Source organism: Bidens hawaiensis, unplaced genomic scaffold, assembly GCF_021521415.1.
Source record: "Bidens hawaiensis isolate Kalapana, Puna unplaced genomic scaffold, B.hawaiensis_p1.1 tig00051460_1, whole genome shotgun sequence".
Classification (NCBI taxonomy): Eukaryota; Viridiplantae; Streptophyta; class Magnoliopsida; order Asterales; family Asteraceae; genus Bidens; species Bidens hawaiensis.
This window is the reverse complement of record NW_027506192.1, coordinates 1-121,694: the sequence shown is the minus strand read 5'-3', so window position 1 is coordinate 121,694 and position 121,694 is coordinate 1. Positions and strand designations below refer to the sequence as shown.

At 36.6% G+C, this 121,694-nt stretch overlaps 1 protein-coding gene and 1 pseudogene across 1 annotated transcript; one reads left to right on the top strand and one right to left on the bottom strand.

Moving 5' to 3' along the window:
- The first annotated feature begins 70,344 nt into the window (after nt 1-70,344).
- LOC143617032 (uncharacterized) lies at nt 70,345-74,548 on the top strand (annotated as a pseudogene).
- A 305-nt stretch (nt 74,549-74,853) lies between these two features.
- LOC143617030 (uncharacterized) lies at nt 74,854-118,647 on the bottom strand. The gene is made up of 7 exons (XM_077089704.1): nt 118,444-118,647; nt 85,044-85,243; nt 84,895-84,961; nt 84,181-84,311; nt 75,941-75,995; nt 75,611-75,775; nt 74,854-75,155 (listed from the first exon to the last, which is right to left on the bottom strand). Exons 1-7 carry the CDS (start codon nt 118,645-118,647, stop codon nt 74,859-74,861), a joined length of 1,119 nt encoding a protein of 372 aa, XP_076945819.1. The 3' UTR covers nt 74,854-74,858.
- Between the last annotated feature and the right edge of the window lie 3,047 nt (nt 118,648-121,694).

Here is a 121,694-nt window from a genome sequence, read left to right as displayed (position 1 = left end):
AAAGTGACTAGTCAGGATATAAAACATGCTGACTGGGAATATTTATGCTTATGTCCTGATTTTGTAAAAATCATATAAAATCATAGAAAAATACTTAGAGGGCGTTATTTATATGCTTGAAAAGGTATTTGTGTCCCCTACGATCCATCTTTGAACATTTTCAACCAGTTCAAATGTTGCATGGGTCAAAATGGCCAATTACAGCAGAGATATATGAAATCGCTGCACATTAATAAAGATATTAGTAATTGAGTAAACAAATAAGATTGCATATACTTGCATTAGGCATGATGTATTGATTGTATAGAACTAATAAAACTTCATGTGACATACTTAAAGTGTCTAAAGGACTTGCAAATGGTTTGTATGAGTATTTACACAATTGTATGTAATGAATGAAAAATATACATACCTATGAGAAGTTTGACTTTTAAAAGTGAAACTGACCAAAAAAAAAACTAGTGTATTAATAAATTGGTATGTATGAGTCCATAGGATTTTGTGGTCATTATATAATGACTAACCCGACAATCTTGTGGAAATTGGACAAAGTTTGATCTTGTCAAGCTAGGTGGAGGCTTGGATAAAACATGTCAAACAAGCTAATGGAGTGCACGGGAGGTCTAGTTAGCAAAGAAAGGTAAGTGACTTTGTTCACTTCAATTTATAAGCTAAAGTTTCTTGTCAAATTGTAATATTGCTTAAATGACCAACAAAAGATTGAAATGTTAAGAAAACTAAAGAAGGGTACTTTGGGGGTATTAAGGTACAACCCGGGATTGGATTGTAATCTTTAATGTTGGAGATTTGGTTCAAATTGGCCTAAAATGGTCAAATGAGAATTAAAAACTAATAATCATTGTATATGGGACAAGGATTTTAATAGTTATCGGGTGTGGTTTATAGACCAAGTCATAAGCGGGTACTATGGGTAAATTGGTGTTAAATCGCTATTTTGGTAATAACCCGTTGTAAGATTAAGATATAAAAAAAGGAGTGACCCGGAATGGGTATATGGTTAACGAGTCATACATGTCAAATGGTGAAACTATCACCGTTTGAAGTTGACATACAATGCTTGTCCTATTGAGAATTGTCCTACAGGTAAGCATGATGGTAATAAAATGTGTTGTCGAGTTCTCTAAAAGGAGTTACAAGGTATTGGTAACTGTTCACAACTTTGACCCTGCCAGGTACGTGATTAAAATTATGATATTGGTAAATGTTAAAAATGACTAAAACGCCCGCCCGACAATGGTATGGGTGCATTTGATATTACCTAGTCGTCTGAGGCATAAAGAGTCAAACGACAAGGTTGGTGTAAACACTGACTTAAAAATGAATAACGGGGTCGTGAAGATTAGATTTACAAACCATGAAGTTACCGGCTACAATATGGTTGTAGTGGAAAAAGGGTAACAAGATAACATGGAACCGGAAATGGGTTTAAATGGGCTACTGGTGCTAGTGTACAATTACTGAGTTCGTGCTTGTTGGGTTTAATCTGTAATTTTAAAACCATTTAACTCTTACAATTAATCAGAATAAGTAAATTGTTGTATAAACGACTCATGGGGTCATAGAGGCTAGGGTTTTGTGCACGAATTTGTAAGACCCCAACCTGTTTATAAAAATTATAGAGGTAAACATACTCTCGTTAGGACTTAAAAACCAGGTCTAATTAAAACTTTTGCGGATGACGTGATAACATGACACGACATACATAACTAGTAATAAAATTTTTACAAATTTTATATTTATATGATACGAAGACTATATTAGACTTTGTCTTCTAAAATGAATCATTATAGCGGAAGCTTGTTCGGTCAAGGCGTTTTATATGTCGACGGAAAGGTCCTTGAGTCTATCTTAGTAATAAGTTTTAGTGGGGATGAAATACCTACTATAAGTGGCTGAAAACATTGTGTTTCCATAGCCACACAAGGCTATTTTGAAACATGAATTTTATTGTATTTATAAAACTATTGGGGATTAATTGAGAGCTCATGGGGGGGGGGGGGGGGGTCTTTGGCATGGTTGTAAACTTCAAGGTGGCTAGTACACTTTACATGAGTTGGGGATGAGATATGGGTTGATTTAGAATAAACTAAATGGTTGGAATTCGGTTAAGTTGTGAGGTTTGATGTAATCATGGTGTCACAAGTTTGTAGCCCGCTTTAAATATACTTTTACCGTATGTGGTGTTTAAGTTGATTTCAAACCAAAGGCGGTGTGAATCTTACAAACTTAATAAGGCCGTGTGACGAAGATAATCATAAGTTGTTAATCGAGCGAGTTGTGGTGTGATATACAATTAATATTGGTGTGTTATGTTGTTCAATATTTTCGATGTGAATTAACCAACTAATGGTGTTTTGTAGTGTTTTCAATTCATATCAACAGGGATATCGTAGGTGAAACGACCCAGTGTGGGAGTTGTGCCGCGGAGTGAAACTTGACACGCTTTGAGTTTATATGAATCATATTTGTATATTTGTATGTAGAATGTGAGTCCTCGCGTAGCTTCTTCTAGTTAGTTGTGGCGGTGGTGATATGCAGGTATAGAGACTCTTTTATACACGGAGGTGGTTATGATATGTGAATTAAGCGGGCCGGCTTGAATTACATATCTTACTGGGAAACTAATTAGAGACAAAGATGTGGCTTAACCCGAATTAAAAAGATAAGTGAATAAATAAGCCATTTACATTCATTTGGTTTGGATGATAACCACATATTTACATGTATTTTCACGGTAATTATACCATAGAAATATTGAATTGTGAGATGACTAATCGTTGGGTGATATCATGTGATACTTTGGATGGTGAAAGGCTTTGGTGATCAGTTAATGGACCGGGTCAACAAGATGGGGACATGGAGTTGGTGTGGTGCATGATTTTGCATAGTCGTTTTGTAACGTCTTTCTTTTACATTGTGATTGTATTGATCTTTTGGAGTATAAGCTCCATATTGGTTTATTAAGAGTCGGAGTTTCCACGTACGTTTGGGTCACTTTTGTATTGGTTTTTTTTGGGCGTCTAAACATGTTTACGTATCGTAAGGGTTGTTTATTTTACCAGCAGGTCATGCCAAAATTTTATAAAAAAATGAAGTGTTTCAGGAGTATTATATTAGTTGTATGTCAAGGTGATATTATATTTGGTGGAATTGTGAAGGGAGTTCCTTATTTAACAATAAAATATAAAAAAAGTTGGCCTATTTTCCACAAGATGTTTAATTATATGTTTAAATCAGTTGGAGTGTTTCATCAATCTAATGGCCAAATCTAGCGGATGAACTGCAACATTGTAGAAGGTATCAAGGCGAGATTCGAAAGACATGGCAGAAACTGGATTGAAGAACTTCCATGTGTTCTTTGGGTTATTCGAACGACGGAGAAAACAAGCCGTGGTAAAACACCCTATAGCTTAATCTTTGGCTTAGAAGGTGCTATCCCTGCTAAAATAGGGGTAAACACGAGAAAGTTAAGAAAGCCAATGACTCTGAAGTTTTACTCAACCTCGATCTCCTAAAAGAAGCCCGTGATGCCTTCTGAAATAGGGGTAAACACGAGAAAGGTAAGAAACATCGACCAAGAAGCCAATGACTATGAAGTTTTAATCAACCTCTATCTCCTAGAAGAAGCCTGTGATCAAGCTAACATTCGAGAAACTAGATACAAGAAGAAGCTATAAGTCTTCTATAACACAAGAGTAAGAAAAGATGTATTCAAACCCGGAGACTTAGTCTTTAGGAATAACGAGGCTAGCAAATAGTCAGAGACCAGGAAGCTGGGAAATAAATGGGAAGGTCCCTACATCATAAGAGAAGCCCACATGGGTGGATCTTATAATCTTAACGACCTAGAGGGAAAGAAGATGGCTCGTCATTGAAGCGACAAGCACCTTAAATAAATCTATGTAGTTGTTATTTCAGTTTGTTGTAAGTGGAAAGATCAATGGATGATATTATATTTTGAGTAAGAAACTCTTTTATTATCCTATATAAGGGTGAGCTCCTCCAAACTAGGTTCCATGAGATCTGGCGTAGTACCAACTCATGTACAGGGTTGAGATCCTATGCCATATAGCTCAACAGGTAACAAAACGCTATATATTCATGTATACAGGTTGAGTCCCTAAAACAATACGACTCCATGGAGTACATACACAAAACTATCTCCATGTAACAAGATTGAGCATCTCCCCACCAACTTGCTCCATAAGTACAAGAAGCTAGAAGCTTACGAGTTCGATAAGCACATAAAGCTAAGGACTTATATGACAATATACCATAAACAATTTAATAAAATTTTGTGGACTAATAGCGGATGGAATATATTTTGCATCGGTCCTTTGTTACTAATGTTAACAAAGTTAACAAAGTTTCAAAGGCATTGCAACAGAACAAACAAACATGTAAAACACAAACATGCAAATTTAACAACTACGGGGTCGATTAAACATAACCAAAAGTGCCATAGGGGATGCTACTACAAGTCACAAACATAAAAAAGTAAAAAAAAATAAATTTGGCAACAAAGGCTTACAACACAACGAAAGAAGCTTCACATAGGAAGCTTAAAACAAACAACTAGGTACTCGTCACCAGTAGTAGCACCTTCCTTCCTTGAAGCTCTGGAAATCTTGTCTTCCAGATCCCCATACAACATGTCAATTTCAGCATCAAGGTTCTCAGGGGAAGCTTCTGTAGCGGCAGTGTAACACCCCAACAAAAGCGGAAACGCCTGAGTGTGACGTACAGATTGCTCAAAACACATGTGACACTATTAAGTGACAATATTATCATTAATTCATTCCAAAGCATTAAGTACACAAACTATTTTCAAATGAACAAACACAAAGAAGAAAGAACAAAACAAATGTCTTCTAGTTTATTATTTAAATAACCTAACTTTTAGTATCTTCATCAATTCATCATCTAACGAAAGTACCTGTAGCATATATATATATATAATAAAGTCAACTAATTGAATAGTTGGTGAGTTCACACAGTTGAAAATAATATATAAAAACCATACAATTCCATGAAAACTTGTGAAAAACACATAAGGGTTCTTTACACTAGAAACAATGGTCCATGAGTGTAAAGAATAAATGAAGGTCTTTTCCAGCTGGGATTTTGCACCAACGTACACAGATCAGAGTCCCTTTTCCACCAGAAACAAATGGTCCATGGGTGCAAAGAGGGGCGTATGATCATACTTATCGAAGAAATCCATGCACGTAATAATTGAGGAAGTAACAAGTAAACACACAATCAATGATACGAATTGTACTTTGTAAATAATAACTAATATAAATTGTATTTTTGATAGGATATATATGCTACCCCCAAAATAGTTAAAAAAGGTAAAAAGAGGGTGTGAGAAACTCACCTTGAAGTTGAAGACAAAGTTGAAATAAAACCGAAAGTGCATAATGAAACCGAAGCAATTGAACGACATGAAATAGAATTTACAAGTACAAAATTAATTATTACTAACGACTTAAAAATTAAATAAATGGGATTGTCGGGATTTAGAAGTGTTTAAATGTATATTTTATCTTTTTATAGCGTTATGATAATTTAATATTTTGTTAAGTCTAAACGAATTTTAACGAATTGTTAATAAATTATGAATTTAATATTCGTTTAGATTATGAGATTAATATCAAGTTTGAATATTATAAGGGTTATGTTGTTAGGTGTCAAAATGATAAATATATTTTGTAACTAATTTTGTTTCACTTAATTTAAGTTTATTTGATTTATATAATTTTTATAAATTTTATTTAGTTTAATATATAATTGAAAAATGTTTAAAAAGAAAATAAAAGGTAAAAACGGCATGACCCGGGTTCGAACCCGGGTCCTTCTGTCTATACATTCATGCATTAATCAACTAGACTAACTTGTCTGTTGCGTAAAACTCCAAAAAAAAATTATACATATATACCCTTACAAGTTCATCTTCTACCTTCAAACCCTAGATTCCAATTCTCATAATCCGTTCTATGTTTGATCAATTAAGTTTAGGGGTTTTGTTAGACGGGTTACAAGGATTCAAAAGCATATAAAAATTACCTGTAAATGTTTCTGTTTGATGGTGAACTATGGACGACCAGAAAACGAACTTAGAAGAACATAATCAGATTATAGAGTGTGTTTTAGAATAAACTGTAGATTGGTACGAGTTTAGTCGAGGTCTAAGACATTATTTATACTATCAATTGGAGCGTTTGGTTTTTAATCTTATTAAACGAGATTGGCGCAAAATCCGGCGACGGTTACGGTGAAAATCATGAAGGCCGGTCATTAAAACGTATTTTAATTGTTGATTATTCGTCATATGTTAAGGTGTAAGTTAGTTACGAGTTTTAAACGAGTCAAAACGATAAAATAAAAAAGATTTATGGGGTTTGAAGCTCGATCTCTCCCCCAGATGAACCATATAGCCAAGATAAACCATGAACCAGAATAGAAGAGTTTGCCCCGCCCATGAGTAAATATTTCATAGTAGCCTCATTAGACCGTACATCTTTCTTGGTATATCCAGATAATAGCTAGGAGCATAAACTGAAACATTCTGGAGCTACCGGCACCGTTTTCCGGTGGCCGGATTTCTTGATCGGAGAAACAAGAATTAGGGGCTGCTGTAGCTTTATTATTATTATTATTATTTGATTAATTCAAACATATGGTCCCTAAAGTTTCAATATTTATTTAAAAATTAATATAAACTTAATTTACCAAATGAACCTTATACTTTTAAAGGTTATATAAATGAAATAAAAAGCTAATGATTTTAGGTTATTCTTCGTATTATTCCCGACTAGTATGTAGCTCGATTAAATAAACACTTTAAAACTTGAAATTTCGTTAATGAATTACACGAAATAGACACGAGTTAATAATGACAATAAAACGTCATAATTATTATTAAACTATCGAATGACATTTACGAATACATTGAAATGACCAAACGGGTCGATTTAACAAATTCAATACAAAAATACATAAACGAATTTGAAATATATATAGAACAAAACCGAAAATTTAAAATGGGTCGGATTTTCTGGTTTGAAAAGTAACGAATGTTACAGGACTTACAACTTTTAGAAATTTCGTCCCGAAATTAAAATAAAAATAAAATTTAAAAGATAACAACTAATATGCGGAGTTGTTAGAAGTTTTAACGATTTTATACATTAACATAAAATAACGCCGATCTTTGAATGACCCGAAAGAACTCCACAAATAGGAAATATGACAAGGACACTTATATATAGGATGTACCAGCGGAGTATTCACCATGCCCTTATCATATTGTATTTGTCCCGTTCCCCAAAATCATTCCAAGTTCCGAGTTATTTCACACAACCAAACTTATTATATTTTCTATGCGAGGACTTTGATAATTACGTGTCGACCCATAATTACCTCTATCGTCGGATGGTCCATATAGCTTGCCCTATTGTGTGGTTTTAAGACATAGACATTTGATTAAAAAAAATTATCATATAGAACGTTGAAATCAAAACTAATGAATAAAAAGGGTAAAAACATTACAAAAGACATTGATAGACCATTCAGGCCAAGGACAAAGCGAAAACACTAAGTTATGAAAATAAAGTCATCGTGTCTAAAGCAAGTAAACGATGTTGAAAACGAAATAACCGAGGTAATGAAATTAAAGAATGAAACATGTAAATTAAAGATTTATAAATATCGTAACATGTAATTGAAATAATGGGGTCGAGAATAACGTGGTAGGTAAACGTAGTATTTAATCAACGAAAATATGAACAAGTAAATTTGATAACGCATTGGGTCGAGAATAGCTTAGATAAACAAAACTTTTAAGTATCAAAATACCATGATGTTTAACAGATGGAAATCTCCGAATGAATTGCAGCGCAATTAACGGTAACATTGAGATGATATAAAATGAAGATTACAACATATAAATTCATAATTTGAAATAAAACGGATAAACGAAATTCTATTATAACAATATTAAAATCCATTAAGTTTGTGAAAGAAAATTTCCAATAGCAACCTTGTGTTTATCAAAGTAAGTAGTTGAAACCTCGAAATTAACATAAATCGTTGGTCTCATATCAAAAATAACGAATTGATTCAAATAAAAACTTTGAGTGGAATGAAAAAAAAATTACCAAAGTAATTCATGTAAAATAAACATAACATAAACTTAACATGTACATGGGACACAGTTCCGGTTCACAAGTAAACGAATTTATTTAAAGTGAGTCGGTCATAGATATTAAAATGTAGAAATAAACTGAAATACGGTTTCTATTAGGTAGCCATGTACACATACATGTTCGTAGTACCAATTTTCCCTTAAAGGTTACATTTATGTAAAGCTGGTCATAGACTACAGGATTGGAAATAACAAGCGTAAACCGAATAAGAATGATGTACGAATTTACGTTTCGTAAGATATAAATGAATATGGATCAAAGGTCAACAATCACAATAAACTTCGTAACAATATTCTAAAGAAGTGGATAAAAATCACTTTGGGTAAGTTCGAAACATACATAAAGGAGAAAATAAAGAAAGGTAAATGCAGCTTGCGACGTTTTGTCTTCTCGAATGTAGGTTTCTTTGTGGTATGAAAGTTGGCGTGGGAGGTGGTGCCATGATTTCTTACCCGAAACTCATTGGCGTTTATGAAAGGGAAGGAAAGGAATGGATATACTATATATTTTAATTTACGAAAATCGGTTGTAAATCATGATGTTTTTATATCTCATGGTGAAATAATATCTATTCCATTTTTATTTAGGCAAACCGTTTTTAGCTATCGCTAACACTTGCAAGTTTTGTGAAATCTTAAACGTAAAAACAAATGTTTTCTTTTGGACAACGTCATGGGGGACAAAAAATAATTGTCATATTACTTGACTTGTTGAATCAAAAATAGCCTCAAAGGGCTTAAGACTTGTTTGAAACAAAAATTTTACTTTAAATATATTATTATATTAATAGTAGTGATGATGATGCTAATAATAATAATAATAATAATAATAATAAAAATACTAACAATAATGATAATAAAATTTTTAATAATAATAATAATGATAATTGTCGTAACGATAATAACGATGATGACGGTGATGGTACTAATAACAATAGTAGTAGTAATATTAGTAGTGATAGTAATAACTTTAATAATAACAACAACAACAACAACAATAATAATAATAACAACAATAACAACAACAATCAATAGAGATAATAATAATTTTTTTTTAAAGAAAATCCATTTGACTGTAAGTTAAAATAAACGAGGATTTGGGATTAGGCGAGAGGTGTTAGTAAAAGAAATAAAATGTAGGAATGTATACGAAAGAAACATAGACGAGTTTGATGAGTTTTGTAAAGATCTGAGTATTGAAACCGGAAAATCGTATAAGGTCAACAAAGGATGTGGGGTTAGGATATTGCATGGCGGAAACAAGTTAGTCCTTCCAAAGTATGGCGAGTGTGCTAAGGTCACCCCAATGTTAGTAGGCTTGAAGTATGAGGTTAAACATGTGATTGAGACAAATGGTTAGGTACAAGTCTTGCAAGTGGGGGTGTTAAGTTTGGGTAGGTCTTAGCAATAAGTGGTAACTGAATCTACCTTGGATTGAGGCATATCAACGTTTCGGGGAAGTAAAGTGGTGGAATTTACACATACTGTACAAAGGGTGTGTTTTAGCTTGAGGCCTCTCGGTTGGGTTTAGTTTGCGTTTCCAAGAATGGTGCTGGGTTTGAATTTTAATTAACTATAACGATGAAGGTAGGTGTGGTCAATCGTGGGGTGATCGGGATCGCGGAGGCCATTTACTTGATAACTGGGATTGTCATTTCACCGGTTGAGTGCGACAACTAGGAAAACGAGAAGGAGTGATATGAAACGTGAGGAATTTGCATGACTTGGGACTCAAGTATAAAAATGAATAATAGATACATCAATGAAACAAGTAAAGAAAAGAAATCATATGAAATAAAATTTGAAATCGAAATTGGAATACCCATGAGACGTCATGAGTTTTCACATTCAACAAACAAAAATCTAAGAAATTATTTAATAATCATATGGAATAAATATTAAACTTAACAATAAATTGTAGAAACGAATTGTAAATCGAGTGTTCATGTACCACCATAAATTTCTAAAATTTCAATTTTAAAACATAAATGTAAATGAATATAACAATAAGGTAATCGAATTGAAATTTGACCATTCATATATCACCATGACCTTTCGAATTTTCAATTATAAAACGTAGTAGCAAATGAATTAAATAATATAGTAATCAAATCGAAATTCAACCATTTATATATCACCATAACTTTTTAAATTTTCAATTCTAAAACATTTTAGTAAAATAACAAAGGAATCGTTTGAAATTCGGTTATTACTTGGCAAACTTTTAAAAGTTTAAGCCGTAAATGAGCGTATAAATAAAGAAAACGTGTCACAAATTTTTTTTTTTTTTAAACTTAACTATTCTCGTAATTAAATCGAACCGAAAGTTGGGCATTCGTGTACAGACTTCCAGTTAAAACACATTGTAAAACATAGAGGAGTGCAACCAAATTCATTTCACAAACAGAACATGGTCGCGTTTGAAAACTTTAAGTTGTGATTCATATGGCGTTGAAAGTGGTATGCTTTGGCTTAGTAGAGTTCATGCTCTTTCCTAACTCTCCAGGTAAGCAACCGGGTCCCACTTCTGATTGGGATTTATACGCATTGCTTATCCTTTGGTTTCAATAACCTTGGTGTCAAGAGTTTCGGAAAACAGGCACGTCCCCCTTACAGTTACTACATACCCGCCATATAGAACCATCTTTAAGAAGAATAAATATCGGAACACCACAATAAAAATCAATAATTGAAAATGTTGGAAAACTCTTTGTTTTTAGGCATAAGCCTTGGACTTGTGTGTGCTTGTGTAATTGAAGTACTTGAATTATCAGTATAATAGTATTTGCGTACATGAGACATAAACAAATCAACAATAACCTGTGCATTGAACAATCAAATTACGCTCACAAAATTTCTAATCATGCAACCTAAACAATTAAGCAAATAAACTATAACCAACTAGAACACTACGTCTAATGTCCTATCTTATAGTCACGGCTTTGATACCAATCTGTAACACCCCGGCTAAAGCGGAAACGCCTGAGTGTGACGTACATATTGCTCAAAACACATGTGACACTATTAAGTGACAATATTATCATTAATTCATTCCAAAGCATTAAGTACACAAACTATTTCAAATGAACAAACACAAAGAAGAAAGAACAAAACAAATGACTTCTTGTTTATTATTTAAATAACCTAACTTTTAGTATCTTCGCCAATTCATCATCTAACGAAAGTACCTGTAGCATATATATAAAATAAAGTCAACTAACTGAATAGTTGGTGAGTTCACACAGTTGAAAATAATATATAAAAACCATACAATTCCATGAAAACTTGTGAAAAACACATAAGGGTTCTTTACACTAGAAACAATGGTCCATGAGTGTAAAGAATAAATGAAGGTCTTTTCCAGTTGGGATTGTGCACCAACGTACTCAGATCAGAGTCCCTTTTCCACCAGAAACAAATGGTCCATGGGTGCAAAGTGGGGCGTATGATCATACTTATCGAAGAAATCCATGCACGTAATAATTGAGCAAGTAACAAGTAAACACACAAGTCCATGATACGAATTGTAGTTTGTAAATAATAACTAATATAAATTGCATTTTTGATAGGATATATATGCTACCCACAAAATAGTTAAAAAAGGTAAAAAAGGGGTGTGAGAAACTCATCTTGAAGTTGAAGACAAAGTTGAAATAAAACCGAAGCAATTGAACGTCATGAACTAGAATTTACAAGTAAAAATTAATTATTACTAACGACTTAAAAATAAATAAATGGGATTGTCGGGATTTAGAAGTGTTTAAATGTATATTTTATCATTTTATAGCGTTTTGATAATTTAATATTTTTGTTAAGTCTTAACGAAATTTAACGAATTGTTAATAAATTATGAATTTAAATTAGTTTAGATTATGAGATTAATATCAAGTTTGAATATTATAAGGGTTATGTTGTTAGGTGTCAAAATGATAAATATATTTTATAACTTATTTTGTTTCACTTAATTTAATTTTATTTGATTTATATAATTTTAATAAATTTTATTTAGTTTAATATATAATAGAAAAGTGTTTTAAATAGAAAATAAAAGGTAAAAACGGCCTGACCCGGGTTCGAACCCGGGTCCTTCTGTCTACACATACATGCATTAATCAACTAGACTAACTTGTCTGTTGCGTAAAACTCCAAAAACAATTATACACATATACCCTTACAAGTTCATCTTCTACCTTCAACCCTATATTCCAATTCTCATAATCCGTTCTATGTTTGATCAATTAAGTTTGGGGGTTTTTTAGACGGGTTACAAGGATTCAAAAGCATATAAAAATTACCTGTAAATGTTTCTGTTTGATGGTGAACTATGGACGACCTGGAAACGAACTTAGAAGAACATAATCAGATTATAGAGTGTGTTTTAGAATAAACTGTAGATTGGTACGAGTTTAGTCGAGGTCTAAGACACTATTTATACTATCAATTGGAGCGTTTGGTTTTTAATCTTATTTAATGAGATTGGCGCAAAATCCGGTGACGGTTACGGTGAAAATCATGAAGGCCGGTCATTAAAACGTATTTTAATTGTTGATTATTCGTCATATGTTAAGGTGTAAGTTAGTTACGAGTTTTAAATGAGTCAAAACGATAAAATAAAAAAGATTTATGGGGTTTGAAGCTCGATCTCTCCCTAGGATGAACCATATAGCCAAGAGAAACCATGAACCAGAATAGAAGAGTTTGCCCCGCCCATGAGTAAATATTTCATAGTAGCCTCATTAGACCATACATCTTTCTTGGTATATCCAGATAATAGCTAGGAGCATAAACTGAAACATTCTGGAGCTACAAAGATAGTGATTAACTCGTTAGCACCGCATAAAAACATTCCTCCTATAGTAGCCCGGCACCGTTTTCCGTTGGCCGGATTTCTTGATCGGAGAAACGAGAATTAGGGGCTGCTGTAGCTTTATTATTATTATTATTATTATTATTATTATTATTATTATTATTATTATTATTATTTGATTAATTTACACATATGGTCCCTCAAGTTTCAATATTTATTTAAAACTTAATATAAACTTAATTTACCAAATGAACCTTATACTTTTAAAGGTTATATAAATGAAATAAAAAGTTAATGATTTTAGGTTATTCTTCGTATTATACCCGACTAGTATGTAGCTCGATTAAATAAACACTTTAAAACTTGAAATTTCGTTAATGAATTACACGAAATATACACGAGTTAATAATGACAATAAAACGTCATAATTATTATTAAACTATCGAATGACATTTACGAATACATTGAAACGACGAAACGGGTCGATTTAACAAATTCAATACAAAAATACACGCAGGAGATGGAGTGTTCGGGTTTAACAAATTTAACAAAACCGAAAATTTAAAATGGGTCGGGTTTTCGGGTTTGAAAAGTAACGAATGTTACACTCAGGAGATGGAGTGTTCTCAATCTATCTTGTCGGGGAAGGAGTGAGCTCGACGTCAATAGAAATGGAATGAGTAACCTCAACTTCCCTATCAGCACCATCAGAAGGTGGTTGATTAGAGCATCGGTGGTAGGTGCTTCGGTATCAACTTTCCCATTGTCAATGACATCCCCTTGATCATCTCCATCTTGGGCAACCTTCTCGACAAACGTGCTCTCCATGTCTTCAATAACTTGTTGAGTAACTCCTTTCTTGAGACCTTCCAGCTAGATACTCTAAAAAATCAACAAAGGTTAATCATAGCATCGAGCGACAACTTCAAGATACGGGAAGGACATTGTGTTTTACAGAAGAAATGAAGTCCTCAGCAGCATGAGGCTTGTAAGCCGGGAGCGCCTCAAGGGAACAACCTGTCACACCCCGACTTAAGGCCTAGGCGTGTGACCACAAGTTGGTACATGTTTTGTAAATATATAAGAGTTTATGGGTTAATTTTAGCGGAAGACTTTAGGTTTGAATATAATATTAATTTACATTGAAAATTTACCCGGAAATTAAATACCCGAGTATTAGTTTACAAAAGATACGTTTCATATTACAAGGATTTAGTTTATCAAAACAGAGCCATCTTGTACGAAATCTATCTTCATTAAGACTCCAATCCTTGCTAATGCTACTTATGCTTAATTACCTGCAATGGGTTGGAAAAATACGTCATCTATATGCTGGTGAACACGTATGACTCAATAAAACATTTTGAATGACGATTACAATACAAACATAGTTTTCTTGACAACCTCAGCGGAAGCAATACTACTTCCGGTATATGTACCACTGCCCTACACACATAACGGTATTCTTCGAGGCAAACGGCCCTGAATAGAGAACTGGTCATGACCGTTTAAGCCCGCGGCTACCTTGCCTTTGATTGATTGATTGAGCTTTAACAGTTATGTTTAGATCCAAATACACGCGTATTCGGTTTGAGTTGATTTTATTCTCTACATTGTATTATAATATTTTAGAGATTGCATGATTTCATGTAGACATTGATTGACTCATTAAGACAAACACCCGTTCGTCTCATTGAGTATAAATATGTTTTGACTGATTGAAAAGGTTGACGTATTCACCTGTACCGTCGGTGTTGGAAAACCTTGACTGATTGACTGATTGTGAATGATAGTAACCTATACATATATAGGTTTGTATAAATACTTGAATGATGTTTTGATTAAGCTATGATTGTTAAGCTTAACCTTGAAATCTTTTATCTTTGACTGTGAATGAAAACTCTTAGTTTTTTATGTGACGTTTTATGTAGCATGCTTTGGCATAATAGGTTATAACACGTTGGTAAGTTTCTCCAGGTAAGTAAACGGGTCCCTTGGTTGATTGGGATTTGTACGAATTACTTTTCCTTAGGAAAGAAACTTACTATTAGTGACATCACCCTTACAGTTACTACATGCCTGTCAAAATATATCTTTGGTTAATATTACTTTATCATGAAGTAACGTTTATGAAAACTCGTTTATGAATGTGAATGTTTGTAAAACACGATCAAGGTTAAAGGCCATAGCCTTGATTGATTTGTCTAAGCTATAATTCAAATACTTACACATAACTCCTACCTTAGATTGGATACTTCGATTTATAATAAGAAAAATGTAGGACCTTGCACGAACTTCGAGAAAACGGTACGTCGGCTTGTAACAGCAATTGGGCACGCCTTTCAAGGTTAAGTTTGTGTAAATGGAGGTGTGTTTGGGATGAGAAGACCTCAAACCCGTCACCCCCATTTGTAGGCTGATTCTGGACCCCTTCGCGATACGCGATGGGTTTCTTGTGTCCCGTCGCGTATCGCGGCGCCGCAATTTACGCCGCCGTATCTGGTGGTGACACGTGGCCTGTTATATTGTGCCATGTGTTGACACGTGGTTGGACACGTGTCCAATGACTTAGCCTAGTCATCGCGCTACGCGATGATCCCTTGGGTTGAACCATCACGTATCGCTACACCGCCCAATTCAGGGTTGTTGTGCAAGGCCATCGCGCTATGCGATGGGCTTATGTCTACCCCGTCGCGTATCGCGATGGGTGAAGTTTTCAAGCTGATCAATTTTGGTCCCTATACTTTATAAGTTAATTATTTTTGGTATATTTTAATAGGGTTAAAGACGCGGTGTTACATCCTCCCCACCTTTTGAAAAATCTCGTCCTCGAGATTTATTGGAATAGATAGGGATATTTTTTCTTCATTTCTGACTCGAGCTCCCACGTATACTCTGGTCCTCGTCTTGAATCCCATTTGACTTTCACGAGCTTGAGTCGTTTGTGCTTGAGAAACTTGATCATGCTATCTTCTATTTGAATCGGTTGTTCCACGAACTTAAGTTTCTTGTTGATTTTAACCTCTTTTAGTGGCATGGCAAGAGTTTCATTGGCTAAACACTTGTGTAGATTGGATACATGGAACATATCGTGAATACCTTTCATTTCATCGGGTAACTCTAGACGGTAAGCAATTGGCCCGATTTTATCAAGTATCTTAAATGGTCCAACGAATCTTGGACTCAATTTTCCTTTCTTTCCGAATCGTACTACTCCTTTCCAAGGCGAGACTTTCAATAATACTCTATCGCCTTCTTTAAATTCCAAAGGATTGCGACGAACGTCCGCATAACTGTTTTGTCTATCTCTTGCTGCTTTCAATCGTTCACGTATTTGTATAACTTGATCAGTGGTTCTTTGAACAATTTCTGGTCCTGACAACTGACTATCCTCTGTTTCAGACCAACATGCAGGTGTTCTGCACTTACGCCCATACAATGCTTCAAATGGTGTCATTTTAAAACTCGTATGATAACTGTTGTTGTACGAGAATTCCATAAGAGTAAGATGGGTATCCCAACTTCCTCCTAAATCAATAACACAGGCACGAAGCATGTCCTCTAAGGTTTGAATTGTACGTTCAGTTTGGCCATCAGTGTGGGGATAGTATGCGGTACTTAAGTTTAATCGAGTCCCCATTGCGTTTTGAAAGCTTGACAAAAAATTTGAAGTAAAATGACTATCTCTATCTGAAATGATGGATAGCGGCACACCATGTAAGGATACTATGTTTTCGACATATAAGTGTGCTAACTTATCCATGCTAAACGTTTCTTGTATCGGAATTAAATGGGCAGACTTAGTAAGTCTATCTACAATAACCCAGATCGCATCATTTTGGCGAGAAGTTTTAGGTAACTTCATGATGAAATCCATAGTTATCATATCCCATTTCCATATCGGGATTTCCAGTTGTTGTAGTAATCCTAACGGCTTTTGATGTTCAGCTTTTACTTTAGAACACGTAAGGCATTTAGCTACGTACAAAGCAATATCTTTCTTCATACCGATCCACCAGTAATCATCTATTAGATTGTGATACATCTTGTTACTTCCCGGATGCATCATATACTTTGACTTGTGTGCTTCTTCTAGAATCTTATCTCTCAAACTCCCGACCATTGGTACCCAAATTCTTGTACCAAGTCTTAGTATTTCATCACTTCCTTTGACTAATTGATCGATTGTACCATTCTCTTTTTCGGCTTTAATGTTTCCTTCTTCCAGTGCCAACTTCTGAGCTTCTTTGATCTGATTAGCTAAATCAACTTTGAGTTCCAACCTAAGAGCTCGAACTCTCTTTGGTTTCTCATGTTTTTTTCTACTTAAGGCGTCAGCCACAACATTCGCCTTTCCTTCATGATATATGAATTCACAGTCGTAATCATTAAGCGTTTCCATCCAACGCCTTTGTCTCATATTCAATTCTTTTTGATCGAATATATGCTTCAAACTTTTGTGGTCAGTATATACAATGAACTTAACACCATACAAATAATGTCGCCATGATTTCAACACGAAGATAATAGCGCGTAATTCAAGATCGTTTGGGGTGTAATTCTTTTCATGAACTTTTAATTGTCTCGAAGCATAAGCAATTACTTTCTTTCCATGCATCAAAACACATCCCATTCCCGCTTGTGAAGCATCACAGTAAATGATAAAGTTTTCTAGTCCTTCTGGAATGGCCATGATAGATGCATTGGTTAACTTTTGTTTGAGTTTTTCAAATGCTTCCTCTTGCTGCGGTCCCCATTCAAATTTAATTGCCTTTCTTGTGAGTGAAGTTAATGGAACGGCTATTCGGGAGAAGTTTTGAATAAACCTTCGGTAATAACCGGCTAATCCTAGGAAACTTCGGACTTGAGTCGGTGTCTTGGGTTTCTCCCATTTGGTAAAGGCCTCAATCTTTGCTGGGTCTACTTGAATACCCTTTTCATTTATAACATGACCAAGAAATTAAACTTCGGACAGCCAGAATTCGCACTTAGAGAATTTGGCATACAACTTCTCGTTTCTTAAGGTTTCAAGTATGATCTTGAGATGAACTTGATGATCGTCTTTGGATTTTGAATAAACGAGAATGTCATCAATAAAAACGATAACAAATTTGTCTAAGTACGTTTTGCAAATTCGATTCATCATGTCCATGAAAGCTGCTGGAGCATTAGTGAGTCTGAAAGGCATTATGGTGAATTCATAATATCTATATCGGGTTCTAAAGGTTGTCTTTGGTATATCTTCTTCTTGTACTTTCAACTGATGGTAACCCGATCTAAGATCAATCTTTGAAAAACAACTTGCTCCTTGAAGCTGGTCGAACAAATCGTCGATTCTTGGTAGTGGATACTTGTTCTTGATCGTGACCTTATTTAGTTCTCTATAATCTATACACATTCTCGCCGATCCGTCCTTCTTTACGAACAAAATTGGAGCTCCCCATGGTGACGAACTTGGTCGTATAAGCCCTTTTTCCAAAAGCTCATCTAACTGTTTCTTTAGTTCTTTCATTTCTGTAGGTGCTAGACGATATGGAGATTTTTCTATTGGTGAAGTTCCTAGCGTGAGGTCGATTCTAAATTCTACTTCTCTATCAGGCGGGGCTCCTGGTAACTCATTAGGAAATACGTCTGGAAATTCAGATACAATCGGTACTTCCTCCATTTTCTTTGGTTCGGGTTCCTTTGTTACATAGGCCATGAATGCGAGGCATCCCTTACCTATGCAATGACTTTCTTTAATTTTGGAAATGATTCCTACCTTTCCTCCTTCTTTATCTCCGGTTATACGAATGGTTTTGTTATTAGATGTTCGAATGTCGATGGCTTTATCGTTACATAGGATACGAGCTTGATTAAACGATAACCAGTCCATACCTAAAACTACATCAAAACCTGCTAATGTCATGGGTAACAATCATACAGGTATGACGCGATTGGCTAGAGAAATTGTGGCATTATTTAAAGCCTCAGTTATTCTACTTACACTTCCATCAGCGGTTTCTACTTCATAATGTTTATCTAGTTTAACTGAGGGTTCATTTAATAGACTACAAAATTTATAATCTATAAAGCTTTGGTTTGCACCCGAATCAAATAAAACCCTTGCATAAACATTATTTATAGGAAACGTATCGGTGATCACGTCCGGTATGTCGGCTGCCTTTTAAGTGTCCAGCATGAAAAAACGTGCGTTTCCTTTCTTGGCCTCGGTCTTGGCACCGCTGCCACTCGCACCTACCGTATTTGTCATCGGCTTTTACTTTGGGCACTCAGTACTAAAGTGTCCCTTCTCACCACACTCAAAACATACTGCTGTCTTTTTCCTGCAATCTGTTTCCAATGACCCGGTTTCTTGCAAAATCCACATATAACGGTGTTAGTTGGTCGAAGACATCTACCTAAATTTGTCCTACCACATGACTTACACACAGGGCGATTATATACAAACACCCCTTCCCTCTTCTTCTTTGTCCTCTTTATCTTTCCTCCCATAGTTGTTCTTCCATCATGCTTCTTCTTCTCATCCTTATTCTTTATCATTCCATCCATCAAATACCCGGCCAACTCCATGGCAGATTCCGTCGAAGACGGCATATGTGAATGGACTAAGTCACGGATTTCTATTGGCAACCCGTAAATATAACGCGTCACTTTATTGATTTCAGGAGTGACCAAGTGAGGCACGATCCTACAATACTCAAGAAACTTGGTGTTATATTCCTTGAGATTGGTTCCCACAAACTTGTGGTTCCACAACTTGGTTTGTATTTGATATATTTCGTTGATTGGGCAAAACTTCTTTAGTATCATAGCTTTAAACGTTGTCCAGTCTAGATTGTATAAACTTTCTCTACCCTTAACTCCAATCAGGGTATTCCACCATTCTAATGCCTCTCCCTTGAACATCTGAGAGGTATATTTCACTTTCTCGCTTTCTGTACACTTGCTTATCAATACGATTGACTCCATTTCCCCCAACCATCGGAGGGTGTGTATCGCTCCTTATCCCCATGGAACTCTTTAGGGTTATAAACCTTAAATACTTTGAAATCACAACCCTAATGTATTTTTAACTTTTTGGTTTTATCACGGAGGTCGTTTTCAGCAGTCGAACTCTCATCACTTGCCTCTTTCTTTTTCTCATTTTCTTTCTTCTTACTTTATTTCTTTTCAGTCTCCTTTGATTCTCTTTTAGAGTTAGCAGTTTCACTTTTACATCGACTCGCCCTTTTATTAGAATGAGAGGCGGTTCGACTTGGATAATTTTTCATTAACTCATAAAGTGGTGTTACAGCTTCTTTGATTAAATCGTGAATACCGAGCACATAGTCTTTCGGTATCGCTTGAATGTTTTCTGCTACTGTCTTTTCTTTGTTTATGTTTTCTGCAACGGTCTTTTCTTTATTATTTATTTGCATTTCTTGATCACTGTTGGCTTTAGACATGCTGTTACATGAATAAAACAAAATTCAGAGAAAAGATAGACTTTACATTATTTATTTTACAAAGAAAACATAACAGTATACACAGTACTTAATAACGATTCCTAATCCTTAATCCACTTTTTAACAAGATTTTTCATCTTCTCACATTTCTTAACTATTCTCTTTTCTACTCTCTTTTTGTCCACTTTCTCATTCCTTAGCTCATCCGTCTCTGAATTTGGTGGGTCCGGGTATCCCGTTGGTGCGGATGCAGCTGGGAAGAGATAAGCGTTTTCTTGTGGATAAAGGTGTGGATTAGCAACGTGTGCATTCATTTCCTCATCGGGGATATTAGTTGTATAAAATTCCTCGATCAGGTTTGCCTCTTCACGGATCTCATTAGCTTGTTGTGATATGGAAGGTCTTGGTCCATTATACGGAGGAAAATAAAGATTTTCGTTTTCCTCATTTTCTTCCTTGGGATCCTCCTCTTCCTAGGGTTCTTCTTCCGATTCATAAGGATTATTGATTAGTGATTGAACAAATCTCTTTTTGCATGGCAGGATGACTCTTATCCTTGGTTTACTGCTTGGTTCTGCAGTGGTTGGTGGGATTTGGTATTGATAGTTTGATGGTGGTGATCCGAATTGCCATCTCCTTTGATCAGAGTGGCAATTCATCCAGCTAGATGATTCTGATTTAGTCTCTTGTTTGATCTTACTCTGCACTTCCTGTTCCTCGGAAGGATGGTAAGTGGGAATTTTAGATGGGTGGTACTGAGGAATGTTGTCAACAGTGTTGTCGGAGATTTCGATTGGGCATTGTTGACTTCCTGGGAGATACACGGGTTGGCTCCCATAGGGTAACATTGGAATGATCAGTTGATTGTGATTGAAAAAGCTTGTATAATAACTATTGCTACTCTCCATATCGGATGGTTCGTAGTTGATTGTTGGTTTTGATCGGATTGCAACTCTGTGTCTATGACCAAGGTAATTAATATAAGACATCTGCATGTAGTTAGATTAGGGATAGGAAGTTTACCAATCCTATCTTATCCCTACGAATAATGATAATAATAACTTTAAGGTTAAAGCCTAGGTACTAATGTTTAATACCTAATTCGCTGAAACCGATGGCTCTGATACCAACCTATCACACCCCGACTTAGGGCCTAGGCGTGTGACCACAACTTGGTACCTGTTTTGTAAATATATCAGAGTTTGTGGGTTAATTTTAGCGGAAGACTTTAGGTTTGAATATAATATTAATTTACATTGAAAATTTACTCAGAAATTAAATACCCGAGTATTAGTTTACAAAAGATACTTTTCATATTACAAGGATTTAGTTTATCAAAACGGAGCTATCTTGTATGAACTTCTATCTTCATTAAAACTCCAACCCTTGCAATGCTACTTATGCTTAATTACCTGCAATGGGTTGGAAAAACATGCCAGCTATATGCTGGTGAACACGTATGACTCAATAAAACATTTTGAACGACGATTACAATACAAACATAGTTTTCTTGACCACCTCAGCGGAAGCATTACTACTTCCGGTATATGTACCACTGCCCTACACACATAACGGTATTCTCCGAGCCAAATGGCACTGAACAGAGAACTGGTCATGACCGTTTAAGCCCGCGGCTGCCTTGCCTTTGATTGATTGATTGAGCTTTAACAGTTATGTTTGGATCCAGACACATGCGTATTCGGTTTGAGTTTATTTTATTTTCTACTTTGTATTATAATGATTTAGAGATTGCATGATCTCATGTAGACATTGATTGACTCGTTAAGACAAACACCCGTTCGTCTCATTGAGTATAAATATGTTTTGACTGATTGAAAAGGTTGACGTATTCACCTGTACCGTCGGTGTTGGAAAACCTTGACTGATTGATTGATTGTGAATGATATTAACCTATACATAAATAGGTTTGTATAAATACTTGAATGATGTTTCGATTAGGCTATGATTGCTAAGCTTAACATTGAAATCGTTTATCTTTGATTGTGAATGAAAACTTTTAGTTTTTATGTGACGTTTTATCTAGCATGCTTTGGCTTAATAGGTTATAACACGTTGGTAATTTTCTCCAGGTAAGTAAACGGGTCCCTCGGTTGATTGGGATTTGTACGAATTACTTTTCCTTAGGCAAGAAACTTACTACTAGTTGTATCACCCTTACAGTTACTACATGTCCGTCAAAATATATCTTTGGTTAATATTACTTTATCATGAAGTAACGTTTATGAAAACTCGTTTATGAATGTGAATGTTTGTAAAACACGATCAAGGTTAAAGGCCATAGCCTTGATTGATTTGTCTAAGCTATAATTCAAATACTTAAACATAAATCCTACCTTAGATTGGATACTTAGATTGATAATAAGAAAAAGGCAGGATCTTGATCTACTCGATTGTATGATTGTTAGCTCGATTATAACTTCGTTCCTTGCACGAATTTTGAGAAAACGGTACGTCGGCTTGTTACGGCAATGGGGCACGCCTTTCGAGGTTAAGTGTGTGTAAATGGAGGTGTGTTTGGGTTGAGAAGACCTCAAACCCGTCACCCCCTTTTATAGGCTGATTCTGGACCCCCTCGCGATACGCGATGGGTTTCTTGTGTACCGTCCGTATCTCGGCTCCGCAATTTACGCCGCCTTATCTGGTGGTGACATATGGCCTCTCATATTGTGCCACGTGTTGACACGTGGTTGGAAACGTGTCCAATGACTTAGCCTAGTCATCGCGCTACGCGATGATCCCTTGGGTTGAACCATCGCGTATCGCTACACCGCCCAATTCTGGGTTGTTGTGCAAGGCCATCGCGCCATGCGATGGGCTTATGTTTGCCCCGTCGCGTATCGCGATGGGTGAAGTTTTCAAGATGATCAATTTTGGTCCCTATACTTTGTAAGTTAATTATTTTTGGTATATTTTAATAGGGTTAAAGACACGGTGTTACACAACCAGCCTTACCCATCTCTAATCTAATTGATAAGCCATGATGACGACCATGAGCAATGTACCTAGTATAAGCTTCGCCAAGAAGGGAATTGAACTCACCGATGTGAAGAAGGTATGTGAGAACATGAGGAACCCCCCCCCCCTCAAACAGCAATCGCTTCTTGGAAAGAAGCTCATCAAGATGACGTTGGAGAGCAGATTGTTGCCTCGGAAGCATGCTTCTCGTCATAAAGTTCCAGCTTCTCGTCCTACAGATTCTTGCATTCGTCCATTAGCTTCTTTCTTCCAACTTCCACTATCCTCCTGTCCTCAACAAGGGAGTTCATCTCTTGACTAACTTTGTGTCATTGCTCATAAAGTTCTTTGTTATTTACTTACATTTTATTTCATTCATCTTCGATAGAAGCACAAGAAACAAGAAGCTCATGAACCAAACTCTTCTCATAAGCAGTCAAGGTCTCAACCTTCTTGATCGTCTTACCCAAAACACCCTCAATATTTGGCTTCTCATATTGTATCTCTTTGATTTTCCTGGGAGCATAGCTCCAGTGACCTAAACCTTCTGGACAAGAGCAGTCAAATACGCCAAACCTTGGATAATTTTCTTCATAATTTCTCCATTACCTAAATCTTCAACAAACATGGACCTTCTTTAGAGTATCACAGTTGCGAAACTTCCATGGCGGCACATAAATGGAAGCTGCCTCATCATAAAAACCGCATTCGACATCATCACATTGGGAAGCAACACCCTTCGCCTTTTCATACACCTTTTCTGAAACAGCATGCTCCTTCACCTAGTCTGTAGAAGTAACAACAACATCAACAACAACAACATGCTTTTTATCAAGATCTTGCCTGACCTTCTCTACCCTTCGAACCACTAACATAAACATCTATAATCTTGACGGTGGTTTTAGTATCCTTCTTAGGATCGACAGGGGTTTTCTTCTCCACAATTGGATTCGATGGCACCTTCAAAGGTGAGGGAGTTGAGCTTCTTGAAATCTTCTCACCCAGAGGAGGAGCGAAGCCACTAATGGAAGCTACAAGGGCAACATCATCGTCATCAATATTAATGGGATTAGCATATGAAGAGCTCTAAACAGGAGCAGAGGATGTCTTCAACCTTTTGCTGCTTCAAGAGGAAGTAGGAGCAACCTTCCTAATGGTACCCTTGGTCGAAAAAGCAGTTGTGGTTGATGCAGGAACATAATCTCCAGAATAACGAACATACCTGCTCTGCATCAACAGCGTTAGGGCGACCAATAGTAATCCCAACAGCCACGAAAGTAGCGGATGAAAGATCTTCAAGATCCATATATTCCGAAGCACTCATCACTGCAAAGCAAATAATGTTAAGGTCAGGAAAGATCAAGAGTCAAAAAGTAGTAATAAAAATGATATACCCTTCATATCACCAAACTTTTTGGGCTCCATATGAGGGCTAGGCCACTAGGTACTAAGGCCCAAGTACACAAGAAACTCTTCATGAAAAGTTCAAATCTTGAAGGACATAACTTGAAGCTTCTTCAAAAAAACAACATCAAGGTCCTCAAATTTAGGCTCAGGAGGGTTCAAAGCGAGTTCAAGTTTCCGCTAAACAGGGGGAATGGGTAAAAATGAGACTGACACATAGAAAAAGTTATCCTTCCAAGAAGAGGTAAGACCAATTGTGCTTAAAATTAGGCTAAATTCACAACGAGTCTTTTCAACGGTGAACCAATTTCCATTCTTAGCAAGTTTAATGAACCTTCGATACATTGGAAGGGTAGGCTCATAACCAAGGGAACGATAAACAATTTCAAAATGCAGGACCCTAGCGACGCCAACAAGAGCCAATTGACCAAGGCAGACACTATGATACTTTAAAACGTGAGAAAGAACTTGGAAAAAGGTTATCGAAGGTTAGACTGGTCAAAATAACAGGTATAAAGTGCAACCTTGTCGGAAGGACAACTAGTAACAAAGGTTAAAGGTTTAGGTAATTCTGGTTTCAATTCAGGGCCGATTCCGAACTCCAAGCCGAAGCGATCAAGTTCTATGGAAAGTTTGGAATATTGGGTAGCCATATCTGCTTTACATCCCATAATCGAAAACAGATTTGAAAGAAGAAGGATTGTACCTTTTAATGGTGGATAAAAGGAGGAAAAAACTGTCAAAGAACAATGAGATATCCTAAGGGTTAATGGCGAAAAAGATAGAGAAGTTACAAATGATGGTTCTTGGGGGGTTACATAAAATGGTTTTTGAATTTCAAATCACCAAAATATCGAGGCAAGTGGAAGGCTGAGATCAATTCTAGGTCCAACTATTATTCTGAGGTATGATTAGCTCTTGCTGTAACCATCAAATCAATCAGTTGCAACATGATCAACCCCCAAAATTATTTAAGCATAATGATCGAAATGTCAGAACGAGAAGTTTCAAGCTTCCAGTCCTAAGTTTCAAACGGAAAGCTTTGGACCACAAGCTCCTAGTTTCCAGACCACACGACAAAGAAACATTTTCCAGATCTTGGGCTTCAATAATTAAGCACAAAACAGCAAAATGGGTATATGCATTGGTCTATGAAGAGACACGATGCTAAGCCCAAAAGCATTAAACACCCAGGAGGGACATCATGAAGAAAGAAGGTCAAGTCACACACATTCATCATTGCAATCCTAATACTTATGACCGGGGGGGGGGGGGAATACTTCTGAACGGGGGGGGGGGGGGTAATAACATGTGTATTCTTATCTACCCATAAGCCAATTTCAAACGGGAAGCTTTGGACCATAATGCGTGCTTGGGTAAAAAAAAGTGTAAGTTAGATTAAGGTATGAACTTTAAAGCATATAAGTTTGATTTAGTGATGGATTTTAAAATTAATAAATTTATAAATATAAATGTGGTCTACTTTGATTTGATCAGTTGTCGTATATTTCGGTTCATATATTTGTGATCATAAAAAATCGATTATAAATGTACAAATCTACTTTTATTTTAATTTGATTTATTTTGTAACAAGTAGGGTGTAAATGAGCCAAACTACTAGCAGACTATTTAAGATCGGATCAACAGAAAGCTTGAAATGAGCCAAACCTTATCAAGCTTGAACGTCAAATAAAACTTGTTTTATTATCAAGCTCAACCTCTAGTCTTTTACATGGTTGAACATTAACGAAGCGTATGTATATTTAAGTTTTAATTTTTTTTGAAATCTATATAATATTCCACACTACAAAACCAAACTTTAGCTTGTTTAAGGTATTTTACATAACTAGGGCCGGCTTCGAGAAAGCAAAAAAAAATTTGGGGCCGAAGACGAAATATTTTTAGGCCTTAAGTAAAATGAGTATTCTGTTGGGTTTAAACAATTTAATTTTTATATGGGTTTATTTGGCTATAACTGGGTTGTGTAAAAAACTTTTGTATAAAAATAGGATTAAACATGCATCAAATGAGAGTTAAACCCACAACCTTTGGGTTGTGAGTAATACTCATTTACCACTAGACCAAACTAATGGTTATGTAATTGATTTTAAACATTAAATATACATATTGTTTTAATAAAACTACATATAATTAAAAAAAATGGGCCTACAAGGTGTTGGACTTGTTGTCGTCAGCCACCCGGCTAAACCTTATGGCCGGCCCTGCACACAAGCACGAGGCGAGCCCAACCTAGGGTAGTTAAGTATTTTATCAAAATATATAAAATGATTAAAAATGTATACAAATTAATTAATATACGAGGTAAGGTGAGATGGAGCTATAAAAAAAGAAGAAGTCGAAACGAGGTTTGAAATAGGTAATGCGCGCATGGGTATTGGGGCAAACCATTGTCAACTAGAGATGAGCAAAATCGGTACCGATTTGGTACCGTCAGTACCGAATCGGTACCAAAGTTTTAAGTTTCGGGATCGGTACTGGTACGGTATGGTACCGGTATTTCCCGATTTTTTACCTTCGGTACCGGTACTTTCCCGGAACCGTCCCGTTACCGATACCGAACCAAATATTTCGGTACCGGTACCAAGAATTTGCAATTTTCGAGATCGGTATTTTCGGTATCGGTATCGATTGATACAGGTACGGTACCATGACCGTACTCATCCCTACTGTCAACCCCCTTACTTTCCTACATTAACTAATTATTATCATCATCACTTTAACCTCATCATCCCTCCCCAAATACTTTATTTTATTTTTAGACCATAACACTACGTGAATATGGACCTTCAGCCACACGAAAAAAGTGTGGCCGTAGGCCTTTAGCCAAACACATTTGGTTCAGGTCATATGTGGCCAAAGGTCGCGACACCGTGGGTATGATATGGCCACACACAGTTTTTGGTGGCCTTATGTGGTAATAAGTGTGGCTAAAGGGTACATGCATTAGTTGCTGGACATCAAGAAGCCTCTCCAATAAGTGTGGCTAAACGGTAGAAAATTGCCACATGAGTATATACTATGAGTGACCATTGCACGTATATAGCCACATGAATTAATGTTTCAGCCACATGAATTTTATAATAATGTGGCCAATAGGGTTGTGTTAAGCGTGCATTGTGACCTATACCGTGTGGATATAGCAAAGCAATGGCCACTTAAATTTAATAATAGTCTGGCTAATTATATTATATAGACACTGGATATTACATTAAAAGTGGCTAAATATATTTACTTGCCAGTCAAAAACTCCTTTGTAGATTATAGTGTGGCCATTGTCTTACCGTTTGTCACAAAAAATGTTTTTCCTAATATAAAGTGTGGCTATTGTAAAACTTTTCTTCACAAATAGTGAAGTACTGTGTGGCTAATCATAACTTATAGACACTGGAGGTTATTGTAAATGTGGCTAAAAATGTGAACTTGCTAGTCAAAAACTCTTTTATAGTTTGTGGTGTGGCCATTGTCTTACCGTTTCTCACACATAATGCTTTTCCTAATTTAAAGTGTGGCTATTGTCAAACTTTTCGTCACACATAGTGAGGTACTGTGTGGTTAATAATATCATATAGACACTAAAGGTTGTCGTCAATGTGGCTAAAAATGTGAAGTTGCCACTCAAACACTCTTTTGTGGTGTGGCCATTGTCTGACCGTTTGTCACACATAATGCTTTTCCTAATTTAAAGTATGGATATTATCAAACTTTTCGTCACACATAGTGAGGTACTGTGTGGCTAATAATATCATATAGACACCGGAGGTTGTTGTCAATGTGGCTAAAAATGTGAAGTTGCCACTCAAACACTCTTTTGTGGTGTGGCCATTGTCTTTACCGTTTGTCACACATAATGCTTTTCCTAATTTAAAGTATGGCTATTATCAAACTTTTCATCACACATAGTGAGGTACTGTGTGGCTAATAATATCATATAGACACCGGAGGTTGTTGTCAATGTGGCTAAAAATGTGAAGTTGCCACTCAAACACTCTTTTGTGGTGTGGCCATTGTCTTTACCGTTTGTCACACATAATGCTTTTCCTAATTTAAAGTGTGGCTATTGTCAAACTTTTTGTCACACATAGTGAGGTACTATGTGGCTAATAATATCATATAGACACTGGAGGTTGTTGTCAATGTGGCTAAAAATGTAAAGTTGCCACTCAAACACTCTTTTGTTGTTTGTGGTGTGGCCATTGTCTTTACCGTATGTCACACATAATGTTTTTAAAGTGTGGCTATTATCATACTTTTCGTCACACAAAAATTTTTATGTTGTGGCTAATGGTCATTTACAGATGTTGGTAATTTCAGGTACTTTTGGCCAAACCTATTTAATGTGTTCTATGTGGCCAAATTGTGTGTAATTAGGCAATATATAATTATTTTTATTTTTTGTGCAGTAATATAAAACAGCTATAAGCAAGCATGACAAAACAAAATTAGAAACAAATTATATTAACAATAATATTCACTTAAGCAAATGTATATGCAAAATATCTTACAAAATACAAAAATAACGACTACCTAAGGCGTCGGTTTTTTGGCACTGCTCCTTGTCTTCTGTTTGGTCACCCAGTCTATTGTTGTGTACTTTGCCATTGGCTACTTTCCAGCTCTGTCTGGTTCTTTTGAGGATGGGAGTGGTGGTAGCTGAACAACAGAATATGAAAAAAAATGTATAATTAATGTCGTATTTTGTAATTGAATAGAACAAAATAGTAGGCCTGCAGACGAACCGAACGTTCGTTTAACTGTTCGTGAACCTTTCGGCTGGAAGTTCATTTATGTTCGTTTATCTTTGTTCAATTACTTTAGTTTAGATTATAAACAAATGAACATAAACGAACACAAGTGTTCAATTTTTAAACTAAATGAAAATGAAAATATATATTTGTTCGGTTAAGTTAAAAGGGACCAAACCTCCTGGTCACATAAGATTAGGTGTTCTGGCCAAGCAACAAAAGAAGCACGTGCGTTGCCTACAGTCACAATTTCACATGCCTCACGAGGAATAATTGCTTGTTCCTTTATGACTTCATCAATACTAACTTTATAGCAACCCTCCTGGATTGCTTTTCCATGCAACTGTTGTGGAACCGGTGACCAATAAACTTTACCATTTGCCACCTTGTTTTGCTTGTCATGCACACACAAACGACACTCATACACCTATAAACCAGCATGTGAAATTAAGATGGCTTAGTTGAAGTCAATATATAAGTACATACCCATGTTGGTGGGAAATTAACAATGTTTCGAGCAGTACATACCTTTATTTCAACATGTGGGGAAGCTTCATCCATAGATACATCAACTTTTCTTTAACAGCTTCTCCGTTTTACCTAAAAACCATTCAAAGAATCAATCAACAGTTAAAGGAAAAACTGAAATTGCCAAATACTTACTGATGGTTTTTTCGAGCCGTTACTATCCGGAGTGTGGTGTAGTTGTGTTGATGCTTGGTCAACATTGTTCTCTACAGGCTTCATTGGTAATATAACAGAAATTGGAATTGTTAGGACTTATTAGGTTATAAAATATAAAAACTGAAACTGCCAAATACTTACTGATGTCGCGCTATGGGGATCGAATACCGTTTGGTCAACACTTTTTTCCACAGACTTGGCCTGCAATTCGGTAAATAGAAAATGAGCACACTCACATTGGAAACAAATTATAAAAAGTACTGAAATTGTCAAATTGCAAAATCAGCACACTCACATGGAAAGTTAATTATTAAAACAAATCAATCAAACTGTCAAATGGTTACCTGAGAAGCGGATTCTTGTTGCACAGCCTCACCTGAGGTTAAGATGTTTTCCACAGAACTGGCCTGCAAATCAATTTATTAGGTTATGGAAAATGAAAAATCACATGGAAAGTTGTAATAAACAAAGAAACTGTCAGATACTTACTGGTGCTGGCATTTTATTTTGCGCCACAGCACTAGTACTTTGGTTAGAACCAACCTGGTTGGGAACAGGATTTACTTACGAATTGTGACAAAAACAGTGCCAATTATGTATGTCGAATGCATTAATAATATGTAGCATACGTCACTCACTAATCACTTACTTGACTTGCCGACATTTGCGGCAATAATATGTAGCATACGTCACTTACTTGACTTGCCGACATTTGAACCTGGCCTCAAATGCTAATTGTTCCTTCTCACGACTTGCTAGCATAGCACTGGTGGATTCAAGTAGAGTCGTCAACCTATTCACCACTTCATCTCTCTGCACCGCCTCATACTCAAGTAGGGCAATCCGTTGCTTAAACGAGCCTTTTACCCGACTCACACCCCAATATTTACCTGTTCTCGATCCGTACCCAATCCCTTTTAAAAACCAACATTTCTCTTTGCCAAGCACTAAGGTGACGGCATCTGTGCACGGTTCAAGTGCTAGGGCTCCGGAGGCGATTGGCTCCTCATGCTGAGCCTGCAAGAAAACAAATATTATAATACACTTGTAACACGCTTATGTATCCACATAAAGTGTTGAGACAAGTTATACACCAATATAAGGCAATGAATTGACTTTAACATGATTTAAACGGTTTAATACTAAAACATACTAATTTGGTTGCCACGCCTTCGATAACAGCATTCTTGTATGCACCATCTTTGTCCTCCCTTCCTTTCATCCACATTAATGCACGGCCGGGGATCTCATTCGGTCCAATTTCCTTCTTTTTGACCTTGTAAAATATTCAAGAGAAAGCAGCTAACGGTCATGCGTTAGACACATAACCAACAAATCATTGAACTAGAGAGAAAGCAGCTGACGGTGATTACCAGTTTCTCTTGAAGGTAGGTATAACCCCCTCGTCCCATGTGATGATCAAAAACATTCTTTGCTCGAGCTCCCTTTGATGAAGCCGATTTTTTCTTCAACCACACATTATAATCATTTCATTATATTTAAACAAAAAACATAAACCATATATAGTCGATCAATCTACGTTTGCAGAGTAGAGGATTTATACCAGAAACAGCTCTGATTGTGTGTACTCAACGAAGCGATCCCAGTCTTCTTGCCTAATCATCGTCTTGTGTCCCTTGGGTATCGCCTTCAGTTTCAGAGGTTTACCGATGTTCGGCATAATGTATTTGGCATACATTTTTCTTCTGAATTCCCGAAGAAGGTGTCCGAGCCGATTCATCACAGAAGGCCTGTGAGACGCCTCAATCTCAAAATATTTCTGCATAATATAATACAATAAAGGTAAATTACTTCTCAAAATATAAAATGCACAAATAAAAATTAAGAATAACCGTTATTTGTTCCCACAGTTTATCTCTAAGCTCCTTTGTGACCTCCCTCCAACTTAAAGGTCTCAAGCCAACTATTTCCCTTACAACATCCCCTAAAACTCCACTACCAGTTTGACACCACCAGAGTTTACATATTGGGTACGCAGCTTAGGTAACCTCGTCAACCCCCTTGTAGGTTTTTTCGTAGTAGCAAAACTGTTGAGGGGTTCGATAGCCTCCAAACTCTTGAGGGGTTCGATAACCATCGTCCCTATAACCTCGTCTGCTTGACCGTCGTCGTCGTTGGCTTCCTCGCTGGAGTAGCCTTCAGTGTCATCTGATTGAGCGTCGTCGTCATAGTTGGCTTCCTCATCGGAGTATAAAACATGTTCTTCTTTGATCCTTTCATCTATAAGCTTCATCTTCGATTTTTTTTAATAATTTGGAGTGTAATTTGGAGTATAAATCACTGTCGGCTGATTTGTGGAGTGGAAAATTTTTAATAATTTGGAGTGTAATTTGATTTTTGGAGTGTTAAATGTAATTTGGAATTTTTGAATATTTGGAGCCAATATTTTGGAACTTTTTGAGTTTTGCCTCCACTTTAATAAAGAACCAATAGATTATTGGCTTAGTTTTTATGGCAGAGAACCTGTGGCTGAAAATAGGCACTTTGACATAAGATGGTTGGATAAGCGTGTATTGCGTATTAGGATATTTATATATGTTTATGTATATTAGCGTGTTACAAGCGTAATAGTGTTTTTTAACAAAGTGTTTTTTGTTTTATTTTTAGATTTAACCATAATTACCATTCATTTAAAGTTTTCATATAAAAGGCACCATTACAATACATTCCATGAAACAAAATAAGAATGAATAACAAAATAGATGATACAAGAAACTATAAAATTAAAGCATTTAAAAGCTAACCAACCAACATTCAACACAATAAACTAAAAAGTGTATCAATACAACCATACATATACAAATAACCAATCAAATCACAAATGTTCCAAAATTCACCAAACACGTCACCAAATATTTCCCAAATGTTCCAAACATCTCCAAATCACTAATCAACTTTTTAAACTAACAACATAGCTTCATTGAAGTCATATTCAATTCTGCACTTATCACCAATCTGTATTTCATTTTCCACATTGAATTTTTTCCATTTTGGTAACCGATATCTGAATTTCAGGTCCGACAGTTCACCATGAAGTCTCATTTTTTTTACGACCTTCAGGATTGACCAAATTGATTGGCATTCCATCATAGGCATCAATCTTGGTGGCAATGTGACGCGGAAGACGCTGTGAAAAGCAAATTTCAAATATACTTGTAAATAAAAAAGAAATTTAAAAATTCAATTTACCAATTTCTTGGTGACGTTCATGTGGAAGACGATTTTAGAGTCATCATCTTGCTAATCAAGATGAATTGGGTTTTGGGAGGAACTACCTTGATTGCTTTTATTGATAGTTGAGAAACAACTGATTTGGCCAGGAAGGATAAATTCTATGCCATCTTCATGAAAGACATTAATATGAAATGTCTTATCTGATATGATTTCAAACGCAACAAACGAACCACCTTTCAAGTTGGTTTGTTTAAAAACCTCAATCCATCCATCCTCTAGCCTACAACCCATTCCATCCCAAAGACATGAAACTTTAAACATATATCTATCTGAAACAATAAGCTCGAAAAGCGAATTCATGTAATTGTCACCAAATTCTTGAATCACATACCACTCAGGGAAATCCTATTAAACATGTTAATTAAAAGGCATTTGAATTTGGAAACAATCATTAAAAACAGATATTAAAACTTACCAAGTAACGGACATGTCGGTTTCTAACTGGAATACATATCATAGTACCGGATTGATCATTTACGTTTCTTTTGAAAGAAAACATATTCAACATAGATCTTGATTTAAGCTCAAAAACAGCATTGTTCCAGCTTGTATACAACATTCTCTGCTTAATTCAGTCCAACCGGTTCCAAAATAAAAATCATCAAGTACTTTGATTATAACAATAGAAAACGTTCTACCACTTTGATCATAAATCAAACAACAGCCAGTATTCGATTTCATGTCAGCAAACATTGGTTGAACAGCTTTAGGAATGAGCTATAAGTAACACAAAAAATGTTCTTAGAATGTATATGTTGCAAAACTGTAAAATGTTTCATAAAAAAAAATTAACCAGATAACATTAACATACCATCCTACTCATGGAATCGCTGTCAATATCTACCAGGAACTTAACTCCATTATTGAGATGTGTCATTTTTATGTTCTTACCAGGATAAGGGATGTCTACGAATTACAGTAAAGCGAAGTAGAAGTCGATTTAGGGTTTTGAAGTTAAAAGGGTTTTGAATTTTGGTTTTATTTATTTCTTCACATTTAATTATTTATATATTTTGGTTTTTTGTTTTATAACTTTTTTAAAAAATAGTATATAAACATAGTCTTACTTTTAGTTTTTTTTACTAACATTCCGGTATTAAATTTCGTTAAAAGTTGAGTTTGTTTAATAAATCGTATTTTTTAAATAAGTTTGATATTTTATCCATTATTGAAGGATTATCTTAACCATTAGTAAGGTTTTCTGGATAAGATTTACAACTTCGTAATAGAGAGGCTCATAACATTCTAGTGTTATCATTATCATATGTAGTTTTGTATCATTATCATCTTCTAGGTTATCATCATCACCATATGTGTTATGATGATGATCAACATCATAAAGTTATCATGTATTATAGTGGTTATCATCATCATAATCATCGATCACCATCACCATGAAACGGCATCATCATCAGACGTGCGGGTAATCAACGTGGTCATTGTATAGGCTATCGTAGTCGGCGTTGATCATACGGGTAACATATATCTCGCTATCAGTGTCGTCATCATCATCACACATCTCCATCATCATCATCAGCATCATCATCATCTTCCGATTTCCATGTATGGGATGTAGTCAGCATCGTATGGGTTATCGTAAACAAAACACCCAATATTAGCGATCACTATCGGCACCATCTTATGAATTGTTGTCGTCATCAAACGACATCATCAGTCGTACAAGCTACCATCAGTATGACCATCGTATACGTTATCATGGTCGACGTCGATCATACGGGTTACATGTCATTAAACATCGGTGTCACCATCATCTTCAACATATATATATATATATATATATATATATATATATATATATATATATATATATGTGTGTGTGTGTGTGTGTGTGTGTGTGTGTGTGTGTGTGTGTGTGCGCGCGCGCATGTGTGGCGTATTGTCATATAGGTACATATAATTGGTCCTCATCATATATACGTGTGATCATCATTATAGACGTCATGCTCGTCGTACGAGCTACAGTCGCCAGCGTATGGGTTGGCGTAAGCAAACCGTATATATAGGTTAGCAGCATTAATATGATAACCACCACCAACCCAGGTAGTTATATTTGCATCGTCTTGTCATAATTGGGCTAATAATCATGGTTATCATATGGGATAGCACCGTCATTGTCTCATGTATTACATATCCGCATTCATACTACACACCACCGTCCACATTCGCTACAACGACCCCCAACACCAACCACTAACCACACTCCACCACCACCCACCACACCACCACCACCCACTAATATTATATATAAATATATATACATTTATTTATACCCATCCACCACCACCACCCACTACCCACCATCACCACCACCACCACCACCCACCCACCACCGACATCCGCACCCACTGCCCACCACCACCACCCACCACCACACATCCGCCACCACGAACCACCGCACCTCCGCCACCGTCCACCACCATCATGACCACCTGAACCCACCACCACCCACTAATATTATATATATATATATATATTGCTACTATAAAATACTAACCGTACGATTAAAATTTAAAAGCATGCGCCTTCTTTTAAAAGGGTCAAATAACTACCCTTGTAAGTCACTCATCTACTTCTGGAACGTGGATAAGTAAGTCAAAATTCCTAAAAACCGTCGAAGATTCGTTTCTACTGTGAAGCACAAGCACAAGCTCGAGTGGTTTAAAAGGGTCACATAACTACCCTCGTAAGTCACTCATCTACTTCTGGAACGGAACCAAAATGAAGAACCCTAACTCATCTACTTCTGGAACGGAACCAAGGACGAAGCAAAAGCACGATAGGTCTCAGAATGAATATGGAACAGGTGTTACTTTATGATTTTTTTAGCGTTTTAGGTTTACTTAATCTTAAAATGTAAGCATTTGTTTGAATCTTCTTATGTATTAATGCGTTTGATAAGGGTGTTGTTATTGTAATACATATCCTTGTTTTTTTAAATCTATGTATAATATTAAAGCATGTTATATGCGTATGATTAGCGTGTTATGGCTTTGGTATGAGAATTTATCATTGTGATGTTTGATAAGAGTTTTCTGTTTCCTTGTGATTCGTGTTGTTATCCCCTACCCCCGTGTTTTATTGTATGTATGTGATTCAGTTGTCGAAAAAAACAAGACTGATAAAAGGAAGACTAAAAAAGTTGCTCCGGTGGGGAAAACAAAATATGTTGTGGAAGCAGACTCTGATTCAGACCTTGACACAAAAATCGACAGGTTGTTGTCAAAGCGGAAACAGGTGGAACACAGCACCTCTGGCCCGGACTTTCAGCGTCCGAAAAAGAGAGCCATTAAAGAAAAGAAGCCAGCCGAGAGGGGACAACATTTTGTTGAATTTGTAGACAAAAAATTGATGAATAGGTGTGCACCTTGTAATATTGTTGATGCAGTGAAGGCAATGACTACTGCCTAAAAAACTTGTGTGGAAGAAATGGGTTTCGGGTCAATGTTAAGACTTCAAGTAACCCAAACTCCAACAACTTTGGGATATTGGTTGCTCGTGAACTATAATAACCGTTTAAATGAATTGAACATTGGGATCGGTGTTATTAAGATAACACCACAAAAAGTACATGAAGTGTTGGGGATACCAATGGGTAAGATTCCTGTTTTAGGCAAGAGTAGACCAAGACTGGCGGAAGATGTTACTATAGATTTGTTCAAAAATCAATTCCCGACAAACTCAAGAATATTTATAAAGCATGTGAAAGAAAAACTGGTCGCGGATCAAGGAGTTAGTGAACTATTTAAGATTAATTTCCTTGTGTTGGTCAACAACTGTATAGGATTTGTAACAAAATCAACAACTGTCAATCAACGATTCATCGCCGCAATTGATAAAACCTCGGATATTCCAAATATGGACTGGTGCAACTATGTTTTTGAAAACTTGAAAATGACAAAAGAAGAATGGAGAGGTATCAACGTTCAATACAACGGTCCGATGACCTTCCTTGTGATGCTTTACACGCATGAATACCAGAAAAATATGGTCCATTTGGGACTCCCGTCACAACGCCTGCAGTCAACTACATAACAACAACTACTCTTAATAAGATAGAAAAATACTTGGAGAATAATGGTCCTCCCTTAGAAGAAGATGCTACTGAGGTTGCTACTGCTGTTGCTGTGACGTTTAGTGTTGACGGGAAAGGGATTGATGCGGCTGCTGCTGTGACCGTTAGTGCTACCGGGAAGGGACCTGATGAGACTGTTGTTGCGGCTGCTGCTACCGCTGATGTGACGGTTAGTGCTGCCGGTAAGAGTGGAGTTGAAGAAAACACTGCAGCTGAGGAGAAACAAGAACAAAGTATTAAACTTGTTATTTTCTTCTAAAAAAACTCTCATATCTCTTATCTCTACATGCATTTTATGTAATACAACATTATATGTAATTAAAAAACAGATGGTCAAAGTACATATGAAACAGATAATGCCGCTCAAACAGCTGAACAAGATTTAGATGATTATGTAAGCGACTATTCCCCTTTAAGTTTGCAAATGCATATCGTGCTTGTTGACTATTATTTAAGTCCATTACAACTGGCTGGGATAAATTGAAAATGTTTTTGAATTAACAATAACTATATTTTTTTTTACAGTCTTGGAATAAGGCAATGGATAACAAGTTGAAGAAATTTGATAAAATTTGCTCCGAGATCAACGAGTTGGTCCGTCAAGGAAAGGATAGACATCCATCAAATGAGAATATCTTTGCTAGATGTTGTGAATGGAAAAAAAGATTCACTAATAATGTGGTCCCTAAAACACAAGATTCAGATGTTGGTGTTGGTGGTTCAGTGGCTTCTCATAAAGGTATTTGGGCTAAATTAATTATTAGTATAATTAAAACGCTTTTAAAACACTTATGCTGTTATTTTAAACTTATTACATCTGTGTGATGTAGTTGATTCAGATGTTGGTGTTGGTGGTCCAGTGGCTGCTCAGAAAGGTATTTGGGCTAAATTAATTATTAGTATAATTAAAACGCTGTTAATTCACTTGTGTTGTTATTTTAAACTTATTACATTTGTGTGATGCAGTTGATTCAGATGTTGGTGTTGGTGGCCCAGTGGCTGCTCAGAAAGGTATTTGGACTAAATTAATTATTAGTATAATTAAAACGCTCTTAAAACACTTATGCTGTTATTTTAAACTTATTACATTTGTGTGATGCAGTTGATTCAGATGTTGATGAAGTTGTTAATACAGTGCTTGCAACATTAAAAGAGGGTATTTAATTATAAATAAAAACCAAAAGGGGTTGAAGGTATTTAATTATAGTTACAATTATTTTCAGTCAAATTTAATGTGAGTTGTTTATGTTTAACATTTGACACCGGATTGTCAACAAGTGATAGCCCAGATGCACTGAACTCTCCATATCTTCTGAGAGAGGTTGACGTATCCGCTGGTGTCATGGAAGATGAAGAAATAATTTCAGAGTATATATTTTTTTGTTTTGGAGACATTTGGGAGGAGGTCTACAAGTCCACTCACATAGAATCATTCAAGGTGGTCTGTGAAAGCTTCTGTCCTTGCATTTATATAGCCGCCAATGCAATGGATGCATTCAGCTATATAATGAACTATGAAGAAAAGAAAAATTCTGCAGCATCACCGTTCAGATTCTTTGCTTCAAGCAATGTGCTGGTACAAATTAATCTATTTTGTTTGCACTATTAGAAGACGCACAATAAACACTTTAATCATCTGCATTTTAATTATTATACAGACAAGTGACCATTATTCTGAGTCAAGGGAATTCACAAACAAAGAAAGACTGGATGTGTTTTCAGACAACATCGAAAGAGAAATGGCAAGGAGTGGAATTGTATCACTCAAGGAGGTTGCAATAGTGCTCGTGCCAATAATACAACGCGATCATTTCTTTGTGGTTACCTTCAATCTTCAAACAGGAGTGACAGAATTACTTGACAACAGTGCAAATCAAGAAATATCAGCTAATGCAAATTTTAAAAGCTTAGAAGACAAATCAAAAGCAATTAGAGAGAATTTTGAAGAAAGATACGGAAAGACTCCTGATATACTGGTAAACATATATACCTTTACCCAAAAAACATACATACCTGTTATAAAAATTATCAAAATACTTAAATTGCTTTCTATTTTGTGTAGAGAAACGTTTTTTGCATCTATCTTAAAACAATCAAACACCCCATTACTCAGCAAATCCAAGTAGCAACAATCAATAGATTGAAGATGAGAGAGAGAACAAAAAGTAATGGAATATATTGTGGTATTTTTGCTATGAGACACATGAAGAAATATGATGGGAAGAGACCATGGGGTGTAATCTCCAAAAGGAAGGCCCTGAACAAAAAAGACAGCTAAAAGGGTTGAGGTTAAAGTATTTGTGCAAAATCCTCCTCTCAGATACAAAACAACACAGAAATACTCTTATAAAGAATGCACTGCTATTCCATGAAAATGATGACACTCGTTTAACCGGAGAAGAGTTGATTGCTGAACTTAAGATAAGGCAACAAAAAATTTGAATGATTTCAAAACTGACTGCTATGTACTTTAAGATACTTGTTATGGAGATCTCTAGTCTTCTGTTAACAGTTTGTAATGCACTTTAAGATAATAGTTACATGTTGAATCAATGTTTTAACACAAACATAAAAATTTTATTATTACCAAAACACACCATCACAAACATAAAATTTTATTACTACTAATCTCTGGGTGACACACATAAAAACACACCATGAAACACCATCACATACTAATCTATGAGTGACATAAGAAACTTCAACTTCAATTCCATTGAGCAATTCAGTTCAAGAATTGCCTTGCCCAAAAGTTTTAACTCGTCAAGCTCTCTCTGTCCTACATCAACCATAAACAAAACAGCAAGATCTCGGATAGTACTAGCGGGCATTCGAGTAGGAACTTTTGCAATGACATCCCTGGCATCCAAGCTATTGCTAGTCTTTACAAATTCTTCAGTAAGAGTTTCCCGACAAGCTTTATCTGTCTCGATTTGAGCCTCAATATGCCTTCTAAGGGCAGCCTTGTAGGATCTGGATGATGATGATGATGACGAGCAATCCATTATTAACTAAAAAAAATAATTTAAAATTATGTAGGTATATGAGTTTCACAAATGTGGTGTAGGTATATATAACCAAAAGGCTCACAGACAAAACCAAAGGGTGTCCCACGCATGGGAAACGCACACAGACGAATAGTAACTCTGTAATAAAAAAACAAAAGGGTGTCCCAAGCTTGGGAAACGCACCGGACGAATAGTAACTATATTAAAAAAACAAAAGGGTGTCCCACGCTTGGGAAACACAACAACTTGTCTCATGTGTTTTTGTTTAATCTAGAGATTACTTGCATTTATATCACCTTTCAGAATTAATTGATCACAATTATACGTCACCTGTCAAAAATGCCGGGAAAAATATTATGGTAATGATAGCCTACATTAAAGTTAAGCTATATCTTACTAGATCTTACTATATCTTACTACAAATCAAACTTAACTACATTAAGTTTGGTTATTCAATCACACTAACAGTTTTAGAAAGATAATAAAAATGAATTCTTCTTAGAAAACCGTGAAGGCCATAGTGAAAAAAACGATGGATTTTCAGAAAGAGAAAGACGACTCTTTGTTGAAGAAAGTCAAAGCGATTAGGGCTACACTCGCTTGGGAAAAAACAAACACCTTCCAATCCTGTAACCTCAAGTTGTGGGAAGACGACATTGAGTTTCGAGCAATGGTTGCTGATTATCAGCAACAACAGTCTGAATGCTATGACTCAGTGTGTGAGACCCTGGTTGACACCATAACTATGGTGTCAACCAACATGAGTTTTAAGGAGATGGGGGCGGAGACTGTGGACAAGGAGGAGAGTGGTGATGTTAGCTTCTCTCTTTTTGGTTTTTTTGTGATGCATTGTAATTAATGGTACTTTTTGTAAGGCATCTTTTGATGAATGGTAAATATATGGATTATCTTAAATGCTTTATGTATTGTAATTAATGGTACTTTTTGTGATGCATATTTTGATGAATGGTAAATATGGATTAATGGTTCTCATCTTTCTTTGTTAAAAATGCGTGTAATCAGTTAGCTTAAAATATGATATATATTTGTTCAAAAGAGTCTATTACGCTTGCAACACGCTACTGTACAAAGACATATATAAATATCCTAAAACGCTGGTAACACGCATGTGTACAACAACTCCTTTCTAAACCCTCCTATATATATATACTTATATATCTAGTTTTGTTTTCAATAAAAACTCCTTTTTCACCATGGAAGAAACCTCATCGCGGACCACAACATCCAGTAACAATCGATCTCAGGTTTATTCTTTTTGTGGTCAAGAAGCCATTCTAAGAACATCAAGGACCACCAAAAATCCAGGTCGGAGGTTCTACAATTGTGCATCTCAGGTTAGTGAAATTGCAAATAAAGTTGGAATTCATCTACAATTATTGACCCTAAACTCTATATTTTTTAACTTAGAGCAATAAATGTGAATTCTTTACATGGTCTGATTGTGTTTCGTCCACAAGATCTTATGTGTGTACAAGATGTACAGACATAATTCCTATTTTGATAAGGGCAAATAAGTCATTAGAGGATCAACTTGCAAGGAGTGTAGCTTCAATGATTGAATAAAAAAAAAAGTGAAGATATTGTATTTTATTTGCTTCTTGTTGTTTTTAAGGCTTTTAATTAGTTTGGTAATTAAAAGCTAAGAAACTTTGTTATGATTATAGACCAGCTATTATGATGTATTTTTATGTTTCTGAACGGATTTAAAGGCCTTTTAATGAGTAGTTTAGTTTGAGTGTTTTCAAAATCACAGTGTATTTATTTCATTGAAAAAAGGTTATTATAAAAACTTAATAAAAATATGTTCCCTCCAGAGTTTCGAACCCGCGGTATTTGCAATCTATGTTTAATCACAAGCGCCTCAACCGTTTGAGCTACACCCTGAGAAGTAATAGAACCCCTTCTAATATTTATATAACGAAATTTAGAATTTTAAAATTTTCATTTTTACCCGCCAATAAATCGAGTTATCTTCTGGAAGACTCCCAAATCAATTAGTATTTTTTGAACCAAATAAAATCTCACCAAACCCTAATAAATGATCTGCAAGTGTATTTATTGAACTCTCATCAATATAAATCCTATCAAACAGTTTCATGAATCTCAGGTGAGTACCAAATATTTTGGCTTTTAATTAGTCGGTTACATTTATTGGCGTTAATTAGTGTGTGTGTGTATATATATATATAACGTTGATGACACAGTTAATAAAAAATTTCTTGGAAGATGTATAAGTCTTGGATGTCAGTAGGCGACAGGTGCAGTAAAGCATAGAAAGATGGTGTTAAGGCATTTCTACATTTTGTAGTTCGTAATTGCAAGGATACATCACCACCAATTTCTATTTTATGTCCATGTGTTTGGTGTGTGAACCACGTATCTCTTAGTGTAGACGATGTAGAACATGACTTGTACAGGTTTGGAATTGATAAGAGTTATACTACTTGGATAAAACATGGAGAAACCGACACCAACATTCCAACTAATGTTAATAATACTGAGTTTGCCTACACCTGCATTACAACTAATTATGATAATAATACTGGGTTTGTTGACACCAACATTCCAACAGATGCCTGTGAAACTATAGAAATGGTAAATGCTACAAAAGACAATTTCAAAGGCGACAAGAAGTATCAACAGTTTCTGCAACTACTTGTTGACGCTGAGAAGCCCCTATATAAAGGATGTCTTGACTTCACCAAGTTGTCTGATTTAGAACAACTACTCAACTTGAAGAGCAAGCACAGGGTATCTCATAAGTTCGTTGATGAACTTCTGAAATTGTTGAAAAAGATGTTACCTGCAGATAACGAAATGGTAAATAATATGTATGAGGGCAAAAGGATGATGAAGGCAATGGGCTCAGGATACGAAAAGATACATGTGTGTATCAATGACTGCATTATTTACTATAAGGATTACAAGGATTTGGAAGCATGTCCAGTTTGTAACAAGTCAAGGTGGAAGGTGGATGAGAAGACTAACAAAACTTACATAAACACGCCCGCTAAGGTACTGTGGTACTTTCCCATTATTCCACGATTCAAGCGCCTCTTTCAATCAAAGACCACAGCAGAGAATTTAACATGGCACGCCACGAGTACCAATAAACCCGGTCTTTTACGCCACCCATCAGATTCACCAGCATGGAAAGCCATAGATGACAGGTACTCCGATACCATCGAAAGCGATCCAAGAAATCTTCGTCTAGGGATTTGCACTGATGGGGTCGACGTACATAGAGGCAACAGAAACCACAGTGTCTGGCCTATTTTAGCAGTCATTTACAACCTTCCACCTTGGATGTGTATGAAAAGAAAATTCATCATGCTTTCCTTATTAATATCCGGAGTGCCAGGAAACAATATTGATGTGTTTTTATAGCCTTTAATTGATGATCTAGCATCTTTATTTGAGGTCGGGGAGCCAACATATGATGCATATAAACAAGAAATGTTTACACTACGTGCAGTTGTGTTATGGATGATTAATGATTACCCTGCTCTTAGTACACTATGTGGTTGCCCTTACAGTGGATTCAAAGGTTGTGTGGTGTGTCGGGGCGACACTCAGTGTGTTCGACTTTATCACACAAAGAAGCAGAGTTATGCTGCCCACAGAAGGTATTTATCACATGACCACCCTTTCAGAAAACAAACAAAGACGTTCAACGGAAAAGAGGAGATAAGAAACACTAAAGAGCCTATGACAGGGGAAGAGATATACGACGAGGTCAAAAACATTAACAATGAATGGGGAAAGGGATCTGAATCCCTAAGTTGGAGTAAGAGGAAAAGGGATAACACAACGCCGCACCAATATTGGAAGAATTTCAACATATGGTACCAACGGCTCAGCTATTGGAAGTATTTACCTGTCCAACAATGTATTGATTTGATGCATGTTGAAAAGAATGTGGCAGAAAGTATTGTCGGGATGTTGCTGAACATTCCAGGTAGGACAAAAGACGGATTGGCAGCTAGAAAGGATTTGGAGTTTTTAGGGATTAAAAAGGAGTTGCAACCGAAAGCAAAAGGCAACAATACAGAACTGCCTGCAACATGCTTCACATTATCAGCGCAAGAAAAAGACATGTTTCTTGAAACACTGTATAAACTAAAGGCTCCACTAGGGTATTGTTCTAACTTCTCTAGTTTGGTGAATCTTAAAGAAAGGAAGCTACAAGGTCTTAAATCACATGATTATCACATGCTTATGCAACAGTTTGCGCCCCTTGAAATACGGTCGATCATGCCAGAACCAATGGGAAATGCTATAATCAGGCTTTGTTTTTTTTTCAAGTCAATTTGTAGCAAAGAAATCATTATAGAAGAGCTTGATAAGATGTAGAAAGAGCAATTAGTTACACTGTGCCTGCTGGAGAAGTACTTTCCGCCATCATTTTTTGATGTCATGGTTCACTTAACCTTGCACCTTGTAAGAGAGATATAATTATGTGGGCCACCATGCTTTCGTTGGATGTATCCCTTTGAAAGGTGTATGAAGGTTATCAAATGGCATGTGCGAAATAAAACTTATCCAGAAGGGTGCATTGCTGAGGAGAACATTGCGGAAGAAACAATCGAGTTTCTGAGCGAATACCAAAAAGACATCAAGAGTATTGTTGGTATTCCACGTGATAAGCATGATGATAATGGGGAGACAATTCCTGTCACAGGCGTTAAATCAGTTGAAGTTTCTCCTGATCTTTTCAAGAGAGCACATTTCTATGTGCTGCAGAATACGCTTGAAATAGCGCCGTATATCGAGTAAGTATTACTAACATATATACTCTAAATTATATATATATATATATATAGGGTGCAGTTACTGTATATAGAAAACTTAAACGCTCAGCAAACACACCCATATATTAAATCAACTTAAACGCTCAGCAAACGCACCCATATATTAAACCAGAATATACCGTACGTTAAGGCATTAGCGTACAGTAACTGCACCCATATATATATATATATATATATTAATTCATAATATATTATATTCCTACTTGCAGACAACACAAGACCTCTTTGAAAAACAAAATGCCTGGTAAACGACAAGCATTGTTGGAGAAGGAGCATACTTTAAAGTTTAGTGACTGGTTACGCGACAAGGTAGATCAATTTATTAAGTCTTCTATAATTTTTAAAATTATTTTATAGTTTCTACAATGTAGGTGAAGAATCTAATCCTTTAGGTTGAAAGAGAGCTAGTGGGCCCCCAGGTTTTGTATCGGAAACCGTAAAGTGGATTGCACACGGAGCACACCGCAACGTTTACAAATATGACTCATACGACATCAACGGTTTTGAATTTCGTACAAAATCTCATGATGGTAGAGTTTACCAGAAAAGCGGGGTTGGTGTAGAGGCGGAAGACATGCACATCAAAAAAGACGTGGTGACGTATGGACAAAACTTTTATTTTAGGGTTTTGCAAGAGATATGGGTCCTAGATTATCATACTAAAAGAATTCTGGTCTTCATGTGCCAATGGGTTGACCGTAAAAATGTCAAACATGATATTCTTGGTTACACGTCGGTCGACCTAAACAAATTTGGCCACAAGGATGATCCGTTCATATTGGCCTCGCAAGCACGCTAGGTGTTTTATGTTCAAGATCAGCTGGATAGAAAAAAGCATGTTCCTGAGTTCAAATGCATATGAGAAAATTTTAATCCAAAAATTTGAAACCAAACTTATATAAAAAATTTTGCACTGCTGCTCGAATCTCAGTTTAAAAACAATTTTTAGTTTACCAGACAGGTCCAAATTCTTCTACAATGATGCACAATTAATGTCATAGATAGAATATTAATGACAACAAATTTATCATGATCAATCAATTTCAATTTTTAAAGATTCTAAGGATGATTATCTCATCAAGTTCAGGTAATCTGGTTTTTGGAATAATCATGATTTTTGGATAAACATGAGATGTTGATCTTAAATGACATCATATTAACTAGATTAAAAAGGTATGATATTTTTTGTGTATGAATATTTTTTTTGTTAGTTTCATGGATACATTATCATATATCTAGGGTTGTTATGTACTTGAAGAACCTTATTTGACACGCGTAATATGTTACCTTTTCAAGAGTTATAAGCAGACATGTACTAAAGATTTTGATTTTTGATAAACAATGTATACCGACCAATACAATCACAAATGTAATATACAAGGAAAGTTTTACTTATTTGTAACATCTTTTTGTAATCTTAGTTATGTAATTTCTGTAATTTTAATCTAAATTGTAATTGTATTAACAACATATGCTCATGTTGTTCAATGTATCTTACTTAACGGTTAAATTTTAAATTCTTCATCAATTACCCGTGTAATACACGGGCCTCAAACTAGTACATTTATGTAACGATAGCCTACATTCAAATTAATTAAAATAAAAAAACTAGTAAATCACACACTTTGTACGCTTTAATACCTGTCAAAAATCTTGGAAATATATTTATGTAATAATAGCCTACATTCAAGTTAATTAAAATAAAAAAACCTAGTATATCTTACTAGATACGCTACAAATCAACTGAACTACAATAAATTACTGTCTCAACTACCAAAAATTAAATTTTAGGTCTATTTTGTTATTCAATCACACTAACATCTATTTTAAAGTTAGTTAAAAAAAACTACATGCAATACGCTATACATACGCATAAACCAAAATATAATAATAACATTTACAGTTAATAATTAATAACATTTACAATAATAACTCCTAGTTAATAATATCACGCTTTGGAAACGCTCAACGCTCTACAGTTAATAATAACATTTACAATAATAACATTCACATAATATAAGTGATTAGGTATTAAAAAAAACAGTCATTAAATTTCAGCCACCAATTATATATATCATGCTTTGGAAACGCTCCACGCTTTACAGTTAATAATAACATTTACAATAATAACATTCACATAATATAGGTGATTATGTATTAAAAAAAATTTATATGATTAATCAATTCACATAACATAAACATATTAATACCAAAATATAAAAATTACAATAATAACATTTACATTAAAATAGAAAACCAAAAATTACATAAAACTATAAATAGCTCCTAGCATCTGACTCTGTCTCAGAATCTACATCGACATCCATCGTAGACCTCCCTGTAGATTCCGTATCCGAATCTACATCCGGATTCTCCTCTGGAGTATGAGAGGGCATAATCCTCTCGTACATGCCATCAGAGGTGTAGGTGGAGTCCCTAAGCCTATGGAGGCGAAGGTTCACCTGAGAATGGAATGCCCCATAAACGGACACCACCTTGAATTGCTCCAAGTTGTTCAACTCGATGTACGCCACCTCGATTCCCGGCACTACCATTTCAGTACTGAAATAATCAACAGTCGTGTACCCAAGCCACCTAACCATTCGGTTAAGTTGTTGGTACGTGAAGGTTTGTGGGTTAACATAGTCAATATACCTCACTCTTTGATTCCTCCAGACGACGCCGAAAAAAAAGTGGAATCGTATCGTGAAAAATGTGGGGTCGTAGTAGATGGGTGCTTAAGCACCCGGTGCACGTTCGAGCCAAGCTGCAGCCATTATCGGAAATTATAATCGGAAGAAAGGTGGATTGTGATTGTGTTAGTGGATTCTGATTATGGATTGTGATTGTGGATTGTGATTGTGATTGTGACTTGTATTTAAACACCATCGGAAACCGCCGGTACATCTCCCTGACAATTTGAATTTGACGGCACAAGAAACTGTAAAGGCAATGATGACGTCGCCACTCGTCAAATCAACGTGTGGCCATTAATTACGATTTTGACACGCTTAAACATATTTTAGTGTGACCATTTATCAATTATAGCCACACATAATAAGTGTATATGTGACAATAAAAAACTTAGAAAAAATAAAACTAACATACTCTTTGGTCACACAACCTCATAAAGTGGCCATTAATTACATTTGGACACACTTAAAAATATTTAAGTGTGACCATTTCTCACTTATAGCCACACATAATAAGTGTATCTGTGATAATAAAAAACTTATAAAAAATAAAAATAAGATACTCTTTGGTCACACAACCTCGTATAAGTGGACATTAATTACATTTGGACAGACTTAAAAATATTTAAGTGTGACAACTTATCACTTATAGCCACACATAGTAAGTGTATCCGTGACAATAAAAAACTTAGGAAAAATAAAAGTAAACTACTCTTTGGTCACACAAACTCCTATAAGTGGCCATTAATTACATTTGGACACACTTAAAAATATTTAAGTGTGACAATTTATCACATATTGCCACACATAATAAGTGTATCTGTGACAATAAAAAACATAGGAAAAATAAAAGTAAACTACTCTTTGGTCACACAACCTCGTATAAGTGGCCATATATTTTAAGCGTTTTAGCCACATTACTAATAAATACAATGGTTGTTCGTCATATTTCGCCACTTTATTAAAAATGTGGCTAGAAAATGTGACATTAGGTCACACAACGTAATATAAGTGGCTATATCTTTTACCTTTTAGACACATCTCTTATCAATACAGTAGCCGTTTGTCACATTTGGCCACACTATTAAAATATGTGGCTAGTTAAATGTCACAGTTTGTGGCTAATGCATGTGTTTTTGGTCACATGTATCAAAGATCAAACAAACTATGGCTGTAGGTCACATTTCGCCACACGTTTTTATAATGTGGCTAGTTTTTGTCACAGTTTTTTTCAAAGGTGTGGCGAAATGTACCTGAGTAGGTATAGAATTGTCACATGAAGAATAATATGTGTGACCAAAACATTCTGGAAGGTTTTCAAATATGGTCAAAGACCTTTTAGCCACACATTTAAGCCGAAGTGTGGCAAATCGCCCAGACCACATGTGTGGCCGAAGGTCGATATTCACGTAGTGTAATAACCTAATCTAATTTGTTTCCCCCACCCATGATAGGGTTAGGTTGGGCTGATAAGACTTGTTAGAGAAGAAAGAATATTTTAAACTTCTGATATGATTTCATTAATAATACGTACAAAAATAAATAGCAAAACAAGTTACTAAAGACACTCCTCAACTAACAAAAATAGCCACTAACCCCATACATAAACAAAATAGAAAAATACTTAATAATAATAATAATAATAATAATTAACGTAACAATACTCCCCCCTTAATCCACTTTTTGCCCTCAAAAAGTGATTCACGTAACATGGTCTTCATCCTCTTCCGTTGTTTGTTTTTCGTCCTCCACCTCGAGTATGTAAAGTTGTTTTTTTTAAACTTGTGTCCAGGAAAAAACTTTTCTGTACACCAGAAACATTCCCCTTTAGCCCTTTTTAACTCGAGTTCATCATTTGTTAAACGCCTCGATCTAAGAGTACCGGGTTCAGATGTTGGTGGCACGGTTGTTGGACTTGGTAACAAGGGAAGTTTTGAAGCATTAACCGGAGGTGTTATTTTGACATCTTCATCTTGCGACCCATCTTCTACATCCTTAAGTTGATTCATCAAGCTCGTGATGTTGATTTTTTTCTTTCTCGCCAACCCATACGCCTCATGTAGTGTTTGAGGCTTGAACATCTTTACAGACCCCCTAATTTCTAGTTTAAGGGCCTTAAGATAGAGACCAACAGCTTGTGTTTCACTAAGTGTTACCTTATGAAATAGTGAATTAAAAGCCGTGTTGAGATTGTGAAGCGTACATGTCATGCTGAGGGAAGCTATCTCCTCCAAGGGATCCTTAAACATTGAATTAGAAAAACGGGCCGAAATAGCTTGCACATAGCCCCCCCACGAGATATCAGACACGGTAGCGTTACGTGTGCGCATGAAAGTCATGTGCCATTGGATCGCATCCCCTTCTAAATGAACAATAGCGCACCTAAGTTTCATCTCCACGGGAGTCGCATCAATCGCGAAAAAGTCTACATATTCCCTCGAGAACATGGGAAATTCAACCTTCCCGATTCGCATGGGCCTGGTACCCTTTAAGTCTACGTCGCCGAGATTGGATGATGAACTCGAGCTAAACCCAGCCCCGCTAACCTGGACCTATCTATCTCTCACCGCCTTCAAGATCTCTTCTTGTTGTTTGGCTGATTGTTCTTGTTGTTTCATTAGTACCGATAGCGCGGCTTGGATCTCTATGATCGCTTTCTCATGATTCTTGAGAGTGTTATCAACATCTTGGTTGCGTGTGTTCGTCATAATAAAGGAAGTAATTCCGACTAGAGATCGAAATGGCTCTGATACCCTTGATAGGGTTAGGAAGGGCTGAAGAGACTTGTTAGAGAAGAAAGAATATTTTAAACTTCTGATATGATTTCATTAATAATACGTACCAAAATAAATAGCAAAACAAGTTACTAAGGACACCCCCAACTAACAAAAATAGCCACTAACCCCTTACATAAACAAAATAGAAAAATACTTAATAATAATAATAATAATAATAATAATAATAATAATAATAATTAACGTAACCATACCCCCTTAATCCACTTTTTCCCCTCAAAAAGTCACGTAACATGGTGTTACAAAACAAAGAGAAGAACTCAACCTAAAAACTTGTCTTAAAAACTAGTCTGATAGGTGAGGGAACTCATGAGGTTAACTTAAATACGGCTTTTAAGTTTATGCTTACTTGGTTGTTTAGATCTCGTACTCGTATCGTTTGTAACCGGATCCTTGCTTGGTTTCATTATGGTGGTTACTCGTTTATTTTCCGCTGTGTTTTATTCGCTTAACTTGTTACTATGATTAATAAATATTAAACGAATATTAAAATCGGGTTTAAATCGTAAAACTGTGTACTCTCTTCCCATCACCAACGATGAGTTTCATGCTGCCTTTAATCAACTTCTTCCACTTTTCAGGCTCCTGCAAGACATTAATGATGTGGAAACCACATCCGGTATCAAATACACATGTGTTGCTAGAGACAGTAAAATGTTCAATAATGTAGATGGAAATACCAATAGAGGAGCCTTCACCTCCATTGGCCTTTCTCCATCTGATCTTAGCAAGATACTCGGGACAGTTGCTTGGTTGCATCGGTTACAAACCCCACAAATTGCCCATACAAGTGATGTGACTTATGTGAGACAAATCATGTCAGGCCCCTCGATTTCAGCTGGATCTTACTTAATCATGTCATAACTCACACAGATTAATGTGCCGAGAAGAGAGTTAATGACGGATTGCTATATTTAGAAAGATATCCGTTTGTTAAAGGTGGAATCAATAACAAACATACGGTTGCTATGAATAATCAAAGGTAGAAAGCACACACAGGATTCACTCAAAAGATTTCCATCTATATAATTTTCATCATACAAAGGATAATCGATTTAGGATTTTAGGAATCCTAGGACAACCGTCACACGATATTCTCTCTCAATAAATGTGTCTGTCTATCCTTATCCGTGAATATCGTGTCTCGTGTGTATTTGTTCCTCTTTGGCGGCTTGCCCTAAACATTCTATTTATAGGCCTGCCAACCTAGGACAGCTGTCATTCCATCTAGAAACCCTAAATACAATGTACATATTCAAAATAAACTAAGTGTAAAACAAGTTTTCCGGGTAGGCTTTTCATAAATCTTCATTTTCCGAGTACGCTGTGTACTCTGCCATCCTTCAGGACTTGGTAACATAGAAGTATGCCTGGGATCAGTTTCCGGGTAGACTTTGCTTGAAGAGTCCGGGTAGACTTCATTCTTCTTGACTTTGCCAGACTTTGCCCGACAAACCCTTACGAGCAACCTTGTTCTTTAATGATCCATTTCAACTTTTTGCTAAAATAACTTATTAGCAAAGTGTACTCGGGAGAATAATACCTTGCTTGAGTTGAACCATGCCCGATGTTACTTAGAGATATTCCATTTTCATCAAGCCTACTTGGACCATATTTATTAATGAATACCTTGCTCGGTCTTCCAATCACTTGGCTTCTTGGACTTGGTTAACCAAACCTTACTCGGAAGAGTAATATACTTGGCTCTGAAGAACAAACTTGCTTGATAAAGTGAACCTTGCCCGGATTTACATAAACTAGTGTACCTTGCCCGCCAATGCACTAATTTGCAAACCCTGCTCGGATATCCACTAAAGAAGACTTCTTGAAGTAAACCTTGCCCGATAGACAAAATATCATACCCGGCTAAGTAAAACCTTGCTCGGATGTCTAAGGTGTGCCCGGATTCATACTTAGCGAATTCTGAGGAGGTTGAGAAGATTCCAATCTTTCATATACTTCATTCTGGTCAAATCTTTGACTCAACAATCTCCCCTTAGGTCAATTGTTTGACTCAACAATCTCCCCCTAGATTGGAACACCTCAGCTGACCCAAAACATTTCTATGGTTACTTACACTTAGCAAAAATACACATCAAATCAAAAATCAAAATTACATATTCAAATAACATAAGCAAATTACATAGTCAGAAAGTTGTCCGAAGACATTACAAAACAAAGCCTATTCTATTGATCTTGTCTCTTTCTTGCATTATGAATGGCTTGTCTTCAATTGATTATCTCTGAAGCAGCTTTCATTTTGAAGATATTAAGGGCTTGGTAGTGAGTGTGAGTACTGTGTAGTTGGGGTGTCTCATTTTTCTTCCCATACTTATACAAGTGTTCATGTTGGACAATGGATTCTCATCTCTTAAAGTCATCTGAAAGTCTCTCTTAGCTATGTCCATTCTTTTTAGCTTTGCAGTCATTCTTGACTTGTGATTTTGGGTTGTTCTCCAATTTATCTTTTCTTTTAGGAACTTGAACCCTTTGTTAGCTTCTTCCCATAAAAATTTCGACAGATTTTTTATCTGTCTACCTGCCAATCTGCTTCTGTTTCTGTAATCATACAATCTGAGAGTGGCCATCCTTCTCAATTGTTCTTCATTGAATTCATGGAAGTCACTTCTCACAACAATTTCTCTCAATTGTCTACTCTCCATAATCACCTTTAATGCACTAGTAATAGAATCAAAATACAGTTCTCTTGGTAGATCCACATTAGATTGTGGTCTTGTTCTTTGTTGTGCTGAACTGCTTGATTCACCTGTTCCTCCTTGATCTCTTCCTCCTCTTGGAAATCTTCTTGAAATAGGAGGCCTGAAGGGAATGGACTTCTTTGGTTTGCTAGGCCTCAAGTTAAAGACAATAATGTATATAGCCTCAACCATCTCTGTTGGTAGATTGGCAAGTTCAACAACATTGTGTCCTGCTTCTTTAAGTTCTTTTAACATTTTATCCATGCCAGGAGTTCTTGTCAATCCAGCAGGTACAAACCTACCATCAGCATAGTATCTTGGGTTCTCTCATTCCCTTAGGGCTTTTTCCCATTCATCCTTTTTAATATAAAAGAGGTATTTCAAATCCTCCTTTTCCAAGACATTGAATTTTGCTTCACTCATTACCCTTTGGTTGATCATTATGTTCCTCAGTATATTTATCATTTCTTCATTTTCCCATGGAACAAATGGTTCATCCTCAGGTTCAGGTTTCGCATCTGGAGGAGCAGCGGTTTCAGCTGATCTGTCTTGTTCTTTTTCCTTCTCCCTCAGATTTTGAATTCTTCTTCTTTTAGCTTGGGGTTCATAAGTTGCTTCAGCCTGTTTGGTAGAGCTCTCAGCTTGGACCCTTTTCAATTTTTCTTTTCTTTTCAGTTTGTTGTATTGGTCCAACACTGATTCTCTGGATAAATGTTCAACAATCTCAGGCTTCATACCTCTCTGCAATAAATAACCACACATGCCTCCAAACTTTTTCTTCAACTCCTCAATCTTCTCAAGCTTTTCATTCTCTTTTACACATTTTTCAATCACCTTCTCCCTTTCACTTTTGTAAAGATCTTGGAGTTTTTCAAAGGTGATGTGAGATAGATCTTTTTCTGAATAGTCATGCCTTCTGAGATAATCTCTGTATTTCTAGGCATCTCTATTCTTTTTCTCCATCTTTCTCTTCAAGGCATCACTTTCTTTATCAAGTCTTCTTTGCAACTGATCATCATCAAGATCAGTCAATGATTCAAAACTTATCCCATGCTTTCTCAGCTTTACAACCAATGGATTTTTCTTTTTAGCTTCCAGAACACTCAGCTCAATGTTTGCCCTATGTTCCTCAGTCATTGTGACTTGTGGGGACACAACATTAGCAGCTTTCACATTCATTTCCTGATCATTCTCAGGGTCATCATCATTATTATCAGAATCTTCAGACTCATCCTCATCTTTAGTTAGATCACTCATTGCATCAATCTGTGGTTCATCAGAAGATGGGTTCTCAGGAATTGGTACATTTGGCACTCCCTGTACATGTTCATCTGGCCTTAAAGTCTGTAAAGGAATTGCCCTTATGAGACTTGCTTCATCATCTGGTGTTTCAACAAAATACTGGTTTTTATCATCCCACTTTCCTCGTTTAGCATATCTTTCTTGTTCAGTTTGCTCAGCTGCTCTCTTTCTTCTCATATAAATTTTGGCAAATCTGTTGACTTTCTCAGCAAATTCTTCTTTTAGTTTAGAAAGCCTTTCTCTTTTTTGATTGAGTGTTTCATAAGGCTCAGGCACATTTACCCTTTCTGACCAACTATTAGTGGGATTCTTCTTCAGATCTTCTTTTACCTGTTCAGTCCATTTCTTGGCAGCCATTGAAGCAATGGACTCACCAATTTTTTCTTCAATGATCAGACTTGTATTCAAGTTGGCAGGTTCAACAGTTTCTGGTTGTTGACTTTGAGATTGAAACTTACTGACCACCATAGCTAGGAAATTGTCAACTTCCTCAGCTCTATTCATCATAATCAAGGTCTCAATTGCTTCTTGATCAGCCACATCATCACTTATTTCTTTTGCAAGCTTAGCTTGGTTGATCAAGACCTCCTGTTCTACAATCTCTTCAGGAGTCATGGATTGGGACAATATCTCCCTATCTCTTGTTTCTCTCAAGATATTTTCCTGTTCTCTTAGGGCTTCAGCATTGGCAATATCATCATCTCTAAAAGCTACATCTTTTTCAGGATATGCCTTAGCAGGCTCTTCTACATTAACTTTTGCCTTGCCTTTCTCAATCCTCCTCCTTACATCTTCTTCATCCTCTTGAGGGAAATTATCAATGTCTCTTTCAAGTTCATCCATTTCTTCATCATACTCTACATTCTTGGAGCATTCTGGTTGTTTAGCTTCAGGTTCAGTGAGTATTAGCTCCTCAGTAGCAGTATCTCCTTCATTCACTACTTCAGTCTCTTATTCTGTCTTTATATTAGTTAAGACGTCAGTGGCTATGTCAGTTAACATATCAGTATGCACATCATTGATAGCTACATTTTCTTCAATGTTTATCTTTTCAATTTCATTCACCACCTCAACATTTTCTTCAACCCTTCTTTCATTAATGTAATCATAATCTTGTTCACCAATATCTGACTTATCACCTTCATATTCTTCATCATCTAATATTCTCCTCTCCTCACTACTTTCCTCTTCATAATCATCATACATATTCAAGATCAACTTTAGACTGTCTGCAGTATCCACAACTGTTACAGTCTCAGCAACATTCATATCAGAGACATTTGGTATATTATCATTCTCCCCTTGTTTTGGGGCAGCTGAGGTCTTCTCAACCTCCTGCTCCAGGGTTTGAATTCTCAATTTAGCTTGTATCAACTTCTCAAAAAGCATCACATTTTCATTTGTCACCTCCTCATTTCTTCTTCTCAATTCAGCAACTTCTTCCAACAGCTCCAGGTTTCTTTGGAACAAGTCTGTGTCAATGGGTGAGGTTGTAGGTGGTGATGTAAAGAGTGGTTCGTATTCAGGTGGTTCTTGAGTTATGGTTTGAAGTTGGACAGTTGATTGTGGTGGTGTTTGTGTGTTAGGTGGGCTTGAAATGATTGGACCAGTATGAGTTGGGCTTGTTGTTGGTGGTGTTTGTGGTGGTGTTGGAATAGGTTGTTCAATTTGCTCAAATTGCTCCCCCCTGTTCAGGTGCAACAACTTCTACAGCTACTCCATCTCCTCCTTCAACTCCATCAACATCATCATCTCCATCATCAGAGTCCCATCATCATCATTCTCAGTGCCATCTTCACCTTCCTCCTCTGAGCTTAACTCAGGCACAGGCATCACATTCAGATCATGGTCCAACAACCATGGTAATATCTCAAATGGGACATTTGAGTTGTACATATTTGAAACACCTGGATTCTTGATTCTTTTGTATGTATCAGGGTTTTGCAGTCTATGTGTAGTTCCAACAGTGGGTAGATCTTGAAGTTCACTATTGAAGATTATCTGTAGGAACCTTGGATATTGTAAAAATCTTTTCTTTTCATCCTTCTTCAAGTTTCCTACTAATCCTTCAAATATCATCTTTGAAAAATTGAAGGGTAGATCATACATAATCCCAACAGTTGCATTTGCTAAATCATGACTCATCAAAGTCCATGATCCCTTTCTTGGAGCAAATCCATGGATCACATGGTGAATAAGAAACCTGTACAACATAGGGAACATACCCTTCTGAAACTGTCCATCATGTATAGTTCCTTGATAACCCATAGTCTCTTCAAATATTTTCATCAACTGAGGTGTGCTGAAGTTTATAGAATTATAATCACCATCATTCAAGCGTAGACATCTTCTTATCAACCCCTCTGTAATATGGATTTCTTGTCTGCCAATAGTTGCTTCAATTCGTTTACCATTTATGTCCTCAACCAGTTCAGCAGATCTCCAGAAATCTAAAGAATGATTTCTGTATATGACAGGGCTTTCGGTGAACGCAAAACTGAAATTTGACCGTGCCATCCATGTTATCATCCTCGCCATCGGCTCATTGTCAGGTGTCACTTGCAGAAGTGCACACATATTATGTTTTGGTTCGAAGACATATTTGGGTTCATCGTTTTCCATATCTGAATCACATAAACAAACATATTCAAAGTGAAAGTAGTCATAAAGTTCAGTACTTTAGATAATTTCAAGGTATAAAAATGAAGAAGAAAGAAAAGAGAGAAAATCATCAAGAACCTGTTCTTCGACAAATATATAACCGAGTCAGAATTAGAGGGCTAATTCAAGTTAGGGTTTGGATTGAAGTAAAATGCGATTAGTCGGTTAGGTTTCTTTGAGAGTAAGCAGTTTGCAGTGGAAGGAGAGAGAGGGAAAAATAAAGTTGAAAATTTTGCCTAACTCCCTCTTTTATACCTCTTGAAAGTGGGTTTTAAATGCTCTTTGTCTTTTTGTGAATTATTAGCTGTCATACATTAACATTATCCACTTGATATATTAAAAACAATATTTATCTTTTGAGGTAGTAAAACCTTACTCGGAATTATTCTTTTCAAAGTCTACTCGGTATACATCCACTTACAAGACTTACCCGGTCAAACTTTGCTTGGAAAATTTTCATTTTTGAATATACAAAGTTTGCCCGAATCCTTCTATTTATAAACCTTGCTCGATCAAGCTAATTAATTTAGAGTTAAGACATAATGAAGAAAGCTTACCTGAAATACTAGATTTCTTGAGAAATTAATCACAAGGCAAATAATCAAGTATAAACATCAAATAAACATCCTTACTAGGAATCAATCAAGACACCCATATAGATTTCTCAATCTCAAATTAAAACTTATCTAGTATAAACCCTAATAAGAATCATAATCAATTTTATCATACTAAATAACATATTCAATCAAGCATACTTGAAAACATAGTGTGCCCGAGCAACCATTCAAGAGAATAGTGTGCCCGAACACCTTTCTAATGCAAAGTATACCCAAATAACCTTCATATAGTACAAAGTGTGCCCGGAAAAGGATTTCTAGCAGACAGTGTACTCGGAAAGTTAAGTTTTGAAATTACAAAGTATATTGAGGGAACAAAAGTGTACCCGTTATATAAAGTGTGCCCGGAAAACAAAGTTTGCCCGAAAACACTTGTAATTTCAAAGAAATCATAAACACACATATCACAGAGCATGCTCGGAATGAAATTAAAACACATAAACATTTAAGTGTGCTATAGTCTAAAATTTCAAAGAGCTTGCCCGAAAATCCTATGTTAGCACTAAGCTTGCTAGGATAAACACATTCAATCATCAGGTATGCCCTTACTCGAGGGATTTCAACATGCCAAACGATACCCGAAAAATGACAAACTTAAATAGTAATATCTAAGCATGCCCGGAGAGATTAACAAACCTTTCCTAACATATTCACACAAATCACAAAGCTTACTTGATGTACTTGACTAAGTTCATAAAGTTTGCTTGGAATCACAATCAACATATAACATGCATAGCTTGCCCGAAACAAGAATTTCTTGTTAAAAGCTAGTTGTAACAACACATAATCATCTCAAGACTTCAAGCTTGCTCGGGAAATGAGTACAACAGTGTACTCTACCCGGAAAGTGTAAACACTTCAAAGCATGCCCGAAAATCATAAAGTTTGTCAAAAATGACAAAGCTTACTCGGAAAGGTCATAAATCATCAAACCTTACCCGAAATATCATATTCAAACATATTCAACTGTTTTGTGCCCGGAAAGGTTATAAAACATTAAACCTTACCCGAACTTACATATTCAACCTATTAAAGGCAAAATGCAACACTTTTTGACTTAAACCATTTGTCAAAATATATTTTTCATTAAAGATCATAGTTTAAGAGCAAATGGTGCATTTAGATATCAAATTTCAGTTATATTTCTCTTCAAAACAGTTTCTTCCATTTTCTGAAAAGATCTCAAGAATGGGATCATATTGACTAAGTAGCTATCTCTATACTTCACTCTCAGCATTATTATGACAACATAGATAGGTTAACAGCAGGTATAAACTTAGCATGAATTTCATATCTTTGGTGATATGATTTAGGTTCATTTATAGCATAATGCACTAATGGTCAACACTGTGCTATGATGCCTCATATCTCTTCTCAAAGCTTATTTGGCTTTCCCCATATCACCCCAATTTGACTCCAACCTCCTGTATTTGGTCAAAAACTTGTTTTTGTATGACAGAACTTATTGTATTTTTGAGATTCAAACATATATAGAGGTTGAACGTTGGACTTACTGTTAATAACATGCCTTTCATTCAAGATGAGACAGATTTTGTCAACATCTTTGTAGTTCTTGTTGTAAACCTCTTGTTTGATAAAATATTTAAAACACTTATCAACTTTTGGTTGATTTGTTCATTCTTCCCCTTGTTTTTGATATTTTCTCAAATTTTCTTAAAGCATGTTCTTTGTCATATTTAAAGATGTTTCATTTTTGGTTGACCAAATAACAACAGGCTCGTGTATGACTGGGTAATCACTTTTCAGCCTATCATTTGGAGAGATTTATCTTGAGACATGCAAAGACAACTATGTATCTCCACATAAAGATCAGCATTTTCATTATGTTTATATCACCTAAGATTTTACATCATCATGGGAAAGCAACCATACATGTTAATGACTATACTGAGGTATTTTTAGCCTATTAATTCCATATGATCAGCTAAGTAGTCAATGTACTATCATTTCCTATTAAACACAGTTTAATATTCAATCACCCTAATATCTCTTCATTGTCAGGTTAATGGCTATCCTGTTTGACCAAAAGTGGTCAACAGGACCAAACATACATGTGAATATATGTCCTTTCAAAGTTAGAGCTATTGACATAGTTTTAAGTGAAGAAATAAGAAACAAGTTATTATTGCCCCAAGTGCATTCAGTTTTCAGGTCAATGGCTATCCTTTGAATCTGTAGAGATTTAAGGACCAAACATACACGGGTGCATGTCCTTCCAACTGAGCAAATGACATAGTTTTCAGCAAAAACAACTACTTGAGACTTTTCTTAAAAAAATCCTTTTTTTAAGCTTCTTTTAAAGCTTGAACTGAATAATCTTATCATATCTCTGCACCATTAACAACATGATCATGTTTTGATCAAAATAAAGTATTTATGCAAAATTCATTAGAAATTTCATTAAATCACTTAATTTTGACATAAAACACATTTTGACATAAACAGTTGTAGTACAAAATTAAATCTGAATGACACTCAATATTATCAGGACAAGCAAACATTTAACAACATTCATGTGTAAGCCTAATCTAACAACATCAGATGATCAGATAAAACACATAGTCAAGCATTAAAGCAGTGATGTCAAATAAGCTTACTCTCACAAGTAAATCATAACACAGACACTTATTCTAACATCACAAATGCACATCAACTGATAATCATGCAAACCTATCAATCAGATCAAACATGTCAAATTTTGCATACATACGCAGTTAGTTAACATATTCAGTAGCATATTCAAATATCATACTTAAGTAACATAATCAAGCATATTCACTAAACATTCAATATGTGTAATCTCTAACAAAATAATCAGTTATCACAGAGAGACACAAAACCAGGCACACATCCTTAATCAGAATTCATCAGAGTTGATCATTTCCAGGGCTTTCAGAAGAAAGTTGAACCTGGTTCTTTCAAGTGGTTTGGTGAAAAGGTCAGCCAAATTGTCACTTGTATCAACTCTTTGCATTTCAATCAAACCTTTTTCACTGCAGTCTCTGATGAAATGATGTCTGATTTCAATGTGCTTAGTTTTGGAATGTTGAACTGGATTCTTAACAGTAAAATATGCAGCAGTATTGTCAATAAGAATAGGGGTGTTCAAGAAATTCAAACCATAGTCCAGCATCTGATTTTGAATCCATAGAACTTGTACACAGCAGGCAGATGCAGCAACATATTCAGCTTCTGCAGTAGAGATTGAGACTGTAGTCTGCTTTTTGCATTGCCATGACACTAGCCTTCCACCCAAAAATTGACATCCTCCTGAGGTTGACTTTCTGCTCATGTTACAACCGTCATAATCACTGTCTGTATATGCAATCAGATCAAAAGATTGATTCTTTGGATACCAAATCCCTAGGTCTGGTCTTCCCTTCAAATATCTGAATATTCTTTTAACAGCATTCATGTGGGAGACTTTTGGACTTGATTGGAATCTTACACACACACATACAGCAAACATGATATCTGGTCTTGTTGCAGTCAGATACATCAGAGATCCAGTTTTGGCTCTATATTCATGTTCATCTATAGGCTCCCCTTTTCATCTGCAATCATCTTTTCGTTGGTGTCCATTGGAGTTGAAGCAGTCTTGTACTCTTGACAGTTGAACTTGTTCAAGATGTCCTGCACATATTTGTTTTGATGAATGAAAATCCCCTCAACCTTCTGTGAACTTGCAGTCCTAGAAAGAAGTTCATTTCTCCCATAGAACTCATGCTGTATTTGGACTTCATTACCCCTTCAAACTCCATACACATTTGTTCATTTGTAGAACCAAAGATGATGTCATCCACATACACTTGTAACAGAAGCAAGTCTGATCCCTTTCTTTTGTAGAAGAGTGTCTTGTCGATGGCTCCTCTTTTGAAACCATTTTCAAGAAGATGATTTGACAGCTCATCATACCATGCTCTAGGAGCCTGATGCAATCCATAAAGGGCTTTGTTTAACTAATACACCCTGTTTGGATACATTGGATCCTCAAAACCTGGAGGTTGAGCAACATACACCTCTTCATTAATCTTTCCATTTAGAAATGCAGACTTAACATCAAGCTGGAACACTCTAATGTTCTTTGAGGCAGCATATGCAAGAAAAATCCTGATAGCTTCAAGTCTTGCAACAGGTGCAAAGACTTCCTCAATGTCTATTCCTTCTTCTTGAAGACATCTTAGTGCTACAAGTCTAGCTTTATTCTTAATCACCAAACCCCTTTCATCCCTATTGTTTCTAAAAACCCATTTGGTTCCAATTGCATATCTGTCAAATGGATTATCAACAAGATCCCACATATGCAGGTCTCTAAATTGTGTAAATTCCTCTTGCATTGCTTCCACCCAACTATTGTCTTTTAATGCTTGTGCTATGTTCTTTGGTTCTATTTGGGACATAAAACAAGAGTAGAGACAGATGTTTGCAATTTCGGAATGACTTCTTGTAACTCTTTCATGCAAATCACCAATGATGTTTTCAGAATGATGATTCTTTTCCACATAAGGAGTTTGTACAATCATATCTGTAGACATGTTTGTGTCAAGATTTGTTTTATTGAGTTCTAGATCTTCAATGATCAATTCAGCTTCTGCATCATGAAATTCTGGTGCTTCATCATTATTTTGTCCTGAAGTAGAAGCACCATTGTTTTCTAAGTTCAGTCTTAGAAATAGATCTTGAAATCTTGCAGAGGATGCAGTTTCATTTTCACTTGCATGGTTGCTTGTGTCATCCTCAAGCTGAATTGTATCATTCTGTACATCTGGATTGTCTTGATTGTGCTCAGCATGATCAAGTTCATCAGTGTTCCATGAGGAATTCTTCACAAAAGAATATTCTTTCTCTTTTCTAGCAACCTTCTTCCATAATTCTTCCAAGTCCAATGTTTTCTTCTTCTTTTCTTTAATTACATTGATCTTGTAGAATGAGTCATCAAAGTGTCCAGGATAAATCTTGAAAGACCTTATTAACTTCTCATGATCAAACAGCCATGCTGCACCATCAATTGTATTGAATTGATTCTCATTAAAGATGATGTCAGATGATTCTATAACACTCAAGTGATCTTTCACATAAACTTTGTAGGCTTTTAAGTGTGTAGAATATCCAACAAAGAAGCAATCCAGGGATTTTGTTTGAAACTTGTTCAAATAGTCCCTTGTATTCAAAAGAAAACATTTGTATCCAAAGGGCTTGAAAAACTTGATGTAAGGCTTTCTGTTCTGAAATATTTCATAAGGAGTTTTGTTATGCCTTTTGTTCACAAGTACCCTGTTCTGAACATAGCAGGCTATATTTATGGCTTCAGCCCAATAAGTGACAGGCAGATTAGCATCTGCTAACATGGTTCTTGCAGCTTCAATTAAAGTTCTGTTTCTTCTTTCTGCTAAACCATTTTGCTCAGGAGTTCTAGGAGCTGAAAATTGTTATTGTATTCCTTATGTTTCACAGAATTATTGCATAACTCCATTCTTGAACTCAGTGCCATTGTCAGCTTCTGCATCATGAAATTCTGGTGCTTCATCATTATTTTGTCCTGAAGTAGAAGCACCATTGTTTTCTAAGTTCAGTCTTAGAAATAGATCTTGAAATCTTGCAGAGGATGCAGTTTCATTTTCACTTGCATGGTTGCTTGTGTCATCCTCAGGCTGAATTGTATCATTCTGTACATCTGGATAGTCTTGATTGTGCTCAGCATGATCAAGTTCATCAGTGTTCCATGAGGAATTCTTCACAAAAGAATATTCTTTCTCTTTTCTAGCAACCTTCTTCCATAATTCTTCCAAGTCCAATGTTTTCTTCTTCTTTTCTTTAATTACATTGATCTTGTAGAATGAGTCATCAAAGTGTCCAGGATAAATCTTGAAAGACCTTATTAACTTCTCATGATCAAACAGCCATGCTGCACCATCAATTGTATTGAATTGATTCTCATTAAAGATGATGTCAGATGATTCTATAACACTCAAGTGATCTTTCACATAAACTTTGTAGGCTTTTAAGTGTGTAGAATATCCAACAAAGAAGCAATCCAGGGATTTTGTTTGAAACTTGTTCAAATAGTCCCTTGTATTCAAAAGAAAACATTGTATCCAAAGGGCTTGAAAAACTTGATGTAAGGCTTTCTGTTCTGAAATATTTCATAAGGAGTTTTGTTATGCCTTTTTTTCACAAGTACCCTGTTCTGAACATAGCAGGCTATATTTATGGCTTCAGCCCAATAAGTGACAGGCAGATTAGCATCTGCTAACATGGTTCTTGCAGCTTCAATTAAAGTTCTGTTTCTTCTTTCTGCTAAACCATTTTGCTCAGGAGTTCTAGGAGCTGAAAATTGTTATTGTATTCCTTATGTTTCACAGAATTCTTGTATAACTCCATTCTTGAACTCAGTGCCATTGTCACTTCTCATCATCTTGATTGTCTTATTCAGCTTGTTCTCAATCATTGTTACACAATCTTTAATCAACTCTGCAGTCTCATCCTTGGTACTTAGGAAATAAACCCAAGTGTATCTTGAATAGTCATCAATGATCACCAGACAATATCTTTTCTTCCCAATACTTGGTACACTCACAGGACCGAAGAGATCCATGTGAAGTAATTCAAGTACTTGATCAATTGAATTGATGAGTTTTGACTTATGAGTATTGTGTTGTTTTCCCTTTTGACATGAATCACAATGATCTTCCAACTTGAATTCTCTTGTAGGTAAGCCTATGACATGCTCACCTTTGACAAGTCTATTCATGTTCTTCAAGTTCACATGACACAGTTTCCTATGCCACAATTTTGACTCATTTTCAGTGGCTTTGGAAACAAAACATACACCTCCTCTTGAAATAGCTTCTTTCATATTCAATTCATACAAGTTACCATTTCTTGGTGCTATCACCATAATCATTTCAGGTGGAATTACAAACTCAGGTTTTAAAATGAAACAGTGTGAATCATCAAAACTGACTTTGTAACCCTTATCACACATTTGTGATATACTCAGCAGATTGTACTGAAGACCTTCAACATGAAATACATTATCAAATGAGACTTTCCCATTTGTTAAGATTCCTTTTCCAACAATCTTTCCACCATTCTCATCACTCCCAAAAGCTACTGGACCTTCATACTTTTCTTCATAATTGACAAGAGATCTCTTGTCACAAGTCATGTGCCTAGAACAGCCACTATCCATATACCATATGTCATTTAGAGGAGTGGACTGTTCCTGCACATACAAAGAAAGTTTGATTAGTTGAGTGATGAAGTGCAAGCCTTAACAACTTGCAGCTCATCAGATTCAGTTTCAGACACAGCTTGGGAAGTGAGTGTTGTTGGTTTAGGATCTTCATGAGTCAATTCTAAGTTGTCTGAATTATCAGTTTCATAACCACACTCTCTTGGAGTTTTAACAAGTGAGGTTGGACACTGGCATTCAGTTGAGTCAGTGGCATACTCCATTATCACAAAGTCCTTCTTCTCAGAGTAGTCTCTCACATCAGCAACTTGCTCAATCTTACCCTCAGTCTTAGGTTTCCAAAGGAAACCATGTGGTTCATATCCATGCTTTAGTAGAAACTTCTCATCACCAGTGAGTTCTGTTGGTTTCTTTCTAGGATGTGCATCTTTTCTTCTTGTTATCTCACTGTTTGATGATCTTTGAGAGCCATCAGATTTGACTGATTGACTGTCTTGTCTGATTTCCACAGGCTGATAATTCTTCTTCACCAATTTCTCATTTTTCTTAGAAGACACACTTCTTCTTACTGATTTAGTCATTTGTTTCTTTGTTTTAACATCAGTTTTCTTTTCACTCCTTGTCTCCTTTGCAAATTTCTTTTCTTCTCTGTTCAAAGTTTCATTTCCACACACATTTCCTTTTCCCAGATATATATCATACTTCTATTTGTATAGAACAAAGTCTTGGCCATACTTTCTTCCATCTGGTACATGGAAAGGTTGGAATTTCAATCTTTCATTACATGAGTCTGTGTGATGACCATATTCATCACATTTCTTGCACCAAAACTTTCCTTTGAATATTTCATGTTCTTTTGGCTTCTTGAACCTTTCACTTGGTCTTGGTGGATCAACTCCAATTGTCCTTTTAGACTTTAAACTGTCAAAGTCAATTGAGAAGGGAACAAACTCAGCTATTCTTATGTCACTTCTTTCCACTTTCCCTTTCACAAAAACAATCTCTCTTGTTCTCAAGGATTCTTCCTTAATATTTTCCCTTTGTCTCAATTTCCTCTTTTCATATTCTTCCATTGTTTCTACTTCACCAATATCAAAATCTTCAATGCTTGAGAAAATAGGGTAAACTGGAATAAAGTTTTTAACATTCACATCTTCTTTTATCTTTTTCTTGCTGTTTTGCTTTATCTTATCCAATACATCCTTGCTAGGAGGCCTTACAGCATTGTAATTCAACTTCTTTCTTTCACATAAGTCAAAAGACACATATTCTCTTTTCATTCTTTCATTCTGTTTCTTTATTTTTGGTGTGACTGGTGGGTACTTTGGAAGTTTATCAATTGATTCTGGCTTCTTGTATCTTCTTCCTCTTTCAGCAGCTTTAAGTTCCTCTTCAGTAGTTTGATCACTCAAATCACTCAAGTCATCTTGATTCAAATCAATTGATTCAAGATCATCTTCAGAGACTTGAACACCAATTGACTTTTCATCTTTTAGTTCTTTCTTCACAACAAACTCTCCTTCTTCACTGACTTCAACATTCTTGTACAAATCTACAAGTTCTTCTTTGTCTTGAAAGACATCTTTGAATTGTTGTAGATATGCATTTCTTTTCTCTCTATCAACTTTTGGCATAAAGTTGTTGTTGAATGGTGGAGGTACTGCTTTGTATTTGTCTTCTTCCTTAACGTGGTTCAGAATTCCACAGATGTTTCCAGTTGAGACCAAGTTCTTCAAGAATTCATTGTCAACTTGCAGTTTTGTGTTTAACAACTTCTCTTCTATAATCATTTTCTTCAACCCATCAATTTCAGTGGTGAATCTTTTCTGAGCTCTGTAACTGTTTACACAGTCTTCCTCTAAACTTTTCATTCTTTCTTCACTCGCTAGTTCACTTGCCTCATATGTATTGATGATACTTTGTTTCTTAAAACACTCACTTTCCAGCTTGCCTACTTTTGTTTTCAATTCATTGATAAGTTCATTTAAATCAACAGTAGGAGCAGAGTGTACCTGAGATGATGATCCAGTTTCTTTCTCAATTATAGCCATGAATGCCACATTTTCCCTCTTGATATCATCTGCAATGTCTTCTTCATGATTACTCCAATCAAAATTTCCTTCATGTTGTGTAGTCACTGCCACATTTCCTTGATTTCTTGGTTGATTTTGGTTGGCTGGAACAGTGTTGTTTGGAACATTTTGAGTAGCATGAAGGTTTTGATTGTTGTTCATTGAAAACCTTGATTCTGATGCATACTTTGATTCAGATTATTCATTTGAGGCTGAAAGTTGTTGAAGTTGGGATTATAGTTGTTGTTGGGATTGAAGTTGTTATTGAAGTTTTGGTTGTTATTTCTTTGCTGATTTTGCTGGTATTGTTGTTGACCTCTTGGCTGTTGATTCGGGAATTGATTCATCTGATAGTTCCTTGCCAAGTTGCATTCTCTTGCATAATGTCCTGGCTGTTGGCAATTATAGCAGATTGCCTTTGACTTGTCAAATCCAAATTTTTCATTTGGACCAGAAACTAGAGATCTACCAGTTCTATTATACAACCTCTTACTTCTCAAAGCTAACATTGCAGCTTGCCACTTCAAATCCATGTCCTCCAAATCATCAGCATCTATCTGCTCTAGATCATCTTGCACTACACTTGTGTGAATCAAAATCTTTGAAACAAATGCATTATATGACTCAGTAAACATAGACAGCAAAGCCTATGTATCATTGCTTTGACCATGTCCTGTACCAGTATGAAGAACATTTCCACTTGGCATAGAGGCAGAATCAGTGTCATCAATCAGTTGCACATTGAATCTTTGCTGGTTTCCTTGATTACTTGTGCTACCACCAATGAAAGCCTTTGTATTTTCAGCATTATGCTCAACAGGTTCTTCAATGATAGGAATCTGTTGCTGATTCTTGGTAGTCAGATTACCCATAGGTGCAATCAATGCATTTGAAACATTGAAGCAGGGTCTTTCCTCCCTTATCATTTCATTTTCTATCATTTCTATCTCTGCATATTGAAGAAAACACACCACATCATCTACCTTTAGCTCATTGAAGTTGTGCTTTGTGAGGATGAACTTGCAGGCAGTATACCATTCCTTTGGCATAGAGTTTAGCAGCTTGGTGTTGAGATCAAAATCAATCATGACATAATCTGTGGTTCTGAGCTCATTCACAATTCCCATAAACCTTTCCAGAATTGATTTCAACCTTTCTCCTTCTTTATACTTGAATCTTTCTAGTTTCTGCTTCAATCTCTGCTTCTTGATGTTCTTGAGTTCAACATTTCCTTCAAACATCTCAAGAATTGCGTCATACATTGCCTTGACATTGGGATGATGTGCAACTTTGGTAAGTATTTTCCAAGACAGGCCTAGCTTCAACATAGCTAAAGCCTTGTCATCAACCTTTCTCATCCTTTCTCTCACAGCAGCAGTTGATTGTGGATTTGCACCTTCTTCAACAGTAGCTTGTGGACCATTCTTGATGGAATTCCACATATCAACATCATTGTAGCAAACGACTACTTCAAAGAGTACTTTCCATTTGGTAAAGTTTTCCTGTCCATACAACCTTGGTATCCTGTTAGTAGACACCTCTTGTTCCTCATATCCAGACATTTTGAGAAATCAAAAATCAGTTTCTTTGTAAAAACAGAGTTTCAAAATAATCAGATCTGAAAACAGAATGCTCAGATCTGATGTGTCTGATGTGATTAGAACAATATTTAGATATAAAGATTAGAACTTCAATTGAAATAAGGAAGAGAAAACACCGGTAGATTGTAGATCTGGAAGAAAAATGAAAACAGGGCTGCTGACGTCACAAATCAATGGAACAGTGGTCAAAATAAATGTGTATGTCTATCCTTGTCCGTGAATATCGTGTCTCGTGTGGATCTGTCCCTCTCTGGCGGCTTGCCCTAAACATTCTATTTATAGGCCTGCCAACCTAGGACAACTGTCATTCCATCTAGAAACCCTAAATACAACGTATATATTCAAATTACATATTCAAAATAAACTAAGTGTAAAACAAGTCTTCCGGGTAGGCTTTTCATAAATCTTCATTTTCCGAGTACGCTGTGTACTCTGCCATCCTTCAGGACTTGGTAACATAGAAGTATGCCTGGGATCAGTTTCCGGGTAGACTTTGCTTGAAGAGTCCGGGTAGACTTCATTCTTCTTGACTTTGCCAGACTTTGCCCGACAAACCCTTACGAGCAACCTTGTTATTTAATGATCCATTTCAACTTTTTGCTAAAATAACTTATTAGCAAAGTGTACTCGGGAGAATAATACCTTGCTTGAGTTGAACCTTACCCGATGTTACTTAGAGATATTCTATTTTCACCAAGCCTACTTGGACCATATTTATTAATGAATACCTTGCTCGGTCTTCCAATCACTTGGCTTCTTGGACTTGGTTAACCAAACCTTACTCGGAAGAGTAATATACTTGGCTTTGAAGAACAAACTTGCTTGATAAAGTGAACCTTGCCCGGATTTTCATAAACTAGTGTACCTTGCCCGGCAATGCACTAATTTGCAAACCCTGCTCGGATATCCACTAAAGAAGACTTCTTGAAGTAAACCTTGCCCGATAGACAAAATATCATACCCGGCTAAGTAAAACCTTGATCGGATGTCTAAGGTGTGCCCGGATCCATACTTAGCGAATTCTGAGGAGGTTGAGAAGATTCCAATCTTTCATATACTTCATTCTGGTCAAATCTTTGACTCACCAATCTCCCCCTTAGGTCAATTGTTTGACTCAACAAATCAGAACCCAATTTCACTCGGTTACATGAATAGGGTTTGGTTCTTGATGATCAAGTCAAGCTAGCAATGGAAACTCTTGCGCTTAATTTATCCAGTGGATTACGCGACATCATTCGAGCTCATTTCCTCGAGCAATCGCAAGCAGCAGCTTCTAGTTCTGGTTCTGGTTCTAGTTCTAGTTCTGATGATGTCGATACTGATGAGGTTTCTATTAGGATTGTTGGTGAACTACAAATAGACGAAGGCAGAGGAAGTCAAGAACAACAAGAGTTAACTGTTAATAATGGAGTTGATGTTCAACACACACCTTTGCCTCAATCAACTAATAATAATAATAATAATAATAAAATAATAATAATATTATTATTATACAGAATGTGGCTCAATGGATTGAACATATTCTTCCTTTCTCTTTGCTTCTCTTGGTTGTCTTAATACACCAGCATTTACAATTTGGATTTCTGCAGTCTTGCATAAATCAAATGACATTCTACAAAACCAAACGCCTTTGAAGGTGTCATTCAACCCGTATTCTAATTCCTCTCAAAAACATAACACACACTTCAAATTACAATCAACACCTTTATGGCTTTATCTAATCGAGTTTTAATCAAGTTGTTGGGTTGTAAAAAAAATGGGTTAAACGAGTCATAAACAAGTTAATGGATTGATGGGTGGGTCTTAATGGGTTGAGTTTTGATAAAAACACGTTGGCAGGTCAACCTATGTAAATAAAAGGGTTTAACACTTGAACCCCCGTTTAATTCATCTATCTAAACGTGTTAAACAGGTTGGCAAGAGTTGTAAATGTGTTAATCGAGTTGTTGGTTTGTACAAAACCGAGTTAGAGGGGTTAGTGGGTCGACCCGTTTGTTAAAGAGGCCAATCCAAACACAACTCGTTTTCAAAAAATTTAGATCCTAATTAGTTTCATGTCGCGTTGTTGAATTTTGACACTAAAATATTTATAAACATCAATTGGGCCAGGGAGAGAGGAAGTTTGTAGTTATTATCAGCATCACTGTGATCTTCATACTCTATATAATTTTTGTTTACTGGTGGTATCAAAATTAGTTTTTGAACCTCCTGGTGCTGTGACATGTCCTAGGTCCGTTGGAGTAGGACCTGTTGGTGCTACAACATGTCCTAGGTCACCTGGAGTGGAACCTTTGGGTGCCGTGATACGTACAAAGACACTCTAGGCAAAGCCTCCTGGTGCTTCGGTATCAGTAGTATGCAAAAACGGTGCAGGAGTTTCCGTCGGCCCCTCAGCAAGCTTACTCATATCGTACGAACCAAAAAACCAACGAAAATTCTTGAAGTTCTAACACCAAAACGGATGGCGTCAATGAAGAAACACTGATCTGATCCCCTCAACGGGTCCTGGATCTAATGAGTCAACCAGGTAGGATACAATAACAACCAACACGATATGAGCACAACTTCCCAAAGTCCAGTGACCGGAACCTACAAAACAAACACAGTGAGCTCGTTACGGGAAGGACAAGAGGGGGGGGTCTTCCCGTAACCACCCTCCGGCGTGAGAATAAGTACAGTTCTTAAGAAGAAAAAGTACTTGAGTATTGAGAGTAGATAGTGGGGAGTGAATATCAATACCTCATGGAGATGGAGAGGGTATTTATAGCCGAATGATGTGGGAATGTGATTGGGCCAGCTGTCCCTTTCTAGAAGATACCCTCGTAACCACCTGGGCACGTGTCCTCTTCTGATAGGTTGAGCTATACGTTGCATGTGCATGGGTATAACAACCTGAACACGCGTCACTATATGATAGGACGAGATAACTCCTGGCCATGTGCACGGTTATAACAACCTGGCCAGATGTCCTTTATATATTGGCTGAAAGGTCACTTATTGCCCAAGAAAGGATCTTGATAAATCCTATAGAAGGCAAGCGGTTATTTACAGTTGTCCTGCTAGTATTGCCTTCCGGTCATCGTGTCGGGTAGATGTGCTATCACGCGGATGACGTCTGAGGGTGCCTGGATGCTTCCGCCTGTGGTATAAGGGCGTTCTTCCCTTACACAGTTATGTGGGTGATCCATATGTCCCGCGGTTGTCTTGTGAGGAGCGTTCTTCTGACCCGCGGATATCATTTAAGGGTATTTTGATCTTTTTGGTACCCTACCTCTACAAGTACCATCATTTTGGCATGCATTATTTAGCATCTTGGTTAATGGTAAATCCTATCACGTGGGCCCTGTCTACACTATTATAAACGCGACATGCAAACCAAAAATAACAAGTCTGTGTCTCCCAGATTCAATGGCGTGACAGGCGACAATGGTCTTCAAATGTCTACTTTTAATGTATTACAAGAACACTGGAGGTCACAATTACCGCAAGAAGGTGATGATTCAAAAACACTTGTATTAATGTATGTTTTTATGTTTTATAAATCTTTTCTTTTTGTAAGGTCAAATGCTGACTTTAGTCGAGTACATGGTGCTATTGTATCGCACGTTGTTGCCTACACCCGTTTGGTAACAATTCTTCTGGAACAAAGAATACGGAAGTGTCTTTTCGTCGGTTACAAGTTACAACCGGCTTCTACTTAACTTTCAAGTTTACATCTGTCATACAAAAGGTATATTTGTACTTTTAATATTTTATAAAATATTCATCGTCGTCGTCGTACAAAAGTTTACATCTTTTCGAGCCGGGTGGTCCTCTCTATCCCTATGGGGTAGAGGTAAGGTTGTCTACATCTTACCCTTCTCAGACCCTACCATAGCTACCATAGTTTTGCTATCGGTGAGATATACTAAGTACGATGATGATGATGAATATTTTTTGGACGCGTTTAATGCATTTTTTTTTAAATTAGGTTGTTGTTTGTTATACAAGTCGGTGGCTGTTTTTATGTAGGTTTGGTTATTGGTTTTTGCGTTATGGGCGTTATCCCGTAAAGAGCTGCATTATGGGTCATCTGCATCTGCATTATGGGTCACTATTCTTTTTAGGCTTTTAAACGAAACTACGAATACGAACGAAGCATGTCCGTGTCCGTTCGTTTAACTTTAACCAAGCAAACGATCAATTAAACGAATGTGGTTTTCTTGTTTGTGTTTGTTCATTAAAAAGATGAATTATGCCCGTGCTCCTTTTATATCCGTCCGTTAACGGTATAAACGAACAGTTCACAAACCTAACTGATCGTACATATAATTGAGCTTAAATTAGTTAAAAGTAATGTGAATAAAGGTGCACAAACCAAGTATATTCAGGAACTGGGTATGGTCAACAAAAGTCAAAACCGGGTCGGGTAGGAACCGGTTCCGGGTATAGTTGGGTACTGCCCGAGTTTTCTGGGTTTTTTTCGGGTTTCGGGTCGGGTTTTAACCGAGTATTGGTGGAACCGGTTCCTGTGCAGTTCTGGGGAGAAACCCAAAGCCCGGTCCATACGCGCGGGTAGGGTAGGGTCGTGTCCGGTTCCGGGTAGGATGACACCGTCGGGTCGTTCTTTTGTGTACCTCTAAATGTGAATACCAATGTGTTGAGCCTAAAAAGTTACTAAAAGTAAACTAATTTTTAGTGGGCCAAAAGTTTAAATGAATATATGATCAACGTACACAAACGAACTTAAACTAACAAATATATATGAACGTCAACGAACATAAATGAACGAACGAAACATGTGTTCATGTTCGTTCTTTTGTTAGATTAGCAAACATAAACGAACCTCCTCCTAACGTTTCATGAACTGTTGTGAAAATTGCGATAATATTCCTTTCAGTTATCGACTCCACGTAGAAAAACGAACGTAACTAACCAATATCGCACGCACACAAACAAACTTAAACTGACAAGCATAAATGAACGAGCGAGACATGAACTGAAAATATTGATAGCCTTTCAGTTATTGTCTCCTACACGTAGAAAAATGAACCTAACTGATTATGTTCAGGTGACCGCTGCTGGAGATCTTTGTGCAATTTGTTAAGGAAAATTGTGGTCACCGATCGTTTTACGGTGTAAACATATATTTTGTGAAGTGTATCAGAATGGTAAGTTTTGCAACATTTTCGCTCGCTTATTATTAATTATATAATAGTTTATAAAATTTTTTAACGGGTTTATTATTTAGGTTTGATAGGGAGAGGACGTGCCCGTTATGTAGCGCACTTGTGAAACCAGCAGACATTAAATCATATAGTGATGGATCAACAAGTCTTTTCTTCCAGTTCTTTTAGTAATAATACTACACAATATGTACAGCCCTTAACAGCCATTGATCTGTCTCATCAGAACTTAAAAGCGTCATGAGTCAATAGTCACGATGTTAGATACATTGACTGGTTTAGTTAATCAATAGATACATGTGTATATTGTACCCAGGATGTTGAAATGTATGTAATATATCATGTATAATTCATGTGTATATTGTACCCAGGATGTTGAAATGTATGTAATATATCATGTATAATTCTCTAAAATACGCATGCATTACATACATGTACCATATAAGTATACATACATAATTTGAACAGTTACATTCACCATAAATAAATCTAAGTCCATATTTAAACAACAAAACAATTTTACTAAAATAAAACAACTCACATCTTGTATTGATCATCTGCGTTTAGTGCAAACGGGCTCGTGGGTGTAACGGGTGGGTTTGTGTTACGAGGAATTGATGATACCGAACTATTATTATTGACTGCGATGAGGTTGTTGATCGGGTAAACTTCCGAGACCTCTTCTCGATTCTCGTCTATGTAAACCACGTCCTGCATCGTTAGTTGGTGATATTCCACAATTTCTCTTAAGAACCGATTTTCCCTTGCATAAACCGAGTTCTCTTGTGCCAACCGTGCTTTCTCTGCTAAAAGTGACTCCAGTTGTAGTCGAATCTGCCAGGTAAGCAAACAATGAAAAAAACATCAATTTCAACCCGTCAACCCTAACCAGCTAACATGCCGCCCTGTAGAATAGGGAAGTAAAGGAGTCAAGCAGCTCGTGAACATCAGCTCTATTAAACCAACTCGAGCCTAAAAACAAGCCTGTTTAATGAACGAGCTCGAACTGGATCGAAAGCCTAAACGGGCCTATTTGTACAACAGTTATTTAATTATATATATGAACACAAACTTCATTTACGTACACAGTTTACACATGTGTAAGTCACGTATATGTTAGCATTTTAACATTTAAAAATACATGAAGAAACTAGATTTTATGTTTTTTATGTAAAATACATATGCATTCCTATATAAGATATATATTTAAAAATTGAGAGATATAAATCACTGCTCTCAAAAAATTTAAAGATTCACGTTTTTTTCTCGAAAAAAATTAAAAAGAGTACCAAATCATCGTCTTCAGGGCGATCACTTCCTCCACCAGTCTCCCGAAGGATTTTATTCTCCTCTTCTAATTGAGCACACCGCTCCTTAGCAAACGCCAGATCAGCCTTAACGGTTTTCAGCTCTCGTAATAGAACCTTTGCTTTTGCGGCCATTGCCATTGACACCTGTCACGCAACCGCGTACACATATCATACATCTCATTTATTTTCAACCAAAAGCCACATTCAGTAATTTATAACATTGTTTTAACTATGTGTCACACAATACTTGTTTTACATATGCCATCGAGACATACAAAATAGATTTGTCATATACATATGCCACTTTACGTCTCGAGAGGCCTTCAGTTGAATTTCTGTATCGGTTTTCGTCTGTGGTAATTGTCTAGCATTTGAAGCTGTAACTGTTGGAATTACGTGTGCCCGAGACACATACTTATACTAATGTGGCTAACTGTGTTTGATCCAAGTCGGGTCATACCCAATAACAAGCTAGACGACACCAAATGTATTCTTTAATGATTTGATCATTTAAACGAATACCGAACACTACGTGTTTAGAAAATTGGTTTTCTAAACAAACACACTTGAGGATTTAAATAAATTATCTGGATAATTTGTTTATATAAATTAATTATTTAATTGGTTAAATAATTACATAAATGTATGTGCATTTTATAAAATGAGTTTTATAAAATAATTGGAGATGTTTTAAATGGTTAAAACAAAACAAAACAAAAAAAAAAAAATAATATCAAAACCGGCCACCCCATGTGGGTGGAAGGTTTGTCCTTTTATGCCTTGTCTCCATGTGATGACAACTTTATCCATCTCAATAAGATTACATGCATTTTGGGGTCTTGAGTGTGTGCATTATTATTCAAATTTTGAATCAAGAAAACCTATCTATCTCTCTCTCAAACTCACGGCTCAAGGTGGGCAATTTTGGGGGTCTTTGGGAGCTCATATAGTGTTCAATAAATCCTAGCAATCACTTGGTGTTGTCTCAAATAGCTTGGGGTATCACACTCTTGAGGTCTTCTTCTTTGGAGGCTTGCCATTCATCCACCATCATCTTCAACAACTTGCTTGTTCTTCTAAAGGTAGAAGAAGGTACAATTTACATTTTGTGAGCATCTTGTTCTTGTAATTTTGATCCTTGTTCATTGGGTTTTAGTTTTAACATAATGGTATGTTTATAACAAGTTTTAAAATCTAAGCTTCCGTTGCGTTTTCTAGTTAAATTTGGTTAACTTGAACTTTGATAATCTTGTATAAAGCTCACAATGGCATCAAGAGCCGGTTACAAGGACTTATGCTCCTTGCATGTTCATAGATTTCGGGTTTTTTCATGGGTGAAAAAAGGGGTCCGAAATTTTTGGTGGATTTTACCCCTCATGGTTTTGTAAGATCTTGACATGCATGCAAAGATCTTAGGAAACCATTATTAACATTTGGATGTTGAAAAAAAAAAATAAAAATAAAAAAAATAAGATTTGGCCGTAGCCTCTTGGGGGGGGGGGGCCGATTCTTTTGGAGTTTTTGGGCATTGGTTGCTTAGGTTGCATGCTTAGAACATTTGGTATGTTTGGATGTGTCATAACCGAAACCTAGACCTTGGATGTGTTGATTGTTGTTTGTGTATGTTGATTATGTTTATTATTCAATATGGTTGTAATAATTCATAATCTTAGGCTTGTGTAATTTATTTATTCATAAGTTGGTTTGTAATAAATAGATTAGTTGCATTTTCTTTTTTTTAGAAAAATATGTATTAGGATACATTTTGTAAAAATTGAAGATGCAAGAATTGGTGGATTTGGGCCTTGGACCGAAATTTTGGGCTTGTTGGGCCTCACCGGCCCATCATGGGATTCAAGCCCATTAGGCCCATAAATTTCACTCTTGGGCCCAAGAAGACTTTTGGAAGTTTGGAGCCCATTAACAAGCCCAACAAGAACACAACAACTTGGAAAGGATACTTGAAGCATTTGGATGCAAGGTCAAGTGGGAGTCAACATTCCATCCTTGTGTCATGTTTTGTCCCTTAGGTGTGACTTATGACCTATACTTGTTTCGGCTAACAAGTATGGTCAAACTTAGCGGTTCTCGGTTATGACTATATTTTGCATGTGTTTGCTTGGTTGTTTGTTTTACTTATTGTAATGTGTGGTTGATAGATATTAGGATATCCAAACCGTCACATAGGAACGACAACAAGCATAAAACGGGTTCTAATATATATTTGGTAATATCGCGTCAATTAGTTTAATTAAATGGGTTTATTAAAACTAAGCGATTACTCACATATAATAAAATTGGTTTTATTATAACTTGAACCTTGAAAATTGGTTTTCAAAATCGCCATATTACTAAATGCATGTTAGGATATGGCATAATGTTTTTCAAACTAGAATATTGGAAAACTTAAAATCCCTTTTTCATAATTACCAAGGAAACAAGTCTTACACCATCCTTTTGTATGACACTTAACGTATTAGGGAACTTTAAATGGGATAAAGGTCACCTAACCATTTTGAGCAAACTAATATACTTAGGGTAATATTAACATATTTGTGGGATAAAGGTCACCTAACCACTTGTATGTTAATCTTACATGTTTATACAAGTAGGACGACTTGAATTGGAAACCATGTGATAAAGGTCACCTAAGCATGGGGTCCAATGGTGTTGATGGGATAAACATGCCAACACGAAATAAGGATTTCGAATGGTCCCATACCTCTAGAAGTTGCAAAGGGTTGCAATTGTCAAGATTGACTACCTTGTTAAATCAAATAACGGGATAAAGGTCACCTAACCGAAATTTGATTTATCGTTGGATTCTAGAATTTAATTATTATTTTAAAATTTGGAATAAAAGGGTATTAATAATTAAATTGTTTATAATACTAAAATAAAACTTTGTTAAATTTTGTAGATGGCCGCTAACAATGCAAACACCTCTACCCATAACACCCGTAACCTATCCTTAAGAACCATCCTTGAAAAGGATCGTCTAAACCATAATAACTTTATGGATTGGTATCGCAACTTAAGAATAGTTCTCAAACAAGAAGAGATATCATATGTCTTAGACGATCCCATTCCCGATGAGCCTAACGTGGAAGATGAGGAGGCGTATAACGATTGGGTCAAGTACACCAAAGATTCGGTGCAAGCCTCTTGCCTCATGTTAGGGACTATGATTCCCGAAATCCAAAAGGATTTCGAGCATCATGGGGCATACGACATGATAACTCAATTGAAGGAAATGTTTCTTCAACAAGCTAGAGCGGAACGTTTCGAAACGGTTCGAGCGTTTCATGCATGTCGTATGGAGGAAACCCAAAGCGTCTCATCTTATGTCCTAAAGATGAAAAGCTACATTGAAAAGCTTCGTAGGTTGAATTGTCCCGTCTCAAATGAGTTGGCTACGGATTTGATCCTCAACTCTTTGACCAAAAGGTTTGAAACCTTTGTCATGAACTATAACATGAACGGGTGGGACAAAAGCATTGGTGAGCTTCACGCAATGCTAAGAACGGCCGAAGCGGGAATGGGTAAAAGGGTTTTACCCGTTCTAACAATCAATGAAGGGAAAAGGGGACATAACTCCAACCCCAAAGCAAGTGCTGCTAAGGGCAAGGGCCACGTCCAAGGAAAGGGAAAGAGGAAAGCCATCACGCCCATCAAACCGAAGGAAAAGAAGCAAAAGGTTGCGGCGCAAGATCCATGCTTTGAGTGTGGAGAGATAGGTCATTGGAAAAGGAATTGTCCGACCTATCTCAATGCGTTAAAAGATAAGAGGGATGCGGGGCATACCTCAGGTATTATCTTTACTATACATATTGAACTAAATGTTATTTCTTCAAATACATGGGTACTTGATACCGGATGTGGAACTCACATTTGCAATTTGTTGCAGGGGTTCAAAAGAAGTAAACAACTCAACAAAGGGGACATTAGTCTCTTTATGGGCAATGGAGCAAGAGTTGAAGTCCAAGCCCAAGGAGACTACTTGTTAAAGCTTCCAAGTGGTTTGGAAGTAATTTTGAAGAATGTTTTGTATGCTCCTAAGTTAAGGAGAAACATTATTTCCGTGTCTCTTTTAAAACAATGTGGCTTTGATCTTAAATTTATAAATTGTGATATTCATGTTTTGATGAATGGCATGTTTTATTTTAAAGCTATACCCATGAATGGTATATATGAAATAGATCAAAGTGGTATGTCACATAGTAGTTCAATGTACAATGTCAACACCAAGAAACTCAAGAAGGACTTGGGTGATTCCTATCTTTGGCATTGTCGCCTTGGACATATAAGCAAGAATCGCATGCAAACTCTTCGCAAGAGTGGTATTCTAGAAACAAATGAGTATGATTCATTTGATGTATGTGAATCTTGTTTACAAGGCAAAATGACAAAGCAACCCTTTAATAAAACTTTTGAAAGGTCAAAAGAATTATTGGGTATCATACATTCGGATGTATGTGGTCCTTTTAGACAAATGACTAGGAATGGTGAAAGATACTTCATTACCTTTATTGACGATTATAGTCGATATGGTTATGTGTACTTAATGAAACACAAAGATGAAGCTTTTGAAATGTTCAAAGACTTCAAAACTGAAGTAGAAAGACAACTCAAGACCACAATCAAAGTACTTCGTAGTGATAGAGGAGGTGAATACCTAAGTGGTGTTTTTCAAGATCATCTTAAGAGTTGTGGAATTATTTCACAACTTACTCCACCTGGAACACCACAACATAATGGTGTGTCTGAAAGGAGAAATCGTACCCTATTAGATATGGTTCGATCGATGATGGCTAGAAGCACTTTACCTCTATCATTTTGGGGCTATGCTTTACTTTCCGCTGTTCGCATATTGAATATGGCTCCAACCAAGAAAGTGGAGAAGACACCTTTTGATGTATGGCATGGAAAGGCTCCATCGCTATCATTCTTAAAAGTTTGGGGTTGTGAAGCTTATGTAAAGCAATACACCCCAAACAAATTAGAAGTCCGATCCACTAAGTGTATCTTTATAGGTTATCCTAAAGATGATTTAGGATATTACTTTTACGATCCTAGTGAGCAAAATGTTATTATTGCTCGAAAGGGTAAGTTCTTGGAAACTAAGTTCCTTGAGGAAGGAACTAATAGTAGAACAGTGAAATTTAATGAGGATCAAGAATCACAAGATGATACACAATTGGTTGATACTAGCACTCAACAAGAGGTTGTTGAAAGTGATCAAGTGGTTGATCAAAACACACAAAACGTTCGCAGATCTGGTAGAATTAGCAATCCACCTGAAAAATATGGATTTTTTGTAGAAGGTTGCTACGTGGTAGATTCGGATGAACCGACCACATACCGTGATGCAATGTCCAAGAATGATTGTGACAAATGGCTTGAAGCCATGAACGTTGAGATGCAATCCATGTATGACAACCAAGTTTGGGAATTGGTTGAACCACCACTCAACTCCAAAGCTGTTGGAAGTAAGTGGGTTTTCAAAAGGAAAACTGATATGCATGGAAACTTGGATACTTATAAAGCAAGACTTGTAGCTAAAGGTTTCACTCAAACTCAAGGGGTTGATTATGATGAAACTTTTTCGCCTGTGGCAATGCTAAAGTCTATTAGGATATTATTTGCCATAGCTGCACATTATGATTATGAAATCTGGCAAATGGATGTCAAGACCGCCTTCCTAAATGGATATCTTGAGGAAGATGTCTATATGGTTCAGCCTGAAGGTTTTGTCGATCCAAAACATCCTAATAAAGTATGCAAGTTAAAGAAATCAATCTATGGATTGAAACAAGCATCTAGAACTTGGAATCATCGTTTTGATGAAGAAATCAAAAGTTTTGGATTCATCAAGAACGCTGATGAGGCTTGTGTGTATAAGAAAGCTAGTGGGAGTATAATTACCTTCTTAGTATTGTATGTCGATGACATTCTACTATTTGGAAATGACATTCCAACCATGGAAAGCGTTAAGGCTTGGCTTGGAAGTAGATTTTCCATCAAGGATCTAGGTGAAGCTGCCTATATTTTGGGAATAAAGATCTATAGGGATAGGTCAAGGCGCTTGATAGGTTTGAACCAAAGTACATACATTGATAAGATCTTGAAAAGGTTCAAGATGGAAAACTCCAAGAAAGGTTTTGTACCTATTCAAAGAGGGACCATATTGAGTTCAGCTCAATGTCCAAACTCAAAGGGTGAGCAAGAGATGATGAAACAAATCCCATATGCTTCTGCTATAGGATCCATCATGTATGCGATGATATGTACTAGACCGGATGTGTCATGCGCTTTGAGCATGACAAGCAGATATCAACAGAATCCAGGAAACAGTCATTGGATGGCTGTTAAGAGCATATTGAAATACCTTAGGAGAACTAAGGATATGTTTCTGATATATGGATCTGGTGAGGAGGAACTCGCTATAAAAGGTTACACGGATGCGAGCTTCCAAACTGATCGAGATGATTCTCGATCACAGTCTGGGTATGTGTTCACTCTTAATGGAGGAGCTGTCTCTTGGAAGAGCTCAAAACAGGAAGTGGTAGCATTGTCCACTACAGAATCAGAATACATCGCCGCTTCATTGGCAGCTCAGGAAGCTGCATGGTTGAAGAAATTCATTACTGATCTAGGGGTGGTCTCTTCCATTCAAGACCCCCTAGAAATCTTTTGTGACAACGAGGGTGCGATTGCACAAATCAAGGAACCTCGTTCGCACCAAAAGACAAGGCACATAGAGCGGAGATTCAACTACATAAGGGATGAAGTTGAAAAAGGAAAGATATGTATTCGCAAAGTTGGAACTGATCAAAATCTTGCGGATCCATTCACGAAGCTCCTAGAAAGACCGAAACATGAGCGTCATGAGAGTGGCTTAGGACTTCGATATTCTAGTAATTGGATTTGATCTATTTTGTATTAAAGTTTAAAAGACTTTTGTAATTTAACTCTTTTATATGATTATGGAATCTTGAGTTAAATTCTGATTTTGCATGTTTAATCCATGAATAAGTTATCTTATTCTAAAAGTCCGTAGTCGATCACATTTGTGGGAACAAATATGAAGCAAGACTATTATGAACTAGGATTGGTGGATATTCATAAGGAATGAATATGGAGCATAGGTTTGCTGCCAAGGTTCATAGATATTTGTGGGATACAAATATTGGACTGACCCGCTCTCAATATTACTACATGGAGTCGATTGACTTGATCATTAGTAATTTTGAGTAAAGGAGAATTTCATATTATCCTTAGACCTGAGATGTATACTGGGTCTTGATTTTCACCAAGTATTACACTTTGACTCTCCCCTTCGCTATTCGTAAAAGATGGTACATAAGGATGAGCTCAGGTGGAGTATAAAAGTGATAGTGAGAGGCGTATACAGTCAAGAAGGAATTTGTTCCTCTTATGTGTTGAGAGTTTAGATGTCTAAGGCCTGATAAAGTTGAATTGTAAAGAGAATGATCGCCTATGTCTCTTAGATCCAACATGACATCTAGTAACAAAGGGATATAATGATAGATTCACCTAAATCATATCAAGTAAGGAACTTGAAGGGATGATGTTATTGAATGGCACTTCGTCAAACACATTAGGGGTGGTGAACTGTTGTTAGGCGGTATTCACCACTTGCATTAATTTTCTATGTATCTCGTGCAAGTGGGAGATTGTTGGAATTACGTGTGCCCGAGACACATACTTATACTAATGTGGCTAACTGTGTTTGATCCAAGTCGGGTCATACCCAATAACAAGCTAGACGACACCAAATGTATTCTTTAATGATTTGATCATTTAAACGAATACCGAACACTACGTGTTTAGAAAATTGGTTTTCTAAACAAACACACTTGAGGATTTAAATAAATTATCTAGATAATTTGTTTATATAAATTAATTATTTAATTGGTTAAATAATTACATAAATGTATGTGCATTTTATAAAATGAGTTTTATAAAATAATTGGAGATGTTTTAAATGGTTAAAACAAAACAAAAAAAAAAAAAAAAAAATAATATCAAAACCGGCCACCCCATGTGGGTGGAAGGTTTGTCCTTTTATGCCTTGTCTCCATGTGATGACAACTTTATCCATCTCCAATAAGATTACATGCATTTTGGGGTCTTGAGTGTGTGCATTATTATTCAAATTTTGAATCAAGAAAACCTATCTATCTCTCTCTCAAACTCACGGCTCAAGGTGGGCAATTTTGGGGGTCTTTGGGAGCTCATATAGTGTTCAATAAATCCTAGCAATCACTTGGTGTTGTCTCAAATAGCTTGGGGTATCACACTCTTGAGGTCTTCTTCTTTGGAGGCTTGCCATTCATCCACCATCATCTTCAACAACTTGCTTGTTCTTCTAAAGGTAGAAGAAGGTACAATTTACATTTTGTGAGCATCTTGTTCTTGTAATTTTGATCCTTGTTCATTGGGTTTTAGTTTTAACATAATGGTATGTTTATAACAAGTTTTAAAATCTAAGCTTCCGTTGCGTTTTCTAGTTAAATTTGGTTAACTTGAACTTTGATAATCTTGTAGTAACTTCATCTGGTTTTTTCTTAATGTTTAGCTTGCGTGTTTCCTGAATGATTTCGGCAGTTCGGTTTTCCTTTATCGTCATGCCTTCCTGTAAGAGTAACATCAGAAACTTGAACAATGTCTTCAAACTGTAGATTATATGGGGTGGGATCCAATACAAATAAATCATAAATTGAGAGGCGTACAAATAAGTAGAATAACAATGATTGAACTATAGTATTATTACGCTACAGTTTGAAATAGAGTTAAAAATTGTACGCTACTTCATTTTGTTACACTGTATCTGTAATAATTCCTACTGTCCCTTACTGTAATCAGTTTGTTACAATTGACAAATTACACCCTTTACGCTAACATTAAAAGTTTCTGTTAAAACGATGCTAAATGACCGATATGACCTTCGTAAAAAAGGTCCTCCACCCTGGTTAATATTAAATTAATGCTAAAGTGGACACCTTTTTTTATTATTATTAAATTCAGATTTGTTGTAGTGTAATAATTATTACACTAGAATAAATAAAGTAGCGTCTTATAACTACTCTAGTTCAAAAACCATGGTGTAGTAGTAGTTACTATAGTGTTAGCGTAATTACTCATTTACCTCATGCCAAAAGTTGTTTGTATTTGATCCTAACACTAGATTGTATATAATCAACATTTTAAATTATGGAACAAGAGCTTACCTCAAGAGCATTACCAATGTAACTGAAGGACGATGTAATCGCATCTAGACCCTTGTGCAACGCAGGATTATCTGCCCTGTTTTCTGGAACCTATGAAAAAATCATATTGGGTTATTGGAATGATAATATAAAAACTGATAATAAGAAGATTTAAGAGCTTTTGAGGTGAGTCGATTACCTGGCTCTTTGCTTCCATATGAGACCCTCTCCTTCTTTCGGGTGTTTCATACTGTTGCGCCACATCATGATCATCGTCATCAATTATGGCTCTAGCTTTCCTCGCAAGTGCACCCCAAAACCCGCGTTTGGGTTCATCTACATTCTTTGTTGACCTGTTGCCATATCTTGTTGAATCATCCTACAACCATGTGCTAAGGGAACTACATGATTACTTAAGCAAATACGATATCACATACTATTCATTCAAACATATATGTAGCATGCTTATTCGGTTCTGTTGTATTTTTCACGAATTTGCCAGTGGTGTTTCCGGTGAAATGTGCTTGGTAAAATACTCTAGTTATAATTATTTTACATAAAACATCTCCAATCACTCCTACCAAACCTGATTTCGTTAAGTAACTGAAGGTCATACCTTAGGAAGTGGATTCAACTGCCCTGATCGCTTTGGCGGCAAGAGACTGTGTAGAAGAATCAATAGGCAGGTTTAAGTTAGGGTTTGAAGATGAATCCTGTTGTTGTCTTCGCCTATACGCCATAGCATATGCACACCGCAGATGTCGGATGGATACAAACGCCCCAAGTGGATCCAAACAAAGATTACAAATAAGTTTTTTTTCTTTTTCTTTTCACTAAGCCTTTTATTTACCAGGTGCATTTTGTGTGGGGAGTGAATAGTTTTTCTTTTCTTTTAATCGAGTTTCATTAAGCAAATGGTTTTCTTAAACTCTTTTCACAACTTACAATAGTAAGTATAACTAAGTAAAACAGAGTTTAGGCTGTATATACAGAGGTTCAAGTGAATGTTAACTATTTCACTCTATGTCCTCTGTCGATCCTCGATCGAAAGTTTTCTTTACTAGTCATCTCCCTAAAATTAAAATGATATGGATCACCAACACATGATAAGTGTCACTCTTCAACGGAAGTTTGTCACCTTCTTCATCGAGCACACCAAGGTTTTAGCTTTACAATTTCTTCTAATCTCACTATGTTAAGATAACGAGTCTTCACCTAACAACTAATTCACTCTATATCAAGATAGAGTTCTCATCCCAATACAAAACAACACTATGTCAAGATAGTGTGTTCCATTCTCAAATCACCAACTAATGATGATTTCTCACTTGTCAAAACACTAAAACAACCTCTAGTGTTAACCCCTGAAATTACAAGTAAGATAGTTGGATGATAGTTGCTCTTCTTTTTGCTCTACACTTTTAATCTCCTCACTAAACAACTGAAACTTAATTAGACTTGAATAATGGAAGAGTTTAGCCTTGAAGTATGTGTGTTAATATTGTCAGTCAAAGGGGTGAAAACTAAGTTCGAATTAGTCTTCTATTTATAGCTAAGTATGTGATAGACAAGTCTAATGGACTGATTGTCACACCCCAACCTACGACAGAATATGTCGGGGTGCGACTGATTGCTCAGTAGCTCACAAAACACTATTAAAAATAATGATAATATCTAATTAATTTAGGCAAGCTCAAAATAAATAATCTCACATTTTGTGTACTAGCCGATAATAATCCCCCTTTAAAAATCACTACCAACGTTCCAACAATTCGATTATTTTTGTCTCAATGGACCTCCGCTAAAAAAACCTAACGTCATTAAGTGTTTTCCGAGTTTCAAACCGATGTTTTAGGGTTTTTGATCGGAATAACGATACGAGTCGATTGATGTAAATGACTTGATTTTTGTTAATTGGAAATTCAAAATCCTGAATTGAAACACTGTTTCGTCATTTGGATCACCGTCACGAGATAAGTTTTATATCAGTGGACTAGTATCCTAGTTCCGATCAAAATCCCTAAAACATGGGTTTGAAACTCAAAAATACCTTAACGACGTTAAGTGTTTTTTAACAGAGGTCCATAAGACAAAGGTTATTGAAAAGTCGGACCGTTGATAGTGATTTTTAAAGGTGGAGTTATTATCGACCATTACATAAAAAGTGGTATTATTTGTTTTTAAATTTCCAATAACTTATTTTCATAAAATTAAAGTACACAATTAAAATAATGATAACACAATTCATAATTCCAAACAAAAAAAATGGTGGATAATCTAAAGTCCAAACAAAAAATAAACTACTTGCTTTAAACTTCAATAATCCAATGGAGGTACCAACAATATCCGCAAAATAGATATATTGTCAACAAAATTGTTGAGTGAGCAAACACAAGTTTTGTATATATAATAATAAAAGACAATTCTAATACGGATGCAGTATTAAAAACAATTAATTTAAGCAATTAAATCTTTTCACTAAACATTAGGTTAGGTTACTTAGACAGTGATGAGGATGAGGATGAGACAACCAAACAATAATCAATAGACACATTGAAAAATAATCATGTAACAATTAATTATGCAATACATATAAATGCAATAAATAGAATTGTTGTTGAGGACTCGTTTAACATACATAAGGTGGTTGTGGTAAGCATACTGCCCCAAAATAAAAGATGAAAAAGGTGTGTGATTACTCATATTAGATGTAGTGAGTGTAAAAAAGAGAACTAAAAAGTGCGGGAAATAAGCGAGCTGTCTGATCTCAAGAAAAATACCCAAAAATTAAATTAATAAACCTCATTTAAAATAATACTAAACCGAACAAATATGAGATTTTAACATAGAAAATAAAGAAATCAAGACTTAAGCAAGTGTTGGCTCGTGTTTGATCCAAATTTTAGTATGAGATTGAATCCGGGTCCAACATGTCCAAATACGATAGCAAAAACAAAATATTAAAGGATCGGAAGCTAACTCAAGTCAATTCATGGTGTGTTAAGAAAACCCCAAACTAGTTCAACCTAAACTCTAAACGGGTTTTGATCCAATTGAAGTTGGGAATCTCTCAATTCATTGTAATTGAATGAGGTCTTTGGTTTCAATAGTGAAAAAACATAATCAAACACATAACATACCCGAAAGTTAACTAGAGGATGAAGATACCCAAAGCAGTTGACTTCAAATTCAAAGTATGAAGATCAAAACATTAAGGCACCAAAGCGTAATCTCAAGTGAAACTGAGTTGGGCAACAATGAGTAGAGGTTGAGGGTTGTTTTTATAGCTACAACTGAACTTAGGGAACATGAAATCGTTTCAATTGGAAATTAGGGTTTCTTTGATGACTTTTGCAATACACCAAAAATAAACGAATTAAAGCCTAATCTTAGAGAATAAGTTAGGGTTGACGATAATTGGCTAATATTGAAGATTAATCTAGAAACAATTAGACTTGGAAGAGATTTGGACGAAATCTCGTAAGTTGGTTTAACATTCCTGCAAACATGCCCGTCGCGTATCGCGACAGGTACACCTCCTTGTCGGTCGTGTAGCGCGGCGGACGAAGATGTTACGAAAAAAATCTCCCCATCGGGTATCTCGACAGGTTTGGTTCTAGCAGTTGCGTAGCACGACGTGCTGAGTTTTGACAAAAATGGCTCTTGGACTTTGGTTTAACGCAACATTAACATAAGATAAACGATTTTTAGGATTATTAAACGAGTCTAGACCATACAATAAAATAAAATGAATCAAACACCAATAATTACTAATAAATGTGTGTTTTATTATTGATTAAAAACCTGAATACAAAACACGTATCGGGTAAACAAATAAAAATACCAAAATAAAAAATGACGGATGTCTTGGAAATTTCCTCAGGAAATTAGGAAGAATATACGACAAAGAGATAAGGATACTTGGTCTTCATTTGATCTTCAAGTTCCCAGTAAACTCTACACCACATTTAGAGTCCCATCGAACTTTTACAAAAGGTATTATGTTACGTTTCGTTTCCTTATCCTTCCAATCCATCGTTTGACATAGTTTGCTTGTTGGTAGCTTAAACGGTCAAAAAGTTTGACTTTTTAACGCGAACCGACACAATTTTTGGAACTATTTTAGAACATTCCCGAAAACCTAAAAATAAATATGACTTACTTATAATAATATATATAACATGGATGGGTTGGTAAAAACTTGATCCTGTCAGTTTGTGTCGCGAAACCCACACGAAAACGTTAAAACGACCATTTTAGTAATAATAATAACTAAAATAAGAAATAACATATTTTTTTAAAAGAGCCTATAAAACTTATATATTTTCCTTTAAAAAGTGTTTTCAAACATTTTAAACTATTTTTTCAATGGAAAAAATTAACCGGTTCGCTGTTAAAACACGAAACCGATAAAAACAACTTTAAAAATATATTGGTTACAAAATTATAAATTATAAATTAATAAATATTCCAACAACTAAAATTCTAAATTTAAGTAATATTAAATAATTTAATACTAATTGTTATAATACTAAGTGTGTTACTTGTTAACTTTGGTGCTTATGTATATACATGCATATTATTGCTAGTTGCTGATTAAGATATATATATATATACATATATATATATATACATATATATATATATATATATATCATGCTTGTGTGAATATATATTTTGGACTTAAACAAATACAAGTCGCAAGTGATTCATTTGAAATCGAACAATAAAAAGAAACATTTTAAAGAAATCAAAGCGTTTGTATGAAATATTTTAAGTTTGAGCAAACAACTTAAAATATATAGTTTATTAAATATGTATTATACATTAATAGGACAAGATTGAATTTGGAGGTTTTCTTGACGAGTTACTCATACGACGAGTTTTTCACAAATACTCATTTTTAAATGATTTTAAATGTTTTATAATGTTTTTTTTTTGGGAGGGGGGATGCATGTTTTAATTCTAGCATTTTAATTTTACAAAATGTGTTAAATGCGACGAGTTAAACTAAGTTGGCATGAGTACACACAATAAGGATAAACCCCTATTGATAGATCTGTAGGGGTGACTCCCTGCATGGTTAAATTGTTGGAGGAAAATATTTTGAGTTTGGTACGTTTCGATTTATTAGTTTAATAGTCATACATTTGTCATACTATTTCTCGTTTATGACTAACACAATTTGTTAAGAGATAAAATTTTGATTTTTGTATAAAAGGATTGAATTACTTCTACTAATATACAATGATATTTTGGGTGTAAAATTTCAAATGATTACACCAAAGCATGAATATACTGTTTAAACAAGATCTCACCAACATTCGTGTTGACAAATATTTTCAACATGCTTTTAAAGTAAATGATGTTTTAGAAGCTTCGTGGAGAGGGCGAGAAAACGTGACATGAGGATGTTTATATAGAATGTGTTGACTGTTATGTTGGACTTGTAACTTAACATATAAAATTGTGTAATAACTTAGATGGTTAATAAAGTCCAACTTATGTGCTTGCTCACATTCTCCCCAAACCAACTAGTGTTGATAAAGAGACTGTGAAAAATATGTTTGGGAACAATGAGCATGGTATATGGTATAAACACATTCCACCTCCATTATGGAGTTCTTATGCTAAAGGGAAACTTGATGGAATGGAAAAAGCATTCAATGTTGAAGTAAAAACTCCACTTGTAATGACCCTAAATCAAGTCTACCAAAGTCTGTTGATGTGGAGTTTGTTAAGTCTGCTAATAGTTCTGATTGTGATAGTGAAGCATGAGAACAAGAAGTGGACAAGTGGTTTCTGAGTCTAAAAATAAGAAATATGACTTTGTTGAGAAAAAAGTTAAAACAGAAAAAGTCGAGAGTTTTGAAAACAATTCAAAACATCGGATTGCAAGAACGAGTTTTTATCATAAAGATCACAATCATGGGTTTAACAAGCCAAAATATTCAAAGAATAAAAATCAAGGTTCTAAATTCATGAAAAAGGTTGCATTTGTGCATGGTACATCTTCTGAAAGTGAGAAAGAGTCTTAATTCAAAAATCGGTCTAACAGTGAGTTTTTTCAAACAAAAGACTTATCGTGATCGTGTTTAAGGACCTCCGGTAAGAAAGTATGTTGATAGAAGAAGATGTTTCACTTGTAACGAAGTAGGACACGTTTTCTTCATGTGTCCTAACAATTCTAAGCACAATCATGGGCAAAGGAATGTCACTGGTAAAACATATTCTTATATTTGTTAGACCAGTGAATGTTGGTAAACCTGCACCACTAAAGTTTGTTCCAACACAAATTTTGAAAAGGAATCTTGAAATAGGAAAAAAAAAGTGTTTTTGAGAAATCAAATGTTTATGAGAAATGTGAAACTTCTAGAGTTAAGCATGCTAATTTTTATATCAAGAAATCTAACTCTAAAGAGCATAACTGGGTGGCTAAAAACATCATTGTTGAATCAAAAGTAAAAGCAAATCCACTTAGTGTTGTTGTCAAGGAAAAATCAAGTTCTGATATTTCATATAAGGATGTTAAATCAATTTAAATAGAATTTGATGATTTGGTTGAAAAAATCTTTGTTGAAAAATTCAAACAGCTCAAGATCAAGATGGCTTGGGTTTCCTTGTTTCACTAACCTGCTTTTGACATGTGTAGGGGCTTCCAAGATCTTATGATTCAGTTTGGATTATAGATAATGGAGCATCAATGAACATGACAGTACCTTAGCCCTACTTGATAATGTCAAACCTATCAAGGGCGGGTATGTAGGTTTTGTTGGAAATCAATGTGGAAGTATCATTGGTGAAGGGACGTAAACATATGGCATGGTAATGTTTGACAAAGTTAACTATATCATCAAGTTGGAGAACAATTTGTTAAGCATCTCACAAATCTGTCACAAGAAATTCTTAACTCACTTCACCGACAAGGAATGCATGATATTGAAGTCCGGATTCAAAATTCCTGAAGAGTGGATTATTATGCGTGCTCCTCGAGAGAATGATCTCTATGTTCTCAACATGGGTACTGCTACCACTTCTTCTAAATTGGCTCATTTTTTATTTCAAAGGCATCGGAAAAGGAATCAATCTGTGGCATCGAAGGATGGGTTACATTCATGTGAGATAAATGAATTACTTGGTACACAATCATTTGGTGTATGGGGTTAACGTCAAAGGATTTCATTTGAGTGATGAGTGTATTAGATGCATAAAGGGGAAGCAAAAGAAGAAGTCACATCCGAACAAGTTGATTAACTCTATCAACGTACCCTTTGAACAATTACATATGGATTTATTCGGTCCTATGAATGTCAAAAGTATCACTAGAGAACTTTAATGCTTGGTGGTTACCGAAGACTAATCAAGATTTTCTTGGTTAATGTTCTTAGATACAAAAGATGAGACGTTCGGCTGTGTGATGATTCTTTTCAAGAAGCTGGAAAACTTGTACAACTTGCTAATCAAATAGATTCGAAGTGACAACTGGACTGAGCTCAAGAACAATCGAATGCTTGAGTTTTTTTTAATGAATGTGGGATTCTTCATGAATTTAGTGCTCCCTACACTCCACAACAAAATGGGGTTACTGAATGAAAGAATCGTACACTTATTGAAACTGTATGCACCATGTTAGCTGATTCGAAGCTACCTGTTTGTTTCTAGACTTGAAGCTACCTGTGGTCTCTGCATGTTACACTCTAAACCACGTTCTTACTGTAAAGAAACATGGAAAGACTTGTTTTGAGTTGTTAAACCGAAGGAAACCTAACTTGAAGTGGCTTGAACTGTTTGGGTCTCCATGTACAGTTCTTGATCCTGATGGTAAATTTGGTGCAACATCAGTGGAAGGTTTCTTTTTTGGTTATGCTAGTTCTCTAAGACATGTATTCTTACCCAACATTAACCAGATTTTGCAAGTTCAACTTCTTGATTGTCAAAGATATTCAACTCCTACACAAAAGCCTGGAGATGCATGGATGTTAGATTATGATAGTCTCTGGAAGTGTTTCAAGATACCAGATGAGTAAACTGATGAAGCAATTTCACTGTTATATCAACAACAGTAATCAGATATTCAAACTGAAGATCAAGTACCGATTGTAGTCCCAACACCATGTGATAATGTTGTTCAACCCAAAGTAAATCAAGATGAAGCTGTTGTGAGTGATCCAAATCCGAAATCTGCACCAATGGTGATGATGATGGAGATTTACTTGAGCATGAAGATGTTATTGAATCTTTGATTCAGTCCGACATTCCTAGTTCTGGTGGAAATGATGTTGAAGAAAATGTTACTAATCTTTAACAAGAGGTGATCGTTTTTAACAAATGTTGTTCCGCGTACAGTGTCATGTCATAATGAAGAAAATATACTTGGCGAATTAACCAGTAGGGGTACAAACTCGAAGTCAAATCGATTTAAGCCTTAGATGTTTTTACTCAAAAGTCTCAATGTTGCAAAATGGGTTCTCTTTTAGAAGTTTCATATCACATATCGAATCAAAAAATTATAAGGAGGCGTTGACTGAAGAAATTTGGTTCAATGCAATGCAAGAAGAGTTACAACAATTTGAAAAGCTTGGGATATGGAAGTTAATTGATTTTCTTGAATACCAACGAAGTTTAAACACCAAATGGGTTTTCAAGTGCAAACGTGATGATTAAGAAATCATTGCCAGAAACAAGGCACAATTGGTTGTTCAAGGTTTTAACCAAAATGAAGGTATTGACTATAATGAGGTCTATGCACCACTTGCTTGACTGGAAGCTATCATAATATTCTTAGCTTTTGCTTCATGGAAGGTTTTAAAGTCTACCAGTTGGATGTCAAGTCTGCTTTTCTCAATAGGAAACTTGGTGAAAAAGTGTATGTGGGACAACCACCGGGGTTTGTCAATCCGATCCACAAAGACTAAGGGTACCTTCTCGATAAAGCTTTATATGGATAACAGCAGGCCCTGCGAGCATGGTTTGAAATATTGTCCCAACTTTTGTTGGATAATAGCTTTCTTCGTGGCTGGTCATCTACCGATTCTTCAAGTATATGTGGATGATATCATTTTTGGGTCAACCAATGATGATACGTGCATGAAACTTTAAAGCAGTTATGAAATCAAAATTTGAGATGAGTTCTGTGGGGAATATGAAATTCTTTTTGGGGCTTGAAGTGGATAAAATATCAGATAGTATTTTTATTCACCAAACGAAGTATGCCAATGATATCCTAGAAAAGTTCAACATGAATGATGCAACGACGAGCAATACTTCTCTACCCTTGAATCATGGAATTTGTCCAGATCTTATTGGGGAAAAACTTGATCAAACTTTGTACATATCCATGTTTCGCTCTCTCATGTATTTTACGGCTATAAGGCCGGGCATCATGTATGCCACATGCTTATGTGCCCGATATCAGTCCAACCCGAAGGTCTCACACTTGATGATAGTCAAACGAATTCTACGTGATCTAAAGATATTTCCAGGATTTGGTCTTTGGTATCCAAGGAATGATGAGTTCGTGCTGAGAGCTTTTTCATATTCCGATTATTGAAGATGCAAGCTGAATGCAAATCTATAACTTCTTGATGTCAGTTCTTTGGCTGAAGGTTAGTCACCTGGCAATGAGGAAAGAAAACAATTGTGACGCTATCAACCAGTTAGTCTGAATATGTAGCTGCTTCTAGTTGTTGTTCTCAAGTCCTATGGATTCACCATCAAATGCGCGACTACAGTTTCAATTTTCTGACTATGCCTATTTTTGTAGATAATGATGCTGCTATTTCAATTACTTAATAATTGTCAAATCACTCTAAAAGTAAACATACTGAAATCCGGTATCATTTCTTTCGTGATTTCTATAAAAAGAATTTGATTACCGTTAAGAAAACTCACAACGGTGAAAAAAAAAACAGACATTTTTACAAAAGCTTTTGATAAAATCATGTTTAAATATTTGTTAAAGCTTAATGATACTGAGGATTTGGGCAGTGGGAATATAAAACAGAGTGATTCCGAGATTATGGATTCTGATCTTTGTACATATTTTCTTTTTCAAAATCCAAAAAGAGGTTTTTTCTTTTAGGGGGAGAAATATTTTGAGAAAATTTAAAAACATTATAAATTTTGAAAAATACAAAAACATTCAAATATGTTAAAAGCCGAAAACACTGAAAAATGCTCCTCAAAATAAGTTTTTGAAGCATAAAGGGAAGATGATAGTACATTGGTCATCTTAGCCCAAAATCCAGTAAAAGGTAAGCGAAAATGGTTGTGTTCTTAACTGTATCAGTGTGTTCGCAGGCCTTAGACAAAAAGTAAGAAAAAATATATGATATAAACTTAAATATTACCAAATATTAGTGGATTAACATGATTGATGGGGTGTTAGTCTCTAGAAAAGTCTTGGTAATGAAGGAAGATATATAATAGCCTGTCATACTCAAGTCTTGCTATGCTTGATCAAAAGTTTGTGTCTGTCAAGAATCAAGTATTGCATAAAAAAAGAAAAAGAAAAATAGTCAAAAGAAAAATGCAAAAGATATGCAGTTTTAATAAAAGATTACCTGCTTTATTCTCTTGGTTAGTATTTTCATTTGAAAAGCTTGGACTTTCTCTAGTGTGATAGGGATATCCGATCTGATTCTTAAGGTTTTTGAACCCTGATGTGTACCTAATTCGTGAATCTATATCTATGAAATCATAGCTAAGATTAAATTTAAAACATATTATCCATATAATATCACACACTACCGGAAAGTGTACCGATCGTAAGTAGTATAGAACTAAGAAGTCCGAGTATTGAACATAAGGACACGTGAAAACAATTTTGATAACTAAACCCTCGACAAGACCTTCCTAAGAATAATATTTGATTAACTTTATTAATAAAAACTACTTGACCTAATTTTCCTTAAACTAACTTAATTAATTTATTTTAATTAACTGGACTAACTGACAAAACTTTCCAAACTTAGAAACTTAAAAACCCTTAACTGGTATGATGGAGAAAACATCTACCTAGGTAAGAATCAAATTGACGGCTCAAAAAGAAAATGGATTGAATGATCTCACGACACCGATATCTGAAGATGACACAACTAAGGCTCGCTCAAGCTAGCTAGATCACCACTTGGTCTCACTAACAAACCTTAACTACACTTAATTGATTAAAAAAGCAAACCGGAAAACGATTACTAAGGTGTTCTAATGTCGACTCTCCTCTAGAAATCACTGACACTCAACGCTAATAGATATGAATACTACACAACCAAGGATAAAGGAACAATTCAGTTTAACAGAAAACTAGATCAACTAGTCGCTCAAAAATCCAAACCTGACAAGAATCGAACTCGCTCTCACGCAATTCTAATCCTAGGATGCAACGGCTATGAGACAACCCTAACTTCTTATCACCTCTCGGTCTCTAAGAATGTGTAAACCCGTTGATTTTAATCAATTTGTTCACTTAACAAAACCCTACGGTTGTACCAACCGCAAGCAAACCCTAAACAGAAAGTCTAGAATCAAACATGCAGAAATCAATCAAAACACAATCAATCAATCAAAGCATGAGATTTATGAAGTATGATTAATAAAAATCCAGCAACTAAACACAACCTAATTCATATATAATTCAAACTTTACAATAGCAATTCAAGTCTTTTGATCAAACAATCTATAAAACTCATCAAACTTGAACAATTATTATCAAACCTAGGTAGAACTAACAAGATTAGCCAAGCATCTTAAACGGACAACAACATATACTTATAAAAACATTCATATTACTCATCCAAATCATAAGTAAACTCATTCAACAATCAAGTATAATCAAACACAACTTAATCAGTAACTCAATTGCAAAAGAAATCAACTTTATGATAAAAAACAAGACAATAATGAAACTAAACCAAAGACATGCATGGGCTTCACAAAAATGGGTATGGTTCGAGCCTTTAACTTGGTTCTTCAATAATAGTGCACAATGGGCCTCTAAGTCTCTTTCAAAGCTCGGTTTCTTCTTCTTTAAACCCGCAACCTACAAAATATATATTTATGTAAGATCATACTAAAAAAAGTTAAAAACATTAAATATTAGATAAATAAGCGATTAAAATAGTGATAAATAGTGCGGAAAACTAGTGTGTTTTACAATACATCAAATATCCCCACACTTAAGACTTATTCGTCCCCGAAAAACAAGTATGCACATGATCATAACCGACAGATGGTAGCAATTCAACTCTTGATTCTTTTAAAATAATCAAAAACATTATCAAAACATTAACCGCAATTGCCAATATGTTGGTCCACTTAAAACCCATTCTCTTTCCATACGCAAAGAGACAAATAACATGTGGCGGTTTTTTAAGTTTATATGAACTAGTGGAAGCAAAAATTAATAATAATATTTTTTTTATATTTTGCCTGGTTTTACTGACCCGGAACCGCCTCAAGTTGACTTAAACCTCATACCTAACTGATCAAAACGTAACGTAACATTTAAGCAAAAACTGATACGATCAAGGATATTGTTTATCCACCTAAATTTAAGCAATAAGCTGTACTAGGTAGCCATTTAAATACTCAATTAAGTGCAATTAAGAACTAACTAGCTAGTGTTCCCCGCTACATGGCATACCCCCGTTATCAAGAAACACCCCAGGACCATCACCATCGATGAGTATACTCGAATTCATTTGTCGGGTTACATATGACGTGAGCCTTGCCTTTTGTTTCTTAATGGTAATAGGACACGAGCAAGGAGACCTTATATGGCTAACAACGTGGTTTGATCAAGTCAGTAATATAGTTGTACCAACAAAAGAGCTGAGCCTACCGACACATCCCAAATTATATGCTCTAATTTAAAAACTCATTTTCTTTTAAGAATTAAAGAGTGATAATGATCGGTAGTTAATATCATTTCCTGTTTAATGCAAAAAAAAAAAAAAATTAAAAATAAGGGATAAAAACTTTTTTAAAAAATCATTTTGGATTTTTTTGAATATATATATATATATATATATATATATGGGATGGTTCATGCGAGAAGTGATATTAGAGCGAGAAGTGCTAGAAGTGAATCTCAACCATTCATTACACAAATCAATGGTTCAAGATACACAATGGCATTTTTGTAAATATTTTGAAAATTTGCACTAATGTTTTATGCTTAAAGGGTACAATTGTCATATATCATGCAGCTTACAGTAAGTAACGTATGGCATACCTCTACTTTCACTCTTAAACTTCTCAGCATAAATTCTAACGTATGTCAAGATTTAATTCCTTTTAAAAGTTTATGCATCTGGTGGTTTTGTTATTATTTTTTTTTCTTTGTGTAAAAATAGGTTATGTTATCCAGTTAATAATAAATGAGGATTAGGCATAGGTGTATGTTTGTGAAACCATAAAATAACTAACGATAAAGAAATACGTACATGCATACGTTGGTACGTACCTACGTCCCTACATGCGTACATCCCTTCGCGCTAACGTACCTACTTACCCATGTGTGTACGACCCTAAGGACATACAGCCAGACATACCTACATACGAACAGTCATGTGTGCATACATACGTGCGTACGTAGGCATACACACCTACATACGAACATCATACGTACATACCCACATACATAGGCACACCTACATACAAACAGTCACGTGTGCGTACGTACCAACATACAAACATCATACACACATACCTACATACGAACAATCTTGCTTGCATACGTATGTACATATGTAGGCATGTATAGACATACATACCTACATACATTCATGTAGTGTATGGCGTTCATATATAGGTCCATATGTACCTGCATACCTTTGTAAATGACAGTTGGTTTGTACTAGTTGCATGTGTAGGTGTTTTATATGTAGATTACAGCGTTGTGTAGTTGTTTGTGTGGTATAACAATTTGTTGGTTGTGTATGATGTTTTGTGTAACTATATCATGTTATGTGTAGGTGTTGTATGCTTGATCTGTAGATTCCTAATAGTTCTTATTTGTGTAGGAAAATATGTTCTTTGGTTTTTGTACTTTAAACATAAGTATAATTTTATTTTTCTTTGGTTTAGGTCATTATTATCTATGCATGAAACATTATGGATTGTGTATGTGGTTTCCTTAAGATGTAGGTTATTATACATATAAATAAATAGCAAGTATTGGCGCCACAGAAACTTTAAAAGAACACATGAAAAAAAACACATATAAACCGGATAACAATTGTGGTCATAGAAATTTGTGTTCAAGAATATAATTAACCAAGTAATAAAAAATAATTGAAACCTCCAGTAATTAAGAGTTACCATATATATATTTATGATAGATTATAAACATACCCTTATATATAATTTAAAGGAAAAATAAAAAGAAAAAATATGATTGGTTGTAATTACTTATCGCACTAAGAATTCTTCTGAAATGAACTAATCCTATATATATATATATAAATATATGATTTTTTCTACAACTAAGTAAAGTAAACTCCCATCCCACACTTGAACGTAGAATCGTCCTCGATGAGCATTAGGACAAGAAAGAAAAAATAAAAATAAAAACAATAATTGCAAGAATAAAACAAAGAACGGGTTACTCTCCTGGTTTGTATGCAGAATGTTCACCAGCTGTGTATCAACTAAACGACCGTATAACATTTCATTTGCGGCCGTAACCTCGGGAAAACAAGTTTCTAAACGCCATCAGAGCTACCATGCGCATAAAATAACTTGTGTTAACTCAAATTCGCTCGCATATAGCGGCGTACAAAACAGAAAACAAAAACATAAGAAATAAACATATTTCAGTATTATTATTATTATATTATTATTTTATATTTTTATTATGTAAATAAATATATTCCTGAAATTGGCCGACTTAAATGGAGATTGAGTAAGAGAGGTTTCAATTGGGAACATACTAACAAAGGTAAAATAAATAAAACATATAATCATAATATACACTCTACAACTCGGGCTGTCTCTCGAGTGATGCATCCAACAAATCTTGCCTTGGTAAGTTAGTCAAGGTAGAACACCTCAACTATCTGATCAACAACCTGCTCTCCTATGTAGTTCTTCAATATGTGACCAATCACTTTAAATTTCCCGCTCTTATCTTGTATCTCAATTGTGCCATACGGGAATACCTCAGTAACTGTGAACGGTAGTGACCATCGGGATTTTAGTTTTCCCAGGAATAACCTAGAGCGGGAATTGTACAATATGACAAGATTCCTACGCTCAAACTTCTTATTACACTTCAACTTCCTATCATGCAGTTCTTGTGTCCTCTACTTGTACCTATAAGAATGCGCGTATGCGTGATCCTGCAACCCCTCCAACTAATAAAGATGGTGGAAACGAGTGCCTTATGACACAGATATACCAAGATTAACCTTTTGAAGGGCCCATGAAGCATGATGTTCCAACTCGACAGGTAGATGATAGGCTTTCCCATAAATCATCCGAAACGGTGTGGAACTGGTCGGAGTCTTGTAAGCCGTAAGAAAGGCCCACAAAGCATCATCTAATTTGTCAGACCAATCCCGACAATTCGAACCAACTGTTTTCTCAAGAATACGTTTGATTCCACGATTACTCACTTCCACCTACCCACTTGTCTGTTGTTGGTACATGATGTTAGTAGTTCAGTATCTAGTGTCTGTAATCGTGTTAGGTTGGTTTTGTTTTTGTGTTTTAGTTAAGTTGTCTCACAAGTTCGCCTGATATAAGCGAACTTGTGGACAAGCGAAGTTATTGACAACTTCGCCTAGTCTGTTAGGCGAAGTTGTCGATAACTATATATGTTTGGCTACGGCTTATGTTTGAGAAGTTTTCAGAACGTGTAATTGTGATTTGCATATCACGTGTTAAAGGAGTTGCAATACAACGTGTATTTTGAGTATTGTAACGTGTATTTGTGCTTGGTTTTAACGTATATCGCATCGAACACTCGTATCGTCTTACGTAGGGATTCCGCACCTACGTAGTACGAGATACTTCCGTGTAGATTCGGCTGGGAACCTACAATTGGTATCAGAGCATTTGCTCGTGATTGTGTGGTTCGGGATTATCACACGAGTGTAGAAATCGTTCCGTTCGACTTTTCGCGGGACGAGTTTACGTTGAAATACCGAGTTTTTGTGTCCTACTCATCTACCACTATCAAATATAACCCATTACACCTTCGCATACCTCGCAATACGTCAAATTAAAACCTACAAAATCCTTGTGTTCATCAGGCGAAATTGCCGTCACTGTTTGTAGGGTTTAGGCGAAGATATAAGTTTAAGCGAAGTTATCATTAACTTCGCTTGTCTCATAAGTTCGCTTGAATTAAGCGAAGTTGTCAATAAGCGAAGTTAACATTAGGCGAAGTTAAGAAGCAAGCGAAGTTAAGGTTTAGCGAAGTTGAGTATAAGCGAAGTTAAGCTTAAGCGAAGTTAAGCATAACTTCGCCTACTGGGCACTGTTCAAAATAATAAAAAATTATTTTATACTTTCCTCGTGTTTTGAGTTGTGTTACTTTCAGAAATGACTTCGATAAACATTACGGAACTGGTGAAAATGGAAGTTGAGGCCGGTTCAGCAACTAAGGCTCCGAAAATGCTTAAGGGTACCGATTTCGTTGCTTGGAAAGATCGGTTTGAACAATATGTTAAATATCAAGATGCTAAGATGTGGGTGTGTATACAAGATGGATACATTCCACCAACGGCCTTGTTTGAGGGTCGTGATCAAATAAAGAAGTACAGTAAGATGGATGAGGAGGAGAGGAAAATGTATGAGGCAGAGAGTAAAGCTCATGCGGCTATCACCATGGCTCTTCCACAAGAGATTCTTCACACCTTCAGGAAATACAAAACCGCTAGAGAGCTATGGGAAGCGCTAGAAAATCGATATGAAGGGAATGTGGGGATACGTGCATCCAAAATTAAGCTACTAAAAACCCAATTCTCGGTGTTTAAATATTTGAAAAATGAATCACTTGATGATATCATCACAAGATATTATCACCTGATGACCGAACTCAGCAATTACTCCATTGTATACAAAGAAGAGGAGATAGTAGAGAAACTTCTTGATGCTCTTCCACCGAAATGGGAAATGTACACGGTTTTGATGAGAGAAGATAAAGAGTTTTCCGATATTGAGTTGGAAACAGCAGTCAATAAATTACGAACTTTTGAACTAAACATGGTTCGGAAAGAGACACCAACTGATCAGGTTCAGGATCCGGGAATGTACGGTGCAAAAGCCAGTTCAAGTTCAAGTTCAAGGTCAGAATCATCTGCTTACTACTCAAAGGGAGACTCAAGCTCAAACTCAACTCATGATGGTCATGTGACTCTCAACATGGATGGTGATGTATGTTTTGTAGCTGGAGGAAGTAATTCTTCAAAACCTCAAGCCACAACTGGTAGTTTTTCCTCAAATGTTCCGACCAACAACTACTCGCAGATGCCCATGAGTGTTAAATCAGCTGAACAACAGTTTGCTCTCTATGCATCCTTCATTGCATCTTACGAAAACTACATCAAAGGTAAAATAGTTGACCCTGCAACTTTAGATGAAGACTATGATCAGATCGATGCTGATGATCTAGAAGAGATGGACCTGCAATGGCAGATGGCTATGATAGTAAGAAGTGTTAAGAGATTCATGAAGAAAACAGGCAGAAAGTTCGTTGGAGAAAGACCAGGGTTTGACAAATCAAAGGTTAGATGCTACAACTGTCAACAAAATGGTCACTTTGCCAAGGAATGTACCAATGAGAGAGTCGAACGTAGTCAGAGCAGGCCTGCACAAAAGAATGGGGGAGATAGTGAGAATAAGGCTATGGTATCTAGACACAATAGTGGGTATAACTGGAACCTACAGGTTGAGGAAGTCTTCGAACAGGCAAATTTGGTGAACATCGAAACTGCAGGAAGTGAGAAAGAGACGGGAGAAAATAAAGCTTATATGGCAGAAGTGAACGATCAGCTTTCTGAGGTAAGTTCTGAACTCCCTTGTATGCAATGTGAAAATCTGTCTGAACAATTAAAAACAATAACTGATCAGTTTGTTAGTTTGGACGCTCAGTTTAAAACGTTAAAAGAAGATCATCACTATACTAAAACTAGAGAAAACAGTTACTCAGTAAAAATAAAAGCTAGTGAAAAGGATATCAGAAGTCTTAAAGCCAGTCTAGCTGAGAAAATACAAGTTATTGATCTTACTTATGAAGTGTTAGAGGAAAAAACCAAACTAATTGCTGAAAGGGATAAACAGATAGCTGATTACCAGGTAAAAGTGGTGGAATTAAACAGAAAAATTGAACAGTTTAGAAACTCCTCAGCAATGCTTGATCACATCGTAAGTGTTCAACATTCCCCAGTTAACAAAGGGGGAATTGGATTTTCTGAAGTTCCACCACCATATAACCATAACTATACGTATGATCCTAGTAATCAGAAATCTGTTAATGTTGAAATTAGTCAGACAGTTCCTGTCAAAGTTTCGATTAAAGAACCTGAAGTTAGTAAAAGCGAAACATGTAAGCCTGTTTCAAATGTTAAGATTTCTGCTCCTAGTTCTGTCTCATCAAATTCGGACAAGACATCCGAATCAAGTGAGATAAAAGAAGAGGTAGTGTTACTAAAACGTGGGGAGGAATATAAGCCAATTGAAAAGAACTCTCTCCTAAACCCGTTTGTCCCACCATATGTTAGACAAACGGGTAGTAATGCAACCTCAACATCTGAAACAACTGTTGAGACGAAAGTTGAACATAGGAGTTGTTTCAGATGCAATCAAATAGGACACCTGATTGCTGATTGCCCTCTGAATCAGAGATTCAGAGGTATGTGGCCTCCGAAAACTGAGAATAAAACGAATAGTAATTACTATAATGGTAAGAATGCAAACTCACCAAAGTTAAGACATTGGACTAAACCAAGATTTCAAAGATATCAATCTCAGTTTTTCCCAGTTAACAACCAAACCTACCATCATAATTCGGTTAATTCACTAAGGTTTGGTAGGCCTCATAGTCAATACTCAAGAAGGTTTCCTTTTAGGACTTACAGAAATCATTCTCAAACTGACTTTGGGCAACCAAAGTACAAGATGCCGTTTAACATATTTAATCGACCCAAGACCAGTAGGTCTTGGGTCCCTAGATTTTAATCTCTTTCTTTAACAGTGCAGGAACAATTGAACATGACTGCAAACAATCTGTGGGTTGTGGACAGTGGCTGTTCCCGGCACATGACTGGTAACAAGAATTTGTTACACGAATGGAAACCTGTTCAAGGAGGAAGAGTTAGTTTCGCTGGAGATAGCGGTGGTAGAATTACTGGTATTGGAACTGTGACAAATGGTAAAATTAAGTTAGAAAAGGTGATTTTTGTAGAAGAGTTGAAGCATAATTTGTTGAGCGTATCTCAGATTTGTGACAGAGAGTACACAGTGCACTTTACCAATGATGAAGCAATTGTTCTGTATCCTGGTTTCAAGATACCAGAGGCATGGGTGTTGATGAAAGCTCCAAGAGAAAAGAACACATACGTCATGGATATGAGGTCAACTGAGATGGCAACAGAAGAATCATGTCTTCTGTCAAAAGAAACTGAACCGGAGTTTGAGTTATGGCATCGAAGAATAGGGCATATACATCTTCGAAAAATGAACTACATTGTTAAGAATGGGCTGGTGCTTGGTGTCCCCTTAAAGAATTTCAACTTTGGAGACCAATGCTTATCGTGCAAGAAGGGAAAGCAACACAAGAAACCTCATCTCACCAAGAAGGTTAATTCAATTGTTAGTACCCTAGACCTACTTCACATGGATCTTTTCGGTCCCGTGAATGTAAAGAGTCTAGGTGGAACGACATACTGCTTGGTAATAACCGATGATTACTCTCGATACTCGTGGGTATACTTTCTGAAGACAAAAGATGAGACGGTTCAGTTGGTAATTAACTTGATTACTAAGGTTGAGAATATTGTGGGGTGAAAGGTTAAGTACATCAGGAGTGATAATGGGACAGAGTTCAAAAACTACCAGATGAGGCTGTTGCCACAGCCTGTTATATCCTTAATCGTGTCTTAACTGTTAAAAGATTGAATAAAACTTGTTATGAACTTATGCATGGTCGGAAGCCAAACTTGAATAGTCTCGAACCATTCGGGTCCCCATGTACGATATTAAAGACAAACTCAAAATTTGGTGAGAAAGCCGACGAATGTATTTTAGTCAGATATGTAGTTGGGACACCCAACAGAAGAGTTTTTAATTTATCGAACAGCAAGGTTGAAGTGGTATGTAACACTGACATCACGAGTTACAAATCACCAAAGCCTAGCATGGGACCCGCTGAGGCTTTTGACTATGATAGACTGTTCAAATCTTTTAATGTGCCTTACTTGGATTTTGCAGAAGCTGATGAGAAAATTGCTTCACAGATCATGTATGACGAGGAGGAAAATATTGTGCAACGTCCAAGATACGATGAAAGTCAACCTTCCACATCAAGTGCCGTTAATACTCCTGCCGCCTCTACTGAAGAAGAGTTTTACAACCCATTTCATTCTCAACAACAATCACCCATTGATGAACTCTCTTCGAACTTGGAAAAGAATCTGGAAGTCAGTACGGTTCCGACTACTGGAGTTCACAAAAATACCCTTTGGAGAACGTGATAGGTGATCTGTTTGACGGTGTACAAACTAGACGTAGCTTGAATGAGCACACTTGTGTTTACGCAAGCATTAAAGAAACGGGTATCATTAATGAATGCTTATACACCTGCTTCATCAGCCATATTGAACCAAAGAACTATCAAATGGCTCTAAAGGACAACTCGTGGGTCGAAGCCATGCAAGAAGAGTTAGCCCAGTTCGAGAAGATGGAAGTGTGGAAATTAGTTGCAAAACCGAATAATGTGCATGCTATTGGCACCGAATGGGTTTTCAAATGTAAGAGAGATGAGAAAGGGATAATCATAAGGAACAAGGCGAGGCTGGTAGTGAAAGGGTTCAATCAGCAAGAAGGAATAGACTACAATGAAGTGTTTGCTCCTGTGGCAAGATTGGAAGCGATTCGACTATTTTTGGCATTTGCTGCACACAATGAAATGAAGGTGGTCCAATTAGACGTGAAGAGTGCCTTTCTTAATGGTAAAGTCGATGAGGTAGTATACGTTGAACAGCCTCCAGGTTTTCCTGACCCTGACTTTCCTGATCATGTATACAAGCTGAGTAAAGCGCTATATGGACTACATCAGGCCCCTCGTGCCTGGTACGCAACCTTATCAGATTACTTACTTGAGAATGGGTTCGAAAGAGGAAAGATCGACAACACATTGTTTGTCAAGAGAAAAGGCGAGATTTTCTACTAGTTCAAGTCTACGTAGACGACATCATATTTGCTGCATCAAAATCGTCATGTGTCAGGAGTTTGAAGAAGTCATGAAAAAGAGGTTTGAAATGAGTCATGGGTGAATTAACTTTCTTTTTAGGATTGCAGGTTGATCAGAAGAAAGATGGGATGTTCATCCATCAAACTAAATATGTCCAAGACGTTCTCAAACGCTTCAAGATGGAGGACATCACTCCATTTGATACTCCAGTGTGCGTCAACCACAATCTGGGTGCTGATTTGGACAGTGATGAAGACGTGGACCCCACCCAGTATGGAGCAATCATAGGTTCTTTAATGTATTTAACTGCATCTAGACCTGATATTATGTTTGCAGTTTGTCTCTGTGCTCGATTTCAGGCAAGCCCAAAGGAATCTCACATGAAGGGAGTAAAGAGAATACTGCGGTATCTCAAAGGCAAGCCTAAGCTGGGATTGTGGTACACGAAAGGGGGAGACTTGGATTTGGTCGCTTACACAGATTCTGACTATGGAGGTTGCAATCAAAACAGGAAGTCGACAACCGGTGGATGTCAGTTTCTGGGAGGAAGATTGGTGTCATGGCAGTGCAAGAAACAGACCTCTGTAGCCATTTCTACCTGTGAAGCAGAGTACATGGCAGCATCGAACTGCTGCTCCCAGGTTCTTTGGATACAACAGCAATTGCGCGATTACGGTCTGAATTTCACTCAAACTCTTATTTGTATTGATAACACTGCTGCAATCTCAGTAACTAACAATCCCGTAAAACATAGCAAAACTAAACACATTGACATTCGTCATCATTTTATAAGGGATTGTGCTGAGTAGAAATTAATAGTGCTAGAAAAGGTTGATTCGTTAGCTAACTTCACTGATCTTTTTACTAAAGTGTTTGACAGAACTCGTTTTCAAAATCTTGTTGAGCTTAATGGGATGATCAATCCCGAGTAACCGTATTTTATATAAAAAAAAAAACGTCACTATCGCTTAGAATTATGTCGGTTGATTCAGTTTGAAGGACATATCTTCGGATGTGTTTGGTCCTCACTTCTACCAGTAGATTATGAGGATAGCCATTAACCAGATGACTGAAAGTGACCGGGGCGGTTTATGATGTGTTTTTATTCTTTCGCTGAAAAATAGTCGTTCATACTTAGTTAGAAGGACACATATTCGTATGTGGTCGGTCCAGCTGATCTATTGGATCTTCAGGATAGCCGTTTACCAGAAGACTTTGACTTGATCGGGGCGATAGATTTAAAATTTTTTAGGGAGATGATATAATTTTTCAAGTCTACAACTTCGTAAGAAGTTTCAATACAATGTTTCTAAGAAAATTGATCCAACCTTGGACAGTGATACAGAAACTATTTCTTTGCGCTTAACTAGTGAAGTTATTAGGCCTAAAAGACTCTAGAACAGTCATTGTATGTTATGGTAGCTTTTTATGGTGCGTAAAAGTTAAAGTGATACTAACTAAATCTTCTCGATTTAAAGGGAAGACTCATTTAGAGTTGTGTATGTCTCCATATACATCTTTCCGAATGATAGGCAGAAAAGCAATTACCCAGTCATACACGAGCCCGTGAGTGTTCTGATGTCCGAGAAGAAAGTGTGTCAAGTACCTGCAGTGATCCAGATTCGGGACTTGCAGTAGTATACTGTTTGAAGATATGTAAATCTTTATTATTAAATAAAAAAAAATTATGTTAAGCCTTCTGAAGCCTATTATGTTATCATTGTCAATCAAGAGAAAAGAAAGAGAACGGGATGAAGACCTTAAAGATCAGATGCACTTACTGTTTAATCAGACACTACGGGTCAAGGTTAACTCGGGGTGACTTGGGGAAAGAAAAATAAGATTTGAGAATAGATAGGAGGCATCACAATCTCTAATGTGTTGTCCGTTTAAATTTTGAGCTTAATTGAACCTAATCCGTATCACAAATGCGATGAAAACCATACTAAGTCGTATACCTGCTTACAACCTGTTTTTTTATGTCATAATACCGCTGAACATGGATCTATGTGACAGTCACTTAATTAGTATGATTCCTGTTCGGATCTATTCTAGAACACGCTAGTTCCTGTCAAGACTGAAATTTGATCCCGTGAACTTTATTTCTAAAATTGTCATTGCGTATGTCGTTTTATGGTTTAAAACTTGGTTACTTGGTTCTTTGATCGTAACGTTAAATCTTTAACGGAAGTTTTTAAAAGACAGTTGCACTTTGTTCAAATTTATAAGGGTCTGTTTTGTAAGTTTAATACTGAGCGAAGTTGTGAAAGGGCGAACTTGTTACAGGGCGAAGTTAAGGGTAAGCGAAGTTAACCCCTAACTTCACCTGTGTAATGTTCAGCCCTATATAAGGGTCAACTCAGTCAAACCCTTTCATATTCTCATAAACAGGCGAACATATACTCTAATCAACCTCGGCGAAGTTAACTCTCGAATCAAAACTTGTTATTATTCTCAAATTCAATCCGTGTTAAAGGTGTGTAGAGTCGGGATAACGTATAATTCGTGTCGATCATGTTAATCAGATGCCGTTTTGGTCCGGTTTGAGACCTCGTTCATGCAAACCTTAAACACCCGCTTTTCAACCCGGCGTATGTTGCTCCTCGTGGAGACGAGTTTCGGGATCCGGCACCGCAACAGGCTGTTGTTTCCCAACCACCACCTGTGGTACAGCACGCTTTGCCTGCTGCTCCTGTTGTGGCACCGGAGGAACAACTAGACCTTGAAGCTGCTTTTGGTGGCCAAGGATTTTTCGATATGGAACGAGTTGATCCTGAGGCAGAGATTCAGGTCTCAGTTGCAGAGGTTTCGGGTATTGATGTGTCGATGGTAGCTGCGTCTGTAGCTGATTCTGAAAGAACCGATTCTGACTCCTCAGCCGATGATGTTGCTGAAGCAAGACAGATTCTGGTTGCCCAAGAAAGAATTCATGGAAAAAGAAAGAAAGACACGGATGATAGTGAATCTGATTATGAGGAGGAGTTAGATCGTTTGGTTCGTCGATCGAAAAGGGCAAGAACGGGTGAAGGATCGGGAGCTGGTGAAAGCTCGAGGGTGGTCCGTTTCTCTCCACCCGCTTTATCTGGTATGACTATGGTCTCTGCATCCTTAGCTGTGACAGGACCAACCACCTCGGATGTTCCCGTGATATCTACATCATCTTCCTTTGGCATTCCTCCCACCACTTTTCAGTTTTCGGCTCCAGAAATTGTTTCCTTGCCACCTCCTACACTTACTCCATCGGAGGTTGTTGCATGATTCGTTGAGTCGACACTGGTTGCCACTGCTGGTTTATCTGTTACAAAACCACCTGAGGTTACTTTTCAGCCTGTTTATGATGTTCCGACTACTTTGGGAATCCCTACACCGTATGCTCAAGACATTTCTCATATGAGGTTTGATTTTGATGCAACTTTATCTGACTCGGACAGAATAGCAGCTCTTGAAAGGGTCGTGGCAGAACAGTCGAGAATAAACCTGATCCAGACTCACGCTATTCAGCGCCTTGTTGCAGAGAATCAGATTCAGTCGTCCCTCCTGGTTGAGCACGGTAAACTTTTTGATGCCTTGAAACAATTCTTAGCATCTCAGGGGGAGACGAGCTGCAAGGGCGATGAGTTGCAGACGAAGAAGAGTAATGATAGAGATGATGATCCCAATGCATCGAAAGGTGCAGGTGGTGAGTTGCTAAGAACTGAACAAGATCTTGGGACTTCCACATCTCAGGGGGAGTCAACGGGTGCAACTGGTAGATCATGGGGTGATGATGTGGTGGTAGTGGATGATGAGGAGATGTTGGATGATGATACTGTGGGTGACAACGATGTGTTACCAGTTGAAGAGATTGAGAAAATAGGAGCCGAGATTGTGATTGATTGTGAGATTGAAGAGGGAGAGATTGTGGAGGATAATGTTGAACATGAAATTCCAGAAGTTGATAAGACAAATGTGGGTCATGATATGGGAAGTGACGAGACTGAATGGGAAGAGCAGCCGAGATGGAAAGAAGGCTACGCTCAATGGTTCGTAAAGACAAAGAAACCAGCGGTCCCAACTATGTTTAAGAAGAGTTATAATATCAAAGGGTATGCTGAATCGAAGAAGGGGATTATATGCTGGTTATATGATGAGCAGTTGAGGCTATTTGTGATTAAACGTTTTGACGGAGTTCAGTACTTCAAAAGGTTGTTGAGATCATTGAATACCTTGCCGGAGTGTGAGGTGAAGGATTTAGCCAAGTTGGGGTTGATAAACAGAAGTGATGATAATATGGCTAGGATTATTTGGAAGATCGTGTGGAAAGAAAGCATAAAAGAGAAAAAGTTCGAGTTGTTAAAGCCGTAGAGAGGGAAGCTTGTTGAGGATAAAGACAGAGGTATGAGAGCTGATGGCAAACCTTGGATGGTAATGAAGTATAAGCCGATCCGGTGTTTAAAAGAAGTGCCGATGAAACAAATGCCCAAGGATGTCTTAAAGAATCTGAAATGGTGGTATGTCGATAGTGAAACAGCTGAAGCGGTGATGGAGGATGAAGATGAACAAGAGCTGCTGAGAGTGTATGATCCAATGCACTTGGTGAATTTGTCTCAAGCTGACTTGCAGGTGCTGAACGAGAAAAAGATATTCTATATTCCTGCATGAAAAGAAGAAGCCAAGAAATACCAGAGAGTTGTCTCTGTTTGTGTAAGACAGGGAGTTCTTGCTTGAAGACGGGTGAGACAAGATTTTGGGATTACAAGACAAGTGTTTGAAGATAGAGATATGAAGCTACTGCCAAGGGGGAGTCTGTTGGTACATGATGTCAGTAGTTCAGTATCTAGTGTCTGTAATCGTGTTAGTTGGTTTTGTTTTTGTGTTTTAGTTAAGTCGTCTCACAAGTTCGTCTGATATAAGCGAACTTGTGGACAAGCGAAGTTATTGACAACTTCGCTTAGTCTGTTAGGCGAAGTTGTCGATAACTATATATGTTTGGCTACGGCTTATGTTTGAGAAGTTTTCAGAACGTGTAATTATGATTTGCATATCACGTGTTAAAGGAGTTGCAATACAACGTGTCTTTTGAGTATTGTAACGTGTATTTGTGCTTGGTTTTAACGTATATCGCATCGAACACTCGTATCGTCTTACGTAGGGATTCCTCACCTACGTAGTACGAGATACTTCCGTGTAGATCCGGCTGGGAACCTACATCTGTGGGTGGTAAGCTGTCGCAAGCCGATAGGTGACCCCATAGCGTTGCAATGCCTTCTCTATCTGCACATTGCGGAAGTGAGTACCTCGATCACTAATCAAGGGTTTCAGAACACCAAAATGAGCAAAAAGACTCTTAAGAAATCGGACTACAACTCGGACATCATTCGTGGGTAAAGCATTCGCCTCAACCCGTTTTGAAACACAATCAACGGCCATGAGTATATACTTGTTCCCACGGGAAGATGGAAATGGTCCCATGAAATCAATGCCCCAAATATCAAAAACCTCACAAGCCTGAATAGCATTTTGGGGTATTTCATTTCGCGACGAGATGTTGCCGACAAGTTAGCAACGATTACGACTCCTCACAAACGCGTGCGCGTACTTAAAAATCAAAGACCAATAAAAACCAGAATCAATTACCTTCTTTGCAGCCAAACTCGTACCATGGTGACTTCCTGTCAGTCCAACATGACAATGGTTCAAAATCTGCCATCCCACCTTAGCATTTACACACCTCCTAATCAACTGATCATCACCGATACGAAAAAATACAGGTCGTCTCAAAGGTAATACATAACATCAGGAAATACTTTCTTTTTTTGCTGGTAAGACATCTTCGGGAGGCACCCGTCTGCCAGATAGTTCGCGAAGTCAGCGAACCATGGAAAACCATCATCTTGGGTTGTTACGAACACGAGACTCTCTGTCGAAAAATGGTCATTGACCCTGACTCCCGGGTCTCCTAACTCCGCTCCCTCGAGACGTGAAAGATGATCGGACAACACATTCTCGGCCCCCTTTTTGTCACGGATCTCAATATCAAACTCTTGAAGCAGCAGGATCCATCGGATAATACGAGGCTTAGCATCCTGCTTACTGAAGAGATATCGAATAACAACATGGTCCTTGTACACAACCTTTTTGGACAGAGCCAGATAGGTCCTAAACTTATCAAATGCAACACCACCGCTAATAACTCTTTCCCGTTGGTGGTGTAACTCTCGTGTGCACCGATTAAGGTCCAGATAGCATAGTAAATTGGATGTAAGTGTTGATGTGTGAAAAGCTATATATATAAATATTAATAACTAATTCTCTCAATTCAACACTAAGTCTTAAATTTATAAAACCAAACAATCGTAACTAAGCTTCAAACAAACGGTGGCAAGCGTAGCGATCGCGTAGCAGCACAGTCTACTGGAGGTCCGGATGTCGAACACAAAGACACGTGAGAACGGCTCAGATAATTAAACCTAATCTAAGTCCTGCCTAAATAATATATTTCTATTTCTTATTTATTTAAAACTAACTTAACTAATTTAACTTAACTAAACTAAATGAACTTAAGGGGAAAACTTAACGAAACTAACGATAATAAGAAAACGAGTCACCTTGGTAGGATGACTTAACGGCTATAAGATGATATGTATGCTAACACGTGGTTGAAACCGGAGTTCTAAAGATGAGATAACATAGATGAGGTCAAGCCAACTAGGTCCCTACAGTTAGTTTTACCAGAAAACCCTAACAACGTATAGATAGCTTTTAATTCGTGGTTGTTCATCGACGTAACCTAATAACTCATAACTTGGTCCATGTCTAAGTTACAAGTCTCACAAAGGCTCGAGTTAATTACAAACCTAGGAGAAGAGGGGTAATTCAATAATAAAGACAAAATAAATCAACTTACAAACTTAACCTAGTCGACAATGGGAAAACCACACGTGGTCTCGCAATGACTAACCCGATCAACTAACTAGCAAGATAAGTCGACACCTAAGGTCTTGGTCCAACTCAAAGGTGGTGAACTCACTGACTTTAGTGATCAAAGAAACACAAACCTTAATGGTATGCCTACCACAATCGATCAAAACACAAAGTATCAACCGAACATGCAACTAAAGCCTACACGAAACTAATTCATGCAATAATCAATCACATGGGGCAAATGCAACCTGAGATACATCTATGTCAGAGGGTATACATGGAATAATATCACAAAATATGAAGTTTACAATAAATAAACAATCAGTCACTAGTTAAGCACCCTAAACTAGTTAATTTAAACCGTTAAGCATCAAACCTAGGTGATTCTAACCTATCTAGCCAGTCGTAATCAATGAACAGTGGTTAAAATAGTATTAAATGATAAAAATGTTCATTAGAATCTGAACAAAATGTTTGAATGTCTAAAACCCGAAAACGAACTAACAAACGTTAAAACAAGCAAAATCGACAATCGGTTGATGAAACTCGAAACCGGTAGCTCCTCCCTCTTGGTAATTCGTTTGGAATAGGTCTTTGACAGCTGGGTTTATTATACATATATAGATGATTTAAACTTGTAAAACAAGCCAAACTAAGTCAAAACACAAACCCACAAGGCCCATATAGGACAATAAGTCGTGATTAAAGAAAGTCAAAGGCTTGGGCAGCCTTGGGACGCCGCGCTATGCGGCCAACTTTGGCCCCCTGGTCACGCGTCGTGGTCAGGACATCTGGCTGGTTTTTTGTTTTCTGACTCGCTTATCTTCAAACGCGCGTATCAGCTTCATTCGAATTCTGTTTTAGCTGATTTCTACGTCCTTAAACTTGTTTTTTCGCTCTCCTCAACCATGGGACCTACATTAAACAATAACATTTAATTTCATGCAAGAACAAGTTATATTCGTTAACGTGTAAGCACAAATTAACATAAAAACTATTAGAAAAGCATGTGTGTTTTACACCACATCAAACATCCTCACACTTAAACATTTTTCGTACCTGGAAAAGAAGTATGCACATGATTGTAACTGATAAGTAGAGACGACTCAACTATTTGACTCTTTATTAATATTTAGAAACATTATCAAAACATTAATCGCGATTGCCGGTGTGTTGGTCCACTTTAAACCCATGCCCTTTCCATATGCAACGAGACAAATAATAAATGTAAAAGAAAAACGAGACATTAATCACGAAGCAATTGGCATCCCAACATTTGCTTCGAACCCTAGCTCATCAACCATCTCATAGCCAACCACGAAACAACCCGCTAGCAAAAGAAAAACACAAAGTCGTCAGCCAGACTTGCTCCCAAAACCTCAATCAGGAGGCTTCTCCTTTATCCGCTTCCCGTCAATGCCCCTTAACACTTTCCTCTTACAAGTGGCCGGGAAGAAACCAACTGCACCGCTCTCTTGGGCCCAAACATATGATTTGAACTTGGCCCACCAACTCGTAGACTCCCTAAAAAATGATTCCCCTAAAGTGAAACGGGAGTGACGAACTCTTATTCATACCATGATCTTTGAACCTAGATATCCTCCTTCATTTCCTTTTCGGTAACCTTTTAAACTTCAAGACCTCCTGAATGGATATTAACTGCAGTTCATGTTCTGGTTTTTAATAAGTGACGTGTTTTTTCGGAAGGAGTGAATCATCAACTACTTCATGGTTCTCCTCATAGAGTTTCTTATCGATCCCCACACTTGGCTCATTATAGAAAAGATCTTCGAGCAACTTCAAATCATCAAGTGGGTCAAACTCTCCTTCATCCATCACTGTAAAAATCCACCAAATCGTCACCAAACTCACCCTTAAACTCGTCCTCCCAAGAGGGAACATACTCCTCTGACTGCTTTTCCATCCCCAAACTCTCTAATTCGATAACCAGCTTACTTAGTTGTGACTGACTCATTAAACCAAGTCGAATTCCATCTAAAGCTTGTTGAGTCGGAAATTGCGCATTTGGATTTGTATCATGGATGATGCTTAACTAATCAAACATTACCTCATCCGGATATGGTATTTGCTCAATGAATTCACCATATGAGTTTTCATAACCCAGAAGATTCCACCTTAAATCAAACATCAAACATAACCCGGGTTTCACTCAATTCTTCTCTTTGCAATCCAAAATCCTCTTTATCTCCATCTGCCAAATGGTGTAACTTTTTTCTTCTTTGAATCCATTCCTGTAAGTCTCCATTACCGCACACTTAAACAGATTCGGATCATGGGCATCAGATAGTGGTAGACGAAAATTAATTAAAATTAAACTAAAACTAGACAGTTAATAATAAGATAAAATATAAACTAAACTGACTATATTAATCTAGATATATGCAAAAATACAAAAGGCAAGTCCCCAAACTCGGGTCGTTCTCTAGTCGCCTCAAACCATATCCCCGGAAATGGCGCCAAATACTTGATGTGCGAAAAGGTATATATATATAAATATTAATAACTAATTCTCGCAATTCAATACTAAGTCTTAGATTTATAAAACCAAACAATCTTAACTAAGCTTCACACAAACGGAGGCAAGTGTACCAATCGCGTAGCAGCACAGTCTAATGGAAGTCAGGATGTCGAACACAAAGACACGTGAGAACGCCTCAGATAATTAACCCTAATCTAAATCCTACCATAATAATATTTTTTTAATCTTATTTATTTATAACTTAACTAATTTAACTTAACTAAACTTAACGGGAAAACTTAACGGAACTAACGATAATAAGAAAAAGAATCACCTAGGTAGGATGACTTAACGTCGATAAGATGATACAGATGCTAACACGTGGTTGAAACCAGAGTTCTATAGATGAGATAACACAGATGAGGTCATGGCAACTAGGTCCCTACGGTCAGTTTTACCAGAAAACCCTAACAACGTATAGATTGCTTTTAATTTGAGGTTGTTTATCTGCGTTCCCTAATAACTCATCACTTGATCCATGTCTATATTAAAAGTCTCACTAGGACTCGAGCTAATTACAAACCTATGAGAAGAGGGGTAATTCAATACTAAAGACAAAATAAATTAACTTACAAACTTAACCTAGTCGACAATGAAGAAATCGCACGTGGTCTCGCAACGACTAACCCGATCAACTAACTAGCAAGATAAGCCGACACCTAAGGTGTTGGTCCAAATCAAAGGTGGTGAACTCACTAACTTTAGTGATCCAAGAAACACAAACCCTAAGTTTATGCCTTCCACTATCGATCAATACACAAAGTATTAAGCGAACATGCAACTAAAGCCTACACGAAAATAATTCATGCAATAATCAATCACACGGGGCACATGCAACCTGAGATACATCTATGGAAGCAGGTATGTACTAAATAATATCACAAAATATGAAATTTACAATAAATAAACAATCAACCACTAGTTAAGCACCTTAAACTAGTTAATTTAAATCGTTAAACATCAAGCCTAGGTGATTCTTACCAATCTAGCCAATAATAATCAATGAACAGTAGATAAAATAGTTATAAATGTTAAATATGTTCATTAGAATCTGTTTACAAAAGGTTTGAATGTCCAAAACCCGATAACGAACTCACACCGTTAAAACTAGAAAAACCGACAATCGGTTGATGAAACTCGAAACCGGAAGCTCCTCCTTCTTGGTAATTCATTTGGAATAGGTCTTTGATGGATGGGAAGGTCTCCAAATCGTTCATAGGGTTTATTATACATATATTGATGATTTAAACTTATAAAACAAGCCAAACTAAGTCAAAACACAAACCCACAAGGCCCACATAGGACAAATTAGTCGTGATCAATGAAAGTCAAAGGCCTAGGCAGCCTTGGGGCGCCGCGCTACACAGCCAACTTTTGCTACCTGGTCGCGCGTCGTGGCTATGTCATTTAGCTGGTTTTTCATTTTCTGACTTGCTTATCTTCAAATGCGCATATCGGCTTCATCCGAATACCGTTTGACCTGATTTCTTCTTCCTTAAACTCATTTTTTCGCTCTCTTCAAACATGGGATCTTGAATAAACAATAAAATTTAATTTCATGCAAGACCAAGTCATATTCGTTAACATTTAAACACAAAATAACACAAAAACTATTAGGAAAGCATGTGTGTTTTACACCACATCAAGTTTTTATCCTTCCGCTGTCTAAGAACTTATCCGACTGTGAAGTCGCTCGCGTCACAAATCAACTCAAAAGGTAACGACCAGTCAGGAGCAATCATGATTGGGGCATTGACGAGTTCGTCTTTCAAAAGATCAAAAGCCTCGGCACACAATTCTAAAAACAGAAAAATGGTATCCTTCTCCAGAAGTTTGGTCATGGGTCTCACGATTTTAGAAAAATCTTTGATGAAGACACGGTAGAACCCGACATGACCAAAAAAGCTTCGAATAGATCTCACGAAAGTGGGTGGGGGAAGGTTAGAAATGGTCTCGATATTCGCTCGATAAACCTCAAACCCCTATTCGAGATTTGATGCCCCAAGATACTGCCCTTGCGCACCATGAAATGACACCTCTCCTAGTTAAGGACAAGGTTGTTTCGACGCAATGAGCCATCATCTTCTCAAGATTGGCAAGACAATGATCAAAGGTACTCCCGAATACTGAAAAGTCATCCATGAAAACCTCTATGAAGTCCTCGATTATGTCATGAAAGATAGCCACCACGCACCTCTGAAATGTGGCTGGAGCATTACACAACCTGGACGGCATACGTTTATAGGCTAACATTCCGTAAGGACACTCCTAGTCCTCGGGAACTATCGGGATTTGAAAATCCCAAAGAAACCATCTTGGAAGCAGTAGTACTGCTGACCCGCTAAACGCTCCAACATCTGGTCAATTAAGGCTAGAGAAAAGTGGTCTTTCCTGGTGGCATCATTCAGTCTGCGGTAGTCGATGCAGTCTCTCCAACCAATCACAGTTCGAGTGGGAATGAGCTCGTTCGTCTCATTGGTGACGATAGTCATGCCACCCATTTTAGGAACCACTTGAAATAGACCAATCCAAGCGCTATCAGAAATGGGAAAGATGATCCCCGCATCAAGGAATTTAATAATATCCTTTTTCACAACCTTCTGCATCTTCGGATTAAGTCTTTGCGGCTGAACGACAATTTTAAAATTATCCTCCATGAGATTCTATGAGTGCAAAACGAAGGGTTGATATCCTTGATGTCGATAATCTTCCATGCAATCACCTCCTTGTACTCTCTTAACACTTTCAACAACTTCTTCTTCTTGACATCTGTTAAAGTAGATGCGATGATAACTGGCAGCTTCCTCTCTTCATCCAAAAACGCATACTCCAGTTGAGCAGGCTGATCCTTAAGTTCAAAGGAAGAGGGAGGACTCTCGATAGAATGTCGGTCCATCGGATTGACTCGCATGATCTCGGCAGACATGCCAGATTCAGGTCCATGTGACTCGGTGTTGTCACGGCGACCATCTCAATCTCCGGAATCTCCCTATCTAGGATCTGGGTGTTGGAGGCTGATCCTTCACAAATTTCATTGAAAAACTCCCCAACATGTGCCATGATGGTATTGACGATGTACATTGAGTCATCAGCAGAGTTGGGGTGTGTAAGCGACTATTGAACGTCAAAGGTGATGTTCTCATCCCCAACTCTCAGAATCAGCTTACCCTCGTAGACGTCGATCAACGCTTGTGCAGTGGAAAAGAACGGTCGGCCTAAAATAAGTGGGACACTATCATCATCGTTCATGTCCAAGATGACAAAGGTCACTAGGAAGATGAACTTGTCAACACGAACGAACATGTTCTCGACCAAACCTCGAGGTTATTTCACAGAACGATCAGCAAGTTGGATACTCGTCCTGGTAGGCCTCGGCTCGCCTGAACCCAATTTTTTGTACACGGAGTACGACATGATATTAGTACTGGCTCCAAGATTGGCTAGTGCACGAATCACCGTATTGTCACTCAAGATGCAGGGAATCGTGAAACTCCTAGAATCAGACATCTTCTTTGGAAACTTTCTCTGCAAGAATGCAGAGCAACTACCACTCAACGGGATGGAAGACACCTCAGCTAACTTCTCCTTATTTGAAAGAATATCCTTAAGGAACTTTGTATGTTTCGGCATTTGAGTGAGTGCCTCAAGGAATGGAATATTAAGGTGAAGTTGTTTTAAAAGATCAAGGAATTTGGAGTTATGCTCCTCGTCTCTATCCCTACGGAGTCTCCCTTGATATGGATATTTGGGTTTACATACTCTCGTTGGTGTGTTGGATGATTGCGGTTTCTCGGCCTATGGTGTACTTTCTGGGTTGCACCTCTGGTGCACCTTGGCCGGCAGAGACTCCATTTGAATCTCCTTTGTCCACCTGCTCCTCTCTATCGACTGCAGGCTCCTTGACTCCTCCTCCTCTAGTCGCTTCTTGAATCACGAGATCGTTGCGTGCCCCTGCCCCGCTCCTTATCGTCACAGCCTTCATGAATCCCTTTGGGTTTTCTCGGTGTTGCTCGGAAGTGTACACGAAGGCCTCTCATTTAATCGATTGGCTATCTCTCCTATCTTCCATTCGATATTCTGAATTGATGCTCCCTGATTTCTCATGAATGACTCGTGATCCCGGAGTTTCTCTTGGGTCTCTTTTTTGACGGGAATTCTCACGTGTCATGAGCTGCGACAACATCTGTGTCTGTTGTGCCATCATATCCTCTAAAGTGGGCTTTATTTCTCCACCACTTGATCCTTCACCGGAATCCTAGAATAGACTCTGATGCTATTGGAAGCCGGACTAATTCTCGTTCCTCGAGTTGGAATTTTGATTGTTCTCCACCCTGAGTTATATGAATTGAATGAGTTTTGATTTCAGTTTGGATTACTCACGAAGTCTACTGCCACCTCCTGGCAACTTACGAGGCACTGGACGATATCATGACCCCCTCCACAAATCTCGCACAACTTACTATTCACTTGCATGTCCTTCACAATCTTCTCTAACGCCTCAACCTTTGGCGTAAATGCGGTGTTCGTGTTGACCGAATGCATGCCGCGTGATATGGCATCGACGGTCTTGGTATTCTTGGTGGGTGGTTACTGGTATCCACTCATGGCTAACCCGTTGAAAATGGCTAGGCACTCATCGGTATCCTTCGTCGTCAATAACTTACCTCCCGCAGATGTGTCTAGCATGCTCTGCGTCACGTATGTCACCCCGTTATAGAAATTCTTAACAACTGTCCCGAATTGCAAACCATAGTTTGGACATAAAGATAGCAGATATTTGAATATCTCCCATGCCTTATAGAAAGTCTCAGTGTCCTCCATCTGGAAAGAATGAATATAGTTTTACAAACAAGCGGATTTAGCCGGAGGATCGTATTTTTCAAGGAATTGGGCTTTCGTGACAGCCAAAGTAGCTATGGACCCCTGTGGAAGGGATTTAAGCCACAAGCGCACATGATCAACGAGAGAGAAACGAAAGACACGAGGCTTGATAGCATCCTTAGAAACGCCGATAAGATTGAATGTGTCGCAGATACGAGCAATGTGAGTGAGATGAGAATACGGGTTTTCGTGGATTAACTCGTGAAATTGTGCAGAATGTGAAATAGTGTTTAGAATATTAGAAGGAATCTGCCAATTAGTGTTTACCGCGATGGCTAGTGGAGCGATGCTGGATCTTGCTGGCAGCATTGGCTGGATGGGGCCCGGTCTGCAAATGCCTTCCTCGGTGGTGGTGCGTCTGCTATATCCCTATCCTAACGATGAATTCAGAAGAGGGGGGAAAGATATATTACCCGCAGAAGAAGAATAACTAGACGGTGGACAAGTATGACATCTCTCACGTAACTCTCTATGGTTCGGAAAATCCTTCAGTTTCAGGGGGTCCTAGAGATTAAGTGTGTCGCATGCAACTATTAAAATCAATAAAAGAAACTAAAATTAGCTTAAAAACTTTAACTTCTAAGCAAAGTAAATATACAAGTAGCAAATAAGGTTAGTTATAACTCGATTCGTTCTCAATACGCCTCAAACGTGTCCCCGACAACGGCGCCAAAAACTTGATGTGTGACTAATTCACGAATCTATATCTATGAAACTCACAACTAAGCTTTAATTTTATAATGGATTATCCAAATAATATCACACACAACTGGCAAGTGTACCGATCGTAAGTACCATAGAATAAAAAGTCCGAGTATCAAACACAAGGACATGTGAAACGCTTTTGATAACTAAACTCTAGACAAGACCTTCCTAAGAATAATATTTTGATTAAATTTATTACTACTTGACCTAATTTACTTTAAACTAACTTAATTAATTTAACTTAACTAACTGAACTAATTGACAAAACTTTCCAAACTTAGAAACATAACAACCCTAGACTGATATGATGGAGAAAACGTCCACCTAGGTAAGAATCAATTGACGACTCAACAAGAAAATGAATTGAATGATCTCACGACACCGGTA

Excerpts from the sequence above, each read along its gene's own strand:
- LOC143617030 (XM_077089704.1), bottom strand. The coding sequence starts at position 118,647 with ATGTCTGCCGAGATCATGCGAGTCAATCCGATGGACCGACATTCTATC. Across the intron at positions 85,244-118,443 it reads TGTTAAGAGAGTACAAGGAG|GATGATTCAACAAGATATGG; the intron begins GTGATTGCATGG and ends ACATGGTTGTAG. Across the intron at positions 75,996-84,180 it reads ACAAGATTATCAAAGTTCAA|ACAATTACCACAGACGAAAA; the intron begins GTTAACCAAATT and ends TTCAAATGCTAG.